General features: G+C 42.7%; 2 protein-coding genes and 1 pseudogene across 2 annotated transcripts; all 3 read right to left on the minus strand.

Annotated features, from left to right (window-relative positions):
• Positions 1–6,447: 6,447 nt before the first annotated feature.
• LOC110498752 (uncharacterized) lies at positions 6,448–9,632 on the minus strand. Its single transcript, XM_090213204.1, has one exon. It carries the CDS (start codon positions 9,480–9,482, stop codon positions 6,651–6,653), a length of 2,832 nt encoding a protein of 943 aa, XP_090069330.1. The 5' UTR covers positions 9,483–9,632; the 3' UTR covers positions 6,448–6,650.
• A 4,022-nt stretch (positions 9,633–13,654) lies between these two features.
• Positions 13,655–16,534, minus strand: LOC110498753 (toll-like receptor 13; annotated as a pseudogene).
• Positions 16,535–20,180: 3,646 nt separating this feature from the next.
• On the minus strand, positions 20,181–102,585 carry LOC110499052 (ras-related protein Rab-26). Its single transcript, XM_021575884.3, has 9 exons — positions 101,937–102,585; positions 95,498–95,608; positions 63,044–63,085; positions 55,837–55,903; positions 40,894–40,946; positions 22,827–22,892; positions 22,432–22,488; positions 21,913–21,989; positions 20,181–21,733 (listed from the first exon to the last, which is right to left on the minus strand). The coding sequence occupies exons 1-9, from the start codon at positions 102,120–102,122 to the stop codon at positions 21,631–21,633; spliced, it is 762 nt and encodes a 253-aa protein (XP_021431559.1). The 5' UTR covers positions 102,123–102,585; the 3' UTR covers positions 20,181–21,630.
• Positions 102,586–112,352: the final 9,767 nt, after the last annotated feature.

Consider the following 112,352-nt stretch of genomic DNA (forward strand, 5'->3'; position numbering starts at 1 on the left):
GAGGGTACTGCGTACGACCCAGTACATCACTGGGGCCAAGCTTCCTGACATCCAGGAAGGTGTCAGAGGAAGGCCCTAAAAATGGTCAAAGACTCCAGCCACCCTAGTCACGACAAGCGGTACCGGAGCACCAAGTCTGGGTCCAAGAGGCTTCTAAACAGCTTCTACCCCCAAGCCATAAGACTACTGAACATCTAATCAAATGGCCACCCAGACTCTTTGCATTGCCCCCACCCCCCTCTTTTACACAGCTGCTACTCTCTGTTGTCATCTATGCATAGTCACTAATAACTCTACCTACATGTACATATTACCTCAACTACCCAGTCCCCCGCACATTGACTCTGTACCGGTACCCCCCTGTATATCGTCTCACTATTGTTATTTTATTGCTGCTCTTTAATTACTTGTTACTTTTATTTCTTATTCTTATTCGTATTTTTTAAAACTGCATTGTTGGTTAGGGGCTCGTAAGTAAGCATTTTACTGTAAGGTCTACTACACCTGTTGTATTCGGCGCATGTGACTAATACAATTTGATTTGATAATGGAGATAATTGTTGTTATTTTTGATGATGTTTTGATAGTTTAATTACTGTATAAAAGCCTGTTAGCATAGAACCTAACGTCACCTAAAGTTAGCTCCAGTCAAGCTAGCCTTTTGTAGTCATCGACAGGACCAACAAACTTCACACAGTGTAAACAAAGGGAAACATTGTAACTTGCTGTTTTTAGGAATATGTTGAGAATTACATTACGAAAATGTATCTTTGAGATATGATAATTAATACCTTTTAACGGGTGTTTTTTGTTGTTGTTGTATACGAGTAGCCACGTCAGTTGAATGAGAAAGAACCAACTGAAAACTGAGTTTCTGGTGCTTCTCTCTTCAACAAACTATTTAAAATGTTCAAGGTTTCAGACTCTTCATTCTTCAGACTCTATTCACCTTATTCAGGTCCCAAGGTTTAAGAGGGTACACTACACTACTACCCCATGTGTTGTGGTTTTTCACTATGACCTAAATGGGGTTTAAGAATGTATTAGGCCTACACTTTGCCATTGCAGAGCGAGTAGTCAATGTTGCATAATGTGAGTCTCATAAATTATTAAGTTTTTCATCACTTCACCTGAAAAATGGTGGGACACAGACCATCATAATACATTGTAAACAACTACCATGCTTTCATGTTTCACTAGTGCTGGTAGTACAAAACCATGGTATTTTTTTCACTGTACTGCCAAGGTTCATTTGTCTACCATGGTAGCTAGTACAATGGAAAAAATGCTACGTTTTTTCAGTCACTAACATGGCAGGAAAATACCATGGTACGTACTGGTGCAAATACAATGGTATTTTCCTGCCATAGTAGTACAATGAAAAAAAAAATGTTTTGGTCACTACCATGGCAGAAAAATATCATGGTATTTGCACCAGTACCATGTTTTTTTCCTGCCATGGTAGTGACTGAAAAAACATGATAAAAAAAATTTACGAGCTAGCATGGTACATTTTTGTAAGGGACATTCCACCCCATTTGAAGTGGAATTGGTTTCCCATGAGAAACTACTGTAAGGTACAAGCCTGCCCTCAACTGTTCAGTTGAGAGACTACACCCAACATGCACTATCAATTCAAAGGTCACTAAAGAGAGACAATATGCCTCTGTTGACATCAAATTATTCATGTTATAGCTTTAATACAACTCAAAATGATATTGTCTCAGAACTGAAAGCCTTCCATTACAGAGGTAAGTAATAAGTTATTACACAGTCATTACACTTCTGACCTGTGTGCTTCCAGAGAACACAGGGCATACAAGTTAGTCTATATCATCTAATACATCTGATAATCGGTCAAGAGGACCAAAAAGGGCACATGCACAAAATACATTGTGGGCTTTAAGAGTCAGAAAATAGTTTAATCTTAGACAACCTGCTGATTACGAACACTTAAAAAAGACAACTATCCTGACACCCAGACATCTGACCACAGTTGCAGAAAACGGTATTCAGCTTCACAATAAATGTAAATACCAACTTCCTGTTCCCCACGACCTTAACCTCTCTGATGGGTCAGGATGCTCCCTTTCCATGCCTTTTAATGTTTAGATTCATCAGACAGGGTCACCTGAGCTCAGGCTGTTTTGCAAGGAGGAATGGGAAAAAATGTCAGTCTCTCGATGTGCAAAACTGATAGAGACATACCCCAAGCGACTTACAGCTGTAATCGCAGCAAAAGGTGGCGCTACAAAGTATTGACTTAAGGGGGCTGAATAATTTTGCACGCCCAATTTTTCAGTTTTTGATTTGTTAAAAAAGTTTGAAATATCCAATAAATGTCGTTCCACTTCATGATTGAGTCCCACTTGTTGTTGATTCTTCACAAAAAAATACAGTTTTATATCTTTATGTTTGAAGCCTGAAATGTGGCAAAAGGTCGCAAAGTTCAAGGGGGCCGAATACTTTCGCAAGGCACTGTATATGTACTGTACATATTCCCATTCACCCCTTTAGATTCGTATGTATTAGGTAGTTGTTAGATATTACTGTCAGAACTAGAAGCACAAACATTTCGCTACATTCGCATTAACAATCATGTGTTTGTGACCAATAACATTTTATTTGATTAGTTTAGTCTTAATACCGTAACTTAGTTAGGCCTACATTTCAATACCTCTATAGTCTACTCTATCAATCAATCGTTCATGTCATCACACAGCATACGAGTAATTTGCCATGTTGTGTTGCTACCATGCAATATTTTCGTCTAAGGTCTCTCTTTATGTAGTGTTGTTTTGTCCTATATTTTAATTTAATTTATATATTTTTTTTATCCCAGCCCCAGCCTGCCTTGAATAATTAGCTTAAATGCTAAATAAACCATTCCATTTCGGAAATTGCATTCAGGAATGAATGCGACTGTTCAGTCTTTGCTGTAATAAAGGCTTAACAAAAAAAAACGTTACAGCAGACTCTCTGATAAGCTTATATTTTAGTGTTGTTTACATTGTTCCAAACAGTCAGAAAAAAATGAATTGTAATCTATACAGCACCTGTTTGACACACACACAGCGCTTGCTACTTACTTTATTTTTCTTGATCTCCAGTATTTTCCACAACTAGTCATATTTTTCCCACACATCTGACTTTCCCTTTACCTCCTGAGAAACGTGTGAATATTCCCGTTTCGAGTTTGTCACGTCCTCTGCATCCATTTTACTGTCAAGTGTTGGTGTTCAAGGTTTGTTATAACCAATTGATTGACGTGGTTATGATTGACGAGATTGGAATTTTCTGAGATAAACTGGCCAAGACACACCTCATAACACATAAAAACCTCACAGAATTCTGTCCAAAAACAATTTTTAGGCTTTTTAGGCTTTTTAGGCGAGCGCTGATGCCGCCCTTTGATAAGCAGTGCCCACTTTGTCAAAGGCAGGGGCACAAAATATTTAGCTTCCGATCAAATAGCCTAACCTAAATGGTGCTCAGTCAAATAGAAAATGTTAACAAAGTAAAGTATCCTAAAAACAGGACAGGTCAAGTTATAATGGACAATCACAACTGTTGTCTAGGTGTAACGGCTGTTGGTGGAAGAAGGTGAGGACCAAAGCGCAGTGTGGTAAGTGTTCATCATTGATTAAATAGAACTGAACACTAAATACAAAACAACAAAAGCACAACCAAAACAGCTCCGTCAGATGCACCACACACTCAACAGAAAATAACTACCCACACCACACAGGTGGGAAAAGGCTACCTAAGTATGGTTCTCAATCAGAGACAACGATAGACAGCTGCCTCTGATTGAGAACCACACCCGGCCAAACACAGAAATCAAAAACATAGAAAATGAACATAGAATGACCACCCGAGTCACACCCTGGCCTAACCAAAATAAAGAATAAAAACCTCTATGGCCAGGGCGTGACATTAGGAGTTTCACCCATTGTCATAATCAGTGGTTTCATGATTGTATATGTCACTTTGTTTTGACAAACTGATCATTGCGAGAAAATAAAAAAAATACCTTTGCATTTCCCGCTGTGTAAACACATTGCAGCTAGGGTCTCAATAACTCCTGATAAAGTTGGGTAGCTGGTGTTCGGTGCTTAAACAACCAAATTGATTAGTCACAGGAATGTCCATTATAATTTGATTGAGCACCATTTAGGTTAGGCTATTTAAACTACAAAACCTTTACGCACCACTGCACTTTGTATACCAGGGTTGGCTGGCCTTCTCTAATCACTCGTAGGCTGCAGTCACTGGTATACTTTTATTTACAAAGCCATTTTGGGTTTACTAACTTTTTATTTGTGCATTTGTATTGTTCAGAAATGTGGTGGGTACTCTCTTCATTCGCTGGACTTTATCCTGCTAACTGTTCCAAATTCAGTCCGAACTGAATTTGGTAAAAGGGCTTTTATGTACTCTGCGCCATCGTCTTGGAACACCATACAAAATACTTTTAAACTGGAAGAACTTGGTGTTTTTAAATCACTGATGAAGGATTTTGAGGCTTATTCCCTGACCTGTCAATGTTTTTAATTTGCTGTTTTATACTCTTGTGAATTCAATGGTTTTCACTAGATTATTTTTTGTTTTTTTTTGTAATTTGTAATTTTTTGAAAAATAGATTTTAATCTCAATGATCCCTTCCTGGTTAAATAAAGGTTAAATAAATAAATACAATTTTAAAAAAGGACTAATAAAGCCAATGCAATGGCCTGATTATTATTATTTTTTACCCCTTTTTCTCCCTAATTTTGTGGTATCCAATTGTTTTAGTAGCTACTATCTTGTCTCATCGCTTACGGGCTCGGGAGAGACGAAGGTTGAAAGTAGTAGCCTACACCCTAGTAAGCAGTAGCCTACACCCTAGTAAGCACGAGCAGACTTCTTTTGGACGTCTTTTTTTGGTCTGGTCTGGATGTCGTTTTTTGGTGTTTTAGAAATGGTAGTCTTACCACATAGAGGTCCATTCATAAAATGCAATTACAGGCAACACTGTAGGCTACAACTCAGTAAGCAAAGACCGACCGATGCTTTTTGGATGTCTTTTTTGGGGGGCAGTCCCGGGCTGTCCTTGATTTCCATATCCATAAACGTTGGTTTTTGGTCTGGTCTGGAAAATACATATTTATCAAGTCGGGAAAAGATGCCTTTTCGGCATTGTGGAAAATATATTTTAAGCATACGGAAAATACCTTTTCACATTTCATTCAGAAGCTAAATTGATCCTAACTTCAATGTCTGAAATATACGTAATTTTGCTTACTGGGACTATTCTAGTTTTGCTGGAGGGCGTCCTCTGGAATAACGGACATTCTGGAGTAATAATTTTTAACCAACATTGTCAAGTAATACTAGTCCCGTGAGAACAGGTCTTTGGAGAGAGACAACAGGTGACAGTCACTTGCTGTCTTTTTTTTTTAACACAGTGCAGCAAATCTGAGCCTGGCCCAGCACAATCAAATCAATTGCTGGTCGGACTCCCACTAGCCATTTGTGTGTCTTAATTATTTAATCAAATTGTGTGCTTACAGCATCAGACAAGCTCAGTGAATATAGTTCTTAGCTAAAGGGCTCTCAGCTTCTTCAACCCGCCAGGCCTTCGTGTGTGTGTGTCTGTGTGCGCTTGCATGCGTCCGTGTTTATGCATGCATCCGTGTTTTTCCCCTGAAAACTAAATGTAGTTGACACTTTTTCTGGGCAATTTTACTGTAAGTTTATGTAGGTAATAGTGTCTTCTAGGTGAGACTCAAAATGTTAAAGGAAAGGGCATGTACGTGAAAGGTCTGTCAAAGTAAAGGGTACAGATATTGAAGTGTGCTGTGTGTGTGGTTAAAATCCCAATAGCAATTACATCTATAGATACAAGTTCTGAACCCGGCCAGCACGGTGTCGAGGTGACCTACTCATAACAGGGTGACCCTCTCTCACTACTTCCCTCTTCCTCTCCCTCTTACAGTATCTCCATTGACATGGCTCAAGGGGCTGCTGTTGCAAATTGGGTTGATAGGGCAGGTTGGACATGACCCACAAACATCATTTCCCTGTATGTGTCCCAGCCCTCCAGACAGACCCCTCAACTCGCAGTAACACAGTGGAAGTATCTCTGTCAGTCTAAAGGAAGTGTATGGCAGTGACATAACTTCAGGGGGCACTGTAGCACAAGAACACACAGGAAGTCTTATCTAGTTTAGAAGTATCTCAATTGTCTAAAGTCGCTTCCTCTTCGAATCCCCACGCTTACCCAAAATAGTTTTCAGATCATAGCAGATTAAAGAGAGAAGCTGAGTAGAGGAAGCTCCTTTGGACAATTCAGATGCACCTAAGAAATGTGTCATGATGGCTTATGATGCATCTCTACTCTGCCATTAATATGTCAAAATGGCAGGTTCAAAGTGTTACCAATAAAACAATAACCACTGGAAACTAATCTCAAAATATTTAGTTAGAGTAATTTGAAGCAGACATTAACATAGGATAACGACATACAGAATAATGATTCAAGCAAAGATTTGAAAAAGGTTTGACACTCATGTTTAGCTCTTTTTGTATTTTTGTACAGGAGATAGATAGATAATGTAAGTTACAATCTATTCAGAAAACTTGGACTTTAGTTTTTAAATGTATTCAAGTCACTGGCCATGTTTTGGCGCCAGCGTAGCCCAAAGTCGGTCCCAAAAGTCTTGGTATTGTTCTGGCTCTTTTGGCCAGTCCAGGTAGGTCCTGGTCTTCACCAGTCTGGCCAGCCTGTGGTGGGCGGACAGCTGGTGAGGAGAGATGTCTTCCAAGAAGACCAGGATGAGGATGTCCCTTTGCTCCACCCGCAGCCGGTCAGTGGCTAGCTTCATCTCCAAAGAGCACCAGTTGCTGCGGAGGTAGTCGCGGCTGACCAAGCACACAGTCCGGCGGCTGCTGTAGAGAGAATCTGTGATGTTGTCCACAATGTCCTTACCAAGCTGGAAGTCTCTACTGTGCAGACACAGGCGCAGGAAAGGGGGACCTCGTTGTTCCATGTTGGGCAGAAGCTCCTCCACCACCCAGCGCTCATCTTTCCCACTGTAAGAGACAAAAGCGTCGTACCTGTAGCGTCTCTTGTTGTTCCGAAACACGGCCTCTTCCAACCAGCCACGAGTGATGTAAAATAGAGCCAGCAGATACTGGCCAGCCAGGTGATGTAGCAGCACCACCAGCATGAAGAGCAGGAGACCCAGGGTGTTAGAAGCAAACAAAATGAATCCTACGTCCATTGAACAATGGATTTGGGTGTATTTGAGGAAGTTCTGAGTGCCATGCTCACCTATGCAATTTATTTCCTTCATTCCCAATGTAGAATCCCAAAACATGACCTGAACTTGTCGATTCCGTTTCACCCAGTTATCAAACCAAGCATTGTTGCAACTGCATTGTAAAAGTAGATCTTGTATAAGCAGATACTTTAGGCTTTTCAGGGGCTCAGGGAATTCTTCCATGATTGTAAGCTCATTGTTAATAACCAAACGTATTTCTCTCAATGACTGTAAGTCTTTGCTCAGGTCCTTTTCCAGGTAGTCGATCCTGCAGCCAAGGAGCATCAGAGTCTCCAGTCTGGTCAAATTGTGAAACATGATCGCGAGACCAGTCTGCCGATTGAGGTCTACTCCTGTAAGTTGCAAATCCCTCAAGTGCACAAGTGTATTCAGGCTAGTTAGATCCACAAATAAAGTTGAGAGCTTTGATTCCAGCTTGAAGCGTTGAAGGAACTTGAAGTAGCTCCCAGCAAAGATGGACCCACAAAGGATCCACTCTGTCCTTGCAGTTAGCTCAACGACAGCCCTAAAGAATGGCCTCTCACAGTCCTGAAAAGACACTGTCTCGCTGTGGACATGCAGGCCCAAGCCTGGGTTTGGGGCACCATCGCTGCCAATAATAAGAGTCATGGGCCTTCTACCAGAGCTGATGTAGAGGTATGTCAGTCCCCGAGGTATGCTGCCAAATACACATGTCAGATTCAGCTCAATCTTGGATTCTGGAGGGAAGTTCAAGTCTCCCAGAGACACATTCTGTATTGAACTAAGGTGAGCAAAAGATAACGCCTCAATGTGCACCAATGGATTTGCCTCCAGATTGAGGTACTCTAAGCAGTGCAGATCAAAGAAATTAAATGATTTGATTTCAGATAACTGGTTATGACCTAGATTTAAAACCTTTAACTTCTGCAATCCCAGAAAGGCAAAGTTGTCGATGGTGGAGATTCGATTATATTTCAAGTTAAGTTCTTCCAGGTTCTTCATGCAAAAGAACTGTCTACGTTGTATGCTAAAAATACTACTAAAATACAATGACATTTTTTTTAACCACAAGATTGAACTAGGTTGAGTTTTGCAAAGGGATGTAAATCTTGTATTGTTCAAGGAAAATTGATGAACAGTCAAAACCTGGAGATTCCTCAAGCCATGGATAAAGCTCAGATCAATACATCTTTGTGAAATAGGGCTTCTAAAAAGGTGCATTTCTCGAAGTGTCATGCAATTTTGAATGGAAGAAATTGACAAGTTGACATGATCTGTAGTTATTGAAACATACGAAGTTGAGAGTTGATAGACAATTTCACACATCGACTCTAAGTCACTATCCTCCTGCAAGAATTGAAATGATTCCACTTTGCTGACACCAGACTGCAGTAGTTGCATCTGCAGTACATTATTTAGAGGCATGTTAAGAAATGAAATGTTTTTAAAACCTTCAAACACACCTTTACCTATGGTCTTTAGATCAGGGAAATTCAATAAAATATCTTGAAGACCATAGAAACTTGGGGTCTCATAAGTAGTTCCGTTAGACACGATACACTTTGGGTTACTCAGAGTGGCAATTTCAGCCCACAGGACCAGTGATGTCAGTGAAGATGTGTTATTATCTATTCTACATAAAACCCCTGCCAAGCTCTTTATGTCTGACAACAAATTATGTTCATGCTGTATTATCGTAAGAGTGGTCAATTGTTTCATACCAGCAAATGCATCTAGTGCTATTACAGAAAACGAACATGAAATTATTATTAATTGTTTAAGATTATGTAAATCCTTGAATGTATTTGAATAAATGGATAAGTTTGAAGAGCAAGTAAGACTCAGTATCTGAAGTCCAAATAGCCCCCTGAAAGCACCTGGAAGAATCTCTGCCGGTTGACCTGAGATGCCAAGCTCAACCAGTTTGTCGAATCTGGAGAAATCGTTGGGATGCAGAATGGATTTGTTCCTCATCTTGACACACAGGGTCTGGATGGAAATGGGGAAAATGGCTAGGTGAAGTGGCACATTGTCGACGTCCATGCAGCTCACTGTAAGGTTACCATTGTGACAATCATCGCCTCTCCACAGATTTGTAAAACCGTCACTCATCACGCATTTCTCACTAGTCCAACTGGAGACACAGATGATCCAAAGAGCCACAACTCCAAACTGAGTGACAATGATGAGCCTCATCCTTCCAGAGGACTACAAATATCCACTGTATCCAGCTAGACTGCAAATTGTGTGGTAAATCCAACAAATCCAATGATAGTTGAGCTGGTTTCTGGACTGTTTGACGGTATAGCAAATTTTTTCCAAGATTAAGTTACATACACTGCTACGGGAGTTGCAGCTCAGTGTGACAGCTGGGATATTCGCCACAGACTTTAAATGTCTCCATACCAATGTTGACAGGAAGGACACTTCACTAGAAACTTCACCACACACTTGCACCCCCCAACAGACATGCACACACAGACACACAGGAAAACTGGTTAGACTTTGACTGCACCAACACAAAGGGATGCCACAGTAAGATGTATTTTAGATTAATCTCAACTCTCACTTCTTCTAAATCTTCTAGTCTTTATTTTATTCTGCTAAGTGAACATGTGACTGCTGATAGATAACTGAGAGAGGCATGAAGTGCAGGTTTGGTTTTCAAGTGAATCTGTTTATATTTAAAGGTGAACAGATTGTAATTTGACAAATACATTACCATTCAAAAATGTGGGGTCACTCAGAAATGTCCTTTTTTTTAAAAGAAAAGCACATTTGTTGTCCATTAAAATAACATAAAATTGATCAGAAATACGGTGGAGATATTGTTAATGTTGTAAATGACTATTGTAGCTGATTTTTCATGGAAAATCTACATAGGCGTACAGAGGCCCATTATCAGTGTGTTCCAATGGCACGTTGTATTAGCATAAAGGCTAATTGATCGTTAGAAAACCCTTTTGCAATTATGTTAGCACAGCTGAAAACAGTTTTTTTTTCGGGAACTTGACTGGTCGGTTGAGGCAGAGGAGCTTGGCGATCCGGCTGAGGCATGAAAAACTGATGAGCCGATGGAAGCAGGGGAGCCTGGCGATTCAGCAGAGTCATGAAATCCCGATGAGCCAGCTGAGGCAGGGGAGCCTGGCGAGCTCACTCACTTTCCCTCAAGAATTTCCCTGTATTTAGTGCGATCCATCATTCCTTCAACTGACCAGTTTCCCAGTCCCTGCCGATGGAAAAACCTCTCCAAAGCATTTTTTTTTTTCATTTCACCTTTAATTAACCAGGCAGGACAGCTGAGAACAAGTTCTCATTTACAACTGCGACCTGGCCAAGATAAGGCAAAACAGTGCGACACAAACAACAACACAGTGTTACACATGGAATAAACACATGTATAGTCAAAAGCACAATAGTAAAAGTCTATATACAGTGTGTGCAAATGGCATAAGGAGGTAAGGCAATAAATGGGCCATAGTAGCGAAGTAATTACAATTTAGCAAATTTACACTGTAGTGGTAGAAATACTGGTGTGCAAAAGAGCAAAGAGTAAATAAAACAATAAATGATGCTGCCACCACGATGCTTCACTGTGGGGATGGTGTTCTCAGGGTGATGAGAGGTGTTGGGTGTGCGCCAGATACAGCGTTTTCCTTGATGGCCAAAAATCTCAATTTTAGTCTCATCTGACCAGAGTACCTTCTTCCATATGTTAGGGAGTCTCCCAAATGCCTTTTGGCAAACACCAAATGAGTTTGCTTATTTTTTCTTTAAGCAATGGCTTTTTTCTGGACACTTTTCGGTAAAGCCCAGCTCTGTGGAGTGTACGGCTTAAAGTGGTCCTATGGACAGATACTCCAATCTCCACTGTGGAGCTTTGCAGCTCCTTCAGGCTTATCTTTGGTCTCTGTGTTGCCTCTCTGATTAATGCCCTCCTTGCCTGGTTTTGAGTTTTGGAGGGTGGCCCTCTCTTGGCAGGTTTGTTGTGGTGCCATGTTCTTTCATTTTTTGAATAATGGATTTAATGGTGCTCCGTGGGATGTTCAAAGTTTTGGATATTGTTTTTATAACCCAACCCTGATCTGTACTTCTCCACAACTTTGTCCCAGACAGGTTTGGAGAGCTCCTTGGTCTTCATGGTGCCGCTTTCTTGGTGGTGCCCCTTGTTTAGTGGTGTTGCAGACTCTGGGGCCTATCAGAACAGGTGTATATACTGAGATCATGTGACAGATCATGTGACACTTAGGTTGCACACAGGTGGACATTATTTAACTAATTATGTGACTACTGAAGGTAATTGGTTGCGCCTGATCTTATTTAGGGTCTTTGTAGCAAAGCTGGTGAATAAATATGCACTGCACACACCACTTTTCCATTTTTTTTTTTTTTTTAATTTTCTGAAAAAGTATTATTTTTCATTTCACTTCATCTATTTTGACTATTTTGTGTATGTCCATTACATGAAATACAAATACAAAATCTATTTAAAATAAAGTTTGTACTGCAACAAAATAGGAAAAACGCCAAGGGGGATGAATACTTTTGCAAGGCACTGTATCTACTATTGTACAGTATAATAATTAATTATAGTAATGATTATTTGTGACCTGATTCAGGAAACTAGGCATTTGAACGTAAAAAAACATATTTTTTATCAAAATGCGTTTTTTGGCAGAAATGCCTTCTCGAACATGTGAACTTTCGTAGGCCTTAATAAGAAACTTGTATGCCATCTGTAAATACGAATACAATTGTTAAAATTATGAGCACATGAAAGTTCATGAAATTATAACTTGAAAACCACTCCACTTGGCAATGTGGGGACGACGTCGTCAATTTTCTTGTTTGCTCATGGCCTCATACTGCTCATTGAGTGCGGTCTTAGTGCCAGCATCGGTTTGTGGTGGTAAATAGACAGCTATGAATAATATAGACAAGAACTCTCTTGGTAGAATGTGTGGTCTACAGCTTATCATGAGGTATTCTACCTCAGGCGATTAACACCACGAGACTTCTTTGATATTGGACATCGCACACCAGCAGTTACTGACAAATAGACCCCCCCGTCTTACCAGACGAAGCTGCTCTGTCCTGCCGATGCATGGAGAAGCCAGCCAGCTCTATATTATCAGTGTCGTCGTTCAGCCATGTCTCTGTGAAACATAAGATATTACAGTTTTTAATGTCTAGTTTGTAGGATAGTCTTAATCGTAGATCGTCCAGTTTGTTTTCCAATGATTGCACGTTGGCCAATAATGCGGAGGGTAGGGATGGTTTACCTACTCATCGGCGAATTGTTACAAGGCACCCCACCCTCCTTCCGCTTTCCCTCCATCTTTTCTTCACGCTGATGACAGGGATTTGGGCCTTGTCTTGACAAAGCAGAATATCCTTCGCGTCGGACTCATTAAAGAAAAAAATCTCTGTCCAGTTCTAGGTGAGTAATCACTGTTCTGGTGCCCGTCAGATCTTTTGGGCCATAAGAGATGGTAGCAGCAACATTATGTACAAAATGTGTTACAAACAACGCAAGAAAAAAAAATATATATAGCACAGTTGGTTATGAGCCCGTAAAATGGCAGCCTTCCCCTCTGGCGCCATTATCAATCTTATGCACTCTAATATACTTGTCATGATAGATTATGATGCATCTGTAGGCTGCCAGAAGGGCAAGTTAAAAGTGTCACCAACAAAAATGTATCATCATTCGAAACTCATCTCTAAGTATTTCATAAAATAAATTTTAAGGAGACATTAACATAGGATGGCATACAGGACGATTTGAGTAAAGATTGAAAACATTTTCTAAAATGTTCTATAAGTTTGACACTCATGTTTGTCCCTTTGCCTGCTTTTTGTACAGGAAATACCATGTAGTCCAAGAAGAACAGGATGAGGATGTCCCTTTGCTCAACCCACAGGTAGAGGAGCAAAGCAACGTATCAATGTACCACCGTGCTTCCCACTGCTTCCCACTTCTGGCTTCTCTCTGAAGCTAAGCAGGGTTGGTCCCTGGATGGGAGACCAGATGCTGCTGGAAGTGGTGTTGTATGGCCAGAAGGAGGTACTCTTTCCTCTGATCTAAAAAATAGATATCCCACTGCCCTAGGGTAATGATTGGCAACATTGCCCTGTGTAGGGTGCTGTCTTCTGGATGGGATGTCAAAATGGCTGTCCTGACTCTCTGTGGTCATTGAAGATCCCATGGCACTTATCGTAGGGGTGTTAATCCTGGTGTCCTGGTTAAATTTTCAATTTGGCCCACATACCATCATGGCCAGCTTCCAATTGGCTCTTTCTTCCCTGTAACTATTCCCCAGCTTATTGCTGTAAATGAGAATGTGTTCTCGGTCAACTTACTGGGTAAAATTAAATAATTACATTTTAAAAAGCCATTCAGTGGCTAGCTTATTCTCCAATGAGCACCAGTTGCTGTGGTGGTAGCGGCTGACCAAGCAGACAGACCGGTGACTGCTGTGGCGACTCTCTGTGGTGTTGTTCACAATGTCCTTCCCCAGCTGGAAGTCTCTGCTGTGCATGCACAGGAAAGGTGTACCTCATTGTTACAGTTTGGGCAGAAGCTCCTCCATCACCCAGCGCTCATCTTTCCCGCTATAGGACAGAAAGATGTTGTTCGGAAGCACAACATCCTCCAGCCAGCTATGTGATGTAGAACAGAGCAATCAGATATTGGCCAGCCAGGTGATGTAGTAGCACCACCAGTGTAAAGAATAAGAGGCCCAGGGAGTTGTAAATGAACACTATCTGAGTGCCATGCTTATCTTTGCAACTTATTCCCGCTAAAGGTATATTACCAAAACATGACCTGAACTTGTCGATTCCATTTCACCTATTTATGAAACCAAGCATTGTCGCAACTGCATTGTAAAAGTAGATATTGTATAAACAGATACCTTAGGCTCTTTAGGGGCTCAGTGAATTGTTCTGTTATCGTAAGCTCACTTTAAATATCCATATTTAAGTCTCTCAATGACTGTAAGTCTTCGCTAAGGTTGTTTTCCAGGTAGTGGATTCTGCATCCATAGATTACCAGTGTCTCCAATCAAGACGAGTTGTGAGAGATGATGGCAAGACCAGTTTGCCGATTGAGGTCTGCTCCTATATGTTGCAAATCCCTCAAGTGCAGAAGTGTACTCAGACTGGCTAGATCAACAAAGTAAGCTGAGCACTTCGATTCTAGCTTGAAGCATTGAAGGAACTTGAAGTAGCTCCCAGCAAAGATGGACCCGCACAGGATCCACACTGTCCTCGCAGTTAGCTCAATGACAGCCTCACAGAAAGGTCTGTCACAGTCCTAAAAAGACACTGTCTTGCCGTAGAGATGCAGGCCCAAGCCTGGGTTCAGTGCACTATCGCCTCCAGTAATGAGAGCTGATTGTTATGCTGATGCAGGACATCCCTGAGATATGATGCTAAATACGCTACATTTGCAAAAAATATGTGGATGGTTAAAGCACAGATTTGTAACACACAAATATGCATGGTCATGTAAAAAACATGATATCCAATTGGTAGTTACAATATTCAGAGGCAAAGGTCGAGAGCCATGCGTTCTCCAAAACATGCCTTGCCAAGCCGCACTGCTTCTTGACACACAGCTCAATGCACCAATGTGTCGGAGGAAACACCTTCCAACTGACACGGCCCGCAAAAAATGAGCTGCTACAACACAATGAACCAAGGCAATGCCCGGACCAAATCCTCCCCTAACCTGCTGGAACAATTGTGCGCCAGCCCATGGAACAATTGTGCGCAAGCCCAGTCACAGCAGACTGTGACAGAGCATGGGATCTTAGACCGCTGCACCACTCGGGAGGCATGTATGGTCATATTTTGTATGTTTTATTTTGTTTGATATTTTATGGAGCCATCCCTTGTATCATTCAGGTATTTGCATTGAAAATAATGTATGCGATTACTGCCGCTATGGGGAGCTGTGACGTCAATGGGGAGCTTTAATGGGATCATGAGGTCTTGGAGGTTTTTTCTTCAATCTTGGAGAATGTCTACTACTGAACACTACTAACGTTTCTCCGTCTCATGATTTCCCCCTGTTAATTTAGGTATGTAATGTGTAAAAGTGCAATGTGACTCTCAAAATATTGAGATAACAAGGTTAACTACATAGTCCATGAGTTTGGTGATGTTTGAAGGCAAGTGAAAGGAGTTTTAATTCGAGTGAAAACTTGTTGGTATTCTCCACATTATAAGCAATGGGGGTTGGCTAGGTTGCTAATGGTTTACATGTAAGAGAAGGGATTAAGATTTTGTCCAAACTTTTTGTACTTTTTTTTCACCAATGTTTTTGATCCTATTTGTATTAATTTCTATGAACGAAGGCTCCGTTTAGTTTAGGTAATATATGGACATATGTGATGTCAGGATAAAATGTGTTAAAGTGTTAATGTTTGTACAAAAATAGCGCTTAAAAGTTTGCAAAGCTTTATGTTAACCAAATTTACCGTGGCTAAGCACTATCTAGCTCTAGGCTAGTTGGTTTAAATGTTAGCTTTAATGTTAATGGTTTATAATGCAATGGTTGTAGCATTGTTTAGCACAGGCCTCCAGTAATTTATAGCTTTTTCTAAATTGACACTGATAGTACAGTACAGTGAGTTATATATAATGTCAATGTATTGTGATTTGTTTTTTTTAACATGAGATCTTTGTTTTTTATACTGGAAAATGGAATATGAAGATTTAATACTACAATAGAGTTGTAATGTATAATTGATTTTGACAACAAAAAATTTACAAAAGAGAATAATAGTTTCATAAATCTTGGAGAATGCCTACTAGTGAACACTACTAACGTTTCTCCTTTTCATCATTTAACCCTGTTTATTATCAACTGACCATGTCTCAGTCCGAGGCATGTAACATATGCGTCAAACCGTTCCAAGGATTGTTCTCAATGTGCATTATTTGAAGTGTCATGCAATTTTTAATGGCAAACATGAGGAAGTTGATATGATCTGTAGTTAGCACAACATAAGAGGTTGAGAGCTTATTGACAATTTCACACATCATCACTAAGTCACCACCCATCTAGCAATGAGGAATCGGCCCAGAAGCGTCCCTCTTCCGGGGTGCCGGAACTGATTAAATTGGCCCGGAATCGGGTATCTGACTCGGCCCGGAATCAAAATGAATGACTGCCCAGAATCGACCCAAGTACATCGGGCCATTTACGTCTACCGGAATTCAGCCGACTTTGCCGGCATTTTACCAGAATGTATACAAAGTTAATTTTAAATATTACTATTATACATTTTATTCATAGAAATTATACCCATCCACCCATAAATAAAAATCTTGTCAGAGGAAACACCGTACACCTGGTGACTGTGTCAGCATGCATGTGCCTGGCCCGCCACAGGGGTCACTACAGAGCGATGGAAATACTACACAGGACTCTTAAAGAATTTAATTTAAATGTTAGTTGTATTAATTACAGAAACAATGAGAAAATATGGAAAAAATAAATAATGAAATGTCCTGCCAGAGAGTAGCCCCAATCGGCCCGAATCCCAAATAATACATTTGGGTCGTATAATTATCACCGGAATTGCCCCGAGCCCCAAGTCATACATTTGGGCCAGATAACTCAAACCGGAATCGGCCCAAGCTCAATCCTAGGCATAAGTAATACTGCCGGACCTAGGACCTGAGCCCTAGGACCATGCCTCAGGACTACCTGACATGATGACGACATGATGACTCCTTGCTGTCCCCAGTCCACCTGGCCGTGCTGCTGCTCCAGTTTCAACTGTTCTGCCTTATTATTATTGGACCATGCTGGTCATTTATGAACATTTGAACATCTTGGCCATGTTCTGTTATAATCTCCACCCGGCACAGCCAGAAGAGGACTGGCCACCCCACATAGCCTGGTTCCTCTCTAGGTTTCCTACTAGGTTTTGGCCTTTCTAGGGAGTTTTTCCTAGCCACCGTGCTTCTACACCTGCATTGCTTGCTGTTTGGGGTTTTAGGCTGGGTTTCTGTACAGCACTTTGAGATATCAGCTGATGTACGAAGGGCTATATAATTTGATTTGATTTGATTTGATTTGATTTAGCCGCTCTAGAGCCCATTAGATAAAATCGGAGGTGGTTTAAACTGCATTCTAATGTCAACTTTGCTTATGGACAACCATATCAAGCAAAAGGTTTTTCGCATGAACCCCCTCGTGTGCTTCTGTTATAGGGAAAAGTCCCTAATAAAACTAACAGTAAATGTGGAGAATGATACATATGCTGGCCATTAAGTAGCTACTGTAGCCTACCGTTTGATACAATAAAATGTAATATGCTGAAATTATGATATCACTGTAGTCATTGCAAATCAATTTGTGCCACTTGTGTAGACTTCTTGGAGCTAGCAAACTGATTTAATAAATAGCATATAACTTCAGTTTGATTTGTGGCCTTGTGTTATTATGCAATTATTCATGGACATGTATAGTTAATGAAATTGGAAGTTTTCAATTGTGATAATGGTCACAGTTCTATCACAATTGCAGATTGATTAAATTAGATTGAAGGTAACAGTCAGTCAGATTGGGCTACAGGTTAACAAAAAACACTGGTTTATGTTGACACGCATAGACCTATAGTTCATATCTCTATTATTAGCATGTGATTGAAATTACGACCCATCCTCAGTAGCTGATTCCAGCAGGGTATTGGGCAAACAGAAGCACTTCTTACCTCGAAATAGCCTCGCTATTCATGTTATATAAATGTGTCTGTCAATTTTAACTAAGCAAGCTGCTAAATCCTAGGCTACTGAAGGCTATAGGCTACCTACATCTAGCTAACCAAACCATGGGAGAGAACAATCATAAACCCAGATTTAAGTCAGTAGACCTAGCCTATCTATGCCTAAAAAAGTACATCTTCTGATGTTCTAAAATCTCTCTGAAAGCACCTGGAAGAATCTCTGCCGGTTAACCTGAGATGCTGCACTCAACAAGTTTGTGGAATTTGGAGAAATCATTGGGATGCAAAACCGAGTCTTCTCTCATATCGACTCACAGAGTCTGGATGGAAGTGGGTAACATGGCGAGATGAAGTGTCATATTGTCGACATCCAAGCTGCTTACTGTAACGTTACCACCATAACAATATCTGGAGGCAACCTTCCTCCATAAGTCTTCACGCATATCTCATTCCTCCAACCAGAAACCCAGTTTATCCGAAAAGCCAAAATTCCAAACAGAGTGACACTGATGAGCCTCATCCTTCCAGAGGACTTCAAATATCTGATGTATACAGATAGGTTGGTCATTTTATGGGAAATCCAAAAGACCCGATGATAGCAGAGTTGATCACACGCACGCACACACACGCACGCACACACACACACACACACACACACACACAAAGGAGAACTGATTAGACTTTGACTGTACCAACACTAAAGGATGCAACAGTAAGTTTTATTTCAGGTTAATCTCAACTCTCACTTCTTCTAAATCTTATCTTAATTTAAGCATCTTTGCTGACTGAAAATATGACTGCTGATAGATAACAGAGAAAGAGGTATGAACAGAGGTTATGTTTTTCCAGTGAATCAGTTGTATGTTTTTTTGACAGAAATACATAGAGCAGAATGTATAGTTGGGTAACACTTTGCCTTGCAGTACCAATAGTTACATCCCATATGGACAACACTGCTATATTGGGTCACAAGTCAGGTATCCCAATAATCCAACTCCATAAGGATTCCACCCTGTTTTCAAAGTAAAACATCCAGCAACAGGAGGCGTGTTGCGATGTTTTGTAGTGATAAGAAAAAGTTGCACACCCTATTACTCTGTGAGTAATATATAGTATACAACTTTCTCTATTCATTTTCCAAGTTTATGCTATGCCCCTTGTCAATCATTTCAGTATGCCAGGATAACAACCTCTCCCTCAACGTGATCAAGACAAAGGAGATGATCGTGGACTACAGGAAAAGGAGGGCCAAGCACGCCCCAATTCTCATCGACAGGGTTGTAGTGGAGCAGGTTGAGAGCTTCAAGTTCCTTGGTGTCCACATCACCAACAAACTGTCATGGTCCTAACACACCAAGACAGTCGTAAAGAGGGCACGACAATGCCTATTCCCCCTCTGGAGACTGAAAAGATTTGGCATGGGCCCACAGATCCTCAAAGTGCTACATCTGCACCATCGAGAGCATCATGACTGGTTGCATCACCACCTGGTATGGCAACTGCTACAGAGGGTATTGTGTACAGGCCAGTACATCACTGGGGCCAAGCTTCCTGCCATCCAGGACCTCTATACCAGGCGCTGTCAGAGGAAGGCCCTAACAATTGCCAACGACTCCAGCCACCCTAGTCATAGACTGTTCTCTCTGCTACCGCACGGCAAGCAGTACCGGAGCGCCAAGTCTAGGTCCAAAATGCTTCTTAACAGCTTCTACACCCAAGCCATAAGACTACTGAACAACTACCCCGAATATTTGCATTGACCTCGGAGGAACAGTGGGTTTATTTAACTGCCTGTTCAGGAGCAGAATGACAGATTTGTACCTTGTGAGCCCAGGGATTTGAACTTGCAACCTTTCAGTTACTAGTCCAACGCTCTAACCACTAGGCTACCCTGCCGCCCCATAGGGGCATAGTCACATATTACCTAAATTACCTCAACTAACCTGTACCCCCACAAATTGACTGTGTACCATATAGTATACCCCTTGTCAATCATTTTGGTGTGCATCTTTAACTCTTGCTTGATAAGGGCAAAACTGCCATCCACTGACTTGCACTGACCTGACGCGACCATATGGTGAGGCTGTGGAGTCATGCTTCTATTGGACTCTAATCTAGAGTCTGAGAAAATCAAGAACATATCATTCACTACTGTGCATCTTAAACTTTATTGTGAATATTGAAGTTACATAAAAAATATGACTTACTGTATCTGAGTGGACTACAGAAGTACAGTAGGTTTACACTCTTATCTATAATCAAAACATTTAATGATTTGCTGTCAAAGCCGTACATCCTAATTCAATATTGCGTCAATATTCTTTCGTCAAGCATTATTGTATTTCAGTTAAATATGAACAAAAACCAGTATGAAACTCGATATCATTTACGTTAGGCAAATACATACATTTCTATTTATACACCCAGAATTATGAATCTAGTGAACTAAAAAGTGCTGTAAAATGATACAAAGGTCAGATTTGCAGAGTGAAACTTCTCAAAATACAACGGTCCTGACAAGAAAGACAGTGATAAATCATGGCATTTCTGAAATAAAGTAGGTATACTGAACAATACTGTATTAAAATGCAGGACAGAGGTTTTGCCTCTAGAATATCAATATAACATGTTAGACAACCTGTACAACAGAAACACATACAACAACATTCAAACATTTGAACAAAACCCATTCATAAAGTGTTACGGCAGTCCATATTGATATTATAGTGCTTCAATGCACATTTCAATTGCATAAGCAGCCCACAGTTTCTATTTCTGCTACTTTACTATCTCTGGATTTTCTACATCACTTGACTCCATTTTCAATTCGGCGTCCACAAGACAACCATTTACAAGTAATGCAAACTATAAAGCTCCAGATTATACATTTCATTTCAAATATATACACCCCATACATTCTTAGTAATATTGCACAAAATTACTCAAGTGGATGATGAATGATGAATCCCAAACGAGGAATGACAACGAGAAGAGAGTGAAGGCTACAAATGGATTTTGGATACATTCACAGATGCAAGAAGAGGTGGGTGAGGAGAGAGCTGCAGTTGGGTGGGGGATGACTTGGATGAAGACCAGGGCCGGCTCCAGGCATAAGCGACATTGTGTCCTCGGCCCTGATGAGAACACAAAATATCACCAGGAAGAGAAATAATCTGAGGAGGTGGAAGATGATGCAGAGGTAGGTACTCTGCCGATAACCTTAATATAGTGGGTGTACTTTGATAAGTTGATGTTTGATGTCTACTTTGCTTAGTGCTCCTTACTGAAGGAGTTTCACAAAAATGATTGACTGACAGACTGTGATTCTTACAGTATGTATGCACTGAACTTGTCACCCTTTTATCATACAGTAGGGGGCAGAAGGCAATGCAAAATGAATTCACTCATACAACATACATACACGCCCACCACTGTTAAAACTTAAATGTATCACACATACACATATTCATAAATACAGTGCACTTGCATCAACATGCATGAGGAAAATGACACAAACACAAGTCAGAAGACATACTGGTAGACACACACACACACCAGATACCCCCCACCACACACACACACACACACAGAAGACAGGTTTATGAGTGGCAGCAGCCAGCGCTTTTCATCTCCTTGTTGACATAATCCTGAAGCTGAAACTTTGGATCGTCAGGCTCCTTCGTCGACCTGTGCTTCAGCTCTCTGAGAGAAAGACAAGAGGCCGGAGACATCGAAAGATTAAATCTCACATAGCCTACGCAGTAAATATGCTATCTTGATTTTGTGAATTTACTTCCTAATCGCATGCATGACAAAACAAGAAAGGCAATGATTGACATGTCATCTCTAAGGAACGCAGCACTGGTAAACATCCGACTCACTTGGCCACAGCAGTGAATGCCAGCTCCACATTCAGGCCAGACTTAGCACTGGTTTCCATGAAGGGCACCCCAAACACCTGCACAGTGGAGAGCGAGAGTCCTCTAAGTTTTAGTGTACAAGGTACTTGGTGTGCGTGTGTGTGTGAGAGAAATATAGGAGTTTTGTCGGGAATTTTGTATGTCATTATTATTACACCGCCTGACAACAACAAGGGCATTGGACATCCATCTCCCTTACAACCATGTACCAGTCATTTACTGTTTCAAGCCTGGGAACTCATCAGAGCGGACTGATGTTGAAAATTGAGTTAGCGAACTCACTTCAGAGACTCCAAGCAATAATGGCAGAAGGTGCTCCTATGAATACCTAATGAGAGAGATCAAGACACACCCGGACTGTTTTAGTGGGGATTCATGTGTCTGTGCCGACTAAAATAGATGGAAACCTGGACATCAAAAGGGTCAACACTGTGTGTGTGATTTTGAGTTTGTGTATTTATTTGTTAAATAACAGCTCACCTTGGCCAGTTTCTCTCCCTCCTCTCTCTTCACCACTCTCTCGTGTGCCACATCAGCCTTTAAGAGATCACAAAAGGCTCCTGAAAACATTATCTTCTTTCATCTATTCTCTCTTTCATCCTCTACTTACACTAGGAGAGTCCTCTCTTTAAATTTCTGCATGCAGTGACACAAATATATCTGCCTCTTTCTTTCGTTCTGCCTCTCTCAATTCATAGTAATGCACTCATCATCCACCCATCCTCCCTATCTACCTCTTTCTTTCTCTCAATTCATAGTAATGCACTCATCATCCATCCATCCATCCTTCCCTATCTACCGCTTTCTTTCTCTCAATTCATAGTAATGCAATGATTATCCATCCATAAATCTGTACTTCCAGTGGGAGGACTGACCTTGTTGCCCAGCAGCATTAGCACCACGTCCTGCTGAGCATACTCATGGATCTCTGTCAGCCATGCCTGGAGAGAGGGAAGGAGAGATGGAGAGAGAGAGAGTGGGCAGAGAGAGCAAGAAAGAGAGAGAGAGCAAGCGGGAGAGGGAGGGAGGGAGGAAGGAGAAAGGGATACAAATAAAAAGGTTAGGACCTGAGAATGGGAAAGTGAACCTGGTGGAAGAGAATCTAAGGAACCACGCAAGACAATACGTTGAAAAGGAAGATGAACAACGATCAGTCAAGGAAGTACAAGAAGTTGGAAGACAGAAATGATAGAAGAGCGTGGAGTACAACCCATTCCTGACAATGCTAATGAAACATACTGTATTGTTAGATGGTGTTCATCACCTGGAATCTCAGGGGAATCAATAATAAGAAACAGAAAAAATAGAGTTTTAATGAGCAGACAAACAGTACTGAGCTTCAATGCAACATCCACAGAACCCCAAAACAAAGAACACTTTGTTGTCACCCCTGTTCTCAGTTTGAGTAGTGCACTACTTCCATCTTCCTTTGTTCTCTCCCGCAATCTGTCTTATTTTAATTACAGGTTAGTGGTCCCTGGCCTCCCTGTTAGCTCTTCTGGTTAAACAGAGGTTAGTGTCTCTGGGGAACCATGATAGATTTCATGAAGGAACCAGCCAAACACACTGTCATTACTCTTTCTATGAGTCCCTCTGTTCACACCCCTCCCTCTCCATCATTTAATTATCTGTGCATTAGGATGGTCCACTCCATCTCCTCTCTCTTGCTTTCTTTCTCTCTATATCTATTTACTCCCTCTTGCACTCTCTCTCTCTCTCTCTCTATTTACTCTTGCTCTCTCCTCTAAGCAGCTCCACTCATCTCTTGTTCCTCAGGACTAAACGCTCCTGGTCTTCCTACAATCTGATTAGGAGTCTCAGGTACACCTGAAAGCAGAAGCTCATGGGACACGTACTGGCACATTGTTCCTGTAATTGGCTTTGATGGCAGGAGGCTGAATAGAACCCTAATGAGAGTTAGGAGAGGGAGAGGAGAGGAAAGGGAGAGGACAGGAAAGGGAGAGGAGAGGAGATAAGATGACAAGAGAAGAGAAAAGAAGAGGAGAGAAAAGAGTGAACACATGTGCTAGCCATTTGTCCTGCTGTGCTGTGTCCTTCCCTGGCTGTTAGAGCAGAGCTCCATGTGTAAACTCCTGCTAATGATAGCAGTTTCTCTCTGTCTCTGCTTATTTAATGACAGAGTTCTGGCCTACATTAGTGTTTTCCATTAACCCACAAAATAATGAGACATATTGTCAGTATGGTAATTCCTGTCCATTAGGCTTGACTGTAGAGCTGCGGCAGAGTGCTCCGTGCAGGGAGGGAGGGTTGCTAAACTGTGTGTGTTTAGAGATTGTGCCCAAAGCTATCGTAGTATGTCAGCTAAGTGTGTGTGTGTGTGGCCGTGTCCATGTGTGCATGCGTGCATGTGCGCGTGCAGCTTTAATTAACAGAAAGTAACAAACTAAAATCAAACAAAAAATCGTTTGACTTTCATCTTGGTCCTTGATAGTCACTGTCCTATCACTGTGATAAGGAGAGCAAGAATGGATGGAGAAGGCCAGCTCCTCCTCTCTCTCAGCTGGAGCCAGACATGTGCACGCAGAAATGTTATAACAAGCACGCACGTATACACGTGCCCACATACTGTATGTGAAATGCTTATCCCTGTTACAGTTGAATTCCTTATTCTAAACACCAGGGTTTTCGATTTGTTCTGTTACCACTAAATGATATTAAACAAGCTGCACATATATTACCGCCCAAAGCCCTCTTCAATTAGACCCACTTCTGATACAGTACTGCCCTGAAAACAGCCATCCAACCATAACCTGGATACTGTTAATGTAGGACTGCCTAATTTCAATTACAACTGACACACCAAAGCTTAAAGGGATAGTTCCCCGACATTAGATATATCCATATGATTTATTTAGTGGCCAGTTTATCTAAAGCAAAGTTTAAAATGGCAGTTTCTCCCTGTCCATAGAACGATTTCAAGGTAAGGAAACAAATATCTAAATACATCATTTCGCTAAATTATCCCGGTTAGTTGCTATTGTTGCACTGTGTGTTTACTATATGCTGTATGAGAAAGGAGTCCTACCTGACAAGCCTTTACGTTTCTGCAGTTAACTTATCGCCAAAGAGTGATGGAACGTATGTGTGTGTGTGTACTTTCATTGATGATAACTCTGGCATTTGGATAGATAGACTCTGTGTGTGTGCAACTGCAACATTTCTGCAGACATACTAGGATGCTCTTGCAAACTCAAAAGCTCATCAGCAATGATAAATAGTGCACATTTCCCTGAAGATGTCACAAAACACAAAACACAAGAGCTCCAAACTGTGATCTGAATTTCAATGAGAGGAAGGTGACCGGAATAATGTCAGAAGTTTAAAGGGGGGGATGGGGGGCAAGTGTGAGACATCACATATCCAACTGATATACTGTACGCTTTATGTATAGTGCATGAATATGTTATGGGTAGTAAATAAACTGGAAAGCACTAAAAGCTCCTCAATGCTCAATCAATGGGGGTATGGACTGAAGAGTGATAAACTCTGGTGAACAGATCTTTGAAAACAGAACATAATCGAGCAGCTGACCAACTACGCAAGACTTTAGTTCTGAGTTAACCAAGATTAGTCCACTGAAAACGAGGGCTCTTGGTTGGTTGCACTCCTTGCACAGTGCATTAAAAAGAACATCTGCAGTGATATGCTGGTGAAATCTGCAAGGCACCAGGAATCAATGTGATCTCGACTACACATTTTTCAGTAATTCAACTGTAGACAATGTGAAAGATAGTTCTGGGCAACAACTGTGTGTGAGTGCGCTTGGGTGTGTCAGTAATAGAGAGCACAATCGAGAGAGAGAGAAAGAGAGAGGGTTACTAAAGCGACAAAGAGAAAAATACAGTATAGGCACATTATCTTGACAATCAGCCAAAAAGCACAGTGAAGTTGAGTACTGTAGGGGTGAACTATCTCTCCCCCTCTCTCTCTTTCTCTCCGGTCAGGACCGGATCTCCATCAGCCCGGTGGACCCGGCTGCGACTGCAGCTGCAATCAGGCCCATTGTATCAACTGAATGGAGGTGGTGATTCTCCAAAAACCCCAGCTGAACGCAGAGGCTCAAAGCTGGGGAGAGCAGAGCATAGTTCTGGGGAGAGCAGAGTATAATGGAAGAGAAGTATGAATAAGCATAGACACAATTCAAATGCAAATGTTTTTTGTTTTTTTTGTATGAGTACTGTACAAGTCTGATCCCCCCCCCAAAAAACGGATTTGCCAAAAGCAAAATAAAATTGAATCTAGGCTTCTTCCCCCAGGAAGAAAAATGCTGATGTGTCAGACAAACCAGAATAATAGATCAGAGATGCTTTAGAGAGAGAATGTACCAGGTGCTGGAATATGTGCTGTAGGCAGGTGAGTAGAGGGATTAGGCCACACAGTACCTCTAACACAATGCTATACATACGTGACTCACCACCTGGATTTGGTCTTATGTAGCAAAATTTGAAATTGCGTTTTTTACATTGGATAAAAGAGACTCAGAGCTACAAAATGGTATATCATACACTGCATTTGAGGAACAATGGGAAAGTAATTCTGCTTTGAAAGTTGATCAACTCGTGAACTCACATTTGAGAAAATGGCCTTTGAATGTTTTGGTATCTAGTGAAGAGCTCTTCTTTGTCTACACCCATTCAGCATCGTTCACACCCTCTTAAGCTTTAGCCCCACCCATCTCGTTTCGCTCTCGGAGAGCACACTTGACGCTCTGGCCGATGATTTGTTTAAATCTAGACAACATGAAAACAACCTAACCAGCTTTGCTGGCAACAATTTCATTACGTTTTTTTGCAGACATTTACTGACGCCAGCCATATTCAACGGGCATTGTACACACGTCACGTAACGTTAGCTAACGAGCCAGCCAGCTAACGTTAGCTAGTTAAATAACAATAAACCTAAGTGCCAACAGTGCCACAGTGCTGGGAAGTAACCAACCAGGTTCAATGTTAGCTAGCTAAAATTAGGCTTTAACTAGAAAAGCAAATGGCACTGGGAAACAAATAATAACGTCAGCTAGGGAGCCAGCCAGCTAATGTTAGCTAGCTAGCTAACAGTACACTTCAGATTGAATTGAAACCACTTTTTGTCAAAATTAGAAACGTGTAATATCTGAAAATGTAGCTAGCTAACACTAGACTATCTTACCTGTATACATCATCATGCATGATGCCCTGTCAGGGAATGCCATACCACGGTTGCCCTTAGTTTGAAGATGTAATCCGGAGACAGGTGTTTTCTCCATCTCTTTAGCTATCATACTCTAATTCCACTGATTTCAAAACTTGATCTTCCAGAAAGTGGAGAGCAACACTTATGCAGCTCCACTACCCAATACATTATTTTTTAAAAGCTGCATTTGACAGGATTACCAACACAGACTGATGAGCTCAAATAGACAGAAGCCTTCTATATGGCAGACCGATCCGAACTCCTCTCTCGGCATGTCCAGCCCACTCATTATCTCAGTCAATCATGGCATAAGGGAAGGTTGCTTGACTTTTTCTGTGGCTTAAGGCTCGTAATTTAAGGCTCGTAATTTAACAATTTGATTCATATTTACAGATGGCATACAAGTTTGTTATTAAGGCACATGACAGTTCACATGTTCGAGAAGGCATTTCTGCCAAAAAACGCATTTTGACTGAATTTTTTTTTTACGTTCAAACGGCTCTCCTGTGAAGTCGTGACTTGCGACATACGCCTAGTTTCCAGAATCGGGTCATATATGGTAAGAAAGAAATACACACAAACACCCACACAGACACACACACACAGCACTATCCTCCAAGCTTGAGTTACTCTCCTCTACAAGTTTCTATTTCCTCTTTTCAAACTGGCCTAAGGCACTAGATCCAGAGACAAATATTTCTGAAATGTTTTGTCTCATGCAAAAGCCTACCAAGCCATGGTTATTTAAACTACAGTTAACTAATGCATAAAAAAATATTCTAATTATTATTTGATGAAACATTGAATTTGGCCTTACTTCTATTAGCCCATAGAAATGCATAAATAACAGATTTATATATGGAAAAACAGATATAACAATTTAATCTAAAGGAAGATTGTGTCTGAGATATATAAGAAATACAGTGCCTTGCGAAAGTATTCGGCCCCCTTGAACTTTGCGACCTTTTGCCACATTTCAGGCTTCAAACATAAAGATATAAAACTGTATTTTTTTGTGAAGAATCAACAACAAGTGGGACACAATCATGAAGTGGAACGACATTTATTGGATATTTCAAACTTTTTTAACCAATCAAAAACTGAAAAATTGGGCGTGCAAAATTATTCAGCCCCCTTAAGTCAATACTTTGTAGCGCCACCTTTTGCTGCGATTACAGCTGTAAGTCGCTTGGGGTATCTCTCTATCAGTTTTGCACATCGAGAGACTGAATTTTTTTACCATTCCTCCTTGCAAAACAGCTCGAGCTCAGTGAGGTTGGATGGAGAGCATTTGTGAACAGCAGTTTTCAGTTCTTTCCACAGATTCTCGATTGGATTCAGGTCTGGACTTTGACTTGGCCATTCTAACACCTGGATATGTTTATTTTTGAACCATTCTGGAGCAATGAAGCAGTCACGCAGGGTACGTGCTAAACCACAAATTACTTCAATGTCCCACCGCATAATCTCCAAATTTGATGAACCACTGTACAAAGTGTGACCCGTCTTGAAATGAGGAGCCTGCATGGTCATCAGGTCATCACCACAGACCCGGACACCCCAAGCCCCTCATAATGTTGGATGTCAGTGATGGACCCTGTGTAGACTATAATGTACTGGACAAATCCTGTCATTTACGTCGCACATAACAAAGAACTTGACCCCAAACCTGTGCCTTTTGGAGGGAATGTGTTGATGGAACGCCAGCCTGCCCTTCCATAAAATCAGGGACTCGTCAATGCATAGGTCCTTGTATGGCACAAAGACCAGACCGAATGCTGATGTCAGGCTGTGTAAGGGGTCATTTAGGTTGGCGGTAGCATTGTTGACGAAATGGAGGCAATCACAGCAGAACTAGGAAGAGGCGTTGGGAAAAGAACGTGGCAAAGAAGGGAATTGCAAACATAGGATCCGTGCTCCGGTATTCCATTTTTAGTTTTTTGTCATTTAGCAGATACTCTTATCCAGAGAGACTTACAAGTGCAATTAGGGTTAAGTGCTTTGCACAAGGGTACATTGACAGAGTTTTCACCTAGTTGAATTGGGTATTTAAACCAGCAACCTTTTGGTTACTGGCCCAATGCTCTTAACCGCTAGGCTACCTGCATCCCCCTTTACGGGGTTCTTCCTTACTATTCCCATGAGAAAGACCGTCACCAGGAAGGCATTCATTTCAGTAATTGTGGTAATTGTGGTAAATGTGGTCACATCTTCCCCCTCACTCCTGGCTCTCTCTTCTCCTGTAGTCTCCTCCACTCTGTCTCTCACCAGCTCCTTTGTCAGAAACAGCTTGAAACACTCTGCCTCAGATGTAGATGCAAGGGGCTTTGCAGTCCAGGCTGGCATGCATCAAAGCCAACAGCAGGGCTAGGGGGTGAAATGGGTCCTCAGATTCACGGTTCGCAATGGCCACATTGATGAGGAACAGCTCCTCACTGTCACTGTCAGAATCTGATTCTTCACTTTCATACTAAGACTCATGGCAGGTTAGGATAATTAACGTGGCAGGTTAAGAGAACTTATACAGCAGGTTAGGTGAATTTATCACGAGAATATTCAATCCCAATGATAATAACTAACAATCAATAGCTTTGACCAATCCCCGAGGTTTGTAAGACCATGGGTTTAATAATAATTAGGCAAAGACTCAGTTTATGCAAAAGGTTAGTACAGTTTATTCAGAGAACGTTCTAAAGTCAAGAATGCAAACACAGTCTTTATAACACACACAAACAAGTTCAAATCGTAAGCTACGCCTTGCTCAGACAGTCAGTGTTTTTCCACTACACAGATACATTGTCTAATCTGCAACATGCTTCATAATTTTCTGCAAGCCTAACAGTTTCTCCCCTCCACAGGTGGAGACAGAATGTCCTGTAAGGAACACAGTAGTACAACTCATCTGTCGATAGCTCCTCTTATCATTTGTTTCCCAGTTGCACCCTGCTTACATACTAACAAGGAACAAAAGGTCCTTGTTCTAATTCTAAAACTACACACATCATCAGATTATAGTTTTGTGATTCTAATACATTTCATACAATTATATGGTTTCAGAATGGAATTATTTAATCATTATCTTTAAACATATAAATTATTTTATCGGGGTTAGGCTTGGCTACAATGCTACAGTTGTCAACAACTTTTTTCCCTGACACTAGAGAGCTGTTATAGGCCTACTCCATCGAGCCACAATGGTAGAAATGTAAACACACCATCTGTTGTGACAAGGGAAAATGTTCTTGTAACCCTCAAAGAAACATTGTAGAATCATCCGCACAAATGGACAGTTTTTGTGTTTTGGGACCATATCTTTTGTGATGTCGGCACAATGTTCACACCAGACTGTTCCCACAACCTAATGAAACATTCTGGGAATCTTTAATGAACAGTTTAAATCTGATCTAGGAACATTCTTGCAAGATCAGGGAGATGCTTTATACAAACATTATATAATCATCAGCACGACTGGACAGTTTTTGCGTTATCAGAACATTTGCTGAGACCAAACTAATGTTCCGCAAACTTTCACAGAACCAATTTTGGTTTGCTGGGCAGACGCATGCTTTTTGTCTATTTGGTAGCTCACAAAAACATTGAGATGGCTTTAAGTAGGCAACAACACAGAGAAGATTTGGAACCTCTGCTTTAATCTACCCGCGAAACGCAAGGGGAGCGTCCAAGGAGATTTATACCTTCCAATTACTTTTCAGGATTCTTAGTCAAAGTTAGATCAAACATTTCAGTCTGTGCCTGATACAGAGAATAGAATCAAGCTAGGAAATGTGGGAAATGAAGTGATCATCAGCCTCCCTCCACTCCCTCCAGAGGAAGAGGCGTTTCATCTTGTAGATAGAATTATGAAACTAGAGGCAGAGGAGGATGAGCAGAGAGGGAGAAGTCATAATACCCTCTGTCTCTGATTGCGTTGGGTTTGAAGGTGCTGAAAGTTAGCCTGCAAAAAAATGAAGTTACGTGTGTGTGCACATGCTTGTGTGTTTTCGCGTGTGTTGTGTGTGTGTGTGTGCATATGTCAATATTAAAAACACTAACTAATTTCTTTAGCAAACAGAGTAACTTCTAGTTCCTTAGACTCGTAGCTCTCATCGTATCTATAGTAAAGTGACATATTCTGGTCTTTTCAAGCTGCTTTCCTAATGCTTTCTGATCAGGAGAAGACTGGAAAATAAAAGTAATATATCTAATTGCAGACAAACAGCATTGATGATGTTAGCCTTGTCCAAAAGATAAAAACTAAAGCCTAGGTTTTAAATATGGCCTTGATAGGATAGGATCGGTCGAACAAAGTAGACAGTTAATGAGAGGGAGGCCGAGAGGAAAGAGAGGGAGAGAGAGAATGTGAAAGGGGCAAAGTGATGACATAGAGAGAAGGTTATGTTAGAAGGTTGTGTAAAAAAGTGAGAGGAGAGAAAGAGAACGTGGAAAGTGAAAAGAGTGTCAAGAGTGCTGTGTAGTGGTCACGAATGGTTTATTCCCAGCCTTCCCCTGTAAAGGGCTATAGAGAGAATATAATCCCCACCTCTGTCAATCAACAATCAACACAACCTGTGCAGAGCTGTGCTGCACTGAGCCTAACACACACACACCAGCACTAGACTCAACAGCATTACTTCATAAATAACTCCTTCATTGTATGATCATTAACACTGGTTTAAATATGACAGCTTATATGACAGCAGTATCAATAACCAATGCTCAGACTACTTAAGAAATGAAAAGAGAACAATGATCCCCGCAGAGATCCATTTTTCTTGTCTTCTTTCTGTCTCTTCTGCTTGAGCTACATGAATATCTCCCATTATGTTCTCTGTGTATTGGTTCAGTATTGGTATGCAAAGTAGTAGATCTCAAACCGAGCACTTTGAGCACTTCCTGCACTCGATTACTTGATATGCGCCTTTGAGTCAATCTCAAACACTAGTTTGACTGTGCCCTTCAAAAGCTTCTTTATTGAGTGGGCATCCTGTGCCAACTCAGTGCCCTTGGCAGCTTCTTCCCATGAATCTCAGCATGTTACATAATGTACCAAGAACAACACTTTGTTCTCAAAAACATTTCTGAATAAATCAAGAAATCTGTAATTATTGTGTAAGTTTTGCAAAGGAGGACTTACTCGCACAATTTTACCTCTAGCTAAGGAGTTTAGTGCTTGAAGAAGCGGTATTTCTCTCGTTTGATAATGTACACAAAAACATGTCCATTACATTAGCTTGCTAGCTAGCTCTAAAGCGTCTATCATAAAAATGTGTATGTGTAGCAGTGTTCTAGAATATTGGACCATTGGCTTTCATACTTTTCAAATTCTCAGCATAGCTCAAACAATTTATCCAACTATCAACACATTCAAATGAATAGAGGACATGTACCGGAGCCGCGTTGGTTGGGAATTCTGGTGAGGTGCGCATTCGGGCTGTTCTTCCACTGCAGATGGTTTTGCTATTTTGTTTTTACTCGGAGGCTAGTGGCTATGCCACAATGGGACGCCGGGCTATTACGTCTCAGCCACTTCATATGAAAAAAAAGAGAAGCTAACCAGTTAGTGGAACGCCAAATGCAATGTTCCTTCAATAAGCTAGCTAGCTAACGTTAGTTAGCTTAGCTACTGTAGTAACAGTAAATATCACAATGAACAAGCTTTAATGAAGTAGCAACTGCATGTTCTGCACTGCTGTGCTGTGTGCGCAGATGTACCACAATGTTACAATGTAGCGATTGGTGCTTTGGAAACATGCTGAATTAGCCTACGGACGGACTGCTGGAGAACGTCTACAACTTCATCAGCAGCTGTCAAACTATTATAAATAAGTGACAAGCTAAACTATTTATCTGGGCAGTTCCCCAAATCCTTAGCTAGCTTATTAAATTACATCCTTGTGTTTGTCAAGGAAGCAGCAGGCAGTCTACAACAAACTGTGGAGAGGGCATCGTCTCAATGCTCATTTTGATCAAAACACTTGCAGACATCAGCAAGTGTCCACTCAATAAAGGGCTTAGGGTCCAAGTGTTCGGTTTGAGATTCCGCCATAGTCTACATGTATGCTGAGACTGTATAGCTTATCACCTAAAACATTCCCTACTACTTAGGGTATTTTAGGCATTATGAGTTGCTGGTGTCTTTTTCAACTTTCTAATGTAAAGTAAAATATATCCTTACAGAGCAATACAGCAAGTGTATACCACACTAAGCACTACCTATGATCCCACATAGGCTACCACACTAAAGCCTATCTATGCCTTTGGGTACTGCCCCCCTCGGTCTCTCCAATACTCACGCTGTCTAAGAGCAGGTAAGCCACCTTGATACCCAGCTTGTTATGAGCCACTGTTGTGTTTCTTTGGTTTCAGTGCCTGGCTCAGCCTTACATTTTAATAAGAACTGTGTGAATGATGATGATGATGATGTGCATGCAGCAGGGTTAGGTAGGTTACTTTCCAAATGTAATCCGTTACCGTTACTAGTTACCAGTCCAAAATTGTAATCAGTAACGTAACTTTTGGATTACCCAAACTCAGTAAAGTAGTCTAACTACTTTCAGTTACCTTTTACAAAAATGAGTATTACCAATTGAAAGACATCTATTGTAGGATAAATCAATGTTAAGAGTTTACACAGCTGGCCATATATGGATGGTTGTGTAGGCTTCTTCTAACCCATTGCATTTTACTACAGATAATAATACATTTAGGCTATATCTTTACATTAAAAACTGAAGTCTGTCACATTTACAGTCATTCCAATTAATTTAATACCCCATGATCTTTAATAAAAGGACTTGGAAATATAGATTAGCATAATTGTTTTACCTGTAAGGTGCAAATAGGTCAATGAGAGAGCAGCAGTGTGATTCACATCAACACGCTATGTAGGTGATATCCTTATTACCCGTAGGCTACACCACTGTTGTCATCCTTACCCCCAAGCGTTTATTCAAATTGGATAATGTTTGGATGCCGACATCAGTCGCACCATTGGAAGACATAGCTTGGACAGTAGTCTACAAAAGCTTATTCCTGCTCTTTTTCCGCGATCCATCAAACGCATTTGGTATGTCATCATAGTGGTCTCTGACTTGTGGTCAGACTCGCTCAGGCTGAACAAACTTAACCATTAACTTTTTTTCAATCCTGATTTGAATATCATTGAGAAAAAAGAAAGGTGTTAAAATATTTTAAAAAATAAAAAAATCACATACATCCTTTCTGAATTTAAAAATAATCCTAGAAGTAATCATCCAGTTTTTCAGAAGTATCTGATTACAACATTTTTGCTGGTAACATAACGGATTACAGTTACAGCTCTTTTGTAATCAGTTTCTTTGTTGTCAGTTACATGTAGTCCGTTACTCACCAACCCTGGTAAGCAGTGTGTGCGTGTGTGTGTGCGTGTGTGTGGATCACAGCACAGTGAGCAGCATCTGCAGGGCTGATGATATGAGGCAAGACAGTATAAAAATATATAAAGATGTCACGCTCAACTTTACAACCTCTGTGTCATTGGTTTAACATTGCTTTCAACTGAGAATGGTGACTATGTATAACGGGTGAGCATGTAATGTTAGTGGCTGCGGATGCTTTCATGTCTTGTATTCATTTCAAATGAACAATAGATGGCTGTGTATAGTTATTCACAGATTATGAGTGAGGCACCATTTGTTCGATGCAGCATAGTCTGTAAGCCAGCACAAAGGTCACCGCATATAGAGATATCTGAACTATCTGAGATCATAACTGCAACAGAGTGCCATGGTGCTCTAACTCTGGCCATACCTTGATACGTGTTGTTGAAAAGGGATGGGCAGAAAACGGGTTTAACAAAGATAGGGTGGAGAGAGTGGAAGGGAGAGAAAAGCAAATAATGATTGAGAGAGAGAGAGAGAATAAAAGGGGGAGAGAGAGAGAGAGAGAAAGAGAGAGAACAATGGTGAGATCCTGTGTAGAAGATTGAACCTCAGCTCTGAACTACATAAAGGTCCAACAGGGGAGATGGTTGATGTCAGACTGGTATACTGTATCTGTGGTATTTGTACTGAGGGAGAGAGCAGCCAAACTGGAGATTGAAAAAATATTAGATGAAAATAAATTATGCTCCCATATGGTATTTTATGAGATGAATGACATTTGTACCTTTGTCAGGATGACTCCCACCTGTGCAGTCAGTTATTATCAAATGTTAACAATAAACTTTTCATCCTGCTGCTCTGTGGACCATTTCTGCCTACTAATGCTGCTAGACAGAAATAAATACAGAATCCTTGATTGGAATAGGAGCAAGCTGGTTGTGTGTGTGTGTGTTTAATTTGTGTGTGTGTGTGTGTGTGCTTAATTTGTGTGAGTGTGTGTGTGCATTGTTACAATCGTCAATCAGCCTGAAAGAGAAGGAGCAGAGGCAACAAATTACCCAGCAGCCAATAGCAAGCTCAGCTGGGAATTGGTCTCAAATCAGTCTGTTGGGCTAGACTTCCACACTATTGCCCTCAGTCTCCATCTCAGTCTAGACACGCCACAGGGCACAGGTATCACATCAACATCTGAAAAAGAACTATGAACTCAGAAATGATTTACACCTAATTCTAAAACTGTCTTCAACAGTCTGTTTCTCTCTGTCATCTTCTCTCTCTATTCCTCTTCCTTTTACCCCAGTCTTTCTCCTTTCCCCTCTTAATTTTGAGTATAAAATAATATGTGTATCTCTATTGAACCGACCTGTAGCTCTATTAAACCTATCATGAAATTACATGGGTGGGAACCAGTTCAAGCTAGTCTCCCATCTCCCGACAATCTCTCCAAGGCTTCGCTTCAAACCTCTCCATTCAAACTAACAGAGCACTCAAGGCCCTCCACATCTCTATGGAAAACAGAGATAGAGAGAATGAGAGCGGGATGGAAGAATGGAGGGATGGTCTTGCAGAGTGGAGTGCTTGAAAAGAAAAACAGAATGGATGCTGCCAGACAAACCACCTAAGCTTGAGCATCACCACAAGGATATAATGTTGTGAATAGGGTCAAACACAAAGAAGCATGCATGCAGCATGTTCAGGTAACTTCCAAATAAAGGAAACACCAACATAAAGTGTCTTAATAGGCCATTGGGTCAGACAACCTGGACCCAAACCATTTGCATACCGCCCCAACAGATGCACAGATGACGCAATCGCAATTGCACTTCACACATCTCCCACCTGGACAAGATGAGAAATAACTATGTGAGAATTCTGTTCAGAGACTACAGCTCAGTGTTCAACACCATAGTCCCCTCCAAGCTAATCACCAAGCTGGAGACCATGGGATTGAACACCTCCCTCTCTAACTAGATCCTGGACTTCCTGACGGGACGTCCCCAGGTGGTGAGGGTAGGCAACAACACCTCCGCCATGCGGACCCTCAACACGGGGGCCCCTCAAGGGTGTGTGCTTAGTCCCCCTCCTGTACTCCCTGTTTATTCACGACTGTGTTTCCGCACACGACACCAACACACCCATAATCAAGTTTGCTGACGACACAACGGTGGTAGGCCTGATCACCAACGGCCTACAGGGAGGAGGTCAGAGACTTTGCAGCGTGATGCCATGACAATAACCTCTTCCTCAGCGTCAGTAAGACCAAAGTGCTGAGTGTGGACTATAGGACAAAGAAGGGAGAGCATGCTCCCATCCACATCGAAGGGGCTGTAGTGGAGAGGGTCGTTCCTTGGAATCCACATCACTAAGAACTTATATATTTATAATATTTCAGTTTACATTTTAAATAAATTCGCAATTTGCTTTGTCATTATGGGGTATTGTGTGTAGATTGAGGGGGGAAAAACGATTTAATCCATTTTAGAATAAGGCTGTAACGTAACAAAATGTAGAAAAAGTCAAGGGGTCTGAATAATTTCCGAATGCACTGTATAAATCTCTTCTGTATTTTATTCCTATTTTTCTTTTTATTATGCAAGCATTTCACGGTTAATTAAGTCTACACCCATTGTATTCGGCGCATGTGACAAATACAATTTCATTTGGACTTGAATAGCTTGAATAGATTCTAAGAGTGTCTGGACCTCCAGTGCGCCTCCACGGCCCAGTGTATCCGGTGCCTCTGCCAAGGACAAAACAAAGTATGTCTCTCCAGCCTGGTGAGTCCTTTGCCTGTGCCCAGAACTAAGCCTCCTGTATGTCTCCCCAGCCTGGTGAGTCCTGTGCCTGCTCAGAGCCAGAGCCAGGCCTCCTGTGTGTCTCTCCACTCCAGTGATGATCCATGGCACGAAGCCTCCAGTGATGATCCATGGCACGAAGCCTCCAGTGATGATCCATGGCACGAAGCCTCCAGTGATGATCCATGGCAAGAAGCCTCCAGTGATGATCCATGGCATGAAGCCTCCAGTGAGGAGTCATGGCACGAAGCCTCCAGTGAGGAGTCATGGCACGAAGCCTCCAGTGAGGAGTCATGGCACGAAGCCTCCAGCGACGGTCTCCGGTCCGGAGCCTCCAGCGACGGTCCACGGTCCGGAGCCTCCAGCGACGGTCCGGGGCCCGCAACGAGGGTCCACGGTCCGGGGCCTCCAGCGACGGTCTCCGGTCCGGAGCCCGCAACGAGGGTGCCCGGTCCAGGGCCCGGGGTCAGCGACAAGGGTCCCCGCACCAGAGGTGCCACCAAAGTGGGGTGAGCCAGTGGTGGAGCGGGGTCTGCGTCCCACACCTGAGCCGCCACTGCGGATAAATACCCACCCAGACCCTCCCCTATAGGTTCAGGTTTTGCGGCCGGAGTACTCACCTTTGGGGGGGGGGGGGGGGGGGATCACACCCTGACTTTAGAGAGCCTTTTTGTCTTCATTTGGTTTGGTCAGGGTGTGATTTAGGGTGGGCATTCTATGTTTTTGTTTTCTATGATTTTGTATTTCTTTGTTTTGGCCGGGTAGGGTTCTCAATCAGCTGTCTATCGTTGTCTCTGATTGGGAACCATACTTAGGTAGCCCTTTTCCCTCCTTTCAGTGTGGAAAGTTAACTTTGTTTGTGGCACATAGCCCATTAAGCTTCACGGTTGTTTTGTATTGTTTTTGTCGGCGTCATCCTAAATAAAAGGAATATGTACGCTCACCACGCTGCGCTTTGGTCTAGTTCTTTCAATGGCCGTGACAATATCAGTGTGAAGGCTATTGAAGTCATGCCATTAGGCTTCTTACAATGTGGACTGCAAACATGTTCAACATATTTAGAAAAGATGGGATAGGCCTAAATATATTTTGTTTCTGTAAGCACTTTAACAAACTGGGCTATAACGGACTAACATTCGAATTGGAGGTGATGACAACGCAATACATAAAATACTATAAATGCGCAACTTAAAGCAACCACATATTTAGCCATGGAGCACGTTCTAATTAGCCAGTGAGTGGGCAAGCCTCGACACACCTACAACCCAGACCTTTCGCGCCACCGCCAGCTACTGTGTGTAACGGCTGGCTGAAGGACTGGACCAAGGTGCAGCATGGTAAGCGTATATTTTCTCTTTATTAAAAATGATGCCGACAAAACAAAGAACAAAACCAAACCGTGACGCTTTGGGTTATGTGCCCTGAACAAAGTCAAAGTTAACTTCCCACAAAACAGGTGGGGGAAAAGGGTACCTAAGTATGGTTCTCAATCAGAAACAACGATAGACAGCTGTCCCTGATTGAGAACCAGACATAGAAATACAAAACATAGAAAAAAGGACATAGAATGCCCACCCTAGTCACACCCTGGCCTAACCGAAATAGAGAATAAAAAGCCTCTCTATGGCCATGGCGTGACACTGCGCCCATATTTCCAGTTTTGAAAATAGCACAAATATTTCTGACACAACCCCAAACCTATATTTACCATTGCATTAGGTTTGTTAAAATATAGCCACAGTAGTTTATAGTTTGAGTTCAATTGTATTCATAATACACAATCATGATGAACAAAATGTTTAAAAGTCCAAAGCGAAAACTCATTTGAATAGTCCAGGATGACTTCAAAACAGGTCGGTGATCACCCTGGTCATAGTTCCCCTACAGATGTAAGGTCATTTTAGCAATAGAATTATAGTGTGATAAACTACATGGTTTGTTCCTCACTAAGTGCATTCGGTGGTGCTCTCAGAAATGTTTTCACCTTGCATGTGACACAATGGGATGTCTACTCGTTCCTCTCTTACTCCCACACACTTGGCCATACACAAGTACATACATACACAAGCCTTCTTGCTCTTATTTCATTTTAAATTAAAATGAAGACTGTTGAAATGAATTACTCGAATTATGCGCTGTCCACCTCCCGATTGATTGTGCCGAGGCTGACACGTGCCGTTTCAGCACCACAAAGCTATCATGGAAATTACTCAAATCTGGCTTATTGTGAGGTCAATAGCTGATAAAAAGCCTCATCATGGGCAACGAAACATGTTGTTTCATGGTCTTTGGAGAGGGAATATCAAAGGTGCAAGTGTGACGAATATGAGCCCGGAGCCGACGGCGGCAACCCATGTGGGTACTGTGGCATAGTCTAGTGTTTAAAGAAAGTATCAAAACCCTTTGATATGGAAGGCACATAGAAAATGGTACACTTTACACTTTGCATTAATATTTTTGTCCAGTGTATATATAGGAAAACCTGCAAAATAGCTCATGTAAACCAGGGAACAATACACTACGCTCCCCTGTGCCCAATAAAACTCCACACAACCCTCCCCAAAGCAAAAAACGAAGTTACACCACCCTCCCCTATTTTTAACCCCCCCCCCCCCCACACACACACACACACAGTAATTTTCTAACTGTCCCTTACGTGAGTAAGAGCAACTGTGCTGTTGATCAAAATAAGTGAAAGTAAGTGAGAGTATCCACGCTGTCTCTGCTTCCCTAGGGACCTCTACAGTACGTACCCCCTGTTCTACCATGTTTTAGTGATAGGAGAACCAGCTGCAGTTACAGCAGTGGGAACAGGCGGGTCTGCAGCTACGCAACATAACCTCTCTCTTTGATGACTACATGCCATTTAAATAGCCCATGTTTAAACCCCCTGTCGCCAAGACTTCTTGTCCTTTAACGTTAATCAAAAGACTGTAATACGTCTGTGGAGAAGACTGAAGGGGTGAAAAGATGAGGTTACATCAAATGGAGTCGAAATGACCTCAAATTCACAGTCTCGTTGGAGAGCAGCCTGTAAAATCAGAGAGATGTCACCATTTTGTGGCACAGCTGATCTGTTTCACCATTTTGGAAAATAACTACCTGGGATTTACACCTACACACTCCCACCATCATCACCATCACCATCACCATTATAATCATCAGAACCATCTCTGACCTCACCATGAGCTCTATTTCAAAATGGTATATTACAAAACAAGACAGAGCTATTATAATGTTATTCTACACAACTTACTGTAACAGCTTATCAAGTCACCTCAAATCAAACAAATGGAAAGAAATAGAGGGAGAAAGACACCGTGTGGTGGTTAGATGAGGCAGAAATGGAGGGAGGGGGAAGGGATGGAGTAGGTTAGACAGTAATGGAGAAACGGAGGGAGAAAGTGGACATAGATGTCAATGAAAGAGAAATGAAGGAGGTGAAGAGAATGGCGGGATGACACTGGTTAGACTATGCCAGATATATGGAGGTGGGGGGAAGGAGATGGAAAGATGAAGAAAAGAAAAGCCTTTATATAGTGTTAAAAGTTGATGAGCCCCGCAGACAGGACTGACACAGGACTGAGTCTTACCTTGATGTTGTCAAAGGAGGCCTTGTTAGTGACGTCGTAGAGCAAGAGGAGAGCTGTGGAGAGGACACAGACATAGAGCATATCAACAGGCTATCTATGGATGGCTTCCACTAGGATCACTATGATAAGACTCGATAGAAAGTAAAGAGAAAAAAACCCTCAAATGGAAACATGTATTTGTGGACTTTTTAAATTGACCTCTAATATCTGGTGTGATGTCATGAAATGAAAACAGGAAATAGAATAGTGTAGAACTTCCATCTGAGGTTGGAAATTATGAATATAATCACATAATCAGCCGAGACAGAATGATCATGCTTAGACCACAGTGAGCTTGCTATATTCAAAGCCCAGATGGCAGGTACCACAGTGATATAACAATATTCATCAATACATAACAATCATGACATTTCCACCTTTTTGAAGTCAATACAGTATGTACAAATTTAGAAAAATAATATTTTCCTCTTAGCTCATGTAACAGTGACATGACAGCCTGTACATAACATTTGGTGCCAGAAAGTATACCTCACATAAGGGTGTACGGGAAATCACTCCACAGGGACTGGGGACTGAGCTTTTTGATCCAAACCCCTTCTCCAACCTCACGCTCCGCACTTCCTTTTGTCATTTCACACTTTTTTGGGGGGGGGGGGGGGGGGGGGGGGGTGTGTCTCTGAAGGGTGTATAATATGCTGTAATTACCGCATGGCTGGGTAGAATGGAGCTGTAGCCTGCTCTCTCTCTCTCACTGATAACACTGCAAGGATTATTTACACAGGAGAGAGAGGAGAGAAAGAGAGAGAGATGTTCTGTCTACTGGTGTATACAGCCTTGAACAGAACAGGTCTGAATGCAGCCGTCTTTATCAGCCTCTAACAGACGAGTGAGAGGAGAAAAAACACACCTCCTTTCCTCTCCTCTCCTTCACCCTCTCTGACCTCTTCTGTAACAGTGAGAGGTACTGTAGAGATGGAGGTCCCAGTGGCGACTGAGGTAAACTATCACTCAATTCATTTGTGTTTATTCTTCATTTGTATTTTATTCAAAACATCCCTAATTTGTCTGAGAAGAAGGACACCTCTAATGGAGGCCTGAATAAAATAAACAATGCAAAACTATTTGTCTTTGTGTCGCGCGAAGCGGAACCCAAGAGCCCAAGAGCTGACTCAGACGAGGTAACCAAGGAATTTATTGAAACACGGGGGGTTTGAGTGCAGGCCAGGTGAAGCCCGAGCGGGTTGCTGGAAACCAGGTGCGGAGGCTGGAGCGAGAGGTGTGGAGACAGGGTAAGCAGGTTCGGAGGGGAAACGAAGGGAGTGTAGAATCCAGGACAGAGTAGCAGGACTGACGAGAAGTCGGACTGGAGCCAGGGACAGAGCGGGCAGAACTGTAGCGGAGAGGAAAACAGCATCAGGCAAGGGTAAACAGGCACAACATGAACAAACGGCTAGAAGACTAACTGACTGTCTCCGCCCACACACACAGGGAGAGGGAGCGAGCACTGGGGGAGTGGTGGCAGGTCAAGGCAACACCGGATGAGCACTAGAGGGCATGGCAGGAGCAGATGTGACAGTACCCGCTCCACATCCAAAAGCCACCGGACGGTATAGGCGGGATGGTCATTGACGAGCCAAGGGGGTGGAGGAGTTGCTGCAGGAGGAGACAGGGGACTGGAGCAGACAGGTTTAAAATCATGGACACATGGAAGGTTGGGTGGATCTTAATAAGAGAGTTTCAGGTGCACAACAGAGGTTAATGACACGATCAATCGCAAAGGGACCAATGAATCAGGGGGCAAGTTTTCTGGAAGCCACTTTCAAGGGCAAGTCCTTCGAGAGCCATACCCTTTGGTCTGGAGTGTTTCCTGGTGAAGGCACGGTGAAGGACAGAGGACTGAGGGCACTCCTCATGGACTGAGGGCACTGCTACCTCGACCTCCTGGGGTTGATAGCCCAGAGCACACTCAAAGGCTGACATATCTGACCAGGCGTTGATGAGGGTGTTGTGGGCATATTCCACCCAGGGTAGCTGAGCACTTCAGGAGGAAGGGTTAGCCGAAGTCACACAGCGTAGGGCAGTCTCCAGCTCCGGGTTGGCCCATTCGGTCTGGCCATTGGTCTGTCGGTGATATCCAGATGAAAGACTAACTTTAATCCCAAGTGGTGAACAGAAGGATCTCCAAAATTGGGATGTAAATTGGAGTCCCCTGTCTGAAACGATGTCAGTGAGAATGCCATGCAGCCGAAACACATGGGATACCAGCAGGACCGCAGTCTCCCTGGAGGATGGAAGCTTGGAGAGGGGAATGAAGTGAGCCGCTTTGGACAATCTGTCGATAATGGTGGGGATGACTGAGTTACCGTTAGATGGGGGAAGGCCAATGACAAAGTCCAGAGCTATGTGTGACCAGGGGCGACTGGGTATGAGAAGAGGGCGAAGCAGTGGTTTTGGTGGAGGTTTTTTCCAGGCACAGACCAGGCTGAGACGAACTCTAGGATGTCTCTCTCCATGGTCCACCAAAAGCACTGACGCAGGAAGGCGACTGTCTAGTTCATGCCACGGTGACAGGTGAGGTGAGTAGAATGGGCCTACTGAAGAACTTCAGAGCGAACTGAATCTGGAACAAACAGAGCCTTTCTAGGACCATTACCTGGGTCAGGCTGGTTCTACTGAACCTGGCGAATACGGGACTTGATCTCCCAGGAGACAGCGGTAACGATGCAGGTGGATGGCATTCCCGGAACCTGTGTTGTCTGTGGCGAACTGACGGAAGTGGGCGTCAGGCTTGGTATTCTTAGATTCGGGGCGATAAGTGAGTGTGAAGTTGAATCTTCCAAAGAACAATGCCCACCTGGCCTGCCTGGAGTTCAGACGTTTGGCGGTCTGGATGTAGGACAGGTTACGTCCACACAAATGTCATCCACGTAGACAAAAACGAAGCGTCCAATCACATCCCTAAGAATGTCATTAATCAGGCTCTGGAAAACAACAGGGGCGTTAGTGAGACCAAACTGCATGACCAAATACTCAGAGTCCAAGTTGTGTATTGAACGCCATTTTCCACTCGTCCCCCTCTGATGCGGACAAGGTGAAAGGCATTCCGGAGGTTTAGTGAACACCGTGGCACCATGGAGGGGGGCAAAAGCAGGACTGATGAGTGGAAAGGGATACTTGTTCCTAACAGTGATACTATTCAGTCCACGGAAATCTATGCACGGCCTCAGTGACAAAAAAAACCCAGCCCCTAACAGAGAGAAAGAAGGCCTGACATTTCCTGCAGCCTTGGAATCCTGGATGTACCCCTCCAAAGCCTCTTGCTTGGGGCCAGAGAGGTTATACAACTGGCTACAGGGAGAAGAGCTCCAGGTTGGAGGTCAATAGCGCAGTCGTACGGCCGATAAGGCGACAGAGACAGGGTGTGGTACTTGCTGAACACAGGAATTAGATTGTGACACACTGGAGGAACTGATGACAGGCCCGGGGGTTCTGGAATGGACTGGGGCACAGACAAGGCAGGGGGAAGGGCAGAATATAGACAATTAGAGTGACAAAATGTACTCTAAGTGGTGACCCTTCCAGCGGTCCAGTCGATCTGTGGGTTGTGCAGCTTTAACCAAGGATGGCCAAGAACCAGAGGAGAGCAAGGGCAGTCGCTTATGTGAGACTGATCCTTTCCTGGTGATTCCCAGAGAGACGCAGGATGACCGGCACAGTTCTCTCACTGACACGGGTGAGAAGCTGTCCATTGAGTGCATAGGCATCTGGGGTGAATCTGGTAGAACAGTGTCAAGACCCAACTGGGTAACAACACCTCGGTCCAGGAAACTCTCGCCGGCACCCAAGTCGATGAGGGCAGGTAGAGAACAATCCTGGCTTTGCCATACAAGAGTGCTTGGATGGAACGGTTCTTTGAATAAACAGTATATCCCCCACAACAGCCAAGCCACCCCCTTTAACTGGCCGCAGTGAACAAGTGGAGACAAGTGACCAACCTGGCCACAGTATAGGCAGCTCCTAATGCTGACTCGCCGCTGCCTCTCCTCAGGAGAGAGACGGGCCGGTCGAGCCGTGACTGTTCGGGTTCTTCCCTCTCTCTCCGACGGTTGTCAATGTGGATGGCGAGAGAAATGAGCTCCTCGAGTCCATCAGGCTCATCCCTGGACACCAACTCATCCTTGATGGTCTCAGTGAGAGCGCTCTGGAATTCTCCCTGAAGGACCTCCTCATTCCAGCCGATCTCAACGGTGAAGGTGTGAAACTCGATCTCCATCTCAGCGACACTATGGGAGCTGAAATCTTGGCCCGGTTGCTAGCATCAGCATGGTGCTACTGCTTGTATATCAGCGAACATTTAAACAAAAAGGCTCTGCAAGCTCTCCAAGCTCGGGGACCGGAAACGAAATGCGCACGGAGCAGAGGAGGCGAACTAGGGGCTGGTTGTGAGCTCCGAGCTAAGGTTCAGCCCTGTAGGTCAAACAGGCTCCGTGAAAACTCCTTGATGTGCTCCAGAAGGGTTTTCAGGGCTTGGTCATGTTGCTCGAGCAGGGTGCCTTCACAGGCAAGAGTTTGGCGGAGAGGATCTGAGTCTGCTGGGTTCATGTCTTTGGCCAGATGTACTGTCACATGGAACAGGTGAACCCAAGAGCAGACTCAGACGAGGAGACTGAGATGAGGTAACCAAGGTATTTTTTGAAACACGGGGGAAGATTGAGCCAGGTGAAGCTCGGGCGGGTTGCTTAAAACCAGGTACGGAGGCTGAGGCTGGAGTGAGAGGTGTGGGGACAGAGTAAGCAGGTCCGGAAGGGAATCCAAGGGAGCGTAGAGTGGGGAATCCAGGACAGAGTAGCAAGACTGACGAGAAGTCGGACTGGAGACAGGGACCAGAGTCAGAACTGTAGCGGACAGGAAAACAGCATCAGGCAAGGGAAACCAAGCACAACATGAACATACGGCTAGAAACATGGACTGACTGGGCAGAGATTACGATCTGGCAGTGTGGAAGTGGCAGGACGGAGTATTTGTAGAGGTATTGATTATGGAACAGGTTGCAGCTGGTGGGGATCTGCTCTGACTCAGCACACCTGTCTCCGCCCACACAATCACACACAGAGATCGGAAGAGAGTAATGGGGGAGTGGCGGCAGGTCAAGGAGACACCGGATGAGCACTAGAGGGCGTGGCAGATGTGGCACTTTGTTCCATGGCAATCTTTTCTTTCTCTCTCTCTCCAGCATATTAAGAAGAGGGAGAGAGAGAGAGAGAGAGAGAGAGAGACCTCCTTTCCTCCACCCTCTCCGAACAAATTATCTCTCCTGTAACAGTGAGAGATGAAGGTGGTGATTGAGTTAAATTGTTGCTCCCAGGGGTTCCCAGTCACCGACATCGGAGACTTGGAACTCAATATATTTAAATAATGGGTCATTTTTCTAAGGGAGTGACTCAAGATGCATTAAGGAAATGGCCAACAATGGCAGGTGGTGTTCAAATAGTTATCCTTTGTACAACACACACAGCTAATCTAAAATACCCACAAACAACACCGTATAACCATTAAAACGTCCAAGGAAAAAAACATCAGACAAACATCCTGTAGCCCAATGCATCAACCCAGTGTAAAACACCTGTCAGCTGCTAGCCATTGAGAATAGACGGATGCTATGCGCTTGACAGTGACAGCTGTTTGCCCATTTCTCTGTTGCTTAAGGGGGGACTAGGGCTAGATGACAGTGATAAAGGGTGTGTGAATGGATGCCAGGATCCAGAAAACAGACAGTGAAACAGGCAGAGAATGCTGCCTTCTGACTGTCTGTGTATTTGTCTGTCTGTCTGTCTGTCTGTCTGTCTGTCTGTCTGTCTGTCTGTCTGTCTGGATCTATATCTGAAAAGTGCTGAGTCACAACCACCCACATGTACAGTATATCAACAGTTAATCCTCATCATCATCATTTCACAATGGAAACATCATCCTTTGATCAGAAAACAATACCCCCCCCCCCCCCATTCTGATAACTGTTACCAGTTCTTTTGGATTATTAGTCAAATCAGACTAAGAAATTACATAAAGTATAATGTGCATTAGAAATGTGCACCTTAAAATACATGGGATATCCCATCACTTCAATATGTACAGTGCCTTCAGGAAGTATTCACACCGCTGACTTATTCCACAAAATGTTTGTTGTGTTACAGCCTGAATTAAAAATGGATTTAATAGATGATCTTTCTCACCTAGTATTCAACCCCCGAGTCAATACATTATAGAAGTACCTTTGGAAGCAATTACAGCTGTACCTTTGGAAGCAATTACAGCTGTGAGTCTTTCTGGATAAGTCTCTGAGCTTTCCACACTTGGATTGTTCAACATTTTCCCATGTATTATTTTCTAAATTCTTCAAGCTCTGTCGAATTGGTTGTTGATCATTGCTAGACAACTATTTTCAGGTCTTGACATAGATTTTCCAGTAGATAGATTTTCAAGTCGAAAATGTAACTCGGCCACTCAGGATTATTCACTGTCTTCTCGGTAAGCAACTCCAGTGTATATTTGTACTTGTGTTTTAGGTTATTGTCCATCTGAAAGGTGATTTTATCTCACAGTGTCTGGTGGAAAGCAGACAAACCAGGTTTTCCTCTAGAATTTTGCCTGTGCTTAGCTCCATTCCGTAAATTGTTTTATTTTGAAAAACTCCCAAGTCCTTAACAATTACAAGCATACCCATAACATGTTGCAGTCACCACCATGCTTGAAAATATGGAGAGTGGTACTCAGTAATGTGTTGTATTGGATTTGCCCCAAACATTACACTTTGTATTCAGGACAAAAAGTTAATTGCTTTGCCACATTTTTGTTAAACACTATTATTGCACACATTTTTACTCCTGAAGTTATTTAGGCTTGACTTTACAAAGGGGTTGAGTACTTATTGACTCAAGACATTTCAGCTTTTCAAACATAATTCCATGTTGATATCATGGGGAATTGTTTGTAGGCTAGTGACAAAAATTCTCAATTGGAGAGAGAGAGAAAGTGAGAGAGAATGTAAGAAAGACAGTGAGAGAGAGAAAAAGAGAGAGCGAGAAACTGAGTGAAAATGAGAGACAGAAGGGGGAGGAAGGGTAGTAGACGAGGATACTCTGCTACAGGTGTTGAGAAATGTGAGAAAACCTCCTCCACATATTTCCAATAGCCCTTCACCCAGTGACCTGAACATCCTGGTTAACCTCTAAAAGTCTAAGCAGTTGGGGGGAGTGGGCTTCTACTAAGCTAACATATGGAATTGTTTTAAGATGGTCATATCATTAATCATTTAGCTATTTGATTTTGAATTTTAGGACCCCTTTAGGTATCAAAATATATATTTTAAAATGATTTGGTCAAATATTGAATTTGGCCATAGAAACAAATTAAATAACACACTCATAAATGGCAAAAACAACAAACAGTCTCCCCAAAAAATCATAAGGAATAACATTTTGAAGTGTCTGTCCTATATCTAGCTCGGGAAATATTTTTGTTTTTATGAACACATATTTAATCCCTTATTTTTGTTGGTTCAAAACTACCTCCATACTTCCATTCATTTGTATGGGTTACAATCAGATGAGTCTGTGACACTTGTGGGGGTCGTAGAGCAAAACACCATCTTTTCGTAAGAGTCTCTCCTTTCCAAAGTCAAATCAAAATCAAATGTACTTGTCACATACACATGGTTAGCAGATGTTAATGCGAGCGTAGCGAAATGCTTGTGCTTCTAGTTCCGACAATGCAGTAATAACCAACGAGTAATCTAACCTAACAATTCCAAAACTACTACCTTATACACACAAGTGTAAAGGGATAAAGAATATGTACATAAAGATATATGAATGAGTGATGGTACAGAACGGCATAGGCAAGATGCAGTAGATGGTATCGAGTACAGTATATACAGTGCCTTGCGAAGGTATTCGGCCCCCTTGAACTTTGAGACCTTTTGCCACATTTCAGGCTTCAAACATAAAGATATAAAACTGTATTTTTTTGTGAAGAATCAACAACAAGTGGGACACAATCATGAAGTGGAACGCCATTTATTGGATATTTCAAACTTTTTTAACAAATCAAAAACAAATCAAAATTATTCAGCCCCTTTACTTTCAGTGCAGCAAACTCTCTCCAGAAGTTCAGTGAGGATCTCTGAATGATCCAATGTTGACCTAAATGACTAATGATGATAAATACAATCCACCTGTGTGTAATCAAGTCTCCGTATAAATGCACCTGCACTGTGATTGTCTCAGAGGTCCGTTAAAAGCGCAGAGAGCATCATGAAGAACAAGGAACACACCAGGCAGGTCCGAGATACTGTTGTGAAGAAGTTTAAAGCCGGATTTGGATACAAAAATATTTCCCAAGCTTTAAACATCCCAAGGAGCACTGTGCAAGCGATAATATTGAAATGGAAGGAGTATCAGACCACTGCAAATCTACCAAGACCTGGCCGTCCCTCTAAACTTTCAGCTCATACAAGGAGAAGACTGATCAGAGATGCAGCCAAGAGGCCCATGATCACTCTGGATATACTGCAGAGATCTATAGCTGAGGTGGGAGACTCTGTCCATAGGACAACAATCAGTCGTATATTGCACAAATCTGGCCTTTATGGAAGAGTGGCAAGAAGAAAGCCATTTCTTAAAGATATCCATAAAAAGTGCCGTTTAAAGTTTGCCACAAGCCACCTGGGAGACACACCAAACATATGGAAGAAGGTGCTCTGGTCAGATGAAACCAAAATTGAACTTTTTGGCAACAATGCAAAACGTTATGTTTGGCGTAAAAGCAACACAGCTGAACACACCATCCCCACTGTCAAACATGGTGGTGGCAGCATCATGGTTTGGGCCTGCTTTTCTTCAGCAGGGACAGGGAAGATGGTTAAAATTGATGGGAAGATGGATGGAGCCAAATACAGGACCATTCTGGAAGAAAACCTGATGGAGTCTGCAAAAGACCTGAGACTGGGACGGAGATTTGTCTTCCAACAAGACAATGATCCAAAACATAAAGCAAAATCTACAATGGAATGGTTCAAAAATAAACATATCCAGATGTTAGAATGGCCAAGTCAAAGTCCAGACCTGAATCCAATCGAGTGCAAAACTGATAGAGACATACCCCAAGCGACTTACAGCTGTAATCGCAGCAAAAGGTGGCGCTACAAAGTATTAACTTAAGGGGGCTGAATAATTTTGCACGGCCAATTTTTCAGTTTTTGATTTGTTAAAAAAGTTTGAAATATCAAATAAATGTCGTTCCACTTCATGATTGTGTCCCACTTGTTGATTCTTCACAAAAAAATACAGTTTTATCTTTATGTTTGAAGCCTGAAATGTGGCAAAAGGTCGCAAAGTTCAAGGGGGCCGAATACTTTCGCAAGGCACTGTACCTATGAGATGAGTAATGTAGGGTATGTAAACAATATATTAAGCAGCATTGTTTAAAGTGGCTAGTGATATATTTTACATCAATTCCCATTATTAAAGTGGCTGGAGTTGAGTCAGTGTGTTGGCAGCTGCCACTCAATGTTAGTGGTGGCTGTTTAACAGTCTGATGGCCTTGAGATAGAAGCTGTTTTTCAGTCTCTCGGTCCCAGCTTTGATGCACCTGTACTGACCTCGCCTTCTGGATGATAACGGGGTGAACAGGCAGTGGCTCGGGTGGTTGTTGTCCTTGATGGTCTTCATGGCCTTCCTGTGACATCGGGTGGTGTAGGTGTCCTGGAGGGCAGGTAGTTTGCCCCCGGTGATACGTTGTGCAGACCTCATTACCCTCTGGAGAGCCTTACGGTTGTGGCCGGAGCAGTTGCCGTACCAGCCGGTGATACAGCCCGACAGGATGCTCTCGATTGTGCATCTGTAGAGGTTTGTGAGTGTTTTTGGTGACAAGCCAAAATTCTTCAGCTTCCTGAGGTTGAAGAGGCGCTGCTGCGCCTTCTTCACGATGCTGTCTGTGTGGGTGGACCAATTCAGTTCGTCTGTGATGTGTACGCCGAGGAACTTAAAACTTACTACCCTCTCCACTACTGTCCCATCGATGTGGATAGGGGGGTGCTCCCTCTGCTGTTTCCTGAAGTCCACAATCATCTCCTTAGTTTTGTTGACGTTGAGTGTGAGGTTATTTTCCTGACACCACACTCCGAGGGCCCTCACCTCCTCCCTGTAGGCCGTCTCGTCGTTGTTGGTAATCAAGCCTACCACTGTAGTGTCGGCCGCAAACTTGATGATTGAGTTGGAGGCGTGCGTGGCCACGCAGTAGTGGGTGAACAGGGAGTACGGGAGTGGGCTCAGAATGCACCCTTGTGGGGCCCCAATGTTGAGGATCAGCGGGGTGGAGATGTTGTTACCTACCCTCACCACCTGGGGGCTGCCCGACAGGAAGTCCAGTACCCAGTTGCACAGGGCGGGGTCGAGACCCAGGGTCTCGAGCTTGATGACGAGTTTGGAGGGTACTATAGTGTTAAATGCTGATTTGTAGTTGATGAACAGTATTCTCACATAGGTATTCCTCTTGTCCAAATGGGTTAGGGCAGTGTGGTTGAGATTGCATCGCCTGTGGACCTATTTGGGCGGTAAGCAAATTGGAGTGGGTCTAGGGTGTCAGGTAGGGTGGAGGTGATAAGGTCCTTGACTAGTCTCTCAAAGCACTTCATGATGATGGAAGTGAGTGCTACTGGACGGTAGTCATTTAGCTCAGTTACCTTAGCTTTCTTGGGAACAGGAACAATGGTGGGCCTGCAGCCTTGCGAGGGTTAACACGTTTAAATGTTTTACACACGTCAGCTGCAGTGAAGGAGAGTCCGCATGTTTTGTTTGCTGGCCGTGTCAGTATTGTCTTCAAAGCGGGCAAAAAAGTTATTTAGTCTGCCTGGAAGCAAGACATCCTGGTCCGTGACGGGGCTGGTTTTCTTTTTGTAATCCGTGATTGACTGTAGACCCTGCCACATACCTCTTGTGTCTGAGCCGTTGAATTGCGACTCTACTTTGTCTCTATACTGACGCTTAGCTTGTTTGATTGCCTTGCGGAGGGAATAGTTACACTGTTTGTATTCGGTCATGTTTCCGGTCACCTTGCCCTGATTAAAAACAGTGGTTCGCGCTTTCAGTTTCACGCAAATGCTGCCATCAATCTACAGTTTCTGGTTTGGGAATGTTTTAATCGTTGCTATGGGAATGACATATTCAATGCACGTTCTAATGAACTCGCACACCGAATCAGCGTATTCGTCAATGTTGTTGTTCGCCACAATGCGGAACATATTCCAGTCCACGTGATGGAAGCAGTCTTGGAGCGTGGAATCAGATTGGTCGGACCAGCGTTGAACAGACCTCAGCGCGGGAGCTTCTTGTTTTTGCTTCTGTCTGTAGGCAGGGAGCAACAAAATGGAGTCGTGGTCAGCTTTTCCGAAAGGGGGGCGGGGGAGGGCCTTATATGCGTTGTGGAAGTTAGAATAGCAATCATCCAAGGTTTTACCAGCCCTGGTGGGGTCCTATTAGTGTGTATCCCAAACGGTTCGGACCCTACAGACAGAAGTTCAGCTGTTCGGACTTCAGATGAATCCTGTGACACCTGTGGGGGTCATAGAGCATCGTGTTCATAAGAGTCTCATCTTTCCATAGAGTGGTCATATTAGTTTGTAGGACGCTACAGAGATTTTCGTGAGAAGGCCGATTTTTGGGACATCGCATGGTCTGACAAACATTGCTGTAGCTCAGCCGCCTTCCACCGCAGATGCTGATCTCTCTAGCTTAAACTGGCCGATTTTACGGGGATTCTTTTTTTATGTTACTTAGACTCTTAATTAATATGCAGCCTGTAGAGATGAGTTTGATGGATTACACTCTCAATGTTCCACCTGTCACCCACTAAGTAATTCCCTTCGTGCTTGGTTTTTATTTTCCTACATTTCTCTCCTCTCTCCATCTCAATCTCGTTCTTCCTTTCCCTCCACGTATTTCCCTGTCCTTCCTGTTTTCATATATTCCCCCTTCAATTTCTCTCTCCTCCTGCTGTTCCTCTCTCCTCCAACTCTCAACTCCTCCTCCCTCTGTTTCTCTCTCCTTCTTCCATCTCTCAACGCCATTTCTCTCTGCTTCCCCTGTTTCCCTCTCCTCAATCTGCCTCTCTCTCCTCCTCCCTTGCACCTGGTCCCCCTGAGATATGAGATATTTATCCCGGGGCTGCTGTTGAGCAGGATGCATCGGCAGCCATTAGGGAGGAGAGGAGTGGAGCAACTAAAGATGATGGAAAGAATGAGAAAACAAGCCAGAGGAGGTGAGGAGGAGGGCACTGACAGTGCTTAGACTGCTGAAAACTGCACCAACAGTGCTGAGAGCACTCCAAACTGAACCGACAGTGCTGAGAGCACTCCAAACTGCACCGACAGTGCTGAGAGCACCCCAAACTGAACCAACAGTGCTGAGAGCACTCCAAACTGTGATACTCCAAATCAGCCCATTCCATTTTATATCTTTATCTCTAACAATCACTCACTCATTTGTTCTTTATTCTTAATTTGTATTTTATTGAAAACATCACTCATTTGTCTGAGAAGAAAAACAACTCTAATGGTGGGCTGAATAAAATGAACAACAATGCTGAACTATGTTTCTTTGTTCCATGACAATCCTCTCTTCCTGTTACTTTTTTATTCTCTATCCCTGTGTGTGCCAAGCCTTCCATCAAGCCCCACATCAAGCCCCACTGCCACAGTTTGGCTGACATTAGTGACACAAGCAGGTATCTGCAAGCCGTAATTCACACCTTGCTCACAGACCACTCTATTTGTTACGGTGCGTGAATGAGGACCCAAAAGCGAATTAACGTAAACAGAGCTTCTTTAATAACAAAACAAAACGTAGGCTCAGATGGACCGGCAGGTTCCGACAGGACAGGACAAGGTTGCAGCAAACATGACGATAGTCTGGTTCAGGCATGAACAACACAAACAAGAATCCGACAAAGACAGGAGCAGAAACAGAGAGAGATATAGAGGACTAATCAGAGGGAAAAAGGGAACAGGTGGGAAAAGGGGTGACGAGGTAGTTAGGAGGAGACAAGGCACAGCTGGGGAAAAGAGGGGGAGAAAAGGTAACCTAACAACGACCAGCAGAGGGAGACAGGGTGAAGGGAAAGGACAGAAACAAGACACAACATGACAGTACATGACACTATTCCTCCAGTGCCACTCTGAAGTGAAATGATAAAAGTTGTATTCCTCAGCAAGCACTGACAAACAGAGACTAACAGCAGGTCTCCTAGCACTAGTACTCAGGGCAAATGAAACGGCCAAAAAAAATTGTCACGTCCTGCTCCTTCCCTGACTTTTCTTCAATAACATTGCTCACTTGTCAGAATTTTCAAATCACAAACAGAAAGGTATTTACAGGCTGTCTACCTGTTTTTTAAAGAGCTAACTTAAGGGGCCAAGACAAAAATATACTGTTAAATTAAACATGCCAATGTGTGTCTATGATGTCTATAAAGAATCTTGGAGTTGGTGATAGACTGACCACCAGGTCTAGACAGAATATGCCTATATAATAACCTCCATATTGGTAAAGGGGTGATTTCCAAATCAACACATTTAAAATAATCTATTAATTTCAATGGTCAAGCCACTTGGTTGGAAGACCCCCCCCCCCCCCCCCCCGTAGGCTAACAAGTACAGGGTCATTTCTGATTCCATGCTTATGTCTTTGCGTGCAGTTTGAATGAAGTCAAAGGTAGTTTTGCGAGCAAACTAGCATTCCTATAGACTTCCTGTCATTGCACTAACGCCAGTCAGCAACTTCCTTCAAACTGCATGCAGAGACATGCAAATGGAATCCATGAGTTCATCTGACTATGAATAATAAGAAGAAGAGCTTAATTGTCAACATCTCACTCTATCCATTTTAATGCATGTCTCGGAAGAAATATATGCAGTACAAAGAAAGCAATTCCATCATATTTTTGCGGAGTAGTGGCACACTGCTACTAACTGAATATAGGGGAATCACTGACACACACAAACCTACACACTTTTTACAATCTACTTCTACTCTACATCTGCAGGACACTTGACTACCAATACAACACAGCTTAACTGTATAGACACAACAATCAAGCCTCTTCTCAAATAGGAGAACGTTTACTTCACTGATCCTCACACAATCAAGCCTCTTCTCAAGTAGTCGCATGTTTACTTCATTGATCCTTGACATGACTAATGAGCGCACCAATTTCCCAAACTGAACTCTTCTCCCCTCCAGCTTGAAAACAAGGCATGTCTTTGAGTCTCATTACAGTGGTGTAACAGAGTGGAGCCCAGCTCACCATCTCCACATCAGCAGGCCTCACAGCAGGCAGAGGAGAAACTGTCAGCAATCTGCTTATAGATTAGTCGTTTATTTATGTATGTGTGTCTGTCTGTCTGTCTGTGTAAGCCCGGTGTGGCGTGATTAACTGTGATTTCCTCTATCACTGTGCATCTTCCTGTTTGTGTGCATTCTCCCACACCTGATCAGGATGGCCTACAGCATCACATCTGTCTGGGCCTGACGGACCTGCTCCCGAAATAGCACGCCTGCATGGACACACAGACAACTAGTGTTCTGTCTCCCGCTGTGTGAGAGGCAGGCTAATCAGCCCACCCAATGGTTAGCTTCTATCCCGCGGTGCCCAGGACACCCGCAGAGGAGAACCAGAGCAATATAAATCCTCATACACAAACACACACACACACACGCAAACACACACACACACACACATATGCAAACACACACACACACACTTAAATATGAGTCACACACACAGCTTGATGAACAACCATCAGGCAATGTCTACCAGCGGAGGAGGAGATGAATGGCAGACAGGATATTGTATGGTTCTTTTTAAACACACACACACACACACACAGCTTACCATGAGCGTCACGGTAGTAGGCGTGTGTGACGCTGCGGAACCTTTCTTGCCCAGCAGTGTCCCAGATCTGAAGAGGAGGACATATGACATCATCATTATCCCACTCTATAAAGACTGTTCTTACTCGTCAAGGGGCCTACAGCAGCTCAATTAATGAACTGGTCAAAACTGAGGATATGAATCACGTGGATTAAATGTATTTTCCTCTCTGTGAAAATGTTTATGTAGTCTATTCATAGTCACAATGACTATAATCCACTTTGGATTATAGTCAATGGCAACACCACACACTCTGCCCATCATGAAAAGGGCTTCTGCCTGTCTGGTTGAGTTACAGTAGAGTGAGAAATTGAGAGATGGTTGACAGACAGTGGATGTAGAGCTGGTGTCCTAACCCTCCTCGCTCCTCTCTGGCCCAGGCCTCATCAGTGTTAACCTCTGCCCCTTCCTTGGCATGCTCTTTCTCTCACACACCATCAGTCTATCATCCATCTATCTATCTGACTGATGAGAGGCAGGCTGAGGGCATGAATAATAATGTAACGAGGAAGAGAGGCAAGGGAGCTGACAAACATACTTTAGTCTATATAGTGTATGTATGTGGACACCCCTTCAAATGAGTGGATTCGGCTATTTCACACCCGTTGCTGACAGGTGTATAAAATCGAGCACACCACCATGCAATCTCCATAGACAAACATTTGCAGTAGAATGGCCTTACTGAAGAGCTCAGTGACTTTCAACGTGGCACCAACAAGTCAAGTATGGCAAATGTCTGCCCTGCTACAGCTGCCCCAGTCAACTGTAAGTGCTGTTATTGTGAAGTGGAAACATCTAGAAGCAACAACGGCTCAGCCGCAAAGAGGTAGGCCACACAACCTCACAGAACGGAACCGCTGAGTGCTGAAGCGCACCGCGTAGAAATCATCTGTCCTCAGTTGCAACGCTCACTACCGAGTTCCAACCTGCCTCTGGAAGCAATGTCAGCAAAATAACTTTTCTTTGGGAGCATCATGAAATGGGTTTCTATGGCTGAGCAGCAGCACACAAGCCTAAGATCACCATGCGCAATGTCAAACTTCAGCTGGAGTGGTGTGAAGCTCAACCTGATTGGATTTTGGAACAGAGTAAATACGTTATCTGGAGTGATGAATCAAACTTCACCATCTGGCATTTCAACGGACTAATCTGAGCTTGACGGATGCCAGGAGAACGCTAACTGCCCCGATGCATAGTGCCAACTGTAAAGTTTGGTGGAGGAGGAATAATGGTCCATAGCTGTTTTTTATGGTTCGGGCTAGGCCCCTTAGTTCCAGTGAAGGGAAATATTAATGCTACAGAATATAATGACATTCTAGACAATTATGTGCTTCCAACTTTGTGGAAATGGTTTGGGGAAGGCCCTTTCCTGTTTCAGCATGACAATGCCATCGTGCACAAAGCGAGGTCCATTCAGAAATGGTTTGTCAAGATCGGTGTGGAAGAACATGACTGGCCTGCACAGAGCCCTGACCTCAACCCCTTCGAACACCTTTGGGATGAATTGGAACTCCGGCTGCGAGCCAGGCCTAATCGCCCAACATCAGTACCCGACCTCACTAATGCTCTCGTGGCTGAATGGAAGTAAGTCCAGCAGCAATGTTCCAACGTCTAGTGGAAAGCCTTCCCAGAAGAGTGGAGGCTGTTACAGCAGCAAATGTGGGACCAACTCCATATTAATGCCAATGATTTTGGAATGAGATGTTCGACGAGCAGGTGTCCACATGCTTTTGGTCATGTAGTGTACAGTAGATACACAGGCGTGGACACACATATGCACACACAAACACACAAACATAGACATGCAAACACGCAAGTATATACACACACACACAAGTATATACACACAGTGAACCAGTGGAGGCTGCTAAGGGGAGGACAGCTCATAATAATGTATTGAACGGAGGGAATGGAATGGTATGTTTGATGTATTGATACCATTCCACTCCAGCCATTACCATGAGCCCATCCTCCCCAATGTTTAAGTGTCACCTACCTCCTGTGGAGTGAACACACACATGCAAACGCACACACACACACGAGTGAACAAACAAGCGTGCACACATACACGCAAACATACACACATAACATAATATACCCATCCCTGTCTCATCTGAACGCTGTGCCAAAGGTTCTGTCAATTTTCATATAGACAACGTGTTACATAAAAGACAGCCAACACATCCAGCACATAAAGTATTGAGCAATTGCTGTCATGTCCAGTGCATCATGATTGCTTTTTCTACTTTCAAAGAACTACGCAATCACTCGGAATAGAAGTAATTCAAGTGTGATTGTTGTCTGAACTCAGTAATGGACACTATCGGTTCCTATAGCCGCATTATGATCACAGATCACACAATACTGATATCAATCTTTGGCTGACAAAAAGGTAAGGGATAATCAACGAGGCTATGCATTCTCTGGAAAACAATGAACAACGCGGGAGATGTGTTCCTCACCTTCCGCAGAGTTGCATTCTTTTCCAGAGAACACATAGAGCCCCGAGTTGATTATCCCTTTTATACCTTGGCTATAATTTACCTCTAGAAATGTGTTCATTTGCAGGTAGAAATGTGTTCAACATCCACTGAAGTAGCTAACACGTTTACTAGATAGGACAGTACCCAGGTAGCACAAACGTCTGGCCCACATCTGGCCTGATTCCGGCATAACAGATCAAAAACTGCTGGCCCGAGTCCGAAATGAATGACGGTGCAGACCAGGCCAGAGTCATTCGGCCCAGATCTGTCAGCCTGAACTAAACCAAAGCTGCCATTTTAGGGCAAGATCTACTCGATTCCACCCCCCCCCCCCTCCCCCACCACTACTAAAAATGTATTTATATTAAATTTAGGTAGTAATATCATATTAAATGTCGCTAGTAATATTGCAGCTATCAACCAAACTACGAATAACATAAACATGAAAAAAAGACATTTTCTGATTTTAAAACTTTTATTTAAATAGATGAAATTTACTTTGTGTGGGTGTCATCCCTCAACAGTGTCATGGATGTACAGTGTCATGGATGTATCCATTTAAATGTCACTAGAAAACAGCTTAAACAAATGAAATTGCAGGTACTTTGATGTTATTCTATCTGCAGCGTTGACGCGAGTGACTGTGTTAGCCATTGTTGGCTAGCTAGCAAGCAAGGGATAAGAACATTGCCTGCCTGCACAGCAATCAAACAAATAGAATGAACAACAAGTCCGCTTCTCTAGCAACCTAACCGATAAAACTAACAACCGGGTTTAGTGGAAGGATGAAATAGTATGAATTTTACTTGAAAACATGTCATTTTTACCAGTAAATGTGTGTTTGTTTTCTTTGGCAACCGTGGAATAAGCGGGATAAACGCGTCCGCTCTCCAAATGATCTGGAACTGATAAACTCGGACAGAACCAAGTCGTCCAATATTTCCAGATAATGTACAAAGCGTCAGTGTTTATCACTTACAACGTTTATGTATGAGTGTATGAAAATATTTCTATGTCTCTCTGGGTCTATCCGCCCTTTCTTTGCTGTGTTCGGTCCTCTCCTTTGCAAGTTGCAGCCACCTCATGACGAATTTCTCCATCTTTCCATCTGTAGCCTTGGAAGAGAAAGTGTTTCTCCCAACAGCACATTTGAATCACGAAAAAAACAAAGAAATAGCTAAAGAAATAGTTACAACAATTTGTCCGATTTTGACACCACAAGAAAATCCTAGGATTCACAATCCAGACCTCAAATGGGAAGCACATCAACACAACACAATAATCATCAATTTCAACACTGAGTCAAATAGATCAATAGATATAAATATGTGCCTGTTGTAGCGCCCACCATGTGGTCTATCTGTTTGGAACATGTGTACCAAGTTTGGTTACAATACAAATATCCGTGTCTGATTTATATGCATTTATGTGCCAGACCACACCCACATAAATGTTGATTGGTCAGACCTTAGTCCATAGATGCCATATATCAACTTTCATCCAAATCGGCCCTGTGCTTCCGGAGGATATAAAATTTAAGGGCTTTTCAAAAATGCAAAATGGCGGAAAATCCATCTTGGCAGACCTTGTGGGTCCTTGAGGCAAATTTGCTCCTTGTGAGAAGAGGGGCCAATGCACATAATTGCAGGACATGGATGGATGGGCAATTGGCGGGCCACGGGCCGCAAATACCTCGGATCAATTTCCCTTGGGAAAATAAAAATGTTCTGTGATCTATGTCATAATAGTATTCTAATTCCTGATTCTATGGTCAGGCCACTGTCTGTCTCTCACACCAGTCTTACTTAACTTGTGTCCCCTGCCCAGTACTCGTAGTTACAGCTCTCAAATGATAATCATATGGTCCTTGCTATTCAGCATCCTTTGGATGTCCCTACCCCATTTAAGGTAAGGTTAGGTAAGGGATTTGGTTATGTGTAAGGTTAGAGTAATAGTTAAGGTTAAGGTTATGGTTTTGGGTAAGGACGGCTCAAGGATTCCGGATAGCATTGACCAAAAACAGATAGGAGCTATGGATGCAAGGACTGGCCTAAAATGACATACCCAAATCTAACTGCCTGTAGCTCAGGACATGAATCAAGGATATGTATATTCTTGATATCATTTGAAAGGAAACACTTTGAAGTTTGTGGAAATGTGACATTCATGTAGGAGAATATAAAACAGTAGATCTGGTAAAAGATAATATAAAGAAAAAAACATGTTATTTTGTATTTTTTTGTACCATCATCTTTGAAATGCAAGAGAAAGGCCATAATGTATTATTCCAGCCCAGGCACAATTTCGATGTTGGCCACTAATGGCAGCAGTGTATGCGCAACGTTTCAGATGAACCATTGCATTTCTGTTCAAATTTTTGTATCAAGACTGCCCAAATGTGGCTAATTGGTTTATTAATAACTTTTCAAGTTCATAACTGTGCACTCTCCTCAAACAATAGCATGGTATTCTTTCACTGTGATAAATTGGACAGTGCATTTAGATTAATAACACAAATGTAAGCTTTCTGCCAATATCAGATATGTCTATGTCCTGGGAAATGTTATTTTTACTTACAACCTCATGCCTACGTTAGCTCAACCGTCCCACCAATCCTGTAGAGGTTAAACAGGCCTGTGTTTGGTTCTGATAGGGAATAAATGTTCAACTATGAATGTATAACTTATTTTCTTCAAGAATCAATGGGTATTCAGTGCCTAGCAAAGGTATACACACCTTTTGAACAGTTTTCACATTTGAGATTGACTCCTTTTCTATCCAGCCACACCAGCTCAGGCTAAGGGGGCCAGCCTTCAGATTCACATTTTGAGTATTTGGCGCATGGGGTTCAAATGAGGAATGGGGTCAGCTGGAAACAAATAATTCAACCTATAGAATGTTGTTTTCCATTTTACTTATAGTTTATTTTCTTATTTTTTTAAATAGATTTGCTTTCCAATGAAAGAAGACCACTAGCGTTCGACCACTAGCTAGAACTTTGTGACTCACTGGACATAGCTAGCTAGCGTAGCTAACTGTGACTCTTAGCTAACTAGCTATGTTAACCGGGTGCTTTCTTGCCTAGTCTTAGCTAGACTACCAATGTTCTACAAACAAAATCACTAGCTACCTCAATTAGCTATTAGCTAGCTACCTAATATCACATAGGCTAGACCCTAAATGTATTGACTTAGCTAGCTACCTCTGATCTAACAGTTAGCTAAGATAGCTAGCAAACATTAATGTTAGCTGACTATAATGGAGAAACGTTAATGGGGAAACAACCATGAACAGTCCAAAAATTAAGCTAGCTACAATCACAAACTAATTAGAGACAGCGACGCAATACAGTACTACAAATAGAATAGCTACAATTACCTATTTTGAACTGTTTGGTATCTTCTCCGGCTGGCCTCGACTACTAACCAACTGACTGACTCTCACAACAACCGTTGGAGACAACCGCAGAGGCCACACTGCAGAATCGTGTGTTTTTGGTTCATTTAGGTGCATTTAGAATGCTAGCTCCCTATTAAGGATATTTCAGGAAGCATTGATGTTGGCAATTGATGATACATGTATGCTGCTATATGCTATGTTGAAAATTCCAATCAGAGATTTGTAAAAATTAAAAAATCAAAAAATGTAAAAGACAGGAAATAGTAGCCCATTGGTTACTTGGTGATGTGAGGTCTTTAATTAAACTTTGTCTATGTACAGGTTTAGCAAAAATCATAACTTACCCGTTTTAGCAGGGAAATGTTCAATGTCTCACAAATATGAGGTGTGCAAAAATAATAAATGTGACATTAAGCAGACGCTGTTATCCAAAACGACAGTATGCATGCATTCATTTTCAGTTCGTGGTCCCCTGAATTGAACCCACAATCATGACGTTTCGAGCGCCATTATTTTTTCCATTGACTGTCATGGGCATTATTTATTTAGCTATTTTAATAGGATATAGACTACATTTGTAGTCTACAGTGTATTCCACTGTACTTTACTGTATTTACAAGGAATTGATGGAAGCTGGTTGGCTGTGTCTACAAATTACAGCAAGTGTCTACAAATTACAGCATATTAATGAATATTTGTTAATTTATATCACTTGCACTTCTAGAGGCCTTAACAAAGGCTTCCAAACTGGCAGCAACTACAGTGAAAAACAGACCAAAAGGACAAGGCTAAATGCTCAACCATTTCATGTTTAAGACTTGCTGTTACCTCAATCTGACCCCTACACATTTTAAATTGATTGGGCACAATAACCACAAACAAGTTAAATTGGTACAGCATTCTCACTTACGGGTACCACAAGTATAGCCTCTTACAAGGCACACCTCAAAATATGTTCATAAGCCAGAAACAAACCCACTTATGGTCAAAGGGTACCATTCAAAATACAGCAATTCTTCTTTCCCCACCCTCAACAGTTTCCCACAATGCACCATAATTTACAGCATACACAGTAAAACATTTCAGAGTATTTTACTGTTGATAATAACCAAAATGACCATATATACGACAGACAGGCAAACACATGCATGTACGTACGCACGTATGCACACACACACAAACAAACAGAAAGACACAGAGAAAGACACACACACGATTCAATAATTACATTTAAAATGTAAATCCATTTAAAAAAACTATAAAATCCCAAAAGCAATTTGTCTCACCTGCAGCTTGACCTTCAGCGCATCAATGTTCAACACTTTATTCTGAAAGAGAAAGGACAGAAAAATAATTTAGTTTTCAAACAGAAAAACAGAAAATAATGTCTTTGGATTTTTAGGTGGTGCTATTGGCAAGACATGACAAAAGAAGGAAGACATTTGAATGATTGTTTAACAAAAGTGATGTTGTTATAGCACAGTATGAAGATGGTTGCTTGGAGACAATACATTATGAAGTGAAGAATCTGTACACTTGATGTAGTGTGATTTACATGTTCAGGGTTTGTAAGTGTGTCCCCACTAGGTTGACTGTGATTGCTGCTATCAGTACTGTATAACTGTACTGGCTGGGTAATTATGTCTCATTTGCTGCCTGGTTGTTACGCAGTGTTTCATCACCTTAGCTCTCCCCCATGGCTAAGCAGTTCCTGCCAACACAGCTGCTAAAACTCACACACACACACATCAGCATGCGGCAGGTAGCCTAGCGTTTAACAGGTTGGACCAGTAAACTGAAAGGTTTGAATCCCCAAGGTGACTAGGTGAAAAATCTGTTGATGTGCCCTTGAGCAAGGCACTTAACCCTAATTGTTCCTGTAAGTCGCTCTGGATAAGAGTGTCTGCTAAATGACTCAAATGTAAATTGCAAGCATATGCATGCAAGGGCGCGTACACATGTATATGCATGCAAGGGCATTGAGGGTCACAGTCAAGGCTACCAGACTATCAAACACATTGTGTCTTTAGAACTTGGGTAGCCCAGCATGGGGCAGGTTACAGTGTCCAATACCACTGGAGAGAAATAAAGGTTCCCTTTCCGTCAGTCAACTTCAGTCGAACATACTATGGGGATGGTTGAAGGATCTACAATCACCCTACATAAGGCCAATGAAATCCGTGCCTCGCTGGAAGCCCCGCATTCCACAGGTGATAAGCGTTAGGCTCAGATTCATTCCTTCAATGACTGTGTTCCGCTCTTCAAAATCGGTGTGAACAGGAACGAGCCATGCTACTGAAACAACGTTGGAACACGAGACTGTCTAACGTTGCACCAACTATTAATTAATCTAATGCTACTCAAATATACACTGAACAAAAATATAAATACAACACGCAACGGAGTTCCAGGTCATATAAGGAAATCATTCAATTGAAATCAATTCAATAGGCCCTAATCTATAGATGTCACATGACGGGGAATACAGATATGCTTCTGTTTGTCACAGATCCTTAAACATTTTTTGGGATGGATCAGAAATGGATCAGAAAACCAGTCAGTATCTGGTATGGCCACCATTTGCCTCATGCAGCGCGACACATCTACGGATAGAGTTGAACAGGCTGTTTGTTGTGGCCTGTGGAATGTTGTCCCAGTCCTCTTCAATGGCTGTGTGAAGTTGCTGGATATTGGCGGGAACTTGAACACGCTGTCGTACACGTCGATCCAGAGCATCCCAAATGTGCTCAATGGGTGACATGTCTGGTGAGTATGCAGGCCATGGAAGAACTGGGACATTTTCAGCCTCCAGGAATTGTGTACAGATACTTGCGACATGGGGCCGTACATTATCATGCTGAAACATGAAGTAATGGCAGCAGGTAAATGGCACTACAATGGGCATCTTGTCACAGTATCTCTGTGCATTCAAATTGCCATCAATAAAATGTAATTGTGTTTGTTGTCCATAGCTTAAACCTGCCCATACCATAACCCCAATGCCACCATGGTGCACTCTGACATCAGCAATCCGTATAACCACACGACTGCCATCTGACCAGTACAGTTCAAACTGGGATTCAACCGTGAAGAGCACACTTCTCCAGCATGCCTGTGGCCATCAAAGGTGAGCATTTGCCCACTTAAGGCAATTACGATGCTGAACCCCCAGTCATGTCAAGACCCTGGTGAGGACGACGAGCAAGCAGATGAGCGTCCCTGAGATGGTTTCTGACAATTTGCGCAGAAATTCTTTGGTTGCGAAAACCCACAGTTTCATCAGCTGTCCCGGTGGCTGGTCTCAGACCATTCCGCAGATGAAAAAGCCAGATGTGGAGGTCCTAGGCTGGCTTGGTTACACATGGTGTGCGTTTGTGAAGCTGGTTGGATGTAATGCCAAATTCTCTAAAAGGCTTATGGCTTATGGAGGTGGCTTATGGCTTATGGTAGAGAAATGAAGTTTTCATTCTCTGGCAAAAGCTCTGGTGCACATTCCTGCAGTCAGCACCCTCAAAACTTGAGACATCTGTGTCATTGTGTTGTGTGACAAAACTGCATATTTTAGAGTGGACTTTTATTGTTTTTAGCACAAGGTGCACCTGTGTAATGATCATGCTCTTTAATCAGCTTCTTGATATGCCACACCTATTAGGTGGATGGATTATCTTGGCAAAGGAGAACTGCTCACTAACAGGGATGTAAACAAATTTGTGGACAACATTTTAGAGAAAGAAGCTCTTTGTAGGTATGGAAGATTTCTCTGATATTTTATTTCAGCACATGAAACACAGGACCAACACTTTACATGTTGCGTTTATATTTTTGTTCAGTATAAATACAGTGCCTTGCGAAAGTATTCGGCCCCCTTGAACTTTGCGACCTTTTGCCACATTTCAGGCTTCAAACATAAAGATATAAAACTGTATTTTTTGTGAAGAATCAACAACAAGTGGGTCACAATCATGAAGTGGAATGACATTTATTGGATATTTCAAACTTTTTTAACAAATCAAAAACTGAAAAATTGGGCGTGCAAAATTATTCAGCCCCCTTAAGTTAATACTTTGTAGCGCCACCTTTTGCTGCGATTACAGCTGTAAGTCGCTTGGGGTATGTCTCTATCAGTTTTGCACATCGAGAGACTGAATTTTTTCCCCATTCCTCCTTGCAAAACAGCTCGAGCTCAGTGAGGTTGGATGGAGAGCATTTGTGAACAGCAGTTTTCAGTTCTTTCCACAGATTCTCGATTGGATTCAGGTCTGGCCTTTGACTTGGCCATTCTAACACCTGGATATGTTTATTTTTGAACCATTCCATTGTAGATTTTGCTTTATGTTTTGGATCATTGTCTTGTTGGAAGACAAATCTCCGTCCCAGTCTCGGGTCTTTTGCAGACTCCATCACGTTTTCTTCCAGAATGGTCCTGTATTTGGCTCCATCCATCTTCTCATCAATTTTAACCATCTTCCCTGTCCCTGCTGAAGAAAAGCAGGCCCAAACCATGATGCTGCCACCACCATGTTTGACAGCGGGGATGGTGTGTTCAGCTGTGTTGCTTTTACGCCAAACATAACGTTTTGCATTGTTGCCAAAAAGTTCCATTTTGGTTTCATCTGACCAGAGCACCTTCTTCCACATGTTTGGTGTGTCTCCCAGGTGGCTTGTGGCAAACTTTAAACGACACTTTTTATGGATATCTTTAAGAAATGGCTTTCTTCTTGCCACTCTTCCATGAAGGCCAGATTTGTGCAATATACGACTGATTGTTGTCCTATGGACAGAGTCTCCCACCTCAGCTGTAGATCTCTGCAGTTCATCCAGAGTGATCATGGGTCTCTTGGCTGCATCTCTGATCAGTCTTCTCCTTGTATGAGCTGAAAGTTTAAAGGGACGGCCAGGTCTTGGTAGATTTGCAGTGGTCTGATACTCCTTCCATTTCAATATTATTGCTTGCACAGTGCTCCTTGGGATGTTTAAAGCTTGGGAAATCTTTTTGTATCCAAATCCGGCTTTAAACTTCTTCACAACAGTATCTCGGACCTGCCTGGTGTGTTCCTTGTTCTTCATGATGCTCTCTGCGCTTTTAACGGACCTCTGAGACTATCACAGTGCAGGTGCATTTATACGGAGACTTGATTACACACAGGTGGATTGTATTTATCATCATTAGTCATTTAGGTCAACATTGGATCATTCAGAGATCCTCACTGAACTTCTGGAGAGAGTTTGCTGCACTGAAAGTAAAGGGGCTGAATAATTTTGCACGCCCAATTTTTCAGTTTTTGATTTGTTAAAAAAGTTTGAAATATCCAATAAATGTCGTTCCACTTCATGATTGTGTCCCACTTGTTGTTGATTCTTCACAAAAAAATAAAGTTTTATAGCTTTATGTTTGAAGCCTGAAATGTGGCAAAAGGTCGCAAAGTTCAAGGGGGCCGAATACTTTCGCAAGGCACTGTACATACATTTTTCTCAACTATTCCAATCTGTTACTTGGACTTATTGCACCCATAACTGAAATGGTTGTTCCACTTTAGATATTTAAGGTGGTCACATATCTTAATCTTCCCAACCCTGGCAGTCATTCTGAATGTGGGTGAATAAACAATTCTAAATGTTAGATCATGTGATTTGCAGGTCTGATGTGGCCTGTAAACTATGTAAAGTCCATGGAGAATAAGAACACCTCCTCCCAGCTGCCCACTGCCCTGAAGATAGGAAACACTGTCACCACTGATAAATCCACCATAATTGAGAATTTCAATAAGCATTTTTCTACGGCTGGCCATGCTTTCCACCTGGCTACTCCTACCCCGGTCAACAGCACTGCACCCCCCACAGCAACTCGCCCAAGCCTTCCCCATTTCTCCTTCTCCCAAATCCGTTCAGCTGATGTTCTGAAAGAGCTGCAAAATCTGGACCCCTACAAATCAGCCGGGCTAGACAATCTGGACCCTTTCTTTCTAAAATTATCTGCCACCCCTATTACTAGCCTGTTCAACCTTTCTTTCGTGTCGTCTGAGATTCCCAAAGATTGGAAAGCAGCTGCGGTCATCCCCCTCTTCAAAGGGGGGGACACTCTTGACCCAAACTGCTACAGACCTATATCTATCCTACCATGCCTTTCTAAGGTCTTCGAAAGCCAAGTCAATAAACAGATTACCGACCATTTCGAATCTCACCATACCTTCTCTGCTATGCAATCTGGTTTCAGAGCTGGTCATGGGTGCACCTCAGCCACGCTCAAGGTCCTAAACAATATCTTAACCGCCATCGATAAGAAACATTACTGTGCAGGAGTATTCATTGATCTGGCCAAGGCTTTCGACTCTGTCAATCACCACATCCTCATCGGCAGACTCGACAGCCTTGGTTTCTCAAATGATTGCCTCGCCTGGTTCACCAACTACTTCTCTGATAGAGTTCAGTGTGTCAAATCGGAGGGTCTGCTGTCCGGACCTCTGGCGGTCTCTATGGGGGTGCCACAGGGTTCAATTCTTGGACCGACTCTCTTCTCTGTATACATCAATGAGGTCGCTCTTGCTGTTGGTGAGTCTCTGATCCACCTCTACGCAGACGACACCATTCTGTATACTTCTGGCCCTTCTTTGGACACTATGTTAACAACCCTCCAGGCAAGCTTCAATGCCATACAACTCTCCTTCCGTGGCCTCCAATTGCTCTTAAATACAAGTAAAACTAAATGCATTCTCTTCAACCGATCGCTACCTGCACCTGCCCGCCTGTCCAACATCACTACTCTGGACAGCTCTGACTTAGAATACGTGGACAACTACAAATACTTAGGTGTCTGGTTAGACTGTAAACTCTCCTTCCAGACCCATATCAAACATCTCCAATCCAAAGTTAAATCTAGAATTGGCTTCCTATTTCGCAACAAAGCATCCTTCACTCATGCTGCCAAACATACCCTTGTAAAACTGACCATCCTACCAATCCTCGACTTTGGCGATGTCATTTACAAAATAGCCTCCAATACCCTACTCAACAAATTGGATGCATTCTATCACAGTGCAATCCGTTTTGTTACCAAAGCCCCATATACTACCCACCATTGCGACCTGTACGCTCTCGTTGACTGGCCCTCGCTTCATACTCGTCGCCAAACCCACTGGCTCCATGTCATCTACAAGACCCTGCTAGGTAAAGTCCCCCCTTATCTCAGCTCGCTGGTCACCATAGCATCTCCCACCTGTAGCACACGCTCCAGCAGGTATATCTCTCTAGTCACCCCCAAAACCAATTCTTTCTTTGGCCGCCTCTCCTTCCAGTTCTCTGCTGCCAATGACTGGAACGAACTACAAAAATCTCTGAAACTGGAAACACTTATCTCCCTCACTAGCTTTAAGCACCAACTGTCAGAGCAGCTCCAGATTACTGCACCTGTACATAGCCCACCTATAATTTAGCCCAAACAACTACCTCTTTCCCTACTGTATTTAATTAATTTATTTATTTTGCTCCTTTGCACCCCATTATTTTTATTTCTACTTTGCACATTCTTCCATTGCAAATCTACCATTCCAGTGTTTTACTTGCTATATTGTATTTACTTTGCCACCATGGCCTTTTTTGCCTTTACCTCCCTTATCTCACCTCATTTGCTCACATCGTATATAGACTTGTTTATACTGTATTATTGACTGTATGTTTGTTTTACTCCATGTGTAACTCTGTGTCATTGTATGTGTCAAACTGCTTTGCTTTATCTTGGCCAGGTCGCAATTGTAAATGAGAACTTGTTCTCAAATTGCCTGCCTGGTTAAATAAAGGTGAAATAAAAAAATAAAATGTGTTTCAGGCCACTGTATTAGGGTAGAACTAGTCCCTCAAAAGAAGGCTTTGTGAAATATGTATTGTATTATCTTAATGAATAAAACTTCAATGACAACATATTCACATATGATCTCACTTGGTGAAGACCACAGGACTGAAAATGAATCTAACAACCATCTCTCTGTCACTAGTAAGCACAGTCATGGGTGTTATTGATACTCGAAAGGCACTGGGAAATATACAAATTAGCGCTATTTAATTCCGGTCCTGGAGGGCCGAAACATTTCTGGTTTTAGATTTTTGTATGGCTCTTCAAAGAACCATCCCATTTATGTTTCTTCAGTGACCCTACAACGGTTCCCCTATGGTGGGAGTTCACATAAAAGAAATCCACTCAAAGTTATTTTAATTTCAGAAATCTGTTCCCAAGTATTCTCACGCTGTCACGTTCTGACCTTAGTTCTGTTATTATATCTTTGTTTTAGTATGGTCAGGACGTGAGTTGGGTGGGCAGTCTGTTTGATTTTCGGTGTTGGTTTCTGTGTTCGGCCTAGTATGGTTCTCAATCAGAGGCAGCTGTCAATTGTTGTCCCTGATTGAGAATAATACTTAGGTAGCCTGGGTTTCACTTTTGGGTTGTGGGTGTTTGTTTTCCGTGTGAGTGTTTGGTCCACACGGTACTGTTTTTGGTTTTGTATATTCACGTCATCATTTGTTGTTCTGTTCGAGTGTTCTATTGTCTTTATTAAAAACATTATGGACACTTACCACTCTGCGAATTGGTCCTCCGATCCTTCTCGCTACTCCTCCTCAGAAAAGGAGGACGAGAACCCTTACACACGCAAAATAGAGAGACGTGTTCGTATACAAATGTAAGCCAGGTTTGAAAATGATTCTGTTTTAGTCAAATATTATATACCTGTTTGGGATTCTTGCGGTCAATTTGCAGTCTACAAATGATTTGTCATTATGTTCCGGCACTCTGACCATCCACTAAAGAAACAATCAGCCCGCGGCTGAATCTAGTTGATGATTCCTGTCCTATGGCATCACTCTTGAGAACCTTATTTGGTCCCAACTTGCACCTGTATGGTTTAGAGTGGAGGCAGACAGAAAGACAGACCGACAGTTACTACACCTCAGTGGCCTGGTGTTACTGCTCTGCTGTTAAACTGTCTCTATGGGGATATGACTGTATTACTGCTTATGAGACTCTTTGGAGCATTAGCTGATGCTAGCTGTGAATGATTATTAGCCACGCTGTCAATTTGCAGTTTGAAGGTTAACTGTAAATCAACAGGAAACAACGTGAGACAGCAAAATGCTATTACTAATTTTGTTTTGTTTGTGCGAATGACAACATGGAGACAATGTGATTGGATCGGTGAAAAGAAAGCTGACTGGATGCTTCTGGAATCCAATGCAGTTAGGACCTTGACGGAGGAGTGAAGAAGTAGGGAAAGGCGAGATTTAGAGAGGCAGTCTGAGAGCTGGCCAATGGCATACCGGACCCAACAACAGCAGGGTTGCCACCACCAATTAGAACTTGTGTTTTCTGCACTATGAGTGAGGAGAGGAGTGTGATGGAGGGAAGAAGAGAGAGATGGAAGGGATGAGAGACAGGGATGGGCAAACACAATAAAGCGGATGGAGAATATACAGCGCACTACGATGAGGTTATGTCCGAACGGTGTAATAGCTAGAACGTAAGTCCTCCTGGGTGACCTTGGGTCCCTTCTGTGTGGTCCTTCTGTGGTCAAGTACAGTGTTGAAGAACACAAAGAGGAACGTCTGGTCAACTAACAAGAACTGTCTGAATGAAAGTCCAAACTGTGAAATATACTGTAGAGTAGTTTATTTTCTATGGACAAGCCGAACCAAAAAGAATGGGAAATGGGAAAAGTTAAGACAAGGTTGTGACTTTCTGCTCACAAGGTGTCGGTGCAAGATGTTGAGGTGTGAGGTGTTGTTGTCTTGGTTGTTGTCGACCCTACTGCTGACCTTGGCCTTTTTTTTGCTCCTGTTTAAAAATAAACATTTTTTTTCTTCGGTTTTGACACAAGGCCTTTGCAGCCTCTGTCAAAAAATGAAAGCCTTGGCTGTGGCTAGCTGGCCGAGCAGAGAGAGAGAACTATACCGACGCATCATTCGAACCAGAGCCAGGGGAGAGAGGGGGAAAGAGAGAGCTATGTCAGCATAACATTCTAAAGTCAAACAACAATCACACTCCCTCTTCTTGCCATTACAAACACACTCCCTCTCTTGCCATTACAAACACACGCAATTAGATACATAAAGCCTGCCAACACTACCACTCCTCATTGCCAATGCATTTCATACATATTGCATGGAACAGGGTGCTTTGACGCAGTAGACTTGCCATATGCAACGTGCATTTGCTCCGTATAAATAGAAAACTATTAACATAAGCTCCAGTATTTTTCCCAAGGATGACACACAATAGGCACGCCCAGGAGATCAAGCTCCGCACTCTCTGCGAGTGAAATGAAATGCACATGTTTTTCTATAAGCTTCAAAGAAGCTAGGCCAGAATGACGACTGCACTAACGCTGCCTCTCTGTTTGACGCTGTGGAGAGCACGGAAGGTAGCAGTGACCTCTTCAGTAACAGACGGTGGCATTTTAAGTTTGGTTCGTGGAGGTTCATGACAGAAAACACCACTCGTGACGGTGTAGTTCATGTTACACGCTTCATATCGACGCATCACAATAATATTGGTTATTGCACATGACTACCCTAGATTAAAGTAGTCCTAGCAATGCTGCCTGTGAGGGCCACCGACTTGAAGCTTGATGAACGATGACCGTGCCGTGGACCCAGACCATCCGAGGGTAACAGAGGGATCAGACAGGGTGGGCGAGTGGGAAGGCGCGTGTCATACTGGTGATTCACACACACACTGGACCGAACACGGGTCCCATATTAATAAAGCCGTACAGCACGTTGTATATTCACAGACCTATAATCAATAGTCCTTCGAGACCACAGCAGGATAGAAAATAATGTGTGTGTGTGTGTGTGTGGCATGTGTGTTTTTAGCGTGGGCGGGCGCGTGTGTGTGTGCGCATGCATGTGCATGTGTCGTCTAAAATCTACCTGTCACACCCAGCCTAGTTACACATGGTCTCCTAGGCAGATGAGACACAGATAGGGGGACCTCTCCTTTCCCCAACCCTGTTACATATTCATCCTCTTCCACCCAATGCATATTTATCAGCCTGGTGACATTATGAAAGCAAGTGGCATCCCTCACAAACTGAAGGAAATTACGGAACAGCTTCTAAGAAGTGGGAGACCAATTTCTTTCCTTCCTTGCAAGGAGGAAGAAGCTCTTATTATTAAACCTGAACCAAGACTCCTCTCATTCCTCATGCATTCTCTCTCCTTGATCTTGCTCTCTCTCGCTCTCTCTCTCTCTCTCTCTTCCTCATTCTTTCTCATTTTGAAGTAATGTGCGAGGCCAGGACCTATCTTCTTTAATCTTATCGCGCGCTGTCGTTCCCACTCTTTCTTGCTCTCTCTCTCTTTCTCGCTCTCTCGTTCTCTCTCTCCCTCTGCCATTCTCTCTCTCATCACTTATTCTCTCACTCTCATTCTATCGCGCTCCTCTTTTTCTCTCTCGCTGCTGTCATTAGTATTAGTGATGGAGATTGTGGCGCTGTTATTTGTCTCAAATTCAGTGAGACTTCTGTCCCTGGCAGCATCCCACAATGCATGTGTATCCTGACAGTCGGATACGTCTGCATTCCTCAGCTGTGTGTGAGAGCACCTAGAGCACAATATCTGATAGGATTAGTGATTTTTCCAATAGAATCCTATAGTTTTTTTTTCTTCACCTCTGTCAGATTCCTATCGGAATGCTATTGGACTACTTTTTCCCGATTGGAAATCAAAAGTAATCCTATTGGATCCCATAGGATTCTCGCAACCCTATAGGATTTGGTGTAAAATGTATCAGAATCCTATTGGACTACTTTTTTCAAAAGTAATCATATTGGAGCCTATACAGTGCATTCGGGAAGTATTCAGACCCCTTGACTTTTTCCACATTTTGTTAAATTACAGCCTGATTCAAAATTGATTAAATACATTTTTTCCATCATCAATCTACACGCCATTATGACAAAGCGAAAACAGGTTTTTAGAATTATCGGCACATTTATTAAAAATTAAAACTGAAATACCTTATCAAGGGAGGTCTGAATACATTCCGAAGGCACTTGTCACGCCCTGGTCTAAGTATTTTGTGTTTTTCTTCATGTATTGGGTCAGGCCAGGGTGTGGCATCGGGTTTTTTGTATTGTGGTGTGTTTTGTCCTGGGGTTTTGGTGTGTATGTATTGGGATTGTAGCTAGTGGGGTTATCTAGCAAAGTCTATGGCTGTCTGGAGTGGTTCTCAATCAGAGGCAGGTGTTTATCGTTGTCTCTGATTGGGAACCATATTTAAGCAGCCATATTCTTTGAGTTTGTCGTGGGTGATTGTCCTGAGTGCCTTGATGTCCTTGTTTGATGTTAGTTGGCAAAAGTATAGGCTGTTTTTGTTTTGTTTATTGTTTTGTAGTGTTCGTGTTTAGTCGTGTTTACGTTTGTTTAAATAAACATGGATCGCAATCGACACGCTGCAGTTTGGTCCGACTCTCCTTCACTATATGAAAGCCGTTACAGCACTGTTGGTTTTGTAGGATTTTTAGAGCGTTATTTTTTGATTAACCCATTAAATTATAGTTTGGTGTCATTTGTTCCAGTACAATACAACACCATTAAAGGGATAGTTCAACCAAATGACAAAACGACATATTGGTTTCCTTACTCTGTAAGCAGTCTATGGACAAGGTATGACAGCAATCCATTCTTTGGTTTAATTTTCCTGCCACTGTTTTAACATGTTAACGTTTTAGCATTTGTGGCACAAAACCCATTTAAGTCATGGGACCGATATTACAATTTTTCGCATATAATGTTCAAAACATCTATAGGTGAATTTGTTGAGCTTTGGACATGATGAGGGTGTCACGACTCCTACCCAAGGTGGCTCCCCTTCCCGTTCGGGTGGCGCTCGGCGGTCGTCGTCGCCGGCCTACTAGCTGCCACTGATTCTTTCCTCCCCCTCCTTGTCTGTTTATTGGTTACACCTGTTATGTATTGTGGTGATTAGCTGGGCTTTATTAGCCAGCCGGCCCGCCTGCTCTTTGTGGGGGATTGTTTGTGACATTTGTGCACGTTTGAGGTGAATGTTTTTTTTGCCTGTTCGTGGGTTTTGCTGGTCTGTTTTAGTCCCCGTGTTTGGGGCATTTGTTTTTGTGAGCGCCCAGAGTTTCGTGGGGTGGCTTATGTTTGCTGTTTGTGCATTAAAGAGCAATACCCTGAACTCTCTGTTTCCTGCGCCTGACTTCTCACCTACTACACCCAGATCGTTACAGAGGGAAAAATGTAAATATTGGTCCCATGACTTTGTGGGTTTGTGCGACAACTGCTACAACGTTAGAACCCAAAAGAAAATCTTCTCAGATTTTGGAACCAGACCCAATGGACTCCAATATGATTGTATCCTAATCCTATAGGATACAGTTTTTTTGGACTAGGGGTGTTTATTGATGCCTGTGAATTGATCATTACACACACACACATACATACATACAAAGCATACAAACATCAAAGCACTGGCATAAACTACCAAACCCTCAACACAGTGCCAGGTGGGTTCTAATAAATATTCATCATGAGGCCCTTCATCCAGCTACATAGAGCCAGCTGTCAATCAAACTCCATACACATTCCCGACCAACACTCCTATGAATATGTACGAACTCCTGAGGAGTACCTTTTGCCAAAACTCCTCACCAATTGAATACTTACAGATTTGGATGATGTGAGGTATAGATGAATACCAGCATTTCCACTGTAGCATAATCAGCGTTATTCTGTGAGTTGGGTGGACTTCAGAAGGACAAGAAATTTAGCTAAAGTGTGAATGTTTGTTCACTCAACAAACTTTGCTCACAGTGAGCTGAATGTATAAAAATGTGTTGAGTCGAATTACAAATTAATGTTTGCTTTTGGAAGGCAACACTGTATGCTGGTCCAGTTATATAGCCAAATGTTGAGCAAACTCACAATCCTATTGCAAGTGGTTGGGAAAGGGGAAATGGGCTACTTAGTCCTTTGCACAACTGAATGCATTCAACCGAAATGTGTCTTCCACATTTAACCCAACCCCTCTGAATCAGAGAGGTGCGGGGGGCTGCCTTAATCGACTACATCACTGCCCTGGCAGTCCAAAAATAATTACACATCAATTTGCAAGCCAGCATAATGTCACTTGCAGGCTTGATGTGGCCTGTAAACCAGGAGTTTCAGACCACTGTGTTAGGGTGCAACTAGGCCCTCAAAGAAAGGCCTTATGATATACAGTACAGTATGTAATGTACTTTCATAAAGAGTTTTTTTGTGCAAACTCATTCTCCTACTGCAGCTGGTTGCCTTAGATAAAGAAAAATGCAGGGTGTCCATCGGAGAACAACAGATATGAAACCATAGAAATACAATCACTAGAACGGACATCCCTATTCAAGTCAATGGGTCTGTGATGGGTGGACGGCAGACAACATTTAGTGTAACCATGAGGGTGTAGTTAAATTGCTGTGATCTAAGGTGCTTTTCCAATTCTAAGTATTATTTTTCCATGGAAGCAACCCCCATGCTGTGAGGTTCAAGTAAAATATCTCATGTTCTGACACTGAAATTACAACACTGTAAAACTCTATTATAGGGTGCAGTCATTTGCATAAATCACCTAGATTGCCTTCAAGCAGGCATTAGCCAGACATAATCAAATAACGAACACTTTGGGTAATTACCACCGGCCAGACAGGGCTGATTGTATTAGCACTCAATGTTGCCGAGCTGGGAGAGAAAATGAAGTCGTAGAAGATTGAGAACACTCCTGACATCTCCTCTACAGCATACACACAAACACTATTTTTATTCTATAAAGTGTAATCCACCATGCAGCAACTGCACAGCGTATCTATCTGAAATCTCTCCTATGCATCCTGCACCACTATGGACACGGTCCATAAACCCTGAGCCCAGTAAAGACCCGACTTATCCTGGCTTTGTCTCCCTCTGTGCCTCTCGTCTTACTCTAAAAGCTTCTTCTTCCCCTTCTTCTTCACTCGCTTCACACTGGTCTGACCGCCCCTTTTATCTGTGACGCTCCGTCCGTCTTTCCTGTCTTTTAATCTGCTAGTGCCCTTTCTCTCTTTCTTTCTATTGCTCTCTCTGTCTCACCGTATATGTGTTGGCTGGATGCAGTAGCGGCAGTTGGCCTCTGACAGCTCTCGCCATAGTGGTGAGTTGCATTAAGGAGCATGGCAGCGGGACTGACATTCTCCCGTAGTGCCGCTCAGCCCCAGATGCTGCATGCTCCATTAACAAACCCTGGCAGAATGCATAAACACAGATTTAACCTCTGACTAGAGAGCAACATCCTAAATCAAACTCAAGCACAATTACCAAGTGCTTGTGTGTGCTGCGGAGCATAACAACAGGATCATGATGAACCAGACCAGGCCCAGGTTAGCCCAGGACAAGGAGGGCCAGTGACAAAAGCCATCTGGTATTGGACTGCACTGGAGAGAATAAGTTGAGAAGAGAAGGAGAGGAGGGAAGGAATGGATGTGAGGGAGTACTACAAATGTGCAGACACAATTACACACATTCGAAAAATGCAACATGTTCTACCTGCATCCCATGCCATCACAAGATTACCATCCACAATCGCGAGAAGATCAACACCCCATAATAACCACTGTCCAGTACAAAACCTTGAAAATATTACTATAACATTACAGTGTTCCACCACCGATCAATAATTTCCCCAGTCTCCAGGCCCACCCACCAACATATACTGTAATGGATGGGCCCCTCCAGAGCAGAAATACTTTCCCTCATTCTTCCTCTTCACCTGCTTCATGCATTCATCAGACAGGGGCCTAAGGCCAAACCTCACAGGATAATAAAAACAGGAAGTGACAAAAGTCAGAGGTTAAAGGTCAGTGGGGCTGTGTTGGGGTGACCTCTGAGGTCACCATGGTGATGAGAGTATTCACTGGCTCAGTGATTATATGCCGACCTATTACTGTTTATGACCAAGAAGGGTCACTGTCCCTTTGGACCATCATCATAATGAAAGAGATTGGAAGAACTTGCCGGATAGATTTTGTGTCAATGAGACCAGCTGTATAAATAAAGGACACGTGAAAGAAAAGGTCAAAGTGATGGGGGAGAATGCAAATATTGAAGGGAGAGAGAAAAAGGCATCGGAATATTAAAACGGAATAAAATTGTGGTTTAGTTACCAGATTAACCATTTCAATGACTCTACAGTCCATCATCCAGATTTTATTTCACCTTTCACCTTTATACAAGTCAGATAAATAAACAACTAATTCTTATTTACAATGATGGCCTACCAAAAAGCAAAAGGCTTCCTAAAACAGACATCACTACAGTTATAATAACACAAGAGACAGCTCCATCCAAGCTGTTTACAGTTAGACATGTAGTTCTAGATTAGGAAACACAGAAGAGACTCATCTGTCCTGTATGCTATTCAGCTTGCTGGATTTTGGCGTCAATTACCACTAACATTGATTGATGTGACTTTTACCATGGTATTAGTCTAGTCTGAGACAGAATCGCTGATTTTCAGTGAGAGATTCTTCACAGTGAACCTTTCGGTATAATGCATTCAGTTTTTCCAAAGTAGATCAGAAGTGTGAAAAAAAAGAGTGTGTGTGTGTGTGTGTGTGTGTGTGTATGTGTGTGTTTTTAGCGTGGGCGGGCGCGTGTGTGTGTGCATGTGTCGTCTAAAATCTACCTGTCACACCCAGCCTAGTTACACATGGTCTCCTAGGCAGATGAGACACAGATAGGGGGACCTCTCCTTACGTGTGCTGTAGTAGATCAGTGACACTTGCTCTACGCAATTTCATCGGCGTGAAGTTGGCAGGTAAGATTTGTTAGGCGATTGAATTAACGAGCCTGCTGCATGGTGACCTGCTCCTCTCACAGAGAAAAAGATGCAGCGACCGCCCTCTCTCCCCTCCTCCAAGGCACGATTAATCAGCCATGATCACGTTATAATATCAACTAATCATCACAGGCCACGGCAGCCTGAGCTGTCCTCGTCATTTCGACCTAGCCGCATTCAGATGAACATGAATTTCAGACCAGATATTCAGACCGATTTAGCAACTCTTGGACAGTTCTTACACCTTCTTCCTCCATGTAGTTTGTACACCTGTCTGAGGCAGCCAGTCCCTACCCCTGAGCCCTCTTCATTGGTAATAAAGGCCTAAAGAAGTCTCATGTACATTCACAGCGGGCCGTGTCCGAATATCCATACCAGCGTACTACATACTTAAACTGCATACTATGGACTCAGCATCGTCACATACTATTTAGCACGTACTGTTTGGTAAATAGTAGGTGGGGCAGAGCCGAGTGCAGGTGGATTTTTCCACATTCAACAGACATGCATCACATCAACCAGCCTGATAATAGCTCTTTTCCAATTCGATTAATTTCTCTAAACTCTGAATAGAATAGGAATGGAGTTATAGGCCTACTCAGGCTAGTTATAGGCAGACTATTACATTGAACCTATACCGTAGAAGAACATATAGCCCATCTATCCTCTTTAAAAAGGACAAACAGATCATTTGGTTCCATTTCAATATAATTATTAGTATAAACAAAGTGCTGTAACATATACAGTGGGGAGAACAAGTATTTGATACACTGCCAATTTTGTAGGTTTTCCTACTTACAAAGCATGTAGAGGTCTGTCATTTTTATCATAGGTACACTTCAACTGTGAGAGACGGAATCTAAAACAAAAATCCCGAAAATCACATTGTATGATTTTCAAGTAATTAATTTGCATTTTATTGCATGACATAAGTATTTGATACATCAGAAAAGCAGAACTTAATATTTGGTACAGAAACCTTTGTTTGCAATTACAGAGATCATACGTTTCCTGTAGTTCTTGACCAAGTTTGCACACACTGCAGCAGGAATTTTGGCCCACTCCTCCATACAGACCTTCTCCAGATCCTTCAGGTTTCGGGGCTGTCGCTGGGCAATACGGACTTTCAGCTCCCTCCAAAGATTTTCTATTGGGTTCAGGTCTGGAGACTGGCTAGGCCACTCCAGGACCTTGAGATGCTTCTTACAGAGCCACTCCTTAGTTGCCCTGGCTGTGTGTTTCGGGTCGTTGTCATGCTGGAAGACCCAGCCACGACCGATCTTCAATGCTCTTACTGAGGGAAGAAGGTTGTGGCCAAGATCTCGCGATACATGGCCCCATCCATCCTCCCCTCAATACGGTGCAGTCGTCCTGTCCCCTTTGAAGAAAAGCATCCCCAAAGAATGATGTTTCCACCTCCATGCTTCATGGTTGGGATGGTGTTCTCTGGGTTGTACTCATCCTTCTTCTTCCTCCAAACACGGCGAGTGGAGTTTAGACCAAAAAGCTCTATTTTTGTCTCATCAGACCACATGGCCTTCTCCCATTCCTCCTCTGGATCATCCAGATGGTCAGGTAATGAGTGGAGAACAGGAGGGCTTCTTAAAGAAAAACTAACAGGTCTGTGAGAGCTGGAATTCTCACTGGTTGGTAGGTGATCAAATACTTATGTCATGCAATAAAATGCAAATTAATTACTTAAAAATCATACAATGTGATTTTTTGGATTCTTGTTTTAGATTCCGTCTCTCACAGTTGAAGTGTACCTATGATAAAAATTACAGACCTCTACATGCTTTGTAAGTAGGGAAACCTACATATTCGGCAGTGTATCAAATACTTGTTCTCCCCCCTGTGTACATTTTTGAAAATTGCCTAGTACACACACCAAAACTTTTCAAATGTTCAAATCAAAATGCTATTGAACAGAATAACGTGGACAGTGGGTTGCGTCACAAATTCAGAACCGCTGGACAGCAACATAATTAACTAAAGCACTGATCATTGGGAACAAGATGAGAATGACGACTAAGGCTTGATCCATAAATTAAATCATAAAATAGGTAGCCTAGCCTACAAAAATAACAAATAAATCCATATCTTCAAATCAAAAGGCCTGATTAACATGACATCAATAACACAGCCACATTCTGAGTCCCCTGGTACCGACACATTCAGAAACCAAAAGATGGTTTAGCTCAAAAGCTCTGACGAAGGCCAAGAGAATAAGAAACACTTTTCAATGAGAAAACAGAAATCCACTTTGGGTAAAAATACATTTAAAAAACTTCCCAAATAAGTAACCTTGTTTTGTTGTTTGGCTACTTGAAGAGAACTAGTGCCTATCACTCACATCCCACCTCTTCCAATGCATTGCGGGAAAGTGCACCTCGAATTCTTCTAGATGAAGAACAAAAATGAGTATAACATCCTGGCATTTAAAGAATACTAGATTTGAGAAAATTCACATACTATAAAAAATATATTTTTGCATACTCAAATGGCCTAATATTTAGGACGCAAGTATGGATTTTCGGACACGGCCAGTGTTTAGCCTCAGCTCATCATATCCACCCAGGACAACACACTCACCTGACTCTACAAACAGAGATGGGAGATGGAGGGGGTTCATAAACAAAGTGTCCTGTCAGATAAGAGGGGAGTGTGTGTCTGTGTAACTGGGGGCGAGACAAACAGACAGGCTCAGTGGGTATGTTGTTGTTTCTAGCGCGTATGGCAACCTGCTGGGGACCAAACACTCCTAGCGGCATCCTCGGGTGGCAAGGGGGCTTGTTTGAGGCCGTTGAATGGGTGACACATCGGGGGCAGGAGGTAGCAAACACTCTGTATGACTTCAGGGCAACAACATGGGGATATAGAAATGCCACTTCTCCCAGAAGTGTTTGGGACCCGATGCCATGCTGTGCCAGGCAGGCTGTGTCTGAGTCACATTTTCATGTGATTCAGAGGGCTTGACACACTCTTAACTGTCATGTTTCCTCACCCACACACTAGGCTGATCACTTTGAGTCACTAGGACTCACTGACTGGCCTTGTTGACGCCAATTATGACAAGTATATAAACTTCTAAAACAAGTTTTGGCAACAAAATGGGTCAAAAGAACTTTAAACATTTAAACATGTCCTTCCTCCTCCGGTTCAACCATCCTCCTCCGGTTGAGCCATCCTCCCCCGGGGACATTGTACTCCCAGAGACACATCACCTGCCTTATGGCGAGAAGTGGCTTGTGACCTGACATGTGGTTTTCAAAAAGCTTTCCTTTGAACAGAGCATGTGCCAGGTGGCGATGTCTTTCTACCGTGCCAACCTGCATACTAACCACCCCACAAAGACCGGAGCATTCCTGGACCCTAGGGAGGGGCGACGCACCTCACCCCACAGATCTAAGCTTTACACGCCAGGCTTCTCATCCAGATGTCTCCCCTATACTATTATCCCTTTAGGATGGCACATCCTGCCTAACAGAGATTGGTAAGGTTTAAAATGACAGCCCTCTTTCAGTCTGGTATTTACCTGGTATTTTAAGAGATTTGGACTGGAATTGGATTTAACGATCGTTATCTCTCCCGTGCTCTGACAGAGCACAAGCTGCTGCATAAGCTGCAAGCATCTTGGGAGAAACACGAGGAAAAGAAAGGGTTTCTTATGCAGGCGAATGTAGCTCCAATCAGAGGTAACAATTGACATCTCGCCACACAGGAGGACCAGCCAGCTAGCCAAGCAACAAAGTGTAGTACACATAGAAATATCATTCAATGGATTCCATTTCTATGGCAGTACACCTCACTGTGCATAACAGCTAGGACAAGTAGAGCCGTTGTCAAGGTAACGCAGGCCTAACAACAGCCTCCGCGGCTTCAGGTGTGTGTGTCATCACAGCCCATTGAGTCTCCTAGGCCTGTCCTATAGTCCTATATAACAGGGTTTGTTAAACTATTCCTTTATTATAATTAACCTGTAATGCACAGGCATTGTGTAGCAGGGTTTCCGAAACTCGGTTCTGGGTGTGCTACAGGAATACATTAGCACACCCCAAAACAGGAGCAGAGCAGATCAGAAGAATAATACATATGGAAAGGGGGAAAGTTGAATAGTAATGAATGCTTATGCAAACATAGTGAAACCTTGGTCTTGCTAATCTGCAGGTTCTGGCGTTTTCCCTATTGTGACCTGGGAATGTGTTTTACACACACATCTCAGGCTTCCGAAGCTTCCCCACACGCGTGAAGGTTGCGAACAACTCACCTATTTTTATGTGAAATGAACGTTGACAAACCCTCAGGGTGTAGAAAATGAGTAGCCTTTGTTTGAGAATGCATAATCAAGTCGAGTCTGTAGCTATGTGTCTGCAATTATATTGTTTACAGCTCTCAACTCTCTCAAAAGAGAGACAACACACACAGATCTGAGACCAGGCTACGGAACAATGCATCTGCAGAATGAACAGTCAGTCCGTATTCACACTGAGGTAACTCAGACAGACAGACAGACAGACAGACAGACAGACAGACAGACAGACAGACAGACAGACAGACAGACAGACAGACAGACAGACAGACAGTTACTGCCGTAGCAGAGGTCTAATAAAGATAAGGCTGACTATAAGCCATGCTGCTCGGGCGGTCGCTCCTCTGTTCCTGGATCTTTAATTGTGTCCTCTCTGTTTGTCTGGCCGATAAGAGAAAAGGCCACACTGGTTTGGCGTTAGCATTAACACAAGGCTAAGCTGACACATGCTGCACCACCAGAGAAGGAACAATTCAATACTGTGTCAAGAGAAAAGGGCATATGCAACGTGAACTAGGGACATTCGGTCTCATGTTAGATTCAAGCAAAAACCATGTTGACCAAGCAAAAACCAAAGTGACAAGGACAACTGCACTGAGTGTACAAAACATTAGGAACATCTGCTCTTTCCATGACAAAGACTGACCAAGTGAATCCAGGTGAAAGTTATTCATGTCACTTGTTAAATCCATTTCAATCAGTGTAGGTGAAGGAGAGGAGACTGGTTAAAGAATACTTTTTAAGCCTTGAGAAAATTGAGACACGGATTGTGCATTTGTTTTATTCAGAGGATGAACGGGCAAGACAAAAGATGTAGGTGCCAGGCGCACCAGTTTGAGTGTGTCAAGAACGTCAACGCTGTTGGGTTTTTCACACTCAACAGTTTTCCCTGTGTATCAAGAATGGTCCACCACCCAAAGGTCATCCAGCCAACTTGACACAACTGTGGGAAGCATTGGTGTCACATGGGTGTAATGTGTACGATATGTAGGAGACGTCTCCGATTGTCTGTCGCCAATCTATGTTCGACAAAACCTGTTTGATCAGGATGAACTAGTTTGGGTAAAAATGTTTTCAAGACGTTTGCCTAGAACCTTGGCAATTTCATGTCACTGTTAATGAGGTAGAGAGGCCAATGACTTGAGCAGAGAGTTGGGTCTTTACCTTTTTTATGTAACAGAGAAATCAAACTCCCGTGGGATGCCATCCCATCCAGGGGATTTACCTCGGTTCATATCTTCCAATGCATCATCATGCAGTTCATTGAGCATTATAGGTTATAGGTCATCTGTGCATCATAGGAGGAGAGTTGCAGTAGATTCAAGCCCTCAAAAAAGGGTCTCATGCTGCCTGAGGTATTTTGTACTTCAGAACTGTATAACCTTTCATTGTAATGTTTAAATTGTAAATTGATTGATGTTGAATCACACAATAGAGCACCATCGTCAGAACGAATGGGAACAATGTCAGCAAGACTATCATTATTGCGTAATATTGCATTATTGCGTAATTTACTAGCTAAGAGGAAGCTAGGCCTATGACCGTCCAGATAATCAGTTTGTCGGACTCTATGAATTCAAAATTCCACTCTTAATCAGAGTAAGGAATTGAACTCAGATTTGATTATCAATAATTCTCTCTCCTTCTCGGCAGAGAAGCTGTTCTGCTGTTGACGAGTTAGTGAGGATGAAGTGGACTCAAGTTAGGGTCATTTTTGTTGTTGTTAATGCTATTGCTATTGTTTCCAGTGGTGATTTTGGCATGTAAATCTTGGTGGGGCAAACCCCCCCATGCATGCCAGCAAAGCCACAACACAACACTAAACAAAACATTAACTGCACTATAACGGTGACAAATGGTGCCCAAAAACTGTTAGGGCCTACATAAAGCTGTCCCAACAGCAGAGTCCCAACAGCAGTCCCAACACCTTACCACTACTACACCTGGTTATCAACGGAACCTTGTCTGGCAGCGAAACAGTTCATTCTACCCCATTTACTGCCTTTAAAAAAAACATACACTACCGGTCAAAAGTTTTAGAAAACCTACTCATTCAAGGGTTTTTCTTTATTTCATTTCATCATAGCGCTTGATGGTTTTGTGAGATGTGCGTGCTGGTGGCAGGGAAGTCAGGTGCAGGAGAACGAACTTGGTATAAACTGAGTCTTTTAATAAGAACTCACAAACTCCAAAAACCAAAATATACAAAAAATAATAGAATGGGTACAAAACCGCACCAACACATACTAGCACTAACATACAATCAAACAATCTCCAACAAGGACATGAGGGGAAACAGAGGGTTAAATACACAACATGTAATTGATGGAATTGGAACCAGGTGTGAAGGAAGACAAGACAAAACCAATGGATGAAAAATGGATCAGTGATGGCTAGAAGATCGGTGACGTCAACCGCCGAACACCGCCCGAACAAGGAGAGGGACCGTCTTCGGAAGAAGTAGTGACAGGTTTTTGCGACTGCACCTGAAAAAACTTTCAAAGTTCTTGAAATGTTCTGTATTAACTGACCTTCATGTCTTAAAGTAATGATGGATTGTCATTTGACTTTGCTTATTTGAGCTGTTCTTGCCATAATATGGACTTGATCTATTACCAAATAGGGCTGTATACCACCCTATACCCCTCTTCTGTATACCACCCATAGCTTGTCACAACACAACTGATTGGCTCAAATGCCTTAAGGAGGGAAGATATTCCACAAATTAACTATTAAGAAGGCACACCTGTTAATTAAAATGCATTCCAGGTGACTACCTCATGAAGCTGGTTGAGAGAATGCCAAGTGTGTGCAAAGCTGTCATCAAGACTGAATCATCTCAAATGTAAAATATAATTTGTTTAAAACTTTTTTGGCTTCTACATGATTCCATATGCGTTATTTCATAGTTTTGATGTCTTCACCATTATTCTACAATGTAGAAAATAGTAAAAATAAAGAAAAACCGTTGAATGAGTAGGTGTTCTAAAACTTTGGACCGGTAGTGTAGCTGATATGGTTGACTTGCTTAAACAAATGTGGTTTCTACTGACAATTGGGATGTACAAACTATGGAATAAGGGGACGACAAGCGGATAAGATGTAATCCATAATTTCGATTAAGACATTCATGAGCGACCTAGGACGTAGTCAATATAACTATTTGTTCAGCACTTTTGAAATGTACTCTACACCAAGTCAGAACTGCAGGATAAATAAAGGGGGCATTTAAGCAGACATTGAAAGCGCTTACAATATTCGATGATTACATGTCTCTAAAACAGGCTACATGTGCACCACCAAGTCAGAACAGTAGGCAAAATTAAGAGGGGAAAATAGACCAAATTATTAGGGTGAGGCACATGGGCTACTAACAGCTTACTCCACAACATTCACTAAGTATTACTTTCTTAGCTACAGTATACATATCTCTCTGGCATATCACATCATTTAGGCAGCAGAATACAAGACATTTCTGGACTCACCTTGTTGTGCTATGCTCACTTGAATAGGAAGATGGTGCGGCTGTCCTTCGTGGGCAAATTTTGTCATCAAACTTTATCACCAAAGTCTGGCATTCTCTGGATTTATGGTGCTTTCAAGACAACTGGGAACTCCGGGAAAAAAACAAGGTAAAATCATGATGACGTCAGTGATCGTCAGGTCGTAGCTCTAGAAAGAAGCCTGAGTTCCCGACTTACAATTCTGACTTACAAAACGTATTTTCCCATTCGTAGTTCGTTTTTTCCCCAAGTTTCCAGTCCTGAACTCACTGAAGTTAGATTTCCCATTTTGTGTTCACAGTTTTTTGACAGCATGGCCAATGTTGAAGGTTTATCATTTTAAGCTTGGAAAAGAGACCCTTAAAGCCAGACTTGGGACCACACAGCCACTCCACTGAATAGCAGGCTAGTGATTGCTTTGCCATGCTTGCAGTTAGCCACTAATTCATTTCAAACCACTCATTGTTGAATTTGCGATTTCCAACGTGTTGTGTAATGTTTATGTCCAATGGACAATGAGAACCGATAAATTTTATCGAAAAATTATATTAATTATTTCTCTTCATATGACAAGGACTAAAAATTATTTGCCAATAGATTGTCGGCTTGATTCATGATGATGACTGCTAGCTTGCTAGCTAAGATTTTGAAAGTATAATGTTGACATGATCAGTCCAATCAAAGCTACTATAGATATAACTTCTTGGATTGGCACTTCTAATGTAACTATATGGCAGCTCCCAAGGGGCTTGAATTTTTTAGCTCTACCCTTAGATTTGGCGATGACGTAGTGTCCCCATGTGTGACAGAACACCTAGCCAATCCCGGCGCAACTAGAGAACATTACCCAATCACAGCGCAACTATAGATCATTACCAACCCCTAGACTCTGTATTTTCTGCTGGCTGCCCCACCACCACAGAAAGCACTGAGCTAGGCTGAAACACTTGCATTTTGGAGCTGCCTTACTCAAGAAAGCAAAAAAAGACCATATTCGTATTATGCGGCTTTATTAACTCAATGATTTTAAAAAATTGTTTCACATTGTTTGCAAATTGATATGTGACATGAATTAATGCCATAATAACATGCAAAACAGGCGAACTGCCCCACCTTCCCTGAAAGACGGGTTGCCACTCATTGTTTCTAATGAACCCTTTCATGGCATCCCACAGGAATCTATTATAATTCACAGACTCTTTGTTGAGGAGGATAAATTCATGTAAATCAGACCTGAATTGATTACAGAAATCTACATTTTTTAAGAGAGTGAGATTAAATCTCCACCTTTGGGCACGTTTTAGAGAATTGGTTACAGATCATTTGCATTTGTTTTTGTGACGACCAGACATAGACATTCACTACATATATATTTTTTTACCTTTATTTAACTAGGCAAGTCAGTTAAGAACAAATTCTTATTTTCAATGACGGCCTAGGAACAGTGGGTTAACTGCCTTGTCCAGGGGCAGAACGACAATTGGAAGCACAGAATCCTCTTGAATGTCATTGTATACTGTAGCATTAAGAATTCCCTTTCCTGGAAATAAGGGGCCTAGCCCGAACCATGAAAAACAGCCCCAGACCATTATTCCTCCTCCACCAAACTCTACAGTTGCCACTATACATTCGGGCAGGTAGCGTTCTTCTTGCATCCACCAAACCCAGATTCATCCGTCGGACTGCCAGATTGTGAAGCGTGATTCATCACACCAGAGAACGCACTTTTTAATTTTACCTTTATTTATTTAACTAGGCAAGTCAGTTAAGAGCACATTCTTATTTAGAATGACAGCCTACCCCGGCCAAACCCTAACCTGGACGACGCTGGGTCAATTGTGCGCCGCCCTATGGGACTCCCAATCACAGCCGGTTGTGATACAGCCTGGAATCGAACCAGGGTCTGTAGTGACGCCTCTAGCATTGAGATGCAGTGCCTTAGACTGCTGCGCCACTCAGGAGACCAATGGCAGTGAGCTTAACACCACTCCAGCCAAAGCTTGGCATTGCGTATGGTGATCTTAGGTTTGTGTGCGGCTGCTCGTCCCTTGAAACCCATTTCATGAAGCTCCCGACGAACAGTTATTGCGCTAATGTTGCTTTCAGAGGCAGTTTGGAACTCGGTAGTGGGTGTTGCAAACGAGGACAGACGTTTTTTACGCGCTAGGCGCTTCAGCACTCGGCGGTCCCATTCTGTGAGCTTGTGTGGCCAACGACTACGCGGCTGAGCTGTTGTTGAAAGTCACTGACCTCTTCAGTAAGGCCATTCTACTGCCAATGTTTGTCTATCGAGATTGCATGGCTGTATGCTCGATTTCATACACCTGTCAGTAGCGGGTGTGGCTGAAATAGCCGAATCCACTAATTTGAAGGGGTGTCCACATATTTTGTCATGTATAGTGCGTGTACAATTTCCACCTTCTGAACTAGATGCACTAGGCTAGGTTGTACGCTTGTACGTGCATGTGTGTGAAAGGCAAGCATGAATATGCCAACATGCAAACACAGCATCAACTAGCTTAATTGTATTATATCCTGTTTATTACAGCCATGTATTTTCTCGGCTGACATTTTTATGTCCTGAGACTTGTATGAATGTGCTGCACTTTTACAATATGTATTAAACCCATTTATAAACTAGGTTGTTCGAGCTCTGAATACCACGGGTATGACAAAACATTTATTTTTGCTGCTCTAATTACATTGGTAACCAGTTTATAATAAAAAAATAAGGCACCTCGGGAGCTTGCACCCTATTCTTCAGAGAAAAGAACACACTTTAAAATGAGCGATTTCTTTTCAATCCTTTTCCCATCTCCATCTCCACCTCTCCTCCCAGCAGAGCAAGTTAAGAGTGTGGTCTAATTGTGCACACATCACCTCAGATTGCCACATTGCATTACCCATGTCCCTGTGTGGTCACTGGTCAGTGAGTCCTGTCACGCTACACAACACACGGAAGAGGTGTTGTGGCTCCGCTGGCCTCCTTGCTGACCGCACCGCTCCTTTAATGATTAGCTGGTGTATTGCTGCTGCTGGGCGATACAGCACTAGAGGCTAGGGGGCTGGGAGAGAGGGGAGGTAGAGAGGAGAGAGCGAAAAGCCATCTGCTCAGAACGGGCAGCTGAAAGAGGGCCACTCCAAACCCCACATCTGAGCTACATTGGCCTCTCTCTCTCTCTCTCTCTCTCTCTCTCTCTCTCTCTCTATATATATATATATATATATATATATATCCTAATATAGTGCATTGTTTTGCCTTTTAGCACTTTGTCTAATCGTTTTACTGCCAATCTTTCGTTATCCCACCCTCTTTCTCCCATTCCCTCTTTCTCTTCACTCTCTAACATACTGTTTGAAACACATTTCAGCCCCCAACACAAACACACATCGATCTCTCCCTCTCCCTCTGCTTCCCTCAGAGGAGAAGGAAGGAAACTGAATGGTAAACTCCAGTTTAATAGCTCCCACACATGAGCAAGCACACTCCTGAGACATACCGACAACGACTGATATGAAAAATAAACCCAGGACTCCCTCTGCCAATGAAGGGAGAGAGAAATCAAATCAACCAGCCGCCCATGCCGCCTTCCTCATATCCTAATGGCATCAGTGTGCTCGCTGCGCAAACACAGAATAAATATAGTGTATGAGTGTTATCAAGGGCATCCACACTTGAAACTGTCTGTGAGTCATTCACTTTACTCATTATGTTTCATCAAGAAGCCAAACAAATGAAGGAGGAAGAGGAGGAGAGAAAGTTAATAAACTGATATATTGAGGAGAAGAGCATGAGATTGAGTGTTTTTGTTCTCTCCATCACTGTGTGTGTATCATTTGCAGTGGTGTAAAGTACTTAAGTAAAAAGACTTAGTAGTTTTTTGGGGTATCTGTACTTTACTATTTATCTTTTTGGACTACTTTTACTTTTACTTCACCACATTCCTAAAGAAAATAATGTACTTTTTACTCCATACATTTTCCCTGACACCCAAAAGTACTCATTACATTTTGACAAGAAAATGGTCCAGTTCACGCGCTTGTCAAGAGAACATCCCTGGTCATCCCTACTGACTCTGATCATGTCGGACCCAGTAAACACAAACGCTTTGTTAATAAATTAGTGTCTGTGTTGGAGTGTGCCCCTGGCTATGTGTAAATAAAATGTATTTATACTTTCACTTTGACTTTTGTATACTGAAGTATATTTTTGCAATTACATTTACTTTTGATACTACAGTGCATTGCGAAAGTATTTGGCCCCCTTGAACTTTGCGACCTTTTGCTACATTTCAGGCTTCAAACATAAAGATATAAAACTGTATTTTTTGTGAAGAATCAACAACAAGTGGGACACAATCATGAAGTGGAATGACATTTATTGGATATTTCAAACTTTTTTAACAAATCAAAAACTGAAAAATTGGGCGTGCAAAATTATTCAGCCCCTTTACTTTCAGTGCAGCAAACTCTCTCCAGAAGTTCAGTGAGGATCTCTGAATGATCCAATGTTGACCTAAATGACTAATGATGATAAATACAATCCACCTGTGTACCTGTGTGTAATCAAGTCTCCGTATAAATGCACCTGCACTGTGATAGTCTCAGAGGTCCGTTAAAAGCGCAGAGAGCATCATGAAGAACAAGGAACACACCAGGCAGGTCCGAGATACTGTTGTGAAGAAGTTTAAAGCCGGATTTGGATACAAAAAGATTTCCCAAGCTTTAAACATCCCAAGGAGCACTGTGCAAGCGATAATATTGAAATGGAAGGAGTATCAGACCACTGCAAATCTACCAAGACCTGGCCGTCCCTCTAAACTTTCAGCTCATACAAGGAGAAGACTGATCAGAGATGCAGCCAAGAGGCCCATGATCACTCTGGATGAACTGCAGAGATCTACAGCTGAGGTGGGAGACTCTGTCCATAGGAAAACAATCAGTCGTATATTGCACAAATCTGGCCTTTATGGAAGAGTGGCAAGAAGAAAGCCATTTCTTAAAGATATCCATAAAAAGTGTTGTTTAAAGTTTGCCACAAGCCACCTGGGAGACACACCAAACATGTGGAAGAAGGTGCTCTGGTCAGATGAAACCAAAATTGAACTTTTTGGCAACAATGCAAGACGTTATGCTTGGCGTAAAAGCAACACAGCTCATCACCCTGTGCACACCATCCCCACTGTCAAACATGGTGGTGGCAGCATCATGGTTTGGGCCTGCTTTTCTTCAGCAGGGACAGGGAAGATGGTTAAAATTGATGGGAAGATGGATGGAGCCAAATACAGGACCATTCTGGAAGAAAACCTGATGGAGTCTGCAAAAGACCTGACTGGGACGGAGATTTGTCTTCCAACAAGACAATGATCCAAAACACAAAGCAAAATCTACAATGGAATTGTTCAAAAATAAACATATCCAGGTGTTAGAATGGCCAAGTCAAAGTCCAGACCTGAATCCAATCGAGAATCTGTGGAAAGAACTGAAAACTGCTGTTCACAAATGCTCTCCATCCAACCTCACTGAGCTCGAGCTGTTTTGCAAGGAGGAATGGGAAAAAATTTCAGTCTCTCGATGTGCAAAATTGATAGAGACATACCCCAAGCGACTTACAGCTGTAATCGTAGCAAAAGGTGGCGCTACAAAGTATTAACTTAAGGGGGCTGAATAATTTTGCACGCCCAATTTTTCAGTTTTTGATTTGTTAAAAAAGTTTGAAATATCCAATAAATGTCGTTCCACTTCATGATTGTGTCCCACTTGTTGTTGATTCTTCACAAAAAAATACAGTTTTATATCTTTATGTTTGAAGCCTGAAATGTGGCAAAAGGTCGCCATGCACTGTATAAGTATATTTAAAACCAAATACTTTTAGACTTTTACTCGAGTAGTATTTTACTGGGTGACTTTCACTTTGAGTCATTTTCTACTATCTTTACTTTTCCTCAAGTATGATATTTGAGTACTTTTTTTCCACCACTGATCCTTTGTGCTTCTGTCTCACTTTGACCTCTTTCCACTTGTAATAAGTACCGAACTGAACTGAACTGTCCGGGCTTTAAACAGGTTCCGTTCCGTGTTGCTTCTGTACGAGTTGGCTTTAGTAAGGTAGGATGTCTTAACTATACTGAACAAAAATATAAACGCAACATGCAAAGTGTTGGTCCCATGTTTCATGAGCTGAAATAAAAGATTGCAGATATTTTCCATACGCACAGAAAGCTTATTTCTCTCAAGTTTTGTGCACAAATTTGTTTACATCCCTGTTAGTGAGCATTTCTCCTTTGCCAAGATAATCAATCCACCCGCTAGGTGTGGCATATCAAGAAGCTGATTATGTGCGTTACACAGGTGCACCTTGTGCTGGGGACAATAAAAGGCCACTCTCTCTAAAATGTGCCATTTTGTCACAGAACTCAATGCCACAGATGTCTCAAGTTTTGAGGAAGTGTGCAATTGGCATGCTGACTGCAGGAATGTTCACCAGAGCTGTTGAATGTTTATCGACCATAAGCCTTCAATGTTGTTTTAGAGAATTTGGCAGTACGTCCAACCGGCCTCTCAACCTCAGACCACGCCAGTCCAGGACATCCACATCCAGCTTCTACACCTGTGGAATCATCTGAGACCAAAGACCCGGACAGCCGATGAAACTGTGGGTTTGCACAACCAAAGAATTTATGCACAAACTGTCAGAAACCGTTTCATGGAAGCTCATCTGCGTGCTTGTCATCCCATACCAGGGTCTTGACCTGACTGTAGTTTGACGTTGTAATTGACTTCAGTGGGCAAATGCTCACCTTCGATGGCCACTGGCACGCTGGAGAAGTGTGCTCTTCATGGATGAATCACAGGTTTCAACTGTACCAGGCAGTTGTGACGAGATCCTGAGGCCCATTGTTGTGCCATTTCCCTCATGTTTCAGCATGATAATACACAGCCCCATGTCGCAAGGATCTTTACACAATTCCTGAAAGCTGAAAGTGTCCCAGTTCTTCCATGGCCTGCATACGCACCAGACATGTCACCCATTGAGCATGTTTGGGATGCTCTGGATCGACGTATGGCAGCGTGTTCCAGTTCCCACCAATATCCAGCAACTTCGCATAGCCATTGAAGAAGAGTTGGACAACATTCCACAGGCCACAATCAACAGCCTGATCAACCCTATGCGAAGGAGATGTGTCACACTGCATGAGGCAAATGGTGGTCACACCAGACACTGACTGGTTTTCTGAGCCACGCCCCTACTTTTTTATTTAAGGTATCTGTGACCAACAGATATATATCTATATTCCCAGTCATGTGAAATCCATTGATTAGGGCTTCATGAATGTATTTCAATTGACTGATTTCCTTGTAGTAAGTGCAATTTAGTCAAATCTTTGAAATTGTTGCATTTTGTGTTTATATTTTTGTTCAGTGTAGTTTCAGCAAATGGGAAAACATACAAACCCCAGGGGTGGAACTGGCGGTACAATTTGGATGGAATAGGGTATTAGTGTCCATAAGCAATGGTCACCAGGGCTGTAACCAGGTTTTGAATTTTAGTGAGGTCCGTAAAGGGGTTAGTGTCCCTCAGGACATTTTTTGAAAGTTGAAGCTCATTTACTGCATTTCTATACAATTACAAACATTTAAAATGCAATTTGGAGAACAGCAAAGACAAGCAAAAATGACTCCAGCCATTATCACCTTGGCTGCTGTAGGTTCCTTCATCTCAGTCAATCTACAAACACTTTGAGTCGACGCCTACTTTGAGTCGACTCCGAGCTGGGGTAGTTTGTTTCACGTGCCATGAGAGGGCGGAGTTAGCTGTTTGAGAGAGTGGTGAATGTGCTGCTGAAAATCCTGAGGACGCAGGTGAACATAACGAACAAACCACTGTTCATAATTCCACTCATTCGCAAAGAGGCAGGTGTGATTGGAGTTCTGTCCGATCAAGAATATAAGCATTCTGATCTTTGATCAACGCTGGGAGCAATATTTAGATGTTGACCAATCATTTTGTTTCTTTATTGTGTACAAAATCTATATATGTTTTATTTTTTTATTAAAACATTACCAAGGTCCGGATCTCGGTGTCCTCCTACGTAGTTACAGCCCCAAGTGGTCATCATGGAAAAAAAGAAACATCTTAGGAAGGAAAATGTATTAAATTAAAGATGAATGAATTGAATAAACAAATGTAAATGCAGTAGTAGAACCTCCGAGTAGACAACATGAGCTTGAGAGCCTTTATGCAGAAAGGATTAATGGTTTTATTTACAGATCAAAGGACAGCTTGGATGGGAAAATGGGAAAAGTGTACAATATTTTTTTCTGAGGTTGAACCAAAGGAATCATCGTAAGAAAAGTGTCATCAAACCGCATTCCTTTGAAGGGCTTAATTTATTATCACCCAACCAGACATTACAGGAGCAAGTACAATATTTAATTTATTATCACCCAACCAGACATTACAGGAGCAAGTACAATATTTGAGTATCATTTTTTTTTCGTTTGAGGAACCGCTAACCCCGTTAACAGAACTTGACTAGCATCTTCTTCCCGGTGGACATGCTTGGCATCCACATCCTAGAAATAATGAAGGATCATGTAAAGGACAACTTTGATTTGAATCTAGCCAAAATTGACGAAATACTATTGCCGTGGAAAGGTAAAACTGTCTTCATATGGCAGAGGGACAGTGATAAACACCTTAATTGTCTCTCAGTTGATCGATCACTTCCATCTTTCAGCAGTTTCGAGCCAAGATATTTTAGTGTAAATGTAAACCAGAAAAGGTCAAAAGGAAATATATCTTATAACACGTATGACAATGGAGGCCTGAACCTAAAGAATATTGAGTCCTTGAATCAATATCTGAAATTCTATTGGATCTCGTGAAATCTTAAAAAAGGCAAACCCACTTTTCAATTCCAAAATCTCCTTTTATACATTTGAAGTCTTTGCACTTTACTTGGTTCCTGCAGGATTTCTCAATGGACATATTCCGCATTCTTCAAATAATCAATCCCGTGTAGGTGTGGTGTGTGCGTGTGCAAGTGAGAGTGTGAGTGTGGTGTCTACTCACCCTGAAGTCTATGCCCACAGTAGAAATAAAGCTGCCGGCCAAGAAAGCTCCGTCCTTGAAGCGAACCAGCAGGCAAGTCTTCCCCACACCTGAGTCTCCCACCAGCATCACCTGTAGAGAGATACAAATGACTTTATTTTATGTTCTCATGGTCCCTTGGAAGATTATCCACATTGTCGTGCTTGTACACAGCCTGTACACCCAGAGTGAGAGCGAGAGAGCTGGTGAGCGAGAGAGAGATGGAGACGGACAGAGACAGAGAGACAGAGACAACGAGAGAGAGAGAGACAGAAACAGACCTTTTAGAGACAAAGAGACAAAGAGAAAAAGAGAAAGACAGACCGAAAAACCGGCGGATACATCTCCATCTGCTGAGCACCTCCATCTCCTCTGAATCCCAATGGCATTGTGCTCAGTAGTGAAGGTCAATGATCACCACACCATGTAGCTTTACTACACACAGTGAGGTGATTTGTCTAAGTCTGGGTAATGAGTCTGTGTCTGTCTGAGAAATCACCTAACCTGCCTCCAGACCTCCATCTCTGACACGAATCACTGTCTACCTCAAACTTCTTTCCCTCTTAGTGTGGCAAACTCACTCTATTAAACTGTAAGTCAAGGCCAGGGGAGACCAGAATAGTAGGATCAACGATAAAGGGGAGACTCAGAAGTGTGTGTGTGTGTGTGTGTGTGTGTGTGTGTGTGTGTGTGTGTGTGTGTGTGTGTGTGTGTGTGTGTGCGTGCGTGCGTGCGCGCGTGCGTGCGCGCGTGCGTGCGTGCCTGTTTGCATATGCGTGGGAAGTGTAGCTCAGACTGTGCTCAAACAGCTCAGAGGGACAAATTAATTCACATCTTCAAAAACACAGGAGTTCAGTTCACATAAAAATACACAGCTACAGAGTAAACAAGCTGGCATCTGAGCGAAGCACTCACTCTCACATCAAAGAGAGAGACTGAATCCTATGGGAGCGATCTGGGAAAGAGGTGGGAAGAACAGGGGGCACCGGAACTGAAGAGGGGGCATGGGGCAATACTAGGCTAATTTTCCAGTGTTCTCAAGTTGGTCATTGTAGTATCGCAGTGCAGTTTAGCTGTGGAGGCTATAGAACTTGACTTGAGAATTGATTTTAGAGTAAGTTTAGGTTTAAGCAATAAGGCCCGAGGAGGTGTGGTATATGGCCAATATTTTTTTTTCAAATCAAATCAAATTTTATTTGTCACATACACATGGTTAGCAGATGTTAATGCGAGTGTAGCGAAATGCTTGTGCTTCTAGTTCCGACAATGCAGTAATAACAAGTAATCTAACTAACAATTCCAAAACTACTGTCTTGCACACAGTGTAAGGGGATAAAGAATATGTACATAAGGATATATGAATGAGTGATGGTACAGAGCAGCATAGGCAAGATACAGTAGATGGTATTGAGTACAGTATATACATATGAGATGAGTATGTAAACAAAGTGGCATAGTTAAAGTGGCTAGTGATACATGTATTACATAAGGATACAGTCGATGATATAGAGTACAGTATATACGTATGCATATGAGATGAATAATGTAGGGTAAGTAACATTATATAAGGTAGCATTGTTTAAAGTGGCTAGTGATATATTTACATCATTTCCCATCAATTCCCATTATTAAAGTGGCTGGAGTTGAGTCAGTGTCAGTGTGTTGGCAGCAGCCACTCAATGTTTGTGGTGGCTGTTTAACAGTCTGATGGCCTTGAGATAGAAGCTGTTTTTCAGTCTCTCGGTCCCAGCTTTGATGCACCTGTACTGACCTCGCCTTCTGGATGATAGCGGGGTGAACAGGCAGTGGCTCGGGTGGTTGATGTCCTTGATGATCTTTATGGCCTTCCTGTGACATCGGGTGGTGTAGGTGTCCTGGAGGGCAGGTAGTCGTGGGTGAACAGGGAGTACAGGAGAGGGCTCAGAACGCACCCTTGTGGGGCTCCAGTGTTGAGGATCAGCGGGGAGGAGATGTTGTTGCCTACCCTCACCACCTGGGGGCGGCCCGTCAGGAAGTCCAGTACCCAGTTGCACAGGGCGGGGTCGAGACCCAGGGTCTCGAGCTTGATGACGAGCTTGGAGGGTACTATGGTGTTGAATGCCGAGCTGTAGTCGATGAACAGCATTCTCACATAGGTATTCCTCTTGTCCAGATGGGTTAGGGCAGTGTGCAGTGTGGTTGAGATTGCATCGTCTGTGGACCTATTTGGGCGGTAAGCAAATTTCCCACGGTTAAGGGCTGTTCTTATGCACAACGCAACGCGGCTTGTACACAGCCCTTAGCCATGGTATATTGGTCATATACCACAAATCCCATAGGTACCTTATTGCAATTAAAAACTGTTTACCAACATAATTAGAGCAGTAAAAATAATATATCAGACCATATACCCATGGCATACTAATATATCATGGCTGTCAGTCAATTGGCACTCATTGCTCGAACCACCCAGTTTATAATAAGAAATAAAGGTTTGACCTGGATATGCACACCAGATCCTATGCATCCTTGGAAATGACACTTTTCCACATACACCCCCCCCCCCCACCCCACACACACACACACACACACACACACACACACACACACACACACACAACCAGATGGCATGAGCACAACGCAGGCATGATACAACTAAGCAACACTCACGTTCAGCTACTACAGTAATCTGAATGTATAAATGATTGATGAGTCGTACACACTTTCCGATGCCAGGCTCATAATCCCTTCTGTGGTGTGGGGTGGGATGGTGTGGTGCCCTGCGTAGCATGGCAGTGTTTGTTCTTGTCCCATTGTGCATGTTTGAGTGCTGCTTTGGCAGTGGCACACGCTTGTCTCCCATATCCTTGTTGACACAGCTGTGGCCCAGGAGTTGACAATACAGTTGTTAATGTCAGTTCATTATGCAGTGTAATGTAACAAAACATCCATAACAATCATTAGGCAAATGTCATGTGCCTTGGTTCTAAAATGTCTTGATTTATTTTAACCTTAAAAAAAAAAAGGATTTCCCTACCAGCCAAAACCTCCCTAATCCGGACGACGCTAGGCCAATTGTGCGTCGCCCCACGGACCTCACGATCGAGGCCGGCTGCGACAGAGCCTGGGCGCGAACCCAGAGTCTCTGGTGGCACAGCTAGCGCTGCAGTGCCCTAGACCACCGTGCAACCCGGGAGGCCTTTACTTGAACCTTTTGATGATATTGATGCTGGTCAGAAAGTTTGCTTTTATATTCAGATAACACTATAACAACCATATATATATATATATATATATATATATATATATACATACTGCTCAAAAAAATAAAGGGAACACTAAAATAACACATCCTAGATTTGAATGAATGAAATATTGTCACGCCCTGGTCTTAGTATTTTGTGTTTTCTTTATTATTTTGGTCAGGCCAGGGTGTGACATGGGTTTATTTATGTGGTGTGTTTTGTCTTGGGGTTTTCGTAGGTATTGGGATTGTGGTTTAGTGGGGTTCTCTAGCAAAGTCTATGGCTGTCTGGAGTGGTTCTCAATCAGAGGCAGGTGTTTATCGTTGTCTCTGATTGGGAACCATATTTAGGCAGCCATATTCTTTGAGTGTTTCGTGGGTGATTGTTCCTGCCTTTGTGTTAGTTTGCACCAGATAGGCTGTTTAGGTTTTCACGGTGCGTTTGTTGTTTTTGTACAGTTCGTGGTTCTTCTTTATTAAACATGTATCAGAATAACCACGCTGCATTTTGGTCCGACTCTACTTCACCCGCAAGAAAACCGTAACAAATATTCTTATTAAATACTTTTTTCTTTACATAGTTGAATGTGCTGACAACAAAATCACACAAAAATGATCAATGGAAATCAAATTAATCAACCCATTGAGGTCTGGATTTCAAAATTAAAGTGGAAAACCATACTACATACTACTACTGATCCAACTTTGATGTAATGTCCTTAAAACAAGTCAAAATGAGGCTCAGTAGTGTGTGTGGCCTCCACGTGCCTGTATGACCTCCCTACAACGCCTGGGCATGCTCCTGATGGGGTGGCGGATGGTCTCCTGAGGGATCTCCTTCCAGACCTGGACTAAAGCATCCGCCAACTCCTGGACAGTCTGTGGTGCAACGTGGCGTTGGTGGATGGAGCGAGACATGATGTCCCAGATGTGCTCAATTTGATTCAGGTCTGGGGAACGGGCGGGCCAGTCCATAGCATCAATGCCTTCCTCTTGCAGGAACTGCTGACACACTCCAGCATGAGGTCTAGCATTGTCTTGCATTAGGAGGAACCCAGGGCCAACCGCACCAGCATATGGTCTCACAAGGGGTCTGAGGATCTCATCTCGGTACCTAATAGCAGCCAGGCTACCTCTGGCGAGCACATGGAGGGCTGTGCTGCCCCCCAAAGAAATGCCACCCCACACCATGACTAATCCACCGCCAAACCGGTCATGCTAGAGGATGTTGCAGGCAGAAGAACGTTCTCCAAGGCGTCTCCAGACTGTCACGTCTGTCACATGTGCTCAGTGTGAACCTGCTTTCATCTGTGAAGAGCACAGGGCGCCAGTGGCAAATTTGCCAATCTTGGTGTTCTCTGGCAAATGAAAAACGTCCTGCACGGTGTTGGGCTGTAAGCACAACCCCCACCTGTGGACGTCGGGCCCTCATACCACCCTCATGGAGTCTGTTTCTGACCGTTTGCGCAGACACATGCACATTTGTGGCCTGCTGGAGGTCATTTTGCAGGGCTCTGGCAGTGCTCCTCCTGCTCCTCCTTGCACAAAGGCGGAGGTAGCGGTCCTGCTGCTGGGTTGTTGCCCTCCTACGGCCTCCTCCACGTCTCCTGATGTACTGGCCTGTCTCCTGGTAGCACCTCCATGCTCTGGACACTACGCTGACAGACACAGCAAACCTTCTTGCCACAGCTCGCATTGATGTGCCATCCTGGATGAGCTGCACTACCTGAGCCACTTGTGTGGGTTGTAGACTCCATCTCATGCTACCACTAGAGTTAAAGCACCGCCAGCATTCAAAAGTGACCAAAACATCAGCCAGGAAACATAGGAACTGAGAAGTGGTCTGTGGTCCCCACCTGCAGAACCACTTCTTTATTGGGGGTGTCTTGCTAATTGCCTATAATTTCCACCTGTTGTCTATTCCATTTGCACAACAGCATGTGAAATTTATTGTCAATCAGTGTTGCTTCCTAAGTGGACAGTTTGATTTCACAGAAGTGTGATTGACTTGGAGTTACATTGTGTTGTTTAAGTGTTCCCTTTATTTTTTTGAGCAGTGTGTATATATATATATACAGTGTATATATATATATATATATATATATATATATATATATATATATATATATATATATATATATACTGTATATATATGTATATATGTCTGGCTTTTATATGGCGGTTTTGGAGCAGTGGCTTCTTCCTTGCTGAGCAGCCTTTCAGGTTATGTCGATATAGGACTCGTTTTACTGTGAATATAGATACTTTTGGACCTGTTTCCTACAGCATCTTCACAAGGTCCTTTGCTGTTGAACTGGGATTGATTTGCACTTTTCGCACCAAAGTACGTTCATCTCTAGGAGCGGTATGATGCCTGCGTGGTCCAACGGTGTTTATACTTTCGTACTATTGTTTGCACAGATGAACGTGGTACCTTCAGGCATTTGGAAATTGCTCCCAAGGATGAACCAGATTCTTGGCTGATTTCTTTTGATTTTCCCATGATGTCAAGCAAAGAGGCACTGAGTTTGAAGGTAGGGCTTGAAATACATCCACAGGTACACCTCCAATTGACTCAAATTATGTCAATTAGCCTATCAGAAGCTTCTAAAACCATGACATCATTTTCTGGAATTTTCCAAGCTGTTTAAAGGCATAGTCAACTTAGTGTATGTGAACTTCTGACCCACTGGAATTGTGATACAGTGAATTATAAATGAAATAATCTGTCTGTAAACAATTGTTGGAAACATTACTTGTGTCATGCACAAAGTAGATGTCCTAACCGACTTGCCAAAACTATAGTTTGTTATCACGAAATTTGTGGAGTGGTTGAAAAACAAGTTTTAATTAATGACTCCAACCTAAGTGTAGGTAAACTTCCGAATTCAACACTATGAATCGGCGATGCCGCGTGCATCAGAGTGGAACCCCAAATTACATCATGCCACTTTTTGACCGTGTTGATGTGTTTAATTTTCTTTCATTTTATTTTTTACAAGCTGGTTTGTGGGATGTTAAAACCAAACCAAATATGAATAACCAAATATCGCTTAGGGGCGCCAAAAGGCTCGAGTCACACTGTCTGTCACTGTACCCTAAGTGGCACATCAACGTTGAAGTAGCCTATTTGAGTGACTGATATGGCCAACTGGAGATGGGAGAATATTGACAATACGTGTGCGTAAAAAGTCTTACCTTAAAAGTGATATCATAAAACTCCCTACTGTTGCTGAGTGAGGGGCGGCTCGGATATACCAATCCGTTGGATGGAGCCCCGGTTCCGATCCCTTTAATACTTTTCCCGCTGTCTTTGCTCTTGTTCGGAGATGCAGTCGGGCTTTTGGAGCTCCCCTTGCCTTTCACTGCCTTTTTCCTGGACATCTTTCACTTTTAACGGAATTCCCGCCTGTTGTATATTATTAGTTGTGCAATAACTAGGCTATAAATATGGTGTTCACTGATCTGACAATATCCTTTGTTCTTTGGAATAATCTATAATATGAAAAAAAAATACGTTTCACCGGTGCGTAAAAATCATGACTGTAGACATATCCGCATCGTTTTAAATGATAAGTGCACATGCGAGTGTATAGCTTTCCTTGTCCGTTGAGCGCAATTACCATTGGTGAATAAATCTCCTGCCAGTTCAAACAGTGCTTATGCAGAAATCTAAACAGACTTGACAGCTCTCTCTCTCTCTCTCTCTCGCTCGCTCTCTCTACCTTCCCCTATATGGCGCACGGTTCACACCAATAACGGAAGTTAAGCACAATATGGTGTTTAGAGCGCGCATCTTGCGGAGCAGGGAAGCATCGCTACTACTGGTGGGAGCGTTTGTGCGTTTAAGGTACGGTGGGTTGTTTTTGTGGTGTACAGTAGTCAGTGATGCAAAAAGTATTCACATATGCAAAACTGCACATGTTTGGTGACCACAATACACTGAGTCTATCAAACACTTGGAATACCTTCCAAATATTGAGTTGCACCCCACCATTTTGCCCTCAGAACAGCCTCAATTCCTCTGGGCATATGGCATCTACAACTACAAGATGTTCAAAGAGTTCCACAGGGATGCCCCAGCAGTGTTGCAGTTCTTGACACAAACTAGGGCGCCTGGCACCTACCCTGTTCAAAGGTACTTGAATATTTAGTTTTGTCCATTCACCCTCTGTGGCACACATACATAATCAATTGTCTCAAGGCTTAAAAATCATGTTTTAACCTGTCCCCTCCCTCTACGCTGATTGAAGTGGATTTAACAAGTGACATCAATAAGGGATCATAGCTTTCACCTGGATTCACTAAGTCAGTCTATGTCATGGCAAGTGCAGGTGTTCTTGATGTTTTGTATACTAAGTGTATATCTACGTCTTCTATAGACAGTTATGTAAAGGTGAAGAAAAACTGGATGGTTGCATTTCCCAGCCAGTTGCCTACTTGAACTCACACCTTACTGTGTCAGGCGAGTCATCGCACACAACCCACGCCACTTACAGTAAAGTCAAACATGATTCATTAGGCTCCCTTTATTTCAAGTGGACATTACATTTAGAGTATAATGTTCTGTCCTTATCGTTTATTCCTGGTGATGAATATCAAGTACTTTATATAACCACAAGTGGCCTATCCACTTCCTGAGTGATTCACATAGACTGACAGATAAGAATGTATTCCACAGTCATCTTTTAATTTAAACCTGCTATAGCTTAAGGTTCTATTCCAATAATACCGGTTGAAAGGCATTGCTTGTCCTGTGGGTTTGGGTACGATGGGACACAATCTACCATAACAACAAAGGCTACTATGGTTATGTCAACATCATATGAATAGCATAATGCCTGTGAAACATTATGGGATTATGGTCACAACACTATTCGTTTTCATATAGACTATTCACCTGTCCTATTCATTTGTATGTGACTCGTGAGTCCATACAAATTTTACACTTCCGGCGCCGACAGAGATGGCCGCCTCGCTTCGCGTTCCTAGGAAACTATGCAATTTTTTGTTTTTTTACGTGTTATTTCTTACATTGGTACCCCAGGTCATCTTAGGTTTCATTACATACAGTCGAGAAGAACTACTGAACATAAGAGCAGCGTCAACTCACCATCAGTACGACCAAGAATATGACTTTCGCGAAGCGGATCCTGTGTTCTGCCTTTCACTCAGGACAACGGAATGGATCCCAGCCGGCGACCTCAAAAAGCGACTTCGAAAAAGGGGAAAACGAAGCGGTCTTCTGGTCAGACTCCGGAGACGGGCACAACGTGCACCACTCCCTAGCATTCTCCTCACCAATGTCCAGTCTCTTGACAACAAGGTTGATGAAATCCGAGCAAGGGTAGCATTCCAGAGGGACATCAGAGACTGTAACATTCTTTGCTTCACGGAAACATGGCTCACTGGAGAGACGCTATCGGAGACGGTGCAGCTAACCGGATTTCTCCACGCATCGCGCCGACAGAAACAAACATCTTTCTGGTAAGAAGAGGGGCGGGGGCGTATGCTTTATGGTTAACGTGACGTGGTGTGGCCAAAACAACATACAGGAACTCAAGTCCTTCTGTTCACCTGATTTAGAATTCCTCACAATCAAATGTAGACCGCATTATCTACCAAGGGAATTCTCTTCAATTATAATCACAGCTGTATATATTCCCACCCAAGCATACACATCGATGGCTCTGAACGAACTTTATTTGACTCTTTGCAAACTGGAATCCATTTATCCGGAGGCTGCATTCATTGTAGCTGGGGATTTTAACAAGGCTAATCTGAAAACAAGACTCCCTAAATTGTATCAGCATATCGATTGCGCAACCAGGGCTGGAAAAACCTTGGATCATTGCTATTCCAACTTCCGCGACGCATATAAGGCCCTGCCCCGCCCTCCTTTCGGAAAAGCTGACCACGACTCCATTTTGTTGATCCCTGCCTACAGACAGAAACTAAAACAAGAAGCTCCCGCGCTGAGGTCTGTTCAACGCTGGTCCGACCAATCTGATTCCACACTCCAAGACTGCTTCCATCACGTGGACTGGGATATGTTCAGTATTGCGTCAGACGACAACATTGACGAATACGCTGATTCGGTGTGCGAGTTCATTAGAACGTGCGTTGAAGATGACGTTCCCATAGCAACGATTAAAACATTCCCAAACCAGAAACCGTGGATTGATTGCAGCATTCGCGTGAAACTGAAAGCGCGAACCACTGCTTTTAATCAGGGCAAGGTGACTGGAAACATGACCGAATACAAACAGTGTAACTATTCCCTCCGCAAGGCAATCAAACAAGCTAAGCGTCAGTATAGAGACAAAGTAGAATCTCAATTCAACGGCTCAGACACAAGAGGTATGTGGCAGGGTCTACAGTCAATCACGGATTACAAAAAGAAAACCAGCACCGTCACGGACCAGGATGTCTTGCTCCCAGGCAGACTAAATAACTTTTTTGCCCGCTTTGAGGACAATACAGTGCCACTGACACTGCCCGCAACTAAAACATGCGGACTCTCCTTCACTGCAGCCGACGTGAGGAAAACATTTAAACGTGTCAACCCTCGCAAGGCTGCAGGCCCAGACGGCATCCCCAGCCGCGCCCTCAGAGCATGCGCAGACCAGCTGGCTGGTGTGTTTACGGACATATTCAATCAATCCCTATCCCAGTCTGTTGTTCCCACATGCTTCAAGAGGGCCACCATTGTTCCTGTTCCCAAGAAAGCTAAGGTAACTGAGCTAAACGACTACCGCCCCGTGGCACTCACTTCCGTCATCATGAAGTGCTTTGAGAGACTAGTCAAGGACCATATCACCTCCACCCTACCTGACACCCTAGACCCACTCCAATTTTCTTACCGCCCAAATAGGTCCACAGACGATGCAATCTCAACCACACTGCACACTGCCCTAACCCATCTGGACAAGAGGAATACCTATGTGAGAATGCTGTTCATCGACTACAGCTCGGCATTTAACACCATAGTGCCCTCCAAACTCGTCATCAAGCTCGAAACCCTGGGTCTCGACCCCGCCCTGTGCAACTGGGTACTGGACTTCCTGACGGGCCGCCCCCAGGTGGTGAGAGTAGGCAACAACATCTCCACCCCACTGATCCTCAACACTGGGGCCCCACAAGGGTGCGTTCTGAGCCCTCTCCTGTACTCCCTGTTCACCCACGACTGCGTGGCCACGCACGCCTCCAACTCTATCATCAAGTTTGCGGACGACACAACAGTGGTAGGCTTGATTACCAACAACGACGAGACGGCCTACAAGGAGGAAGTGAGGGCCCTCGGAGTGTGGTGTCAGGAAAATAACTTCACACTCAACGTCAACAAAACTAAGGAGATGATTGTGGACTTCAGGAAACAGCAGAGGGAACACCCCCCTATCCACATCGATGGAACAGTAGTGGAGAGGGTAGTAAGTTTTAAGTTCCTCGGCGTACACATCACAGACAAACTGAATTGGTCCACCCATGCAGACAGCATCGTGAAGAATGCGCAGCAGCGCCTCTTCAACCTCAGGAGGCTGAAGAAATTCGGCTTGTCACCAAAAGCACTCACAAACTTCTACAGATGCACAATCGAGAGCATCCTGTCGGGCTGTATCACCGCCTGGTACGGCAACTGCTCCGCCCACAACCGTAAGGCTCTCCAGAGAGTAGTGAGGTCTGCACAACGCATCAGCGGGGGCAAACTACCTGCCCTCCAGGACACCTACACCACCGGATGTCACAGGAAGGCCATAAAGATCATCAAGGACAACAACCACCCGAGCCACTGCCTGTTCACCCCGCTATCATCCAGAAGGCGAGGTCAGTACAGGTGCATCAAAGCTGGGACCGAGAGACTGAAAAACAGCTTCTATCTCAAGGTCATCAGACTGTTAAACAGCCACCACTAACATTGAGTGGCTGCTGCCAACACACTGACTCAACTCCAGCCACTTTAATAATGGGAATTGATGGGAAATTATGTAAAATATATCACTAGCCACTTTAAACTATGCTACCTAATATAATGTTTACATACCCTACATTATTCATCTCATATGTATACGTATATACTGTACTCTATATCATCTACTGCATCCTTATGTAATACATGTATCACTAGCCACTTTAACTATGCCACTTTGTTTACATACTCATCTCATATTTATATACTGCACTCAATACCATCTACTGTATCTTGCCTATGCCGCTCTGTACCATCACTCATTCATATATCTTTATATATGTGCCTTGCGAAAGTATTCGGCCCCCTTGAACTTTGCAACCTTTTGCCACATTTCAGGCTTCAAACATAAAGATATAAAACTGTATTTTTTTTGTGAAGAATCAACAACAAGTGGGACACAATCATGAAGTGGAACAACATTTATTGGATATTTCAAACTTTTTTAACAAATCAAAAACTGAAAAATTGGGCGTGCAAAATTATTCAGCCCCTTTACTTTCAGTGCAGCAAACTCTCTCCAGAAGTTCAGTGAGGATCTCTGAATGATCCAATGTTGACCTAAATGACTAATGATGATAAATACAATCGACCTGTATTAGAAAAAAAATCCAGAAAATCACATTGTAGGATTTTTAATGAATTTATTTGCAAATTATGGTGGAAAATAAGTATTTGGTCAATAACAAACAAGCAAGATTTCTGGCTCTCACAGACCTGTAACTTCTTCTTTAAGAGGCTCCTCTGTCCTCCACTCGTTACCTGTATTAATGGCACCTGTTTGTAATCGTTATCAGTATAAAAGACACCTGTCCACAACCTCAAACAGTCACACTCCAAACTCCACTATGGCCAAGACCAAAGAGCTGTCAAAGGACACCAGAAACAAAATTGTAGACCTGCACCAGGCTGGGAAGACTGAATCTGCAATAGGTAAGCAGCTTGGTTTGAAGAAATCAACTGTGGGAGCAATTATTAGGAAATGGAAGACATACAAGACCACTGATAATCTCCCTCGATCTGGGGCTCCACGCAAGATCTCACCCCGGGGGGTCAAAATAATCACAAGAACGGTGAGCAAAAATCCCAGTACCACACGGGGGGACCTAGTGAATGACCTGCAGAGAGCTGGGACCAAAGTAACAAAGCCTACCATCAGTAACACACTACGCCGCCAGGGACTCAAATCCTGCAGTGCCAGACGTGTCCCCCTGCTTAAGCCGGTACATGTCCAGGCCCGTCTGAAGTTTGCTAGAGAGCATTTGGATGATCCAGAAGAAGATTGGGAGAATGTCATATGGTCAGATGAAACCAAAATATACGTTTTTGGTAAAAACTCAACTGAGTTGCATCCAAAGAACACCATACCTACTGTGAAGCATGGGGATGGAAACATCATGCTTTGGGGCTGTTTTTCTGCAAAGGGACCAGGGCGACCGTGTAAAGGAAAGAATGAATGGGGCCATGTATCGTGAGATGTGAAAACCTCCTTCCATCAGCAAGGGCATTGAAGATGAAACGTGGCTGGGTCTTTCAGCATGTCAATGATCCCAAACACACCGCCCGGGCAACGAAGGATTGGCTTCGTAAGAAGCATTTCAAGGTCCTGGAGTGGCCTAGCCAGTCTCCAGATCTCAACCCCATGGAAAACCTTTGGAGGGGGTTGAAAGTCCGTGTTGCCCAGCAACAGCCCCAAAACATCACTGCTCTAGAGGAGATCTACATGGAGGAATGGGCCAAAATACCAGCAACAGTGTGTGAAAACCTTGTGAAGACTTACAGAAAACGTTTGACCTCTGTCATTGCCAACAAAGGGTATATAACAAAGTATTGAGATAAACTTTTGTTATTGACCAAATACTTATTTTCCACCATAAATTTGCAAATAAATTCATAACAAATCCTACAATGTGATTTTCTGGATTTTTTTTGTCTGTCATAGTTTAAGTGGACCTATGATGAACATTACAGGGCTCTCTCATCTTTTTAAGTGGGAGAACTTGCACAATTGGTGGCTGACTAAATACTTTTTTTGCCCCACTGTATCTACCTCAATTACTTTGTACCCCTGCACATCGACTTGGCACTGGTACCCCGTGTATATAGCAACGTTATCATTGCTCATTGTGAATGTATTTATTCCTTGTGTTACAAATGTTTTTTCAATTATTCTAATAATTTTCTATTGGTTTATGCATTGTTGGGAAGGGCCGGTAAGTAAGCATTTCACTGTTAGTCTACACCTGTTGTTTACCAAGCATGTGACAATTACAGTTTTTTCCAATCACTTTGGCACTATTTTCAGAACCAGAACAAAACTCAAAACGGTCATGTCCAATGTTCAAAACATTGCATTGTGCATTCATATCTTTAAGGAAACCTTGCACTTGCAGAATCATTGGTTCAAATAACTCATTTATCATGAAATACCATAGATCATTCATTTAGATCAACCACACACAACATCCCGATAGTTTCACTGTGTAGTTGTTCGTACAATCATTAAATATTGTAGTACAAAATATGTGATACATGTTTCATTATGCTACTACACATAAATACATCAATGTAAAAGGACTAGTAGAGAGAATACTACAGGCACAGTGGAATCATTGAACAAAATATGAAATGTATTGATGAAATGCAATAAAATCACAACAGATTTCTTTGATTCAAAGCAAAAATAATTAGCTACAAAAAAAGAAAACAAATACAGTAAAAGTCATCTGTTCCTCACCTGGCCTTACAGTAAAAAGCTAAACAAAGGATAGATTACTGTACTTCTATATTTCCATCAAAACTGTCTTGTGGATTTGGCCACAGGTTCTCATCTCATCCACATCACAATGGATGTTTTCATTAGCCATATATCTTGGAAATAATCTTAGGGCGAATCCAGGTCTGACACTGGTCTGCCGTGATGTCATTGCATGCCTCATCCATGGCCTGGAGAAGGGCGGCTTGTTCATATACCTTCCACCTCCATGTGGAGAAAGGAAAGGAAAGGAGAGTATGGGGGTAAGGAAAAGGTGGTAAATCGTGGTTGGGACTGAAACCATGCTTGCACCATTTGAGCATGGTGGAACCTGACATTATTTCACACAATGACATAGGTCTGCTCTACAGACCTAATTTAGCTCATCAAAGAAGGTTACATTCGAACAGCGAATCATGTGGCTGCCTGCAACTCAATATATAGAGGATATAGAGTAGAGAGCTTTAGATGTTGTTCGACCTAACATTAGAACAGGCAAGATGAGTAATCTAAGCAGCTTTGACCGTGGTATGATTGTTGATGAACACATGGTGATTCCAGCATCTCAGAAACAGCTGCCTTCCTGGGATTTTTACACACTACAGTCTCTAGCGTTTACAGAGAATGGTGCGATAAACAAAACACATTCAGTGAGCGGGAGTTCTGTGGGCAAAACACCTTGTTAATGAGAGAGGTCAGAGGAGAATGCCCAGACTCATTCAAGATAATAAAGGCCACAAATGCTCAAATAACAGCTGTTTAAAACAGTGGTGTGCAGAAGGGCATCTCTTAACGTACAACACTGTGAATAATTCAGGCTGTTGTGGAGGCAAAAGGGGGTCCTACCCAGTACTAGATAGATGTACCTAATGAAGTGGCCGGTGAGTGCACAGTAATGTCAAATCAGAAAACATGGTCTGGAAAAGTGGTACATGGGACCATAGAAACAGTGTCTAATAAAGAATGATGATTAAATATTACATCCATAGATAATGTAGTCCAATTGGTTCATGTTCCACGGTAATTGGTGTCAATGGATCTCGTTATCCTGAAACTTTCATGATCTAAACATGGAATATTGTTTGTCAGTTTCCATAAAACTATGCATTAAGAGTAATGCAACAGTTACGTATCATTTTGAGCAGTTGTATCAATCGATAGTTAGATCATTGTAATGAAATGAATAGACAGTCTTTTCAGATGTAATGTGTTAATTGCATTTTGAAATGGTAATACTTTGATGTTATGTTGTGTCATTTTGAACAGGTGATTTTAGTTCAATGAACAAATGATCTTAGCTTTATGTGTACTGTATCCAAGCAATTGGAAAAAATGTTAGTTTTGAAAAATTAGCATTTTGATCATTGGTTGTGAGTTTTGTGTCTAGAGTTTTGAAAAAATGACATCAAGGTTTCGAAATTAGTGCCAAAGTGATTGTAAAAAACTGTAAAATTGTATTTGAATCTCTTCTTATATGAAAATTGCCCATTGGCACAATCATGTTCTAATATAGTCTTATGCTGAGACAGTATAAAATGTCTTGTAACTTCCTTGTGTTTCTTGTTTGGACTGTGAGGGGCATGAGGCTGTCCGGTTCCCGCTGGCATGGCTATTAGTCCTCATTAGAGGCAGCAGATGCTCACAGTCTGGACCTTCACACATCAATGTAGCGTTACCTCCATCTGGATGGCCCACTTCTACCTGTACAGACAGACAAACAACACTCACTCACCTTCACAGCTACGTAGAAAGACAAGGGCATTTTTCACAGTGGCGACTTATCAAATTGTTCAAAGTGGTAATTTATCACAGAAGTGGTCATAAATGGTCAGTGCCATCTTCTGGCACACAAGTGCAGTCACATCCTACCGCTGCACACAAATGTTGTTGTTTTTTTACCTACAAATAGCAAAATCAGCAGATTTAATCAGATAAAATGACTGTAGGTAGGCATCAATTCTGTTTTCCATCATATATAGTGTGTCTGTACAAACAGTGCAGGTGGCTCAGGTATTTGTGATGAGGTGAACACAATTAAAATTGGCCATGCTGGGAGAAATGTGCATTGTGGGATGCAAGGACATGAGGGAGCATTTGTCCCCTCAGGGTTCTCATCCGTTACTGCTATCACTACTCTGTAAGCGGTTCACACACACAACTGCACGAAGAAAGATACACCTCTTCCACTGATTAGCTCTCCCTTTTTATGCATTGGATCCTATCAGATCCCTGTAACACAAAGACACGCAACAATTAGGGGAATTTGTATGTAGTACAACACTGCAATGTCACTCTAGTAAGATTATTTAATGGGACGGACATCTCACGTTGGATGATTTAAACCACTAGGTTAGTTAACGGACAACTTGCTAGGCGTACAAAGTGAATGGCAATAATACATGGAATGTCTATTTTTGTCCTAAAATGTACCTTTTATTATCAAAAGACACACAATGGTGGTACAGTCTGACTGTCTTGCTATGTGAGCCCAACATGGACGGTGTGTCATCCCCTCAACTCTCCTATTGTTACAAAACATCTTTGGCACAGTGACATATCATATATTCATGGGACGGGTTGGTCATTCTTTATTGCATACAGTAGATGGAACATTGGAGACAAGCAAAACAGATTAATACAATAAAATGTCATTTTTACAGGGTGTCATGAATTCCCCAATATCAGGGGGACCACATTATGTCAACATGTTTGTTTTCATAGTGTATTTGATCCAGAATTATAAGCAAGGAGCAATACCTCAGTATCTCATGCACTCATCGCTCATTGAATATGTCAGTGTGATTAGTCATACAGTAGGTCGAAAGGTCAGGATGGGGCCAGTTCCGGGACTCCAAGTAACCCCCGAGAGTGGCCAGGTCCACAACGGGGAAGA

The sequence above is a fragment of the Oncorhynchus mykiss genome, chromosome 20, assembly GCF_057628025.1.
Source record: "Oncorhynchus mykiss isolate SJ-2025 chromosome 20, ASM5762802v1, whole genome shotgun sequence".
NCBI lineage: Eukaryota > Metazoa > Chordata > Actinopteri > Salmoniformes > Salmonidae > Oncorhynchus > Oncorhynchus mykiss.

Coding starts and splice junctions, on each gene's coding strand:
- LOC110498752 (XM_090213204.1), bottom strand. CDS start 9,482: ATGAGGCTCATCATTGTCACTCAGTTTGGAGTTGTGGCTCTTTGGATC.
- LOC110499052 (XM_021575884.3), bottom strand. CDS start 102,122: ATGTCCAGGAAAAAGGCAGTGAAAGGCAAGGGGAGCTCCAAAAGCCCG. Junction 63,086..95,497: donor CTGTGGGCATAGACTTCAGG/GTGAGTAGACAC, acceptor TTTCTCTTTCAG/AATAAAGTGTTGAACATTGA. Junction 40,947..55,836: donor CTACTACCGTGACGCTCATG/GTAAGCTGTGTG, acceptor TCCTCTCCACAG/CTCTCCTCTTGCTCTACGAC.